This window comes from Desmodus rotundus, chromosome 2 (genome assembly GCF_022682495.2).
Source record: "Desmodus rotundus isolate HL8 chromosome 2, HLdesRot8A.1, whole genome shotgun sequence".
NCBI classification, from domain to species: domain Eukaryota; kingdom Metazoa; phylum Chordata; class Mammalia; order Chiroptera; family Phyllostomidae; genus Desmodus; species Desmodus rotundus.
Genome location: NC_071388.1, coordinates 11029592 through 11158253, shown reverse-complemented (window position 1 = coordinate 11158253; position 128662 = coordinate 11029592). Strand labels below are relative to the sequence as shown.

At 48.5% G+C, this 128662-nt stretch overlaps 6 protein-coding genes across 11 annotated transcripts in view; 3 read left to right on the top strand and 3 right to left on the bottom strand.

The window, feature by feature from the left end:
- Positions 1-11424: 11424 nt before the first annotated feature.
- Positions 11425-16414, bottom strand: LOC128780166 (vomeronasal type-1 receptor 1-like). Of its 2 annotated transcripts, none has more exons than XM_053917980.1 (2): positions 16315-16414; positions 11425-15100 (listed from the first exon to the last, which is right to left on the bottom strand). In XM_053917980.1, exon 2 carries the CDS (start codon positions 15053-15055, stop codon positions 14129-14131), a length of 927 nt encoding a protein of 308 aa, XP_053773955.1. In that variant the 5' UTR covers positions 15056-15100; positions 16315-16414; the 3' UTR covers positions 11425-14128. The 2 variants fall into 2 exon arrangements, with proteins under 2 accessions (XP_053773955.1, XP_053773958.1); XM_053917983.1 differs by having other exon boundaries at positions 16270-16377.
- A 12381-nt stretch (positions 16415-28795) lies between these two features.
- On the top strand, positions 28796-31368 carry LOC112305419 (vomeronasal type-1 receptor 1-like). The gene is made up of 2 exons (XM_045196789.3): positions 28796-28864; positions 30085-31368. Exon 2 carries the CDS (start codon positions 30130-30132, stop codon positions 31054-31056), a length of 927 nt encoding a protein of 308 aa, XP_045052724.2. The 5' UTR covers positions 28796-28864; positions 30085-30129; the 3' UTR covers positions 31057-31368.
- Positions 31369-45477: 14109 nt separating this feature from the next.
- Positions 45478-46722, top strand: LOC128780133 (vomeronasal type-1 receptor 1-like). Its single transcript, XM_071220185.1, has one exon. The coding sequence runs from the start codon at positions 45499-45501 to the stop codon at positions 46432-46434; it is 936 nt and encodes a 311-aa protein (XP_071076286.1). The 5' UTR covers positions 45478-45498; the 3' UTR covers positions 46435-46722.
- Positions 46723-62154: 15432 nt separating this feature from the next.
- Positions 62155-86096, bottom strand: PRMT2 (protein arginine methyltransferase 2). The gene is made up of 11 exons (XM_024562588.4): positions 85944-86096; positions 84413-84514; positions 78985-79089; positions 78160-78342; positions 74499-74660; positions 73424-73588; positions 68862-69037; positions 66548-66677; positions 65339-65475; positions 63660-63831; positions 62155-62727 (listed from the first exon to the last, which is right to left on the bottom strand). Exons 2-11 carry the CDS (start codon positions 84449-84451, stop codon positions 62695-62697), a joined length of 1302 nt encoding a protein of 433 aa, XP_024418356.1. The 5' UTR covers positions 84452-84514; positions 85944-86096; the 3' UTR covers positions 62155-62694.
- Positions 86097-96589: 10493 nt separating this feature from the next.
- Positions 96590-102908, top strand: S100B (S100 calcium binding protein B). Its single transcript, XM_024562579.4, has 3 exons — positions 96590-96680; positions 99327-99465; positions 101677-102908. Exons 2-3 carry the CDS (start codon positions 99328-99330, stop codon positions 101815-101817), a joined length of 279 nt encoding a protein of 92 aa, XP_024418347.1. The 5' UTR covers positions 96590-96680; position 99327; the 3' UTR covers positions 101818-102908.
- A 7183-nt stretch (positions 102909-110091) lies between these two features.
- Positions 110092-128662, bottom strand: part of DIP2A (disco interacting protein 2 homolog A) — a 106867-nt gene continuing 88296 nt past the window's right edge. For 4 of the 5 annotated variants that reach the window (XM_053917910.1, XM_053917912.1, XM_053917931.1 and 1 more), the window contains 15 exons: positions 127822-127931; positions 127660-127740; positions 127419-127542; positions 124614-124735; positions 124336-124447; positions 123192-123301; positions 122576-122706; positions 121426-121594; positions 120581-120751; positions 118469-118530; positions 117745-117802; positions 115599-115673; positions 113908-114082; positions 113085-113208; positions 110092-112418 (listed from right to left, as the gene is read on the bottom strand). In XM_053917910.1, coding sequence (XP_053773885.1) covers positions 112166-112418; positions 113085-113208; positions 113908-114082; positions 115599-115673; positions 117745-117802; positions 118469-118530; positions 120581-120751; positions 121426-121594; positions 122576-122706; positions 123192-123301; positions 124336-124447; positions 124614-124735; positions 127419-127542; positions 127660-127740; positions 127822-127931 — 1877 coding nt within the window. In that variant the 3' untranslated portion in view covers positions 110092-112165. The remainder of the gene's footprint in view (positions 112419-113084; positions 113209-113907; positions 114083-115598; positions 115674-117744; positions 117803-118468; positions 118531-120580; positions 120752-121425; positions 121595-122575; positions 122707-123191; positions 123302-124335; positions 124448-124613; positions 124736-127418; positions 127543-127659; positions 127741-127821; positions 127932-128662) is intronic. The other variant, XM_053917924.1, reaches the window with a different exon arrangement.

The following is a 128662-nucleotide window of genomic DNA, read 5'->3' as shown; positions in this document are numbered from 1 at the left end:
ATGCAACACGTGCAGCTGTAGTCTCACGTCCTGTCACCACGGTGCACACACATGTGACCGCTGCCTCCATCCCGACTCAGGACTCTTCCATCCACACGGAGGTGTCCCTTGTGCTGCCTCTTCAGGCACACGTCTTCCCACTGCCTCGGCTCTCTGCTCTCTGTGGTGTTGCTTTCCCAAGCATGTTATGTAGTCTTGTAGTTAAGCAGCGTATAGGCTCCTGGAGCAGCTTTTATCGCTGGGCATTTGTCTCTGATCTCTCCCATCATCCCATGTGCAAATAGCCTGATCACACTTACTGTCCAGTAGATCTGCACAGGGATGCAGCACACTTTGCCTGCCATTCCCGCTGAGGCACGTTAGGGCTATCTGGCAGTTTGGGTGGTTAGAAATAGACATCAGTGTGTCTGTTACAGGAAGTACTGTGTTCAGGATTTGGGGAAAACCTAAGTTCTCATCTCTGTGAGATAAATGCCCGGGAGTACACGGTGGATTGTATGATATGTGTACATTCCATTTTTACAAAACTGAAACCTGTTGCCCAGAGTGGCTATGTCTCTTCACATTTCTACCAGCAATGTGTGGAGAGATCCATTTTCTCTCCATCCTCTCCCACGTTTGGAGTTGTCATTATCTCTGTTCAACTGTGAAAATAACGCATCACATGAAATTCACCATCTTAAGTGTAAGTCCATAGTTCAGTGGGGTTTCCAACATTCACCTTGTTGTGCAAGCAGCTTCCAAACCTTCTCATCTGGTAAATCGAAAACTCTACACCCATTAAATGAAAACCCTGTCCCCTTTCCCCCAAGCATGGGTGACCACCATTCTTCACTCTGTTGCTAAGAACGGTACTACTTGAGATTCCTCATGTAAGTGGACTCATGCAGTATTTGTCTCTTTGTGACTGGGTGATTGCACTCGGCTTAATATCCACACTGTAACACAGGCTGGGATTGCTTTCCATGTTAAGGCTGCTCCGTTGTATGTATGTACCGCATGTGGTTTCTTCATTCATCCATCCTCAACACTTGCAAGTCTTCTACTTCTTGGCTGTGCGGCAATGAACTTGGTGTGCAAATACATATCTCTTCCCGACCTGCTCCAATTCCTTTGAATTATACCTAGAAGTGAAGTGGCTGAATCATATGGTAGTTCTATTTTTAATGGTCATACTGTTTTCCGTAGTGGTTTTCCCCTTTTAACAATCCCATCCACACTGCACAGGGGTCCCCATTCTCCACATCCTTGCCAGCACTTGTAATTTTCCCACTTTTTATAGTAGCCTTCTTAATGGCCCAGGGACTTGGGTGGACTCGACCATGCTGCCCCTTCGTCCCATGGAGTCACACAGCCACCATGCCTGCTGGGGAGGTGCAAACCTGTGGAGTGATGCCTCCATGCAAGCCAGTCCTGCCCCCAGGATCCACACACTGGCCAAATGTGATCTGTTCCATGATTATCATGAAGGCCGGGAATATTGTCCTGGACAGGTCCCTGTGGGGTAACATGTCCTGAGAACCTGAGGGCCAGCCTTCTGGCTCAGCCTCCTACAGCCTCCTACACAACCTCCACAACCCACAAGTGTCCAAACAAAACGAAGCTTTGTTTGACATTTAAGGCAGGGAGTCCAACAACACAGAGCCCAGGGGAAAACAGGATTTGGAAGTTCTTCCTTGACTCGAATAACCCCTTTTGAGCTGGCAGAGGTTGGACCATAGACAACCCAACCCTCCCCCTCCACCATGGGCAGTCTCTTATGGGCCTCACCGGTGGGTCCCACACAACCTTTTGGAAGGTCCCTCACACATTCAGCTCCATCAGTCCCGTGTGGAGTCACCCTGACCATCTCCACAGCATGGGGTGGTGAAGGAACATCTTCCTAAACCCCATTCATTCCCAAGACCTTCCTGTGATGCCTTCAGTGCGTGTAAAGACCAAGCAGTCCCCAAAATGGCTGTGGAGGGCAGAGAAAGGAGACCAGCCTGGACTTCTAGTGTGGTTGGGGTGGGCCAGGAGGAGCGTTCCTGCTGAGGGCCGGGCGTTTTCGGTCCAAATCTCCCCTGCACCAAAGGAGGGAGCACTGAGCCTTCTCACCAGCCCACCCAGACTCGGGGCACCCAAGGCAGAGAGGGGGGAGCCTTGAAACTGTCCCAGTGCAACATCCAGAATCCAGTCACTCATACACAGAGTCTGTCCTCACTCCTTTGTTTTGGGGACAGGAAAGGAATGCCATGTGATCAGACAGACATCAGAAAACTGGGAAGTTTCACCTGCTGTTCCTGTAAATGCCACTGCCTCCACTGCCCACCTTGAGGGCATCATTGCCCCCAGGGTGCAACACCCACTCCTGATTGTCAGAGGACAGCACCTCAGTGTGCTGCCTTCTCACCCATTCCATGTATCTTCTCTCCTAACTCGGTTTATGAGCCTCAGATGTCAGTTAGAAGAGCTCATTGCAAGAGACAGAAGCCACTTCTTACTCCAAAGCAAGGGGGGACTGGCTGAAGTGTTGAGCGGCCCTCCTTGCTCTATTGAAGGGAGAGCTAGCACCCTGAAGGACAGGGACGAGTCTGATTCGGGACCTGTGGGTGCCACCAACGTGGTCTGTCATCTCTGCCTTTGGTCACCAGCTGTGTCTGCTCCAGATTCAAGTCCGGGGAAGAGACACACTGATTGTTCCCAGTCAGGTCACATTCCCTCAGTTTCATCCAATGGCCGTGCCTGGTGGGCTGAAGTTCTCTTGCTGGTCCAACCCCCATGCCCCCACCCACTGAGAAGGGGGTGTAGGAATTGTCATCAACGACGTCCCAGGCCCTGTCCTCAGGAAGGGTGTAAGACCAGAGAGGGGTTCAGAGCAGTTAAGTAAAATGCCAAGGTCACATCACAAGACACTGGCGACCTACTATTCTATTACATGTTGCTGCTTCGATTTGCTAATATTTTGTTGAGGATTTTTGCACCCGAGTCCATGAGGGACCCTGGTCTGTGGGTTGCTATGCTTCCACATCCTTGTCTAGTAGGAGTGATGCTGAGCTCATAAAATGGTTTGGGAAGTATTCCCTCCTCTATTTCCTCAAAGAGTTTGCACGGTACTGACTTTAACCATTCCCTAAGTTCTTGATAGAATTAACCAAGTGAAACCCGATAGGCCTGGTCTTTTCTCAGTGGGAAGCTATAAAGTCAATTTTTCTTATACTTTTGAAACAATCCCAGAGAAAATGCAGACATAGGTTTGTGAGAAAATTGCTTTCCTGACACCTCTTCATCTCTGAATGTTTTAGTGTGTATTTTCCACAAACAAGGTGTTTTCCCTGCATAATCACAGGGCATCCATAAAAGCCAGGATGCTCACCTTGATATTGGACTGTCCTCCAATCCTCTGGCTGTACTCAATTTCAACAGTCATCCCACTGGTGGATTTTATAGTTTTAATTATATCTTATTGATTATGCTATTACAGTTATCCCAACTTTCTCTCCTTTGCCTCCTTCTTCCAGCACCCCCCACACCATCCAGCAATTCGCCCACCATTGTTCATGTCCATGGGTTATGCATGTAAGTTCTTTGGCTACTCCATTTCCTATATTGTATTTTACATCCCCACGGCTATTCTCTAACTACCTATTTGTACTTCTTAATCTCCTTATCTCTTCACCTGTTCTCCCCCCTCCCCCACTCATCTGACAACCTTCTGGTAACTAACTTCTTTTCTCTTGCTTTTCAGAGTCCCTCTTTACCCTTAACCTTTGGCCTTTTAACTATGATGTGTCTTGGAGTGGGCCTCTGTGCATCTATCATAGGTGGGACTCTCTGTGCTTCCTGGACTTGCATGTCCATTTCCTTCACCAAATTAGGGAAGATTTCTTTCACTATTTTTTTCTAATAGATTCCCAATTTCTTGCTCTTTCTCTTCTCCTTGTGGTACACGTATGATGCGAATATTGGGTCTCTTGAAGTTGTCCCAGAGGCGGTTTACACTATCCTTATTTTTTGGATGCTTGTTTCCTCCTGTTGTTCTACTTCACAGGTGGCAAACATAAGGCCCACTGGGAATGTGTTCCAAGACCTGAAACCATGGCTAGTACGACACCCTATACATCCTGTTCTTCCCTATACATACACACCTATGGTAAAGTTTAACTGATGACTAGGCACAATAAGAGGTCAACAACAATAACTGAGAATATAATAGAACAATTACAGTAATTACTGCAGTAAAAGTTCTGTGAATGTGGTTTCTCTTTATCTCCAAATATCTCGTTGTGCTGTGCTCCCCCTTCCTTACATGATGACATGAGGAGGTGCAGGGCCTGTGGGATGAGACGGCATGAGGGGCAGGCTTTGTCACATAGCGTTCGGCTTCCGGAAGGGCCAGGGGGACACAGCAGTGCCATGCTACAGTCCATCTGCCCATCGGACGGCTCCTAAGGGACTCAGGTGCAGGTGGAGTAGACAGCGCAGCAACACTTGACCCAGGAGGGACAGAGTGGACCAGCACAAGATTCCGTCATGTTATGAAGAACGGCATGCAATTGAAAACTTGTAAGTTGTTTATTTCTGGAATTTCCCATGTATTCTTTTCCACCAGGGTGGCCATGGGTAACTGAGATGTGGAAATCGAGCCTGCAGATGAGGCGTGGGACAGCACCATACTCTTTGTGTTAAGAAGTAGATTCTTTCTACCTCATTCTTCTTCTTCATGATTTCTTTGGGCAATTCTAAGTCTCTTGCAATTTTATATACATTTTAGAATCGGGTTGCCACTTTGTACATAGAAGCATTTTGGGATTCCAGGAGCGTTCCTATTGAGCCTGCCCATCCTGTGGGGGCATGTCCCCATCCAGCAATGGTAAGCAGCCTGACATGCGAACACGGGGTGTCTCTCCACCCAGCTGCATCTCTCAGGTCTCTCAATGGTATTTGTGGTTTTGGGAGTATAAGTTTCGCAGTTCCTTAGAAAACATTCCTCAGTATTTTATTCTCTTTCATGTCAGCTTTAATAAATTTGCTTTCTCAAATTTCCTTCCTAATTCTTTATTACACGTTGTGTTAGGCAGCTCGAGCTGTTATAACAAAATACAGTAGACCAACGGGTGGCTTAAACAATGGAAACATATTTTCTCCTGGTTCTGGAGGCTGCAGAGTCTGATATCAAGGCTCCAGCAGAGTTCTATTCCTGCTGAGACCTCTCTTCCTGGCTGGCGGATGCTTAGAGTTTCAACATAAATTCTGAGGGGTAGAACCATGCATTTCAGTGTATAAATGTAGACAAATATAATTGATTTTTTGCATGTTATTTTTATTCTGCAACCACGCCAAACTTATTTATTAGTTCCAATTATTTGTAGCTGTTTCCTCAAGATTTTCTATGTATAGATCATGTCATCTGTCAATAGAGAGTTTTCCTGCTCCCTTTGCAATCTGTCCTCCTTCATTGACCTTTCTTGCCCTATCGCTCCACGTAGCACCTCTGGTATGGCGCTGAGAGGAAAGGCAAGACTGGACATTCCTGGCTGCTCTCTGACCTTGGGAGAAGCACCCATTCTTTCCGAGTGGATGTTAGCTGTGGGTGTTTGGTAGATGCCCTTGATCACTTTGAGGAAGTTCCCTTGTCCCTGGTTTGTGAGTGTTTTATGGAGTGCTGGGTGAGAGGTGAAGGGGGACAGTGGCTAAGGAGAGTTGAGCATCGTGGTGGATAAAGACACACTTCCAAAATGCAGTCCCTCACAATCTGTGAAAAGTTGCGCTCATCCCACTCAAATGCTCCATTACAAAAGAAACAAGTCAATTTAACAAAAAACTTAAAGAGTGTGGAAAAACAAACAGTGTGACACTTCTTTTAGCCTTGAGGGAGAAAAGACACTTCTGTAGAGAAAGTGTATGACTGGAACAAGGGGGTGTGGCCCGTAGCCCAGAGGTGACCTGCCCCAGTTCCCAGGACTGGATGTGGCTGCAGGAGGGTTGGGGAACTCGAGCCAGATTCACCCAGTTCTCTCGTGCTGCAGTGAATTCCTGTATGGAAGTTTGTCAGAATAAACCACAGCACTCATCTTTGCACACACGTGTTCAAACACACACACACACAGCACCAATGGAAGGACCTGAAATACTTCAAACTCTGGTGATCATAAAGAAGAGTGGGTGGGTGGCAGCCATGGACAGGGGTCCAGGGACAGGGGTCCAGGGAAAGGGGCAGGTTGGAGTGAGGAGCAGTCTGGGAGGTCAGCAGGTTTCCCGGGCGGGGCACTTTGGGCAGGTGCAGTCTTCACCTAGAGAACCCACCTCCCAGGGAATCCCACTAACAGAGGCGACTCCCACCCTGACCACACCGCTTCCCCAGCTCTCTGTGCCCCAGAATTGAAATCTGTAGCTACTGAGCTGGGATAACTCAGCATTTCTCAGGTGAGGACCACACGCTTAGTGAGTGGTGGCTCTGCCCCGCTCAGACCTGGGGTTGTCAGCCATCATCCAAATCAAAGGGTAGACCAAGCAGGTTCCCATCAACCTGTCAGCAACACCACGTTGCTAAAACCTGGTGGCAGAAGCCCTGAAAAGATTGTACCTGGCCCGGGTGCAGGCCCCCCTTCCTGCTCCACACGCCTCCCCAGGGCTCTGCTTTCAAGGAGCTCATGCAGATTTGACAAACGATCTACCCCAAGTCCTTCCAGGTGAGGCACATCTTCCAGCACCCCATTCCTTCAAGTGTAAGGCAAAATCGTCCACATTCCTGCAAAACAGGAACGGAACACGCACTAAGATTGGTAGCAACCCAAACAGAGCAGTCACAAGGTCCAACTTTGTGGCTCTATGTATGACACTGAGAGAGGCGGACCTGGGGGAAGCTGGCTTGAGCAGGAGCCTCAGGGATTCCCCCATGAGCTGTGACCCAGTTTCTGGAGACAACCACTGGGCCAAGGGGCAGGGGTGGGGCTCAATAGTTCAGCACCATTCCCCAAGGCTCTGGACCCTGCTCAGCAGGCGACCCTGTCCCAGCAGGCTTGCCCTGGCCTTGGCCAGCAGGATCCCATGCAGGGTCTTCAATGAGCCACTGAGTGGGGTGGGGCAAAGGGCCAGGACATGTGAGGGGGTGGCAAGGAGCATGGAGCAAGCCTCTTGCCACACAGCCTCACTCTCAGAGGACAATGGCAATAGTGGTACCTGGTCCCAGGGTGCCTGGGGGTCAAATACAACAATCCGTTGGGATGATTCTGAGAACAGGAGTGTAAAGCTTTCACAAATAAGAAAGATGTTATTTCCCCAGAGGACTCTCAACTGACCTGCAACCAGTGAACTCTGCTCCCCTGTCAGCTGGTGTTTTTGGTCCCTCTGCAGAGCCTCAGCCCCCGAGGTCTGTAGGTCTCAGGGCGCCCTCCACTCAGGTTTGCTCTTGCCGGGGGACCTGTGTGCTAACCAAGAATCATTACCAGAAAGTCCCCAGAACCTTTAATGTCAGCTCTTCTTGTATTTGTAGTGAGCCGACAGCACAGTTTCTAAGAAAACTGTGCTGAGTGCTTTAGTCAATGGAGTCCGCTTGGGTAAAAAAGTTGCTTCTGATGAGGTGTTAGTGTCGAACATGGGAGAAAACTTCCAGGTCTGGGCTGTGATTGTCCCACAGTCCCCCGTGGGCGTGCGTTACGCAATAGAACAGAAGAAGACCGGATGGGCACCAGCATTTTAGCGAATTGATAGATGTTGATATTTTCACTTAAAATAGGTACAATACTCACAACATTGGAGTGAGCATTCTCACTCCCCCTACATATCTTTCTAATTCCACAGTGACTTCCGACTCCACTGCCTGGAACAACTTCCAGTGAGCTTGGTCCTGGGGTACCCACGCCCCTTCCGAGAAGTGTCATGCCGGGGTTTTTTTCACTGTGGTAAATTGCACTGAACATAAATTTTACTATCTTAAACATTTTAACGTGTACCAATCACTGGCTTTAAGTACATTCACCATGTTGTGTAACCATCACCCTGCCTAGTTCCAGGACTTTTTCACCTCCTCAAATGGGACCCCTTGCTTGATAGCAGTCTTCGATCCCGCCCCCTGCCAGCTGCCCATCTGCTTTCAGGCTCTGAGTTTGCCTGCTCTGGACATTTCCTATAAATGCTGTCACAGAGTATTTGCTCTTTGGCATCTGGCTTCCCTCATGGCATTTGACATATCTTCACGCCAGATGGAATTTGAATTAGTATTTCGAGAGCTTCAGTAAATTTCTCAGACCAAGTCTCATCGTCCGATATCCGGGCTCCTGGTTGTGCCTGGTTGTGGGGGCCAGGCTCCCAGTGACTGCCTCCCTGAGGAAGGGACGAAAGGACCCATAGGATGGTCAGGAGTGCTGGGGAGGAGTCTCCTTGGAAATTGATTCTCAATTTCCGCCTGTGGTCCTCTCCCAGTCCCTGCACAGGTACTTCAGGCTACATGAAGACCATACAATTTCCGGACCAAGGACTTGGTCCAAGAAGTGTCCCCTCCACAGAACATCTGATTTATTGTCTTGAGGAATGTCTGCCCACCCAGAGGGGCCACCCCAGTCGTGCACAGACTCATATGTCTGTCGGGGTGACCTTAAGAACTGTGGAGGGGACATGGCCCGGTCAGAGTGGCTGGGCCCAGTGCACACCTGCTGGGGGCCTTCAGTCCATGGGGCCTTGGCATCTCTGGGCCCTGACTCAGGATCGAAAACTGATCACTTCTAGGCCTAGGAATGTGGAACAGGAAGTGCTTTTATTTTTGTTAACAGGCTAGTGTACATAATGGACATTGAAAACACAGTAATACATTAGTGACTCTAGATTCTCCAGAAACCACAACAAGTGTCTAAGTATTTAATGTCTTATGTAAGGTTTTGGAGGAAATGAGAGAGGGAAGGACAAAAACGGAGTCAGTTCTCCTGAGTCCTTAGCTACCTCGGAACCAGGCTGCTCTAGCTGTGGCAAACCTCAAAACAAGGAGGACCCTGTTTCCAAATCCATGTCATGAAGTCCTACCTGTGGTGGGAGGAGTATGGGGAGGGCTGAGGAGATGAAGGCTGGCTAGAAAGGGGCCTCATCTGCCCAAGACCAGGAGTGGCTCTGCTGCCCCTCCAAGGATGCAGCTGGAAAACCCCAAACATGGCAGAAAGTCATGGAGGTTCCACAGAGACTCAACACCTGCTTCCCAGGTCCCCCTTCTCCTTGCTCTGCCTTCCTGCCCTCCCTAGATGGACAAAGGGCTAATGCCCCCAAATCTGTACAGGCATGCCACCATCAGGGCAAAGGAGAGAGGACAGGAAGTACAGGTCCGGGGGGCAGTGCCCTTCACTGATCACGTGAGCCCCGTGGCGTGGACTCAGTCTTTACCTTTAATGTGATGGGCCCTGATGGGGTGGTCTCTGAGTCCCTGCTGACCTTCCTCAAAACGTGCTTTTAAACATTCTGCTTCCTGATTCCCTGGTACCTTCTCTCTTAGAATCGCTAGAGCTCAAATGCTGATTTCATAATATCGCTGTGTTGTCACAGCCAGAGTTGCTTCTCTGTGGAGATCTTGAAGAAGAAAACCAGGATACTGTGATTATGCAATGGAGCCCCTTTACACTTTATAACAAGGGAAACGTAGTAAAAATGAGATAATTAAGGGTGCAGTCTCCCTAAATGAACCAGGATGCAGGCTTTGTTTTATGGTTGGATTAACGCCTGTTCTTATGCCTTCCGTGTATCTAAAACCCCAGTGTACGTGCAGCGACCCAACGCTCTTACTCAGCAAGGGCATCTTGTATTGGGACCTGGCCCCTTTGGAGGAGGAGCCTCCCTGGTCGGAGAGTGTTGGCTGTGCACTGAGGCCATAAACTGAGGGACCATGACATGTTAAAACCACCATGGGAGAGTGTAATCATTCCCCCCAAATTAAAACGGGAACTACCATATGATTCAACAACTTCACTTTTAGGTCATTTTGGAGGAACTGAAAGTAGCACTTGAAGAGATGTTTGCACAATGGCGTCATAGCAGCACAATGCATAACAGCCAAGGAGTGGGAAACTTGTGTCCGTAGATGGATGAATGAAGAAACCACATGCTGTACATACATACAACGGAGTAGCCTTAACATGGAAAGCAATCCCAGCCCGTGTTACAGTGTGGACATTAAGCCGAGTGCAATCACCCAGTCACAAAGGGACAAATACTGCATGAGTCCACTTATACGGGGAATCTCAAGTAGTACCTTTCACAGCAACAGAGCGGAGAATGATGGTCACCCATGCTTGGGGGAAAGGGGACAGGGTTTTCATTTAATGGGTGTAGAGTTTTCGATTTACAAGATGAGAAGGTTTCGAAGCTGCTTGCACAACAAGGTGAATGTTGGAAACCCCACTGAACTATGGACTTACACTTAAGATGGTGAATTTCATGTGATGCGTTATTTTCACAGTTGAACAGAGATAATGACAACTCCAAACATGGGAGAGGATGGAGAGAAACTGGATGTCTCCACACATTGCCGGTAGAAATGTGAAGAGACATAGCCACTCTGGGAAACAGGTCTCAGTTCTGTTAAAATGGAATGTACACATATCATACAATCCACCGTGTACTCCCGGGCATTTATCTCACAGAGATGAGAACTTAGGTTTTCCCCAAATCCTGAACACAGTACTTCCTGTAACAGACACACTGATGTCTATTTCTAACCACCCAAACTGCCAGACAGCCCTAACATGCCTCAGCAGGAATGGCAGGCAAAGTGTGCTGCATCCCTGTGAGGATCTCACTGGACAGTAAGAGTGATCGGGCTACTGACACATGGGACGATGGGAGAGATCAGAGACAAATGCCCAGCGATAAAAGCTGCTCCAGGAGACTATAAGCTGCATAACTATAAGACTACATAACATGCTTGGGAAAGTAACACGACAGAGAGCAGAGAGCCGAGGCAGTGGGAAGACGTGTGCCTGAAGAGGCAGCACAAGGGACACCTCCGTGTGGATGGAAGAGTCCTGAGTCGGGATGGAGGCAGCGGTCACATGTGTGTGCACCGTGGTGACAGGACGTGAGACTACAGCTGCACGTGTCACATGTCACCACACTCAACCGGGACTGTGCTTATGGAACATGCCCCACAGGGGGAGCGGGAGGACGGGTGAGTGGGGCTTCTGTGAACTACTGTTATGTTTCCCTGTGAATGTACCATTATCTCAAAATGAAAGCTTGCATTTTAAAACATGGTAACTTTTCCTGTGTTAAAATAACTTGCCTCAGGTTCCCCAGGTAGTTGACTGAGCTTGGATTTCCTGAGTGTACATCTGCCTTCAGAATACCAACAGAGAAAAGAGAGAGTAGATATAAAAGGAGAAAGAAAAATAAAGATGAGAAATAAAAGTGAGAGGAAAGAGGGAGTAGAGAGAGGGAATAAGATAAAAGAGATGAGAAAGACAGGAAAGAAAGAGAGAAGAAAAAGGAGAGAGGAGAGAGATAAAAGAGAACAGAGAGAGAAATGAGAGGAAAGAAAAGTTAGAGAAGAGAGAGGATAGACTGAGAGAAAAAGAGAAGAGAGTAGAAAAAGAGGAAAACAGGAAAGAGAGAAGTCACTACCTCAGAGAGCCCAGAGTGCAGAGAGTAAAGAGAGAGGAGAAAGAAAAGAGAGAGAAAGGAGGAGGCAGAGGAGAGACAGGAGAGAGGGACGAGAGGGGAGAGGCGGGAGGGACGAAACCCACACCCTTGGCCCTGAGTTTCTCATACATGGCATCAGCTGCTTTCCTGAAGGAGGGAGCCGGGGGAGGTGGGAAGAGTTAATTTCCAGTTGTTTAAAACACTTACTCTCTTTGTCATCAAAGGGATAATCGCCCTCACAGAGTCAGGGGTGGGGGTTAATAATATTTGAGTTTTTAATTACAGTTGGTATTCGATGTTTCTGTTTTGTTTATTTTGTTCTTTAGATTGAATATATAAAGTCCTTCCAGCCAAGATGGAGGCTTGGGTAGACACACTTTGCCTCCACGTGCAACCAAAACAAGGACAACAACAATTTAAAAACAAAAGTAACCAGGACTGCCAGAAAATAGAACTGTATGCAAGTCCTACAACCAAGGACTTGAAGAAGAAACATTCATCCAGACTGATATGGGGGTCGGGGGTGACTGGGCACCCAGAGTTCAGAGCACTCACTGCAAGGCCACAGTGGACTGGGGTGGGCAGGTGGTGGCTGGAGGACTGGATTTCCCACATTTGCCAGTGGATATGCCAGGAATAAAAACAGGAGCAGGACAAACCAGGCAACCCAGGGTTCCAGTACAGGGGGATAAAGCTTCAAACACCTCTGGCTGTTAAAAGCTGTGGGGGTTGTGGTGGTGGGAGAACTTCCCAGCCTCACAGGAGGTTCCCTTGGAGAGACCCATAGGGCCCTAGAATGTACACACACCCATCACCTACGCAGGAATCAACACCAGAAGGGCCCAATTTTCTTGTGGGTAGCGGGGGAGGTGACTGAAAGCCGGCACCGAGCTGAGCAAGAGGCATTGTACCTTTTCAACCCCTCACCCCTGGCAAACACCTAAAGCTCCATCCCTTACTACCTAACAGGCCCACTGAGACAAAACAATATGGCCCAAATGGAAACAGATCAAAGTCCCCAAAATAGAACTAAGTGAGGAAGAGAAAGCCAACCTGTCAGAGGCAGAGTTCAAAACACTGGTAATCAGGATGCTCACAGACATGATTGAGTTCAGTCACAAGATGAAGGAGGAAATGAAGGCTAGAGAAAGGGAAAGAAAGGAGCATATACAGGGAAACAACAGTGAAGGGAAGGACACCAGAACTCCAATCAAGGATTTGGAGCAGAAGCAAGAAATAAACATTCAACCAGAACAGAATGAAGAAACAAGAGTTCAAAACACTGAGGAGAGGCTGAGGAACCTCCAGAACAACTTTAAACATTCCAACATTCCAATCATACAGATGCCAGAAGAGAAGAGGAAGAGCAAGAATTTGAAAACTTATTTGAACAAATAATGAAGGAGAACTTCCCCAATCTGGCAAAGGAAACAGACTTCCAGGAAGTCCAGGAAGCTCAGAGAGTCCCCAAGAAGTGCAACTCAAGGAAGCACACACCAAGGCACATCAAAATTACCTTACCCAAGATTAAAGAGGAGAGGATCTTAGAAGCAGCAAGAGAAAAGGACACAGTTACCTACAAAGCAGTTCCCATAAGACGATCAGCGGATTTCTCAAAAGAAACCTTGCAGGCAAGAAGAGGCTGGAAAGAAGTATTCCAAGTCATGAAAGGCAAGGATCTACACCCAAGATGACTCTATCCAGTGAAGTTATCATTTAGAATGGAAGGGCAGATAAAGTGCTTCCCAGATAAGGTCAAATTAAAGGAGTTCATCATCACCAAGCCCTTATTACATGAAATGTTAAAGGGACTTATCTAAGAAAAAGCTCAAACTGTGAACAGTAAAATGACAACAAACTCACAACTGTCAACACCTGAACATAAAATAAACAAAACCAAAAACTAAATAAACAACTAGAACTAGGAACAGAATGGAAGAAATGGAGATCACATGGAGGGTTATCAGCGGGGAGGGAGGTGGGGAGAATGGAGGAAGAGGTGGAGGGAATAAGAAGCATAAATGGTATGTGCAAAATAGACAGGGGGAGGGTAAGAGTAGTATAGGAGGTGGAGAAGCCAAAGAACTTACATGTACGACCCATGGGCATGAACTAAGGGGGGCAATGCTGGTGGGACGAGGTGTGCAGTGCCCAGGGGAATAAAGAAGAGGAGTAATGGGACAGCTGTAATAGTATAATCAATAAAATGCACTTAAAAATCAAATCAAAGAGAGAAAAAATTTTTTACAATTTTAAGATTGTAAAATGTTTCCTATATTACAAAACACCATACATTACATATGTTATCGCTTTAAAGGTTAAACAATATATAATAGTCTTCCACTCTAAACACTACATTTAATGTCTAAAATGTTTCATAAATTGACACTGCATTGATTTTACTCCCTGTTAGCACAGTGGGGACTAAATATATCCCTTAAACCATGATAAGCACCTGACTCTGGGCCCGTATCAATGAATCTTATCGTGAAGACCAATGCTGAGGAGTGTTCATTGGGTCATTTAATTTACTTTAAGAAGAAAAAGTTCTGGTCCTCTTATTGATGAAATTCAGTCCGGAAACTCTATTCTCATTTTTAATCAGTATGAAAGGACAGATGGTTGGGTAACATGAAGAAATAAAGTTATTAACGTTCTCCAGTTGCCAAGTCCTCTTATTTCCAAATTGTGAATAAGCAGTAAGAAAGCTGTTGGTCAAGTAAAAGAAGATAAAAGTGCAAACCAGCAGGAGAATGACATGCGTAGCTCTGTGTTCAGGAGAGACTCGTGAAGAGCAGACGCTGCTGCGGATGTGTTGGGCTTTCTTGTGGTGCCTGTAAAGGACAATTACCATGTAGATGCTATTGCAGGCCATCAGGGAGAGAAAGAGGAAATCCTGAATGCACACTGTACTGAGAAATGTCACTGCTACCCGGTGATCATAGCTACTCACCTTACAAAAAGGACTGTAGTACCCAGATGTCACATCAGTGGTATTCCTGTTGGCCACAGTTTTTAAGATAATCACAGAATAGACGACCATGTTGATGATCCAGCAGAGAAATAAGGAGGGTTGAAGGAGCAAAGAGATTTTGTTCTTGAGCCAGACGCATTTACAGCCACTGGCAGCAATGGTCACCGCCTGGAACGTGCTCTGGAGGGAGGTGGTGTACAGAGAAATACTCCGCGTAACTCTCTGAATGTAGAGCACTGTTTTACACCCGGCGTCGCCTATCTCAGGCCTCATCCCAAAGGCATTAATTATATTTGGAAGCCCTCTGAACACGAGGGTCAGGGCGTTAGCCAAAGTTAAGTGGGCAAGGATCCCATCAGCGGGCTTCTTCTTACGGGGGACAGTGAGGGCGTACATGTATAAAGCAAAGAGCAAGGAGTTCCCCAGGAAACCAACACCAGTTTGCATGGTGAGGAAGGCCCCAAACAGGGCGTCACCGGAAATCATGGTGCGTCAGTCTCTCTGAGATCTTCCAGGCCAGGACCGCACGTCCTAGAGACAAATAATTGACTATGAACGTAAACACTGATAGCAATTAAGACTGAGAAATAGTTTGTCAGGTTGCAGGGATATATAAATGTAAAGGAAATGTAATATCAAGCGCTAAGCAGAAGAAAGTTATTTGCCAGAAACATAACTTCAAATTCAGGTATGCAGAATGGATTAGGGGATGCAAGAGAATTTAGCCTGAAATATAGTAGACTTTAAATTTTTTTTATTTATTTTAGAGAGGGGAAGGGAGGGAGAAAGAGATGGAGAGAAACATCAATGTGTGGTTGCCTCTCATGCTCCACTTCTTGGGGACCTGGCCTGAAACCCAGGCATGTGCCCTGACTAGGAATCAAACCGGTGACCCTTTGGTTTGCAGGCCAGTGCCTAATCCACTAAACCACACCAGCCAGGGTGAAAAGATACTACACAGAAGTATTAAAAAAAGTAAATGAGGAAGGAAAAAGAACAATTATTCTTCTGAATATATCATACAGTAGCAAAAGCCTGAGAGACAGTAACTAGCAGGATGAAGGACAGATACATGTCACAGAAGCAGAAAAATAGAACAATGTAGAAAACGACATAATTATTGGTAAGGAAAAGGGGTACGTGTACTTAAAGAAGTAAAACACTGTCAAGTATTTAAATTAGGCCCAGAAAACAGGTGAATAAAAACCAAACAGAATGTGCAACCCAAAAAGAGAAGCAAGGACTGGACACAGCTGAGCGTTGGGACGAGCCCTTAGGTGGTGAAGGGCCACAGAGGGCTGGTCAGAGAGAGCGCCCAGGGCAGACCAGGGAACCAACTCCTACTGCATCGCAGTCTCTAGTCCAGTATGTGTGAGGGACATAATAAACTAACAAAAAATGTCTCAGTCTATGTTGGGAGACTCTTTGAAATCCATGTAAGGAAGAAAAATGAGAATAACCATGAAGACAAAGAAGATACTTAAAAAGGAGGAAACTTTAAAAAATGGGAAATTAATCAGTAAAAAAGAAAAGACCAAATGAACAAGAAATTCTTAAAGCTGGTATTTATAAAAAGCCTGGTTGTACATAAGAACTGAACACAAAGAAGAAAGCTGAAACAGAGGGGAACACGGCTATAAGACTGAGTTCACATTTGGAAAGATGAGAATAACACGGCAGAAATTCTGGAAAACACTTACTATCTCCTTGCTACCCTGAGCCGCCAGTCACAGCAGCATCCTTACCACAGCTGGTCTCCGCAGGCCCCGTGCAGGTGGGTGGCTCTCAGCTGTGCTGAACAGCAATGGCAGGAATCGGGGTTATGAGGAGGGGCTGAGTGACTTCATCTCCCTCTGGGCACCAGCCACTTTGTTATCCAAGCTGGAAATTGCCTGTGTACAGGGACTCAGCCTGGCATGTCCACAGGCACCTGAGCTGCTGTCCCAGGTGCAATGTGTCCCCTGTTAAGTTATTAGGATCATCAAGTACACCTGTGCAATGTCCTCCTGAGCCAACACATGGCCTCTGGGTTGAACTAAGTGCTAAATTATTCCTGAGGGTCCCAGAGCCCTGATGGGAAGCTCATCAGAAGTTTGTGCTCCCCACTAACAGTGACAATTTCCAGTGTGAAACTGGCCACAGGGCAGCAGCCCAGAGCTGGATGCTGACAGGCTGCCCAAGGCTGAATTGCAAAGTTTCTGAGACATTCACACAAAACAGGCATATTGCATTGTCTCCTTCTGTGACCAAAGCTGAAGTTTTACTTGAATTCCCAATACATATTCAATGATGTCACTTCAATAGCGTTAAACACAGGAATAATTACCGTTTTTTAAAATGCAAGCTTTCATTTTGAAATACTGGTACATTCACAGGGAAACTTTAACCATAGTGCAGAGAAGCCCGACTCACCCGTGCTCCCACTCCCCCTGTGGGGCATCTTCCATAAGCACAGTCCCCGTTGAGTGTGGTGACATGCAACACGTGCAGCTGTAGTCTCACGTCCTGTCACCATGGTGCACACGCATGTGACCGCTGCCTCCACCCAGACTCGGGACTCTTCCATCCACACGGAGGTTCCCTCGTGCTGCCTCTTCCTGCGCACTGCCACCCACTGCCACAGCTCTCTGCTCTGTCTCTGAGGTTTTGCTTTCCCATACACGTTATGTAGTCATATACTTACACAGCGTATGGTCTCTGGGATCAGCTTTTATTGCTGGGCATTTGTCTCTGATCTCTCCCATCGTCCCATGTGTCAGTAGCCCGATCACTCTTACTGTCCAGTGAGATCCCGCAGGGATGCAGCACACTTTGCCTGCCATTCCCGCTGAGGCACGTTAGGGCTATCTGGCAGTTTGGGTGGTTAGAAATAAACATCGGTGTGTCTGTTACAGGAAGTACTGTGTTCAGGATTTGGGGAAAACCTAAGTTCTCATCTCTGTGAGATAAGTGCCCGGGAGTACAACGGTGGATTGTATTATATGTGAACATTCCATTTTTACAAAACTGAGACCTGTTACCCAGAGTGGCTATGTCTCTTCACATTTCCACCAGCAATGTGTGGAGAGATCCAGTTTGTCTCCTTCCTCTCCCATGTTTGGAGTTGTCATTATCTCTGTTCAACTGTGAAAATAACACATCACATGAAATTCACCATCTTAAGTGTAAGTCCATAGTTCAGTGGGGTTTCCAACATTCACCTTGTTGTACAAGCAGCTTTGAAAACTTCTCATCTTGTAAATCGAAAACTCTACACCCATTAAATGAAAACCCTGTCCCCCTTTCCCCAAGCATGGGTGACCACCACTCTGCACTCTGTTTCTATGAACGGTACTACTTGAGATTCCCCATGTAAGTGGACTCATGCAGCATTTGTCTCTTTGTGACTGGGTGATTGCACTCGGCTTAATGTCCACACTGTAACACGGGCTGGGATTGCTTTCCATGTTAAGGCTGCTCCATTGTATGTATGTACCACATGTGGTTTCTTCATTCATCCATCCTCAACACTTGCATGTCTTCTACTTCTTGGTTGTGTGGCAATGAACTTGGGCGTGCAAATACATATCTCTTCCCAACCTGCTCTCATTCCTTTGAATTATACCTAGAAGTGAAGTTGCTGAATCATATGGTAGTTCTATTTTTAATGGTCATACTGTTTTCCATAGTGGTTTTCCCTTTTAACAATCCCATCTACACTGCACAGGGGTCCCCATTCTCCACATCCTTGCCAGCACTTGTAATTTTCTCACTTTTTATACTAGCCTTATTCTTTTTTTTTTTTTATAGTAGCCTTCTTAATGGCCCAAGGACTTGGGTGGACTCGACCATGCTGCCCCTTCATCCCATGGAGTCACACAGCCACCATGCCTGCTGGGGAGGTGCAAACATGTGGAGTGATGCCTCGATGCAAGCCAGTCCCGCCCTCAGGATCCACACACTGGCCAAATGTGATCTGTACCATGATTATCATGAGGGCCGGGAACATTGTCCTGGACAGGTCCCTGTGGGGTAAGATGTCCTGAGAACCTGAGGGCCAGCCTCCTGGCTCAACCTTCTGGCTCAGCCTCCTACAGCCTCCTACAGAAACTCCACAACACACAAGTGTCCGAACAAAACGAAGCTTTGTTTGACATTTAAGGCAGGGAGTCCAACAAACACAGAGCCCAGGGGAAAACGGGATTTGGAAGTTCTTCCTTGACTCGAATAACCCCTTTTGAGCTGGCAGAGGTTGGACCATAGACAAACCAACCCTCCCCCTCCACCAGGGGCGGTCTCTTTTGGGCCTCACCCCTGGGTCCCACACAACCTTTTGGAAGGTCCCTCACACATTCAGCTCCATCAGTCCCATGTGGAGTCACCCTGACCATCTCCACAGCATGGGGTGCTGAAGGAACATCTTCCTAAACCCCATTCATTCCCCAAACCTTCCTGTGATGCCTTCAGTGGATGTAAAGACCAAGCAGTCTCCAAAATGGCTGTGGAGGGCAGAGAATGGAGACCAGCCTGGCCTTCTGATGTGGTTGGGGTGGGCCAGGAGGAGCGTTCCTGCTGAGGGCCGGGCGTTTTTGGTCTGAATCTCCCCTGCACCAAAGGAGGGAGCACTGAGCCTTCTCACCAGCCCACCCAGACTCGGGGCACCCAAGGCAGAGAGGGGGGAGCCTTGAAACTGTCCCAGTGCAACATCCAGAATCCAGTCACTCATACACAGAGTCTGTCCTCACTCCTTTGTTTTGGGGACAGGAAAGGAATGCCATGTGATCAGACAGACATCAGAAAACTGGAAAGTTTCACCTGCTGTTCCTGTAAATGCCACTGCCTCCACTGCCCACCTTGAGGGCATCATTGCCCCCAGGGTGCAACACCCACTCCTGATTGTCAGAGGACAGCACCTCAGTGTGCTGCCTTCTCACCCATTCCATGTATCTTCTCTCCTAACTCGGTTTATGAGCCTCAGATGTCAGTTAGAAGAGCTCATTGCAAGAGACAGAAGCCACTTCTTATTCCAAAGCAAGTGGGGACTGGCTGAATCGTTGAGCGGCCCTCCTCACTCTATTGAAGGGAGAGCTAGCACCCTGAAGGACAGGGACGAGTCTGATTTGGGACCTGCGGGTGCCACCAACGTGGTCTGTCATCTCTGCCTTTGGTCACCAGCTGTGTCTGCTCCAGATTCAAGTCCGGGGAAGACACACACTGATTGTTGTCAGTCAGGTCACATTCCCTCAGTTTCATCCAATGGCCGTGCCTGGTGGGCTGAAGTTCTCTTGCTGGTCCAACCCCCATGCCCCCACCCACTGAGAAGGGGGTGTAGGAATTGTCATCAACGACGTCCCAGGCCCTGTCCTCAGGAAGGGTGTAAGACCAGAGAGGGGTTCAGAGCAGTTAAGTAAAATGCCAAGGTCACATCACAAGACACTGGCGACCTACTATTCTATTACATGTTGCTGCTTCGATTTGCTAATATTTTGTTGAGGATTTTTGCACCCGAGTCCATGAGGGACCCTGGTCTGTGGGTTGCTATGCTTCCACATCCTTGTCTAGTAGGAGTGATGCTGAGCTCATAAAATGGTTTGGGAAGTATTCCCTCCTCTATTTCCTCAAAGAGTTTGCACGGTACTGACTTTAACCATTCCCTAAGTTCTTGATAGAATTAACCAAGTGAAACCCGATAGGCCTGGTCTTTTCTCAGTGGGAAGCTATAAAGTCAATTTTTCTTATACTTTTGAAACAATCCCAGAGAAAATGCAGACATAGGTTTGTGAGAAAATTGCTTTCCTGACACCTCTTCATCTCTGAATGTTTTAGTGTGTATTTTCCACAAACAAGGTGTTTTCCCTGCATAATCACAGGGCATCCATAAAAGCCAGGATGCTCACCTTGATATTGGACTGTCCTCTAATCCTCTGGCTGTACTCAATTTCAACAGTCATCCCACTGGTGGATTTTATAGTTTTAATTATATCTTATTGATTATGCTATTACAGTTATACCAACTTTCTCTCCTTTGCCTCCCTCCTTCCAGCACCCCCCACACCATCCAGCAATTCGCCCACCATTGTTCATGTCCATGGGTTATGCATGTAAGTTCTTTGGCTACTCCATTTCCTATATTGTATTTTACATCCCCATGGCTATTCTCTAACTACCTATTTGTACTTGTTAATCTCCTCATCTCTTTACCTGTTCTCCCCCCTCCCCCACTCATCTGACAACCTGCTGGTAACTAACTTCTTTTCTCTTGCTTTTCAGAGTCCCTCTTTACCCTTAACCTTTGGCCTTTTAATTATGATGTGTCTTGGAGTGGGCCTCTGTGCATCCATCATAGGTGGGACTCTCTGTGCTTCCTGGACTTGCATGTCCATTTCCTTCACCAAATTAGGGAAGATTTCTTTCACTGTTTTTTTCAAATAGATTCCCAATTTCTTGCTCTTTCTCTTCTCCTTCTGGTACACGTATGATGCGAATATTGGGTCTCTTAGTTTCCCAGAGGCGGTTTACAGTATCCTTATTTTTTGGATGCTTTTTTCCTCCTGTTGTTCTGCTTCACAGGTGGCAAACATAAGGCCCACAGGGAATGTGTTCCAAGACCTGAAACCATGCCTAGTACGACACCCTATACATCCTGTTCTTCCCTATACATACACACCTATGGTAAACTTTAACTGATGACTAGGCACAATAAGAGGTCAACAACAATAACTGAGAATATAATAGAACAATTACAGTAATTACTGCAGTAAAAGTTCTGTGAATGTGGTTTCTCTTTATCTCCAAATATCTCGTTGTGCTGTGCTCCCCCTTCCTTACGTGATGACGTGAGGAGGTGCAGGGCCTGTGGGATGAGACGGCATGAGGGGCAGGCTTTGTCACATAGCGTTCGGCTTCCGGAAGGGCCAGGGGGACACAGCTGTGCCGTGCTGCAGTCCATCTGCCCATCGGACGGCTCCTGAGGGACTCAGGTGCAGGTGGAGTAGACAGCGCAGCTACACTTGACCCAGGAGGGACAGAGTGGACCAGCACAAGATTCCGTCATGTTATGAAGAACGGCATGCAATTGAAAACTTGTAAGTTGTTTATTTCTGGAATTTTCCATGTATTCTTTTCCACCAGGGTGGCCATGGGTAACTGAGATGTGGAAATCGAGCCTGCAGATGAGGCGTGGGACAGCACCATACTCTTTGTGTTAAGAAGTAGATTCTTTCTACCTCATTCTTCTTCTTCATGATTTCTTTGGGCCATTCTAAGTCTCTTGCAATTTCATATACATTTTAGAATCGGGTTGCCACTTTGTACATAGAAGCATTTTGGGATTCCAGGAGCGGTCCTATTGAGCCTGCCCGTCATGTGGGGGCATGTCCCCATCCAGCAATGGTAAGCAGCCTGACATGCGAACACAGGTGTCTCTCCACCCAGCTGCATCTCTCAGGTCTCTCAATGGTTGTGGTTTTGGGAGTGTAACTTTTATGGTTCTTTAGAAAACATTCCTCAGTATTTTATTCTCTTTGATGTTAGCTTTAATAAATTTGCTTTCTTAAATTTACTTCCTAATTCTTTTATACACGTTGTGTTAGGCAGCTCGAGCTGTTATAACAAAATACAGTAGACCGACGGGTGGCTTAAAAAATGGAAACGTATTTTCTCCCAGTTGTGGAGGCTGCACAGTCTGAGATCAAGGCCCCAGCAGAGTTCTATTCCTGCTGAGACCTCTCTACCTGGCAGGCGGATGGTTAGAGATTCGACACAAATATTTTTTGGTGGACGATACATTTCAGAGTACAAATATAGACAAATACAATTGATTTTTTGCAATGTATTTTTTTTTCTGCAACCATGCCAAACTTATTTATTAGTTCCAATTATTTGTAGCTGTTTCCTTAAGATTTTCTATGTATAGATCATGTCATCCATCAGTAGGGAGTTTTTCTGCTCCCTTTGCAATCTGTCCTCCTTCATTGACCTTTCTTGCCCTATCGCTCCACTTAGCACCTCTGGTATGGCGCTGAGAGGAAGGGCAAGACTGGACATTCCTGGCTGCTCTCTGACCTTGGGAGAAGCACCCATTCTTTCCGAGTGGATATTAGCTGTGGGTGTTCTGAAGATGCCCTTGATCACTTTGAGAAAGTTCCCTTGTCCCTGGTTTGTGAGTGTTTTTATGGAGTGCTGGGTGAGAGGGGCAGGGGGACAGTGGCTAAGGAGAGTTTAGCATCATGGTGGATAAAGACACACTTCCAAAATCCAGTCCCTCACATTCTGTGAAAAGTTGCGTTCATCCCACTCAAATGCTCCATGACAAAAGAAACAAGTCAATTTAACAAAAAACTTAGAGTGTAGAAAAACAAACCATGTGACAGTTTTTTCAGCCTTGAGGGAGAAGAGACACTTCCTGTAGAGAAAGTGAATGACTGGAACAAAGGGGCGTGGCCTGTGAGCCCAAAGGTGACCTGCCCCAGTTCCCAGGCCTGATCTTGCTGCCAGAGGGTAGGAGAATCGAGCCAGATTCACCCAGTTCTCTCGTGCTGCAGTGAATTCCTGAACGGACGTTTGTCAGAATACACCACAGCACTCATCTTTGCACAGACGTGTTCAAACACACACACACACAGCATCAATGGAAGGACCTGAAAGGTTTCAAACTCTGGTGATCACAAAGAACAGGGGGTGGGTGGCAGCCATGAACAGGGGTCCAGGGACAGGGGCAGGATGGAGTGAGGAGCAGTCTGGGAGGTCAGCAGGTTTCCCGGGCTGGGCACTTTGGGCAGGTGCAGTCTTCACCTGGAGAACCCACCTCCCAGGGAATCCCACTAACAGAGGCGCCTCCCACCCTGACCACACCGCTTCCCCAGCTCTCTGTGCCCCAGAATTGAAATCTGTAGCTACTGAGCTGGGGTGACTCAGCATTTCTCAGGTGAGGACCACACGCTTAGTGAGTGGTGGCTCTGCCCCGCTCAGGCCTGAGGTTGTCAGCCATCATCCAAATCAAAGGGCAGACCAAGCAGGTTCCCATCAACCTGTCAGCAACACCACGTTGCTAAAACCTGGTGGCAGAAGCCCTGAAAAGATTGTACTGGGCCCGGGTGCAGGCCCCCCTTCCTGCTCCACACGCCTCCCCAGGGCTCTGCTTTCAAGGAGCTCATGCAGATTTGACAAACGATCTACCCCAAGTCCTTCCAGGTGAGGCACATCTTCCAGCACCCCATTCCTTCAAGTGTAAGGCAAAATCGTCCACATCCCTGCAAAACAGGGACGGAACACGCACTAAGATTGGTAGCAACCCAAACAGAGCAGTCACAAGGTCCAACTTTGTGGCTCCATGTATGACGCTGAGAGAGGCGGACCTGAGGGAAGCTGGCTTGAGCCGGAGCCTCAGGGATTCCCCCATGAGCTGAGACCCAGTTTCTGGAGACAACCACTGGGCCAAGGGGCAGGGGTGGGGCTCAATAGTTCAGCACCATTCCCCAAGGCTCTGGAGCCTGCTCAGCAGGCAACCCTGTCCCAGCAGGCTTGCCCTGGCCTTGGCCAGCAGGATCCCATGCAGGGTCTTCAATGAGCCACTGAGTGGGGTGGGGCAAAGGGCCAGGACTTGTGAGGGGGTGGCAAGGAGCATGGAGCAAGCCTCTTGCCACACAGCCTCACTCAGAGGACAATGGCAATAGTGGTACCTGGTCCCAGGGTGCCTGAGGGTCAAATACAACAATCCGTTGGGATGATTCTGAGAACAGGAGTGTAAAGCTTTCACAAATAAGAAAGATGTTATTCCCCTAGAGGACTCTCAACTGACCTGCAACCAGTGAACTCTGCTCCCCTGTCAGCTGGTGTTTTTGGTCCCTCTGCAGAGCCCCAGCCCCCGCGGTCTGTAGGTCTCAGGGTGCCCCCCACTCAGGTTTGCTCTTGCCATGGGACCTGTGTGCTAACCAAGAATCATTACCAAAAAGTGCCCAGAACCTTTAATGTCAGCTCTTCTTGTATTTGTAGTGAGCCGACAGCACAGTTTCTAAGAAAACTGTGCTGAGTGCTTTAGTCAATGGAGTCCGCTTGGGAAAAAAACTTGCTTCTGATGAGGTGTTAGTGTCGAACATGGGAGAAAACTTCCAGGTCTGGGCTGTGATTGTCCCACAGTCCCCCGTGGGCGTGTGTTACGCAATAGAACAGAAGAAGACCGGATGGGCCCCAGCATTTTAGCAAATTGATAGATGTTGATATTTTCACTTAAAATAGGTACAATACTCACAACATTGGAGTGAGCATCCTAACTCCCCTCTACAGATCTTTCTAATTCCACAGTGACTTCCGACTCCACTGCCTGGAACAACTTCCAGTGAGCTTGGTCCTGGGGTACCCACGCCCCTTCCGAGAAGTGTCATGCCGGGGTTTTTTTCACTGTGGTAAATTGCACTGAACATAAATTTTACTATCTTAAACATTTTAACGAGTGCCAACCAGTGGCTTCAAGTACATTCACCATGTTGTGTAACCATCACCCTGCCTAGTTCCAGGACTTTTTCACCTCCTCAGATGGAACCCCTTGCTCGTTAGCAGTCTTCCATCCCGCCCCCTGCCAGCTGCCCATCTGCCTTCAGGCTCTGAGTTTGCCTGTTCTGGACATTTCCTATAAATGCTGTCATGGGGTATTTGCTCTTTGGTATCTGGCTTCCCTCATGGCATTTGACATATCTTCACGCCAGATGGAATTTGAATTAGTATTTCGAGAGCTTCTGTAAATTTCTCAGACCAAGTCTCATTCTCCGATATCCGGGCTCCTTGTTGTGCCTGGTAGTGCGGGCCAGGCTCCCAGTGACTGCCTCCCTGAGGAAGGGACGAAAGGACCCATAGGATGGTCAGGAGTGCTGGGGAGGAGTCTCCTTGGAAATTGATTCTCAATTTCCGCCTGTGGTCCTCTCCCAGTCCCTGCACAGATGCTTCAGGCCACATGAAGACCCTACAATTTCTGGACCAAGGACTTGGTCCAAGAAGTGTCCCCTCCACATAACATCTGAAGTATTATATTCAGGAATGTCTGCCCACCCAGAGGGGCCACCCCACTCATGCACAGACTCATATGTCTGTCAGGGTGACGTTAAGAACTGTGGAGGGGACATGGCCCGGTCAGAGAGGCTGGGCTGAGTGCACACCTGCTGGGGGCCTTCAGCCCATGGGGCCTTGGCATCTCTGGGCCCTGACTCAGGATCGAAAACTGATCACTTCTAGGCCTAGGAATGTGGAACAGGAAGTGCTTTTATTTTTGTTAACAGGCTAGTGTACATAATGGACATTGAAAACACTGTAATACATTAGTGACTCTAGATTCTCCAGAAACCACAACAAGCGTCTAAGTATTTAATGTCTTATGTAACGTGTTGGAGGAAATGAGAGAGTGGAGGACAAAAATGGAGTCGGTTTGCCTGAGTCCTGAGCTGCCTTGGAACCAGGCTGCTCTAGCTGTGGCAAACCTCAAAACAGGGAGGACCCTGTTTCCAAATCCATGTCATGAAGTCCTACCCACAGTGGGAGGAGTATGGGGAGGGCTGAGGAGATGAAGGCTGGCTAGAAAGGGGCCTCATCTGCCCAAGACCAGGAGTGGCCCTGCTGCCCCTGCAAGGATGCAGCTGGAAACCCCAAACATGGCAGAAAGTCATATGGATTCCACAGAGACTCAACAACTGCTTCCCAAGCAGTTGGTCCCCCTTCTCCTTGCTCCACCTTCCTGCCCTCCCTAGATGGACAAAGGGCTAATGCCCCCAAATCTGGACAGGCATGCCCCCATCAGGGCAAAGGAGAGAGGACAGGAAGTACAGGTCAGGGGGGCAGTGCCCTTCACTGATCACGTGAGCCCCGTGGCGTGGACTCAGTCTTTACCTTTAATGTGATGGGCCCTGATGGGGTGGTCTCTGAGTCCCTGCTGACCTTCCTCAAAACGTGCTTTTAAACATTCTGCTTCCTGATTCCCTGGTACCTTCTCTCTTAGAATCGCTAGAGCTCAAATGCTGATTTCATAATATCGCGATGTTGTCACAGCCAGAGTTGCTTCTCTGTGGAGATCTTGAAGAAGAAAACCAGGATACTGTGATTATGCAATGGAGCCCCTTTACACTTTATAACAAGGGAAACTTAGTAAAAATGAGATAATTAAGGGTGCAGTCTCCCTAAATGAACCAGGATGCAGGCTTTGTTTTATGGTTGGATTAACGCCTGTTCTTATGCCTTCCGTGTATCTAAAACCCCGGTTTATGTGCAGCGACCCAACGCTCTTACTCAGCAAGGGCATCTTGTGTTGGGACCTGGCGCCTTTGGAGGAGGAGCCTCCCTGGTCGGAGAGTGTTGGCTGTGCACTGAGGCCATAAACTGAGGGACCATGACATGTTAAAACCACCATGGGAGAGTGTAATCATTCCCCCCAAATTAAAACGGGAACTACCATATGATTCAACAACTTCACTTTTAGGTCATTTTGGAGGAACTGAAAGCAGCACTTGAAGAGATGTTTGCACAATGGCGTCATAGCAGCACAATGCATAACAGCCAAGGAGTGGGAAACTTGTGTCCGTAGATGGATGAATGAAGAAACCACATGCGGTACATACATACAACGGAGCAGCCTTAACATGGAAAGCAATCCCAGCCTGTGTTACAGTGTGGATATTAAGCCGACTGCAATCACCCAGTCACAAAGGGACAAATACTGCATGAGTCCACTTATACGGGGAATCTCAAGTAGTACCTTTCACAGCAACAAGTGTAGAATGGTGGTCACCCATGCTTGGGGGAAAGGGGACAGGGTTTTCATTTAATGGGTGTAGAGTTTTCGATTTACAAGATGAGAAGGTTTCGAAGCTGCTTGCACAACAAGGTGAATGATGGAAACCCCACTGAACTATGGACTTACACTTAAGATGGTGAATTTCATATGATGCGTTATTTTCACAGTTGAACAGAGATAATGACAACTCCAAACGTGGGAGAGGATGGAGAGAAAATGGATCTCTCCACACATTGCTGGTAGAAATGTGAAGAGACATAGCCACTCTGGGCAACCGGTCTCAGTTTTGTAAAAATGGAATGTACACATATCATACAATCCATCGTTGTACTCCCGGGCATTTATCTCACAGAGATGAGAACTTAGGTTTTCCCCAAATCCTGAACACAGTACTTCCTGTAACAGACACACTGATGTCTATTTCTAACCACCCAAACTGCCAGACAGTCCTAACGTGCCTCAGCGGGAATGGCAGGCAAAGTGTGCTGCATCCCTGTGAGATCTCACTGGACAGTAAGTGTGATCAGGTTATTTGCACATGGAATGATGGGAGAGATCAGAGACAAATGCCCAGCGATAAAAGCTGCTCCAGGAGACTATAAGCTGCATAACTACAAGACTACATAACCTGCTTGGGAAAGCAACACCACAGAGAGCAGAGAGCCGAGGCAGTGGGAGGACATGTGCCTGAAGAGGCAGCACAAGGGACGCCTCCGTGTGAATGGAAGAATCCCGAGTTGGGATGGAGGCAACGGTTCCCTGCGCATGCACCATGGTGACAGGACGTGAGACTACAGCTGCACGTGTTGCATGTCACCACACTCAACCGGGACTGTGCTTATGGAAGATGCCCCACAGGGGGAGCGGGAGGACGGGAGAGAGGGACTTCTCTGCACTACTGTTATGTTTCTCTGTGAATGTACCATTATCTCAAAATGAAAGCTTGCATTTTAAAAAATGGTAATTATTCCTGTGTTTAACGTTATTGAAGTGACATCATTGAATATGTATTGGGAATTCAAGTAAAACCTCACCTTTGGTCACGGAAGGAGACAATGCAATATGCCTGTTTTGTGTGAATGTCTCAGAAACTTTGCAATTCAGCCCTAGGCAGCCTGTCAGCACCCAGCTCTGGGCTTCTGCCCTGTGGCCGGTGTCACACTGGAAATTGTCACTGTTAGTGGGGAGCACAAACTTCTGATGAGCTTCCCATCAGGGCTCTGGGACCCTCAGGAATAATTTAGCACTTAGTTCAACCCAGAGGCCATGTGTTGGCTCAGGAGGACATTGCACAGGTGTACTTGATGATCCTAATAACTTAACAGGGGACACATTGCACCTGGGACAGCAGCTCAGGTGCCTGTGGACATGCCAGGCTGAGTCCCTGTACACAGGCAATTTCCAGCTTGTATAACAAAGTGGCTGGTGCCAAGAGGGAGATGAAGTCACTCAGCCCCTCCTCATAACCCCGATTCCTGCCATTGCTGTTCAGCACAGCTGAGAGCCACCCACCTGCACGGGGCCTGCGGAGACCAGCTGTGGTAAGGATGCTGCTGTGATTGGTGGCCCTGGGTAGCAAGGAGATAGTAAGTGTTTTCCAGAATTTCTGCTCCCTGTTTTATTCTCGTCTTTCCAAATGTGAACTCAGTCTTACAGCCGTGTTCCCCTCTGTTTCAGCTTTCTTCTTTGTGTTCAGTTCTTATGTACAACCAGGCTTTTTATAAATACCAGCTTTAAGAATTTCTTGTTCATTGTTTCTTTCCTTTTTTTACTGATTAATTTCCCATTTTTTAAAGTTTCCTCCTTTTTAAATATCTTCTTTGTCTTCATGGTTATTCTCATTTTTCTTCCTTACATGGATTTCAAAGAGTCTCCCAACATAGACTGAGACATTTTTTGTTAGTTTATTATGTCCCTCACACATACTGGACTAGAGACTGCGATGCAGTAGGAGTTGGTTCCCTGGTCTGCCCTGGGCGCTCTCTCTGACCAGCCCTCTGTGGCCCTTCACCACCTAAGGGCTCGTCCCAACACTCAGCTGTGTCCAGCCCTTGCTTCTCTTTCTGGGCTGCACATTCTGTTCGGTGTTTATTCACCTGTTTTCAGGGCCTAATTTAAATACTTGACAGTGTTTTACTTCTTTAAGTACACGTACCCCTTTTCCTTACCAATAATTATATGTCGTTTTCTTCATTGTTCTATTTTTCTGCTTCTGGGACATGTATCTGTCCTTCATCCTGCTAGTTACTGTCTCTCAGGCTTTTGCTACTGTATCATATATTCAGAAGAATAATTGTTGTTCTTTTTCCTTCCTTATTTACTTTTTTAATGCTTCTATGTAGTATCTTTAGTCCTGGCTGGTGTGGTTCAGTGGACTGAGCATTGGCCTGCAAACCAAAGGGTCACCGGTTTGATTCCTAGTCAGGGCACATGCCTGGGTTTCAGGCCAGGTCCCCAAGAAGGGGTGCATGAGACTCAACCGCACACTGATGTTTCTTTCCCTCTCTTTCTCCCTCCCTTCCACTCTCTAAAATAAAAAAGTATTTTTCAAACAAGTCTTATATTACAGACTAAATTCTCTTCCATCCCTTAATCCATTCTGCATACATGAATTTAAAGTTAGTTTCTGGCAAATAACTTTCTTCTCCATAGGGCTTGATTACACTCCCTTTACATTTATACATCCCTGAAACCTGACAAACTATTTCTCAGGTTTAATTGCTATCAATGTGTACATTTACAGTCAATTATTTGTCTCTAGGATGTGCCGGCCTTGGCTGGAAGATCTAAGAGAGACCGATGCACCATGATTTCTGAGGATGCCCTGTTTGGGATCTTGCTCACCATTCAAACTGGTGTTGGTTTCCTGGGGAACTCCTTGCTCTTTGCTTTATACATGTACGCCCTCACTGTCCCCCGGAAGAAGAAGCCCACTGATGGGATCCTTGCCCACTTAACTTTGGCTAACGCCCTGACCCTCGTGTTCAGAGGGCTTCCAAATATAATTAATGCCTTTGGGATGAGGCCTGAGATAGGCGACGCCGGGTGTAAAACAGTGCTCTACATTCAGAGAGTTACGCGGAGTATTTCCCTGTACACCACCTCCCTCCAGAGCACGTTTCAGGCGGTGACCATTGCTGCCAGTGGCTGTAAATGCGTCTGGCTCAAGAACAAAATCTCTTCACTCCTTCAACCCTCCTTATTTCTCTGCTGGATCATCAACATGGTCATCTATTCTGTGATTATCTTAAAAACTGTGGCCAACAGGAATACCACTGATGTTCTATCTGGGTACTACAGTCCTTTTTGTAAGGTCAATAGCTATGATCTCCAGGTAGGAGTACCATTTCTCAGTACAGTGTGCATTCAAGATTTCCTCTTTCTCTCCCTGATGGCCTGCAATAGCATCTACATGGTGAGTGTCCTTTACAGGCACCACCAGACAGCCCAACACATCCGCAGCAGCGTCTGCTCTTCACGAATCTCTCCTGAACACAGAGCTACGCATGTCATTCTCCTGCTGGTTTGCACTTTTATCTTCTTTTACTTGACCAACAGCTTTCTTACTGCTTATTTACAATTTGGAAATAAGAGGACTTGGCAACTGGAGAACGTTAATAACTTTATTTCTTCATGTTACCCAACTATCTGTCCTTTCATACTAATTAAAAATGAGAATAGAGTTTCCAGACTGAATTTCATCAATAAGAGGACCAGAACTTTTTCTTCTTAAAGTAAATTAAATGACCCAATGAACACTCCTCAGCATTGGTCTTCACAATAAGATTCATTGATACGCATCCAGAGTCACACGCTTATCATGGTTTAAGGGATATATTTAGTCCCCACTGTGCTAACAGGGAGTAAAATCAATGCAGTGTCAATTTATGAAACATTTTAGACATTAAATGTAGTGTTTAGAGTGGAAGACTATTATATATTGTTTAACCTTTAAAGCAATAACATGTAATGTATGGTGTTTTGTAATATTGGAAACATTTTGCAATCTTATAATTGTAAAAACAATTTTGCTCTTTTTGATTTGATTTTAAGTTTATTTTATTGATTATACTATTACAGTTGTCCCATTTTTCCTCTTCTTTATTCCCCTGTGCACTGCACACCCCGTCCCACCAGCATTGCCCCCCTTAGTTCATGCCCATGGGTCGTACATGTAAGTTCTTTGGCTTCTCCACCTCCTATACTACTCTTATCCTCCCCCTGTCTATTTTGCACCTACCATTTATGCTTCTTATTCCCTCCACCTCTTCCTCCATTCTCCCCACCTCCCTCCCCACTGATAACCCTCCATGTGATCTCCATTTCTTCCATTCTGTTCCTAGTTCTAGTTGTTTATTTAGTTTTTGGTTTTGTTTATTTTATGTTCAGGTGTTGACAGTTGTGAGTTTGTTGTCATTTTACTGTTCACAGTTTGAGCTTTTTCTTAGATAAGTCCCTTTAACATTTCATGTAATAAGGGCTTGGTGATGATGAACTCCTTTAATTTGACCTTATCTGGGAAGCACTTTATCTGCCCTTCCATTCTAAATGATAACTTCACTGGATAGAGTCATCTTGGGTGTAGATCCTTGCCTTTCATGACTTGGAATACTTCTTTCCAGCCTCTTCTTACCTGCAAGGTTTCTTTTGAGAAATCCGCTGATCGTCTTATGAGAACTCCTTTGTAGGTAACTGTCTCCTTTTCTCTTGCTGCTTCTAAGATCCTCTCCTCTTTAATCTTGGGTAAGGTAATTTTGATGTGTCTTGGTGTGTGCTTCCTTGAGTTGCACTTCTTTGGGACTCTCTGAGCTTCCTGGACTTCCTGGAAGTCTGTTTCCTTTGCCAGATTGGGGAAGTTCTCCTTCATTATTTGTTCAAATAAGTTTTCAAATTCTTGCTCTTCCTCTTCTCTTCTGGCATCTGTATGATTGGAATGTTGGAATGTTGGAATGTTTAAAGTTGTTCTGGAGGTTCCTCAGCCTCTCCTCAGTGTTTTGAATTGTTTCTTCATTCTGTTCTGGTTGAATGTTTATTTCTTGCTTCTGCTCCAAATCCTTGATTGGAGTTCTGGTGTCCTTCCCTTCACTGTTGGCTCCCTGTATATGCTCCTTTCTTTCCCTTTCTCTAGCCTTCATTTCCTCCTTCATCTTGTGACTGAACTCAATCATGTCTGTGAGCATCCTGATTACCAGTGTTTTGAACTCTGCCTCTGACAGGTTGGCTTTCTCTTCCTCACTTAGTTCTATTTTGGGGACTTTGATCTGTTTCCATTTGGGCCATATTGTTTTGTCTCAGTGGGCCTGTTAGGTAGTAAGGGATGGAGCTTTAGGTGTTTGCCAGGGGTGAGGGGTTGAAAAGGTACAATGCCTCTTGCTCAGCTCTGTGCCGGCTTTCAGTCACCCCCCTCGCTACCCACAAGAAAATTGGGCCCTTCTGGTGTTGATTCCTGCGTAGGTGATGGGTGTGTGTACATTCTAGGGCCCTATGGGTCTCTCCAAGGGAACCTCCTGTGAGGCTGGGAAGTTCTCCCACCACAACAACCCCCACAGCTTTTAACAGCCAGAAGTGTTTGAAGCTTTATCCCCCTGTACTGGAACCCTGGGTTGCCTGGTTTGTCCTGCTCCTGTTTTTATTCCCGGCATATCCACAGGCAAATGTGGGAAATCCAGTCCTCCAGCCACCACCTGCCCACCCCAGTCCACTGTGGCCTTGCAGTGAGTCCTCTCAGTTCTGGCTGCCCAGTCACCCCCCACCCCCATATCAGTCTGGATGAATGTTTCTTCTATAACTCCTTGGTTGGAGTACTTGCATACAGTTCCATTTTCTGGCAGTGCTGGTTACTTTTGTTTTTAAATTGTTGTTGTCCTTCTTTTGGTTGCACGTGGAGGCAAAGTGTGTCTACCCATGCCTCCATCTTGGATGGAGGACTTTATATATTCAATCTAAAGAACAAAATAAACAAAACAGAAACATCAAACACTAACTGGAATTAAAAACTCAAATATTATTAACCCCCAACCCCTGAATCTGTGAGGGCGATTATCCCTTTGATGACAAAGAGAGTAAGTGTTTTAAACAACTGGAAATTAACTCTTCCCACCTCCCCCGGCTCCCTCCTTCAGGAAAGCAGCTGATGCCATGTATGAGAAACTCAGGGCCAAGGGTGTGGGTTTCGTCCCTCCCGCCTCTCCCCTCTCGTCCCTCTTTCCTGTCTCTCCTCTGCCTCCTCCTTTCTCTCTCTTTTCTTTCTCCTCTCTCTTTACTCTCTGCACTCTGTGCTCTCTGTGGTAGTGACTTCTCTCTTTCCTGTTTTCCTCTTTTTCTACTCTCTTCTCTTTTTCTCTCAGTCTCTCCTCTCTCTTCTCTAACTTTTCTTTCCTCTCATTTCTCTCTCTGTTCTCTTTTATCTCTCTCCTCTCTCCTTTTTCTTCTCTCTTTCTTTCCTGTCTTTTCTTTTCCTCCTGTCTTTCTCATCTCTTTTATCTTATTCCCCCTCCCTGCTCTCTCTACTCCCTCTTTCCTCTCACTTTTATTTCTCATCTTTATTTTTCTTTCTCCTTTTATATCTACTCTCTCTTTTCTCTGTTGGTATTCTGAAGGCAGATGTACACTCATGAAATCCAAGCTCAGTCAACTACCTGGGGAACCTGAGGCAAGTTATTTTAACACAGGAAAAGTTACCATGTTTTAAAATGCAAGCTTTCATTTTGTGATAATGGTACATTCACAGGGAAACATAACAGTAGTGCAGAGAAGTCCCACTCACCCGTCCTCCCGCTCCCCCTGTGGGGCATCTTCCATAAGCACAGTCCCGGTTGAGTGTGGTGACATGCGACACGTGCAGCTGTAGTCTCACGTCCTGTCACCACGGTGCACACGCATGTGACCGCTGCCTCCATCCCGACTCAGGACTCTTCCATCCACACGGAGGTGTCCCTTGTGCTGCCTCTTCAGGCACACGTCCTCCCACTGCCTCGGATCTCTGTTCTCTGTGGTGTTGCTTTCCCAAGCAGGTTATGTAGTCTTATAGTTATGCAGCTTATAGTCTCCTGGAGCAGCTTTTATCGCTGGGCATTTGTCTCTGATCTCTCCCATCGTCCCATGTGTCAGTAGCCCGATCACTCTTACTGTCCAGTGAGATCTCACAGGGATGCAGCACACTTTGCCTGCCATTCCCGCTGAGGCACGTTAGGGCTGTCTGTCAGTTTGGGTGGTTAGAAATAGACATCAGTGTGTCTGTTACAGGAAGTACTGTGTTCAGGATTTGGGGAAAACCTAAGTTCTCATCTCTGTGAGATAAATGCCCAGGAGTACACGGTGGATTGTATGATACGTGTACATTACATTTTTACAAAACTGAGACGTGTTTCCCAGAGTGGCTATGTCTCTTCACATTTCTAACAGCAATGTGGAGACATCCAGTTTCTCTCCATCCTCTCCCACGTTTGGAGTTGTCATTATCTCTGTTAAACTGTGAAAATTATGCATCACATGAAATTCACCATCTAAACTGTAAGTCCATAGTTCAGTGGGGTTTCCAACATTCACCTTGTTGTGCAAGCAGCTTCGAAACCTTCCCATCTTGTAAATCGAAAACTCTACACCCATTAAATGAAAACCCTGTCCCCTTTCCCCCAAGCATGGGTGACCACCATTCTCCACTCTGTTGCTATGAACGGTACTACTTGAGATTACCCATGTAAGTGGACTCATGCAGTATTTGTCCCTTTGTGACTGGGTGATTGCAGTCAGCTTTGTGTCCACACTGTAACACAGGCTGGGATTGCTTTCCATGTTAAGGCTGCTCCGTTGTATGTATGTACCGCATGTGGTTTCTTCATTCATCCATCTACGGACACAAGTTTCCCACTCCTTGGCTGTTATGCATTGTGCTGCTATGACGCCATTGTGCAAACATCTCTTCAAGTGCTGCTTTCAGTTCCTCCAAAATGACCTAAAAGTGAAGTTGTTGAATCATATGGTAGTTCCCGTTTTAATTTGGGGGGAATGATTACACTCTCCCATGGTGGTTTTAACATGTCATGGTCCCTCAGTTTATGGCCTCAGTGCACAGCCAACACTCTCCGACCAGGGAGGCTCCTCCTCCAAAGGGGCCAGGTCCCAATACAAGATGCCCTTGCTGAGTAAGAGCGTTGGGTCGCTGCACGTACACTGGGGTTTTAGATACACGGAAGGCATAAGAACAGGCGTTAATCCAACCATAAAACAAAGCCTGCATCCTGGTTCATTTAGGGAGACTGCACCCTTAATTATCTCATTTTTACTACGTTTCCCTTGTTATAAAGTGTAAAGGGGCTCCATTGCATAATCACAGTATCCTGGTTTTCTTCTTCAAGATCTCCACAGAGAAGCAACTCTGGCTGTGACAACACAGCGATATTATGAAATCAGCATTTGAGCTCTAGCGATTCTAAGAGAGAAGGTACCAGGGAATCAGGAAGCAGAATGTTTAAAAGCACGTTTTGAGGAAGGTCAGCAGGGACTCAGAGACCACCCCATCAGGGCCCATCACATTAAAGGTAAAGACTGAGTCCACGCCACGGGGCTCACGTGATCAGTGAAGGGCACTGCCCCCCGGACCTGTACTTCCTGTCCTCTCTCCTTTGCCCTGATGGTGGCATGCCTGTCCAGATTTGGGGGCATTAGCCCTTTGTCCATCTAGGGAGGGCAGGAAGGCAGAGCAAGGAGAAGGGGGACCTGGGAAGCAGGTGTTGAGTCTCTGTGGAACCTCCATGACTTTCTGCCATGTTTGGGGTTTTCCAGCTGCATCCTTGGAGGGGCAGCAGGGTCACTCCTGGTCTTGGGCAGATGAGGCCCCTTTCTAGCCAGCCTTCATCTCCTCAGCCCTCCCCATACTCCTCCCACCACAGGTAGGACTTCATGACATGGATTTGGAAACAGGGTCCTCCCTGTTTTGAGGTTTGTCACAGCTAGAGCAGCCAAGTTCCAAGGCAGCTCAGGACTCAGGCGAACTGACTCCGTTTTTGTCCTCCACTCTCTCATTTCTCCTAAAACCTTACATAAGACATTAAATACTTAGACGCTTGTTGTGGTTTCTGGAGAATCTAGAGTCACTAATGTATTACTGTGTTTTCAATGTCCATTATGTACACTAGCATGTTAACAAAAATAAAAGCACTTCCTGTTCCACATTCCTAGGCCTAGAAGTGATCAGTTTTCGATCCTGAGTCAGGGCCCAGAGATGCCAAGGCCCCATGGGCTGAAGGCCCCCAGCAGGTGTGCACTCGGCCCAGCCACTCTGACCGGGCCATGTCCCCTCCACAGTTCTTAAGGTCACCCCGACAGACATATGAGTCTGTGCATGACTGGGGTGGCCCCTCTGGGTGGGCAGACATTCCTCAAGACAAAAAATCAGATGTTCTATGGAGGGGACACTTCTTGGACTGAGTCCTTGAAGCGGAAATTGTAGGGTCTTCATGCGGCCTGAAGCACCTGTGCAGGGACTGGGAGAGGACCACAGGCGGAAATTGAGAATCAATTTCCAAGGAGACTCCTCCCCAGCACTCCTGACCATCCTATGGGTTTCGTCCCTTCCTCAGGGAGGCAGTCACTGGGAGCCTGGCCCGTACAACCAGGCACAACAAGGAGCCCAGATATCGGACGATGAGACTTGGTCTGAGAAATTTACAGTAGCTCTCAAAATGCTAATTCAAATTCCATCTGCTGTGAAGATATGTCAAATGCCATGAGGGAAGCCAGATACCAAAGAGCAAATACCCCATGACAGCATTTATAGGAAATGTCCAGAACAGGCAAACTCAGAGCCTGAAGGCAGATGGGCAGCTGGCAGGGGGCGGGATGGAAGACTGCTAATGAGCAAGGGGTCCCATTTGAGGAGGTGAAAAAGTCCTGGAACTAGGCAGGGTGATGGTTACACAACATGGTGAATGTACTTGAAGCCACTGGTTGGCACTCGTTAAAATGTTTAAGATAGTAAAATTTATGTTCAGTGCAATTTACCACAGTGAAAAAAAACCCCGGCATGACACTTCTCGGAAGGGGCACTGGTACCCCAGGACCAAGCTCACTGGAAGTTGTTCCAGGCAGTAGACTCGGAAATCACTGTGGAATTGGAAAGATTTGTAGAGGGGAGTGAGGATGCTCACTCCAATGTTGTGAGTATTGTACCTATTTTAAGTGAAAATATCAACATCTATCAATTTGCTAAAATGCTGGTGCCCATCCGGTCTTCTTCTGTTTTGGTGTATAACTCACGCCCATGGGGGACTGTGGGACAATCACAGCCCAGACCTGGAAGTTTTCTCCCATGTTCGCCACTAACACCTCATCAGAAGCAACTTTTTTTCCCAAGGGGACTCCATTGACTAAAGCACTCAGCATAGTTTTCTTAGAAACTGTGCTGTCGGCTCACTACAAATACAAGAAGAGCTGACATTAAAGGTTCTGGGCACTTTCTGGTAATGATTCTTGGTTAGCACACAGGTCCCCCGGCAAGAGCAAACCTGAGTGGGGGGCACCCTGAGACCTACAGACCGCGGGGGCTGGGGCTCTGCAGATGGACCAAAAACACCAGCTGACCGGGGAGCAGAGATCACTGGTTGCCGGTCAGTTGAGAGTCCTCTGGAGAAATAACATCTTTCTTATTTGTGAAAGCTTTACACTCCTGTTCTCAGAATCATCCCAACGGATTGTTGTATTTGACCCTCAGGCACCCTGGGACCAGGTACCACTATTGCCAATGTCCTCTGAGGTTGAGGCTGTGTGGCAAGAGGCTTGCTCCATGCTCCTTGCCACCCCCTCACATGTCCTGGCCCTTTCCCCCACCCCACTCAGTGGTTCATTGAAGAACCTGCATGGGATCCTGCTGGCCAAGGCCAGGGCAAGCCTGCTGGGACAGGGTCGCCTGCTGAGCAGGCTCCAGAGCCTTGGGGAATGGTGCTGAACTATTGAGCCCCACCCCTGCCCCTTGGCCCAGTGATGTCTCCAGAAACTGGGTCACAGCTCACGGAAGAATCCCTGAGGCTCCGGCTCAAGCCAGCTTCCCTCAGGTCCGCCTCTCTCAGCGTCATACATGGAGCCACAAAGTTGGACCTTGTGACTGCTCTGTTTGGGTTGCTACCAATCTTAGTGCGTGTTCCGTCCCTGTTTTGCAGGGATGTGGACGATTTTGCCTTACACTTGAAGGAATGGGGTGCTGGAAGATGTGCCTCACCTGGAAGGACTTGGGGTAGATCGTTTGTCAAATCTGCATGAGCTCCTTGAAAGCAGAGCCCTGGGGAGGCGTGTGGAGCAGGAAGGGGGGCCTGCACCCGGGCCCAGTACAATCTTTTCAGGGCTTCTGCCACCAGGTTTTAGCAACGTGGTGTTGCTGACAGGTTGATGGGAACCTGCTTGGTCTGCCCTTTGATTTGGATGATGGCTGACAACCTCAGGCCTGAGCGGGGCAGAGCCACCACTCACTAAGCGTGTGGTCCTCACCTGAGAAATGCTGAGTCATCCCAGCTCAGTAGCTACAGATTTCAATTCTGGGGCACAGAGAGCTGGGGAAGCGGTGTGGTCAGGGTGGGAGGCGCCTCTGTTAGTGGGATTCCCTGGGAGGTGGGTTCTCCAGGTGAAGACTGCACCTGCCCAAAGTGCCCAGCCCGGGAGACCTGCTGACCTCCCAGACTGCTCCTCACTCCAACCTGCCCCTGTCCCTGGACCCCTGTCCCTGGACCCCTGTCCATGGCTGCCACCCACCCACTCTTCTTTATGATCACCAGAGTTTGAAGTATTTCAGGTCCTTCCATTGATGCTGTGTGTGTGTGTGTTTGAACACGTGTGTGCAAAGATGAGTGCTGTGGTGTATTCTGACAAACTTCCATACAGGAATTCACTGCAGCACGAGAGAACTGGGTGAATCTGGCTCGAGTTCCCCGACCCTCCTGCAGCAAGATCCAGGCCTGGGAACTGGGGCAAGTCACCTTTGGGCTTACGGGCCACACCCCCTTGTTCCAGTCATTTATTTCATTTATGTATGTATAGGGAAGAACAGGATGTATAGGGTTTCGTACTAGCCATGGTTTCAGGCATCCACCTGAGGTCTTGGAACACATTCCCAGTGGGCCTTGTGTTTGCCACCTGTGAAGTAGAACAACAGGAGGAAACAAGCATCCAAAAAATAAGGATAGTGTAAACCGCCTCTAGGACCACTAAGAGACCCAATATTCGCATCATACGTGTACCACCAGGAGAAGAGAAAGAGCAAGAAATTGGGAATCTATTTGAAAAAAATAGTGAAAGAAATCTTCCCTAATTTGGTGAAGGAAATGGACATGCAAGTCCAGGAAGCACAGAGAGTCCCACCTATGACGGATGCACAGAGGCCCACTCCAAGACACATCATAATTAAAAGGCCAAAGGTGAAGGGTAAAGAGGGACTCTTAAAAGCAAGAGAAAAGAAGTTAGTTACCAGCAGGTTGTCAGATGAGTGGGGGAGGGGGGAGAACAGGTGAAGAGATGAGGAGATTAAGAAGTACAAATAGGTAGTTAGAGAATAGCCGTGGGGATGTAAAATACAATATAGGAAATGGAGTAGCCAAAGAACTTACATGCATAACCCATGGACATGAACAATGGTGGGCGAATTGCTGGATGGTGTGGGTGGTGCTGGAAGGAGGGAGACAAAGGAGAGAAAGTTGGGATAACTGTAATAGCATAATCAATAAGATATAATTAAAACTATAAAATCCACCAGTGGGATGACTGGCGAAATTGAGTACAGGCAGAGGATTAGAGGACAGTCCAATATCAAGGTGAGCATCCTGGCTTTTATGGATGCCCTGTGATTATGCAGGGAAAACACCTTGTTTGTGGAAAATACACACTAAAACATTCAGAGATGAAGAGGTGTCAGGAAAGCAATTTTCTCACAAACCTATGTCTGCATTTTCTCTGGGATTGTTTCAAAAGTATAAGAAAAATTGACTTTATAGCTTCCCACTGAGAAAAGACCAGGCCTATCAGGTTTCACTTGGTAAATTCTATCAAGAACTTAAGGAATGGTTAAAGTCAGTACCGTGCAAACTCTTTGAGGAAATAGAGGAGGGAATACTTCCCAAACCATTTTATGAGCTCAGCATCACTCCTACTAGACAAGGACGTGGAAGCATAGCAACCCACAGACCAGGGTCCCTCATGGACTCGGGTGCAAAAATCCTCAACAAAATATTAGCAAATCGAAGCAGCAACATGTAATAGAATAGTAGGTCGCCAGTGTCTTGTGATGTGACCTTGGCATTTTACTTAACTGCTCTGAACCCCTCTCTGGTCTTACACCCTTCCTGAGGACAGAGCCTGGGACGTCGTTGATGACAATTCCTACACCCCCTTCTCAGTGGGTGCGGGCATGGGGGTTGGACCAGCAAGAGAACTTCAGCCCACCAGGCACGGCCATTGGATGAAACAGCACAAATGTTACCTGACTGGCAACAATCAGTGTGTCTCTTCCCTGGACTTGAATCTGGAGCAGACACAGCTGGTGACCAAAGGCAGAGATGACAGACCACGTTGGTGGCACCCACAGGTCCCGAATCAGACTCGTCCCTGTCCTTCAGGGTGCTAGCTCTCCCTTCAATAGAGCAAGGAGGGCCGCTCAACACTTCAGCAGACCCCCCTTGCTTTGGAGTAAGAAGTGGCTTCTGTCTCTTGCAATGAGCTCTTCTAACTGACATCTGAGGCTCATAAACCGAGTTAGGAGAGAAGATACATGGAATGGGTGAGAAGGCAGCACACTGAGGTGCTGTCCTCTGACAATCAGGAGTGGGTGTTGCACCCTGGGGGCAATGATGCCCTCAGGGTGGGCAATGGAGGCAGTGGCATTTACAGGAACAGCAGGTGAAACTTCCCAGTTTTCTGATGTCTGTCTGATCACATGGCATTCCTTTCCTGTCCCCAAAACAAAGGAGTGAGGACAGACTCTGTGTATGAGTGACTGGATTCTGGATGTTGCACTGGGACAGTTTCAAGGCTCCCCCCTCCCTGCCTTGGGTGCCCCGAGTCTGGGTGGGCTGGTGAGAAGGCTCAGTGCTCCCTCCTTTGGTGCAGGGGAGATTTGGACCGAAAACACCCGGCCCTCAGCAGGAACGCTCCTCCTGGCCCACCCCAACCACATCAGAAGGCCAGGCTGGTCTCCTTTCTCTGCCCTCCACAGCCATTTTGGGGACTGCTTGGTCTTTACACGCACTGAAGGCATCACAGGAAGGTTTGGGGATTGAATGGGGTTTAGGAAGATGTTCCTTCAGCACCCCATGCTGTGGAGATGGTCAGGGTGACTCCACATGGGACTGATGGAGCTGAATGTGTGAGGGACCTTCCAAAAGGTTGTGTGGGACCCAGGGGTGAGGCCCAAAAGAGACTGCCACTGGTGGAGGGGGAGGGATGGTTTGTCTATGGTCCAACCTCTGCCAGATCAAAAGGGGTTATTCGAGTCAAGGAAGAACTTCCAAATCCCGTTTTCCCCTGGGCTCTGTGTTTGTTGGACTCCCTGCCTTAAATGTCAAACAAAGCTTCGTTTTGTTAGGACACTTGTGTGTTGGGGAGGTTCTGTAGGAGGCTGTAGGAGGCTGAGCCAGGAGGCTGGCCCTCAGGTTCTCAGGACATCTTACCCCACAGGGACCTGTCCAGGACAATGTTCCCGGCCCTCATGATAATCATGGAACAGATCACATTTGGCCAGTGTGTGGATCCTGGGGGCGGGACTGGCTTGCATCCGGGCATCACTCGACAGGTTTGGGCCTCCCCAGCAGGCATGGTGGCTCTGTGACTCCATGGGATGAAGGGGCAGCATGGTCGAGTCCACCCAAGTCCCTGGGCCATTAAGAAGGCTACTAAAAAAAAAAAAAAGAATAAGGCTAGTATAAAAAGTGAGAAAATTACAAGTGCTGGCAAGGATGTGGAGAAATGGGGACCCCTGTGCAGTGTGGATGGGGTTGTTAAAAGGGAAAACCACTATGAAAAACAGTATGACCATTAAAAATAGAACTACCATATGATTCAGCAACTTCACTTCTACGTATAATTCAAAGGAATTGGAGCAGGTCGGGAAGAGATACGTATTTGCACACCAAGTTCATCGCCGCACAGCCAAGAAGTAGAAGACTTGCAAGTGTTGAGGATGGATGAATGAAGAAACCACATGCGGTACATACATACAACGGAGCAGCCTTAACATGGAAAGCAATCCCAGCCCGTGTTACAGTGTGGACATTAAGCCGACTGCAATCACCCAGTCACAAAGAGACAAATACTGCATGAGTCCACTTACATGGGGAATCTCAAGTAGTACCGTTCATAGCAACAGAGTGGAGAATGGTGGTCACCCGTGCTTGAGGGGAAGGGGGACAGGGTTATCATTTAATGGGTGTAGAGTTTTATATTTGCAAGATGAGAAGGTTTGAATATGTTTGCACAACACGGTGAATGTCGGAAATACACTGAACTATGGACTTACAGTTAAGATAGTGAATTTCATGTGATGCGTTATTTTCACAGTTGAACAGAGATAATGACAACTCCAAACATGGGAGAGGATGGAGAGAAACTGGATGTCTCCACACATTGCTGGTAGAAATGTGAAGAGACATAGCCACTCTGGGCAACCGGTCTCAGTTTTGTAAAAATGGAATGTACACATATCATACAATCCACCGTGTACTCCTGGGCACTTATTTCACAGAGATGAGAACTTACGTTTTCCCCAAATCCTGAACACAGTACTTCCTGTAACAGACACACTGATGTCTATTTCTAACCACCCAAACTGCCAGACAGCCCTAACGTGCCTCAGCGGGAATGGCAGGCAAAGTGTGCTGCATCCCTGTGGGATCTCACTGGACAGTAAGAGTGATCGGGCTACTGACACATGGGACGATGGGAGAGATCAGAGACAAATGCCCAGCGATAAAAGCTGATCCCAGAGACTATACACTGCTTAACTACAAGACTACATAACCTGCTTGGGAAAGCAACACCACAGAGAGCAGAGAGCCGAGGCAGTGGGAGGACGTGGCAGTGGCAGCACAAAGGACACCTCCGTGTGGATGGAAGAGTCCTGAGTCTGGATGGACGTGGTGGTCACACGCGTGTGCACCGTGGTGACAGGACGTGAGACTACAGCGGCACGTGTCACATGTCACCACACTCAACTGGGACTGTGCCTATGGAAGATGCCCCACAGGGGGAGCGGGAGCACGGGTGAGTGGGGCTTCTCTACACTATGGTTAATGTTTCCCTATGAATGTACCACTATCTCAAAATGAAAGCTTGCATTTTAAAACATGGTAATTTTTCATGTTTTTAACATTATTGAAGTGATATCATTGAATATGTATTGGGAATTCAAGTAAAACCTCAGCTTTGGTCACAGAAGGAGACAATGCAGTATGCCTGTTTTGTGTGAATGTCTCAGAAACTTGTAATTCAGCCCTCGGCAGCCTGTCAGCACCCAGCTCTTGGCTGCTGCCCTGTGGCCGGTGTCACACTGGAAATTGTCACTGTTAGTGGGGAGAACAAACTTCTGATGAGCTTCCCATCAGGGCTCTGGGACCCTCAGGAATAATTTAGCACTTAGTTCAACCCAGAGGCCATGTGTTGGCTCAGGAGGACATTGCACAGGTGTACTTGATGATCCTAATAACTTAACAGGGGACACATTGCACCTGGGACAGCAGCTCAGGTGCCTGTGGACATGCCAGGCTGAGTCCCTGTACACAGGCAATTTCCAGCTTGGATAACAAAGTGGCTGGTGCCCAGAGGGAGATGAAGTCACTCAGCCCCTCCTCATAACCCCGATTCCTGCCATTGCTGTTCAGCACAGCTGAGAGCCACCCACCTGCACGGGGCCTGTGGAGACCAGCTGTGGTAAGGATGCTGCTGTGACTGGCAGCTCAGGGTAGCAAGGAGGTGATAAGTGTTTTCCAGAATTTCTGCTCCCTGTTTTATTCTCGTCTTTCCAAATGTGAACTCAGTCTTACAGCCGTGTTCCCCTCTGTTTCAGCTTTCTTCTTTGTGTTCAGTTCTTATGTACAACCAGGCTTTTTATAAATACCAGCTTTAAGAATATCTTGTTCATTGTTTCTTTTCTTTTTTACTGATTAATTTCCCATTTTTTATAGTTTCCTCCTTTTTAAATATCTTCTTTGTCTTCATGGTTATTCTCATTTTTCTTCCTTATATGGATTTCAAAGAGTCTCCCAACATAGACTGAGACATTTTTTGTTAGTTTATTATGTCCCTCACACATACTGGACTAGAGACTGAGATGCAGTAGGAGTTGGTTCCCTGGTCTGCCCTGGGCGCTCTCTCTGACCAGCCCTCTGTGGCCCTTCACCACCTAAGGGCTCGTCCCAACACTCAGCTGTGTCCAGCCCTTGCTTCTCTTTCTGGGCTGCACATTCTGTTCGGTGTTTATTCACCTGTTTTCAGGGCCTAATTTAAATACTTGACAGTGTTTTATTCCTTTAAGTATACATTTAACCCTTTTCCTTACCAATAATTATATGTCGTTTTCTTCATTGTTCTATTTTTCTGCTTCTGTGACATGTATCTGTCCTTCATCCTGCTTGTTACTGTGTCTCAGGCTTTTGCTACTGTATCATATATTCAGAAGAATAATTGTTGTTCTTTTTCCTTCCTCATTTATTTTTTTTATGCTTCTGTGTAGTATCATTTCACCCTGGCTGGTGTGGTTCAGTGGATTGAGCACTGGCCTGCAAACCAAAGGGTCACCGGTTTGATTCCTAGTCAGGGCACATGCCTGGGTTTCAGGCCAGGTCCCCAAGAAGTGGAGCATGAGAGGCAACCACACATTGATGTTTCTCTCCATCTCTTTCTCCCTCCCTTCCCCTCTCTAAAATAAAATGAAATAAATATTTTTAAAGTCTACTATATTTCAGGCTAAATTCTCTTGCATCCCCTAATCCATTCTGCATACCTGAATTTGAAGTTATGTTTCTGGCAAATAACTTTCTTCTCCATAGCGCTTGATATTACATTTCCTTTACATTTATATATCCCTGCAAACTGACAAACTATTTCTCAGTCTTAATTGCTATCAGTGTTTACGTTCATAGTCAATTATTTGTCTATAGGATGTTGGTCCTGGCCTGGAAGATCTCAGAGAGACTGACGCACCATGATTTCCGGTTACGCCCTGTTTGGGGCCTTCCTCACCATGCAAACTGGTGTTGGTTTCCTGGGGAACTCCTTGCTCTTTGCTTTATACATGTACGCCCTCACTGTCCCCCGTAAGAAGAAGCCCGCTGATGGGATCCTTGCCCACTTAACTTTGGCTAACGCCCTGACCCTCATGTTCAGAGGGCTTCCAAATATAATTAGTGCCTTTGGGATGAGGCCTGAGATAGGCGACGCCGGGTGTAAAACAGTGCTCTACATTCAGAGAGTTACGCAGAGTATTTCTCTGTACACCACCTCCCTCCAGAGCACGTTCCAGGCGGTGACCATTGCTGCCAGTGGCTGTAAATGCGTCTGGCTCAAGAACAAAATCTCTTCACTCCTTCAACCCTCCTTATTTCTCTGCTGGATCATCAACATGGTCATCTATTCTGTGATTATCTTAAAAACTGTGGCCAACAGGAATACCACTGATGTGACATCTGGGTACTACAGTCCTTTTTGTAAGGTGAGTAGCTATGATCACCGGGTAGCAGTGGCATTTCTCAGTACAGTGTGCATCCAGGATTTGCTCTTTCTCTCCCTGATGGCCTGCAATAGCATCTACATGGTGAGTGTCCTTTACAGGCACCACAAGACAGCCCAACACATCCGCAGCAGCGTCTGCTCTTCACGAATCTCTCCTGAACACAGAGCTATGCACATCATTCTCCTGCTGGTTTGCACTTTTATCTTCTTTTACTTGACCAACAGCTTTCTTACTGCTTATTCACAATTTGGATATAAGAGGACTTGGCAACTGGAGAACGTTAATAACTTTATTTCTTCATGTTACCCAACCATCTGTCCTTTCATACTAATTAAAAATGAGAATAGAGTTTCCAGAATGAATTTCATCAAAATAAGGAGCAGAATTTTTTTTGTTAAAGTAAATTAAATGACCCAATGAACACTCCTCAGCATTGGTCTCCAGGATAAGATTCATTGATACTCATCCAGAGTCACATGCTTCTCATGGCTTGAGGGATATATTTAGTCCCCACTGTGCTAACAGGGAGTAAAATCAATGCGGTGTCAATTTATGAAACATTTTAGACATTAAATGTAATGTTTAGAGTATAACACTCTTATATGTGGTTTGAACTTTAAAATGATAACGTATGTGATGAACAGAGTTTTGTGATATTGGAAACATTATAAAATCATAAAATAATAAAAATAATAAAGCAACAAAAGGACAATGTTTTCTTTTGAGTGTAACTTAATCGTAACCCTAATTTAGGTGATGAAATATATGTGTGTGTTAAATTGTACTCTATACTTCAGTATGTCAGAAATATTTTTGGTTCATTTTTTAAAACAAAATTCTTTAGATGTGTATCAATTCAGAAATGCCTTCAAGCTTGCAGTAATTTTCACCTACAACAAGGTACAGCAGGGACACTGAGAGATAAACACCATTTTTCATTGGGGGTGTTGAGCCTGCAGGCAAACTGGGGCTTTGGAAATTCAAGATTAAAAGAACAACAAGACAGAGACTGAAAGGTCAATGCTCTAGACCTGGGGACCTCCTCAGGGTAGAGACAGATGGCAGAGCTTCTCAGGGTTACCTGTTCCTCCAAAGGGTGCATCCTAAGCGTACAACAGCAGCAATGTTTGTGTCAGAGGGGTTGGGCTTCGGCTGAGGGGTAAAGTTTAAGTTCAGGTTTAGGTTTGAGGTTAGTGTCGGAGTTCAGTTTGGGGTTTGGATTCAGGTTAGGAGTCGAGTTGGGGTTAGGGTAGGGACCAGGGTTAGAGTTAGGGCTAGAGTTGGGAGTGCAGATTTGGGCTGGGGCTAAGGTTGCTTATATGGCTTAATGTTAGAGCTTATGGTTGGGTTTGGTGTTAGGGTTTGGATTGAAGTAGTGTTAGATTTCTTTTTTGCTTGTGCTTTTGACTTCATGTTTAAGCATGTTTTGCCAATTCAAGGTTATTATGTTTTACTCTGTTTTGTTATATAGTTTTATAGGTGTGCTCTTACCTTTGGATCTGAGATGTTTTGTGTTACTTTTGGTATGTTATAAAGTTAGGGTCCAATTTTCTTTTTTTTTTAATCTTCACCCAAGACTATGCTTATTGATTTTAGAGAGACAGGAATGGGGGTGGGGCAGAGAGAGAGAGCGAGAAACATCAATGTGAGAGAGGAACATCGATTGATAACCTCTCAAATGCACCCTGCCTGTGGACCCAACCTGCTACATAGGCATGCGCCCTGCCTGAGAATGGAACCCGCGACCTTTCAGTTTGTGGGACAATACCCCACCCTCTGAGCCACACCAGCCAGGTATCATTTCTTTTTTTAAAAAACGGTCATCCCTTTGTGCCAGCATCTATGTTTAAAAGTCCTTTTCCTGATTAATGTTCTTGACACCCTTGTGAAAAATAGTTGACTGTAGATCACAGGCGGCAAACACAAGGCCCACGGGCCCAATCTGGCCTCCACCTTGTTTTATCCTGCCCGTCACCTTGTTTCTACCTGGCAGCAGCACCGAGCTCTCGCTTAATTGTTATGGAGTAGTTAACATTTATACAGCCCTAAAGTTAGATTCGGCCCTTTGAAGGCAACTGCGAGGCTGATGTGGCCTCCGGTGAAAATGAGTTTGACACCCCTGTTCTACACGGTTGTTTTGTGCTTCCTTATGTTCCATATCATTGATTTGATTCTCATCTTCATCCACTCTACTGTTGTTTCCGTGTAAATTGTTCTTTATTTCAATTAGTGTATCCTTCTTTTCTTACTGGGTCTTTTTTTACGCTGTTGAGGACCACCGTAAGTTCCTCGAGCATCCTTATAACCAGTGTTTGAATTCTGCATCTGATAAATTGCTCATCTCCATTTCGTTTAGCTCTTTTCTGGAGTTTTGATCTGTTCTCTCATTTCTGCCATGTTTCTTTGTCTCCTTGTTTTGGCAGCTTCCCTGTGTTTGTTTCTATGTATTGGGTAGAGCTACTTTGACTTCATGTCTTGGTAGTGTGGCCTCTAATATAGTAGGTGTCCTGTAGGGATCAGTGGCACAGCCTTCCCTATCCCCCAAGCTGGGTGTTCGAGGTGCACCCTTTGTGTGGGCTGAGCACACCCTCCTCTTGTAGTTGAGGCTGGGTAGCTGTTGGCAGATCAATGGGAGGGATTTACTCAGGCCAGTCAGCTGCAAGGACTGGCTGTGACCACTGACCACCAACCTCCACCCTCCATGGAGGATCAGCAGGGGCAGGGTGGTGGTGCTCTGACATGGTCTGAGGTTGTCCACTGGGTGTGCTTACCCTGGGGTTTCCCAGGTGGTGCAGGCCAAGGTCAGCCCCTACCTGTGTTTTGCCTGGGGCACCCTGCCTGAGCTGTAATCTGAGATGGCTGCTACTCGTGCTGGGCATGTCCCGGGTGAAACCAAACTGTGAAACTAATCTGGCTGTGAATCTAATCTGGCTGTTGCTTGGCTCCCTGAAGCCAGCTGTTGCTAGTTTGATAGGGTTTAGGAGCCAAGACCAGCCATTCTTATGGAAAAGCAGCTCGGGTGGGCCTGTAAATTGGGTGGGGTAAATCCCTGGGGATCTTCAAGGCTGGTCAAAGAGTGTTAGCCAGGTTGATGGGGTCTCATATATGACACCAGTTTACCAGCTCTGTGGGGGGAAGGTTTAGCAAAGGGACAATGGCCCCTGCTCCCCTTATGTCGGACATCTGTTTCTCCCTATATACCACTGCTGTTTCAAGCTGCCACCACAGTGCTGAAGTTCAGAGGATGTGAGTCTGAGTAGGTGAGTCTGTGTGGGTCCTTTAAGAAGAATTGTTTGGGGCTCCAGAAGTTTCCTCCTCCAACTCAATCCCCACTGGTTTTTGCAGCCAGAAGTTGTGGGGACTTATCTTCCTGGTACTGGAATCCTGGGCTGGGGGGCCTGGTGTGGGTCTGGGACTCCTTGCTCCTAAGATATCCCTCCTGAATGTTTATCCACCACACTTGGATGAGGAATCAGCCTGTTTTCATCTGTACCCCTCCTACCAGTCTGAGTGGATGTGGATTCTTTAATTCCATAGCTGTCAGACTTCCATTCAGCTCAATTTCTGATGTTCCTGAGCGATGGTTGTTCTATATTTTAGTTGCAATTTTGATGTGGTTGTGCAAAGAGGTGAGTCATGTCTGTCTATGCAGCCATCTTGACTGGAAGTCCCTTAAATACACACACACACACACACACACACACATAAATCCCAATATCACAGACCACCCACATCTATCTGAAAGCTTATTCTCTGGATCCCAAAGATATGTCTTTGACCTAATTTCATTCTGTGCACTATATATTCAAGAAGCATAGAGAACTCTCTTCTTTGCTTAAAAAGAAACTTAACCACAAAAATGTTAATTAAAAAGAGACATAATGAGCATCCAAGCCCCTGGACACGTCCCAGTGTTTGCCTAGAAGGGGTCTCAGAGCCCTGGGCTTTGGCAACCCTGTTTCCAGGCTCAAGGCTGAGGCTCAGCATCAGACAAACTTGTTGTAATCAGAGCCAACCAGGCATGCAGTTCTGACGGCACGGTTGACAGCTGAATACGGAGAATGGATACTGGCCTTTTGGCCAGGACTCCTGGAAGGGGCTTGGCCTTCACCCAGTACCTTGGGCACAGGAGAAAGGGACCCTCTGCAGAGCCCTGTACAGAAGAAATGGTATCCTGTCTGGGAGGAAGGCATGGGGACACCCTTGAGACACGAGAGATCGGGGGCCTCAGGCTCACAGCAGAGCAGAAGGAGAGAGGTTGGCAAGGCCCTGGCAGCTACTGCTTCTCCCATCAAAGATTCAGAATGGTTGAGTTTCACAGTAGCATGTCCACTTACCCCTGCAGCTTTGTAACAGGGTGCAGCCAAGGAGGGGGGCCCAAATAGGGATTTGTAATGGGGTCCAGAACTCAGGGTCTCCAGGAAATATTAGAAAAAAATATACATAGGATGTCCTCACCCCCACAAGTCTGAGCTGGGGGATGGGACACATGGAGCAAGGCCATTCAGAGCTGTTTTGTATAGCAACAGATTTGCTGCTAACCTCTGGCATGGTCATTTAACATATCTATAACCTTTAACTGGTTTCATGGATATGTTAAACAGCTGTGGCCATGCTTTGAGCCAGGGAGATGGGAGTGATTTCCACCCAAGATGTAACTGGGAGGCAACTCCCCCTCATTACAGCACCTGCGTGAGAGCTTGGAGATGATTGGTTCCACTCCATGGGGCCACGCCTGCCCAGACTTACTGTGGCAGCCCAGTAAAGCTGGAAGAATACGGGAATGCTGGCAGGTGTAAGTGATTATGGAAGGAGTCAGAAATGGGGCTGCAGAGGAAGACTGGAGCTGGGATTTAAACCCAGGCATGTCAGCCATGCCTGGGGAGACCCCACGGCTTTGGTGAGAAGGGGGACCACGTGGCTTTGGGGTACTCCCTTTTGCCATGTGACTTAGGAAGCAGGAAAGACTTTACCTGGAAGAAAAAGGGTGAAAAGACTCTTGATGGTGAGCCATGGGAAGGTCCCAGCCACATGGCTTTGGATTAACTGGAGATCATGGTGGCAACACAGCTGATGGTGCCGGGAGCCTGAATCACGGACTTCTACTTCTTTTCCTGATATACGGTACCCCTGACTGGGCAGAGGGGGAAGGAAGGACTGTGTGCATCTGTGGTATTCTAAGGGACTTTGGAATTTTATGAAGACATTAAGTCATTACTTTTAAGTCTGTATAACTTTTAAATAAATAATTCTTTGCCTTTTCACCAATCTCTTGCATTGAGAGATATCTTTCCCCTGGCGGCGGTCAAGGCAAACCTAGTAGGTGGGGGGGGACCCCTGGAGAAAAATGGGGAGTCCTTTAGGTAGTAGTATGTCGTTCACCCCCCACCCCCATCTGCTCTGTAACAGCTTCAAACCACAGAACTCACTGTTCAGGAGCTGCAATGCCAAGGATGGCTCCACCTTCTGACCTGTTACCATGGTCACCCAGAACCAGACACACAGTAGCTGCACACGGAATGTCCGTTGTATGTATAAATGAATTAAATGCAGAAGAAACCATAGAACTAAAGTATAGGGAACCGATAGCTTGGCGTGGCAAATGTAGCCCAGCCCTATCAGAACACCAACAGGTGCGAGTCGGCACGCAGGAGCCAAATCCACAGATCGGATCTCCCGTGGGACACCAGGCCTGCATTATACCCAGGCTGCTTTGAGGCTTGCTTTTGCTAAAACTCTCTCACCCTGAGTTGAAGCAGCAAATGCTTACTGCATATCTTTAAAGTAACTTCCTGAAGTCTGCTAATTCTCCCAAGGACTGAGTGTAACCAGACCAATCCCTCTTATCGTCCCCTTGCATTTGCAACATTTTTTCCTTGTTAATCTGTAAGAGTATTCAGTAGCATGCTTTCCTTTGTTATCTGTAAAAGTAATCATCTAAAGCAAACCTGAGCCTAATGAATGAAAACCTTCTTTGATGTGTGCTATTAGAAAGCAATAAAAGCCTGTCCAGGCAAGGGTCGAGGTGCGCTCTCTCTCAGAGAATGGCAGTGCTGTCCCTTTTTCTCCACAGGATGTTGGTAGAGTCCATGTGAATTCGTTCGTCGCATCCACAGCACCGCATGCCAGAGTCCACACCACTAGAGCACAAAGATGTCACAGAACCTGCCCAGTGCAGAGCCCAGTGGGGGGACCCTTTGATGCCACCACCAGGTCCACCACTACTTGCCAGGAACCGTGTGACCTGCACATGGCAGGGAGGAACCACAGCATCGGGCCTGTTGGCTGTGGGTGTTGCTTTGTGTGGGGGAGTTCTGGCGTCTTGGACCCTTGGACTAAAACACTGAGATACCAACTGAGGCCCTGCAGCCTGACACAGGGAGAAAATAAACACAAAACGTTCACCAGGCTGACGTGGGCACCATGGCAGTGCGGGACACTCCTTTGCCTCACCCCTTCAACCTACAACGAGTGGGACATTCATAAGTCAGCTCTGCTGGACACACTGATGCCCGAGTTACCCATGCATCTACACCTCTGAAGGCAGGTGCATTAGGACGCACAGGGGTGATGAAACTGGAGGGACAGCAGGAATGGTACTTTTGACCCTGGTCTGCCTGCCCTGGGGCCTGCGCCCACAGCCCCAGTGAGCACGGAGGCAGTGGCAGAGGTGAGGCCCACAGCCTCGCCCCCACCCCAGTGACCCCAGTGAAAAAATAGGGTGACAGCAGCATTGGTGCCTGTGACTCTGGCTCCCTCCCCAAGCTGTGGCGGTGCCCATGCCACTGGAGAGCCTGGAAGCAGCAGAGGAGGCTGCCAGTCTCCCAGCCGCTGCAACCAAACAGCCACGGGAAACCAAACAGCAGCGATGACAGGGCTCACAACCTCAGTCCCCCAAGTCACAGGGTGGCACCTGCAAGCCCAACAACCCCAGAAGCAGCAGAGGCACCCATGACACAAACTCCCCACCACCTGTGCCATCGTTCCTGGCCCCGGTGGCAGTGTCTGTGGCCCAGATGACCCAGACACAGCAGGGGCACCCACCATCCGGGCACCCACCATCCTGGTGACCCAAGTGACAATACCTGCCATACCCACAACTGCCTCAACACCGCAGCAGCGAGGCGCCCGTGACTCTGGATGCACTAACCGCCAGGAAGCGGGCACACGCAACACTCTGGCAGAGGTGGCAGAGCGCGCACAGCGCTGGCTCTGGAATGTAGTCCCCCACTCACATAAAAGAAACCCAAAGTGTGTGCTATAGTGCCACCTCCTGGAAAATAAGAGAAATTCCTCTAATTGCCAACCTGTTGAACTGTTAATATTAAACGAGGCTGAACCTAAATTGAAAAAGTGTTCGCTGCAGCAAAAGCGCCAGCAGAGGAGCAACCCGTCGAGCACCACGGACAATCACAATAACATGGCATCACGAAAAGGAAAATGTAAGTGCTTCAGGGAGGGCTGTGTACAGGCCGTTCAGTTAGGTGCCCACCCAGTGCCTTTCCTCCCGGCTCTCACCCAGATGTTTGCGGGAGGCAGTGAGGGGCGTGACAGCGGCTGGGGCAGCAGGAGGGCCCCTGAGCTCCAGAGAAAGGAAGAGGGAGAGGCCACAGGAAGTGGGTAGGGAGGGCCCCCTGCCCAAGCTCAGCCTGACTGCAGTTTCTTCCCAAAATCGCCCGCTGCCTGGAGACAGGGCAGCCTTTCTCCCTCCCCCCCCCCCCCCACTCCATGGCTTTTTGTCCCCAACGAGCAGCTCAGCCTCACACCTGTCAAACACACTTGTGTCCACTGGGCCCTATAAGACATTTCGGGGCAGGTTCTGAACAACTCACTTTCGAAAGGATGTGATGGACGCCACTCACCTGGCACCCAGAGACGACTGCTCCCCGCGGTGTTGGGACTCTGGTTAGTGCGCTGGGACGGCGCCTCCCTCCCGGTGTCACATCCCTGAGCCACCTCTACTTTGATGCTGGGCTTAGCCACGTGACGTGGCTCGACCACCCGTTCTCGTGGAGGCCTGATAAGCCGCCGGCCATTCGCTTGCCTTCGTGGAGCACGTTGCAGCCAGGAAGTCCTGGAGCCTCCCTGGAGAGGCCGCAGAGGAGAGAGCTGCGGAGCCCCAGCGGACACCCCGCGAACTGCTAGGCACGGGAGTGAGGCAGTCTCGGACGCTCAGGTGACCGCAGCCACAGGAATGACAGCGGCAAGGCTGCCGGGCTGCAGCATCACGAGCAAACAGCTGATCGTTGTTTAATCCAATAGGTTTGGGGTGGTTTGTTACTCAGCAAGATGACTGAAACACCAGATTCTTGTGATCTGTGTGTTGTTGAATGTTTCACTACTGTCCCCAGGGGAGCAACACGGAGGAGTGTGATGTGCGTGTTAATGGTGCACACCTGTGATGAGTCCGCATGTCCCGTGGACTAGTTTTAAAACTCCTGTGACCAGTTGACAATACCATCAAAGGACAGCTATTCACCTTAAAGCCGGCCGCAGAGTGTTCAAGCACACGCTCTGTTTCGTGGTTAAACTGTCTCCTTTGGACAGAGAGAAAATAGAGAGTACTGCAGACAGACCCTTGTCTGCTCGGACGAGATGCTGCCCGTGTGCAGGCCCTGCCAGGAGTTAGAGAACTTTACCTTCCCCCGCCAGGCGGGCCTGTAATGGTTAGTTTGAGGACAAAGGGAAAGTATCTATTGAGTACTGGAGAGCATTTTCGTTCTATGGAGGTAACCCTGGTGCACTGGAATAGCATATAAGTTGTAGGTGGGAGGTGACTGTCTCCAGGGACCTGGACTGCGGGGAATTTGTTTCTTCTCTGACATCACTGTATTTCCCAAGTGGCCCTTAGAAAGAAGGACTTGATTGTATTTCAGGAAAATCTATTTAAAAATCCAACCAGGTGACAATAATCAAGCAGTGCCCCACGGAGCCATGCCCACCCTCCCTCCCCTAGCCTCCCGGGGCCAGCGTCAGGCTCCAGCAGCGCTGAGCGCCCCTGCTGCTTCCCTATAAGCTCCGTGACTCAAACTGGGCTGCTCCATTCAGGGCAATTCTAGCGAAAAAAAGTGAAACCTGACAGAGGTCTGATAACCCTGTCCGTCTTTATGGTTGTGGTTGCTGTAGCTTCCGTGAGAACCTGCCTCCCTCTGCTCGTGCATAAAGTGACACTCCTGTTACTTGGCAGGTCATCTGGGGAAGCTGTCGGGAGGAGAAAAAAGGGGAAGACCGTAAAAACGTTTGTGAACGTGACGTGCCTTTCAGAGTTCACAGGAGTGCCTCCAACTCTCCTGTTTCTCACAGGTAATGGATTTGCTTGTCTGCTTAGGTAATGTCTTTAAACGTGCAAATTTACTAAGGTCACATGTATATTTTTGCTGTCCACCCAAAGGACACATGATACAAGCAGGGCTGCCCAGTTTGCACCACTCCATGGGCTGTCCTATTAGCATATTCCACAGGTCACATGTCCCCCCACTCCACGGGTCACATGTCCCCCCACTCCATGGGTCACCATCACACGTGTCACAGGCTGCTGTGTTTGCATGGCTCCAAGGGTCCCCTACAGATAGCCATTCTCCCTAGTTTCTGGTTTACCTTTCATGTTTCTTTTGGAAAGATAAATACATACTTATATTTTCTCTTCTTACACAAAAAGTATCACATTTATTTACTCTTTTGCTCCTTGACATTTTCATGTAATAATATCGCCTGGGAATCAGGCCATAACAGTCAGTCTGTAGAAACGTTCCCGTTTCTTTACAGCTCCAGCCGTGCTCCAGACGTAGAACGGCTGGTGTCCAGGTGAGCATTTGTAGGCCCAGTGGTTACAGAGCAGTGAAAGTCAGGTCCATCCTTTCAGCGCCAACCCACTTGTTCTACACTTTGCGTGATGGTCACCATTCCCTGGGCGGGACACGCAGGGCAGGGGCAGCCTGAGAGTCTCCTGGGGCAGGGCGAGGACAGGCTCCAACAGCAGGCCGGGTCAGAGCGGACAGTGTGATGATGGTCTCAAGGGACAGCAGAATCCCTGCTCCCTACGTGCGGCTGGAGGTTTAACCATTTTAACCTCAGGGAACTGGTTGTGGTTTCACCTTTTTTCTGAATTGTTTGTTTTCTATTCCATTGATTTCTCCTTTGATATTTATCATATATTTTTGACTTTGGGTTTCTTCTGCTCTTCTCTTCCAGTTTCTTCAGGTAGAAGCTCAATTGGAGACCTTTCTTCTTTTCTAATATAGACTTTTTAAATTGTGATAAAATGTACATAACATAAAATGTGCCATTTTAACCATTTTAAGTGCATCATTCAGTGTCAGTAAGTATGTAATATAGACTTCTAATGGTACGAGTTTCCCCTAAATACTGCTTTAGATGCATGCCCAAGATTCTGATACATTTTCATTTTCTTTCAGTTCAAAATACATCCTAATTTCTCATTCTTTGAACCATGGGTTATTTAGAAGTATGCTTTCTACTTTCCAAATATTTGAGCATTTTCCAGAGATCCTTCCATTACTGTCTTCCTAAGTTAATTTCTGCTTTCATTTTCCTGTATACCTTCTTCCTGCTTTGCGTATTTTTTAATTGATGGTGGCTGCATTTATCTTTATCCTCTTTCGTTTTTTAACTTCATCATGTCATTCTTTTTCATTTTATGTGAGATCTACTGGTGCTCTGCAAGGACACCAAGACAATTCAGTGGGGGAAAGAACAGCCTTGACAACAAATGGTTGAGACAACTGGAAATCGCATGTAAGAGATGAAGTTGTACACCTTCCTTATGCCATATGCAAAGCTTAACTGAAAACAGGCCCAAGACCTAAATATGAGAACTAAAACTACAAATGCTTTCATGAAAACATAGGAATAAATCTTCATGACCTTGGATTAAGCAATGGTTTCCTAAATACCAAAAATACAAGTGACCAAAAAAAACCCCACATAAATTGGTATCACCAAAATTAAAAACATTTGTGCTGGAAAGTGTAAAACAACCCATGGGATGGGAAAAATATTAGTAAATCACATATCTGATAACTTGTATCCGGAATATATGAAAAACTCTTACAACTCAATGGCAGACATTCCTCCAGACTAGAGGAATGACTAGATATTCCTCCAAAGAAGATACATGAATGGCTGATAAGCACATAAAGATGCCCAACATCATTAGCCATCAGGGAAACACAAGTCAAACCCACAGTGAGATGCCCCTCCACACCCACTAGGACAACTAGAGTCATAATTTTTTTTTAAGACAAAACAAATCTTGGAAAGGATGTGGAGGAATGGAATCCCCAGGTATGGTTGATGGGAGTGGAAAATGGTGCAGCCTCTGTGGGAAATAGTTTTCAATCACTCAAAAAGTTAACCATAGTTACCATATGACCCAGGAATTCCACTCCTAAAAATCTACGCAAGAGAAGTGAAAACACATGTTCACCAAAAACTTGTACATGAATATTCACCGTAGCCAAAAAGCAGAAACCGCCAAAACATTCACCAAGGCACCATGATGACCCCACCCAGTGTCAGGGGGGCCCTCGCAGAGCTGCTTGGGGGCAGCGAGCTCAAGGGCCCAGTGGGCTCAGTGTTAGAGCAACAGGTCAGAGGATTCTTGCCCAGCCTTATAGCCTAATGCAGGGGTGTCAAACTCATTTTCACTGGGGGCCACATCAGCTTCATGGTTGCCTTCAAAGGGCTGAATGTAGTTTTAGGACTGTATAAATGTAACTACTCCTTAACAGTTCAGTGAGAGTCCAGCACTGCTGCCGGGTAGAAACAAGGTGCAGGGCCAGATTCAGCCCGCAGGCCTTGTGTTTGCCACCTGTGCCCTAACGGAACCTGCCCTGCTGGGTTCCAGGTGGGCTTGGGGCCCGTCACGCATTTATTCCGAGTTCTCCCTCTGGAATGGAAATGTCTATCCCTCTTCATCTTATTGTTGTGTTTTATAAGCACATAACTCACCTGGTTCCACAGCGGAACCTCTCACAGCGGGAGAGGAGTTTTGCCTCAGGGTGAACCACGCCTGCACCACACATATACCTGGTTTGGATATTTAGACGCGATATTGGACTTCAGAGTTGATGCTGGAGTGAGTTAAGACTTTGGGGACTACTGGGATGGAATGAATGCATTTTGCATGGGACGAGGACATGAATTTGGGGACTAGGAAGCAGAATGCTGTGGACTCAACTGTGTCCTTCCAAAATCCATGTGTTGAGGCCTATCTTAGTCTGTTCGGGCTTCTCTAAGAGAATACGGTACACTGGGAGGCTTATAAACAACTGAGATTTATACCTCACTTTTCAGCATGCAGGCTGAAAGTCCAGCATGAGGTCACCAGCGGATTCGGTGTCTGGTGAGGGGTCACTTTCTGGTTCGTAGACAGCATCTTTTTGCAGTTGCTTCACATGGTGGAAGGGAGAGAGAGCTCTCTGGATCTCTTTCCTAAGGGCACTAATTCCATCCTGGGGACTCCACCCTCATGATCTAACCACCTCCCAGAAGGTCCCACCACCTAATACCATCACATGGGGATCAGGATTCAACATAGGAATTTGGGGGTTGGGGAGACACAGACATTTAGTATATAGTAAAGCTTTAACTCCCAATGTAACTGTTTTTGGAGATAGGGGCTTTAAGGAAGTAATTAAGAATAAACAGGTCATAAGGGTGGGGCCCTGATCCAACAGGATTAGTGTCCTTATCAGAAGAGACACCAGAGAGCTCACTCTCTCTGTCCTGTGATGACACAATGAGTAGCAGCCATCTGTAAACCAGGACAAGGGCCCTCACCAGGAACCAAACTGGCGAGCACCTTTATCATGGACTCCCGGACTACAGAACTAAATCGCTGAAAGAGAACTTTCTTTTGTTTAAGCCACCCAGCTTATGGTGTTTTGATGTGGCAGCCTGAGCAAGACGAAGACACTGAGACAGAGAGACTCAAAGACCATAGAATAAGGAAAAATACCAGTCAGGGGCCAACTCTCTGAACAACACAATTGGTGGGGGGTGGGGGGGTCCACCCACAGAGCCTCCCCGTTCACCATGGATGAGAATAAGTCTACCAAGACATGATCTGCTTGGGGAGGAAAGGTGGCCGATCTCTCAAAGGAGAAGGGCCAGGAATCTGTTCCTCAGTGGGCTTTTATTGGGTTCAATTTGCACAGGAATACAGGTAAAGCTCATCAATCATTGTCAGGCAGTAATGATCAAACAATAGATAACATACAAAGAACTATGAGGGCTTATTCTGAGTCAGGGTCAGTTAGCTAAAGGGTTATAAAACTTTGGGAAACAAACTCATTTCATGCTTGGACCCTTATCAGAAAACTGAGGACATTCTTAGCAAAGCAGGTTTCACAGGATTTTATGCATTCTTTCTTAGGTCTGATGGCCCCAGGGAACCCGTCCTTTCCAGAGGGCTACACCGCCCTCTGTCATTGTTTCAGACTTAAGTCAGGCAGGGGAAGTAAGGCAGCCAAGAGATTAGGAGAATTCTGGCAGACAGAATGAGGACTCAGGCTATGTCAAAGCCAAGGGGCGAGGGTCCTTCACTCCCTTTTCCTATAGCCCCCCAAGTCCTTCCCTGTGGGCCCCTTCGTGACCATGCCTGTCTTACATCGTCCCTCCCTTGAGGAATCTTACGCATCATTGGCTAACCGGTCATCTGCTCAGGGCCAAGCAGGGTGAAGTAAAGGGGGCAGAGGCAGCACCCCTGCCAGGGAGATAAGCTTTGTCTCCTTAGTGGCTTATGGTCCCAACATTTCTCACTCAGCCTTAGCCTTGGGGGGTTACATCTTCTGAAACCAGGCAGGGTGGTTCCCAACACACAATTAACAAAGCTGAGATGCATGACACATTTAGAGCTTTGCACACACTCAACGACAGTTGAACACACACTCTTTTCAACTGCACATGATTACAACTGACAACTGTTAAGTCACAGAACAGGATTCAGCAGTTTCAAGGCACTGAAGTCATTCAGTTTGTTCTCAAACCATGGTGAAATTAAGCTAGAGATTGATAAGGAAAGATAACTAAAAAATCCCACGGGGATTTGGAAATTTGAAAATTAAGCCACACACCTCCGTAAAAAACTCATGGTACAATAGAAGAAATCATAACAAAAATGTAAAAATATTTCCAACTGCATGATACTGAAAATATATCAATATACTGTTGTTGCAGCTAAAGCCATTCTAGAGGAAAAATCCGTTTCTGACGCATGTGTTAGAAAAAGAAAAAGGTAGAAAATCCGTGATCTAAGCTTCTACCTCATAGAGGAAAATAAATCTCAACCCCTCCCTCACATTAATGACAAATCAATTCCAGGGGGAACGCTGGTCCAAGTGCAAAGGCTGAGGCAGTATAAGCTACAGCAGAGAATGCAGAATACCTTTATGTTCTTGGCAGATTTCTTAAACAGGACACAAAACGTGCTAACCATAAAAGACAAATAATGTCAAACTGGACAACATGAAACTTAAGAACTTCTGTTTATAAAAATATTCTAAAGAAAGTGAAAAACGAGCCAGAGTAGAAGATAGTCACAAAATAAATACAGTGGTACCTCAGTAGTCACCAGCCTCAGAACCCGTCAAACCCGGTACTTGGAGCATTTTGATGATAAGAAATGTGTCAGCCCTCGGCACTTGTTCACCACTCACCGCACTTGCTAGAACCTGTATGAGTCACGTTGCCCACCCCCGCAAGAGAAAATGCTTTATCAATCATTGCTTGCTCGCCATTCATTGGAACGAACTAGCAATGAATCCCAAGGTACCACTGTATATGACAAAGGACTCCTACTCAGATTCTATCAAGAACCCCTGCAAAATTAACTGGGAGAAAAACCAACCCTAACAGTAAAACGACCAAAAGTCCTGAACAAGCGCTTCAAACGTAGGGTAGCCAATGGCCAATGAACACACGAGGCTGCATTAGCCGTCAAGGTAATGCCATTACACCCACACACCCACCAGAAGGGGCAAAATGAGACACACAGCAGTCGGTGTTGATGAGGATGTGCAGCACAGAGACTCGACGTTCTTTGACTTTGAAAAACTGACCATTTCTAGCAAAGCTGAGCTCCTTGGCATATACTCAGCAGGAGCGTGCACCAAAACACACACACACACACACACAGAAAAGTTTACATTTGCACCAATCATAATGGCTAGACACTGGAAACAACCCAGCTGGCCACCGACAGTGAGGAAGACACATACGCTAAGGTGCAGTCATAGGGTAGAATACTACACGGCGATGAGAGGGCAGCCACACTGCACAGAACTCATGGAAGGTTCTCACAAACACAGTGCGAACTAAAGAAGGCAGACAGAAAGGAAGACTGTCTTAGACCACTCGGGCTGCCACACCAGTATACCAGACAGGGCGGCTCAAATGGCACTTATTTCCTACAGCTCTGGAGACTGAAGTCCAACACCAAGAAACCAGCCTGTTCGGGGTCCGGTGATGGCCTGCTTCCTGGCTCATAGACGACCACCTGCCTTCTCACGGCGTCCTCACATGGCGAAAGGGCCCCGCACTCTCTGGGGTCTCCTTCAGGAAGGCACTAATCCCATCATGATGGACAATAACCCTCATGACCCAGTCACCTCCCAAAGGCCCCGCCCCCAAATAACATCACACTGGGGATTAGGATTTAACATGAATTTTAGGAGAACACATTCAGCCTATAACAAAACGCACTGGTAAGTCCACCTATAACATGTCCAAAACCGGGCAAAAGTTATCTGTAGTTCTAGAACTCAGGCGTGACCCTGGGGCTGGGGGTGATGCGGAGCGGAAGGGGCCCTTGGGGGCCTCAGGTGTGTGGAAGCGTTTTGCCCGCTGTACCGGTTACACGTGTGTCCACGCTGTGAAATTTCATCCATCTGCACACAACTTGTGCAGTTTGGAGTATGGATTTTATATTTCAGTAAAAAGTTAACTAAAAATCAAAATCACACACACACACACAAATGTGGACGTGTACCTACTGGCATGGAAGCTTCCTCACGACCCTGGATGAGAAGGGTGACAAAGCAGTGCACGCAGTGTGATCCCGTGCTTACGCAAATAACGTGCGGGCAGAGAAGTAGGTCTGCACGAACATTCGTTTAAAAATATTTATTGAGATGTACTATGTGCCAACACAGTTTACCTGGAAGACATCCCTACAACTGTACTATCTCATGCAGACCCCAGCGCATGCACTGCCACCTCCAGGTCCTGCACGGCTGTGCAGCCCCACATTCTGCACACCGAGGGGACGAACCGAGGGCAGTAGGACACCATTAACACATGATGCACGGACAGTCACTTTCACAGGAGTACAAGGTTGACGCACGTGTCCTATGAGCGTAGAACTAGACCTAGCTTAGGAACACCCAGAGGTCGGCACTGTGGACACCACTGGTGGACACCTGGAAACACAGCCTACTTCTAGAGGACAGACACGGGCAGCGACAGTGGCAAGGGCAGCCCAAGAGTGTTGGTCTGCGGAGCACACAGGGAAGGACGTTGCCACCTGCCAGGCAGAGCAAGCGTTCACAGGCTGTCACAAGAACGAGCAGTCACATCCGGGCGTGACTTCCTTCGCTCAAGTGCATTCCTCCAACAGCTCGCCCTGCTTCCCGAGCGGCACTTCAGCTGTCATCTCCAGATCGGAAAGACTTTTTCTCCAACCTAAGCAAGACAAGGAAACAAATGAAGCAAATAATAAACCACTGACGTTAGATTAACACATAGTTTTTCCTACTAATAATTAAACATTGGACGAGAGAATGGCATTCAGGTGCAGAATTTTTTTAAATGACAAACTTACAAAATTACCGTAAAGCAAAGCACAAACAGGTATCAAAAATAATGGAAAACTACCCTGGCTGGTGTGGCTCAGTGGACTGAGTTCCAGCCTGTGAACCAAAGGGTCGCCAGTTCGATTCCCAGTCAGGGCACATGCCTGGGTTGTGGGCCAGGTCCCCAGTAGGTGGCACGCAAGAGGCAACCACACACTGATGTTTCTCTCCCTCTCTTTCTCCCTCCCTTCCCCTTTCTCTAAAAGTAAATCAATAAAATCTTTAAAAGAAGTAACAGAAAACCATTTGGTGATTTTCTTTTCCCTCCTACATTAAGAGAATCCATTTCCCAGTGGCTTCTGGGCCTAAGGCCCCCACTGGCTGCACTGTTTCACTTGTGGGAACGAGGGCTCTTCAGTCCTTAACCCACCGCCCAGTCAGAACATGCCCCTCACACTGCAGGGCTGCACACCCACCGCCTGTGGGCACAGGGCGTGTGCATGCCTTCTTGATAACTCAGCCCTCTGCCCCTTCTCTCTGCCCAGGGCTCCTGGGCATGGGAGGGGTGGCCCCCAGCCTGGTCTGGGTCTCCTCTCACTGACTAGCTGTGTCCCAGAACAAACCGTTTACCTTCCTGCACCTCCACTTCCTGTTCTGGAAATAACTGTGTCCACTTCCCTTTGTGAGGATTAGAAAAAGGATGCAGGCAAGATGTGGCCATGGTGGCAGGCCAGGACGGGAAGAGCATCCGCCACTGTGATCACCACACACCATCCCCCAGACCAGCCCCACTGCACACAACTCAACAGCTAAATATCTTACTCTCTGCGACGTGGGGTCTTGTCCGGAAGTGACAGACCAGCTCAGAGCGACGGACATGTGCCTCCTCCACACTGGGTTTCTCTGCAGCACAACCGAGCCTGTGAGGACATCCCCTATGTAGACGGGGACGGGCTCGTCCATCATAAACAGCACCTGCTTCCAGTGGGTGGTGCTGCAAGACATGGGGGTGGCATTACTGGAGCGCCCACCCTGAGCCCGACTTCTCAGGGACAGTGGGGCAAACAGCCCAGCGAGGACACGGCTACTGGATACTGCTCAGATTCCAGAAGGGGCAAGGGTGGCTCACCCTGGTGGCCCAGGGAACACTGGGGTGCTCAGGGGCACATGGCCAGATACAGGGTCCCCATGTGGTCTCTCTCCCCCGGGCCCTCAAAGGATCAACCCAGCCTCTGCCTCCTGGCACAGCAGAGTCCACCCCAAGTCACCCAGCTCCTTCTCTAAGCCAATGGTTCTAGTTTCTGCAGCTAAGGAGAAATATACACTGATGAAACTGGGTCCAAAACACATTAATCCCGTAAAAGTTAGGTTGTATGTATACCAGACCACTGTGACGTTTGGGGAAAAACAGTAACACTCTGAACCCTCTAAGTTCTGTAAGCTGTGGCCCCAACATGGCCTTCCCCCAGCACCTGGCGTGGCCCCACGGTCCTGGCCAGCTGAGGCACCAGCTGCCTCTCCCTACCCCCTGACTCTCGGGCCACCTCCCCTCAGCCACCATGGGAGTCTCTCCCTGGCCCTTCACTGAGCAGGTGTCCTTTGGCTCTGTGCCATGTCCTCCCTGACCCCGTCCCTGATACCACCTGTGTGCGGACAACCGCCTGCGGACACTCAGATGGAGGACGGCCCAGCACACACCGCTCACCATCAGTTCCTAAGGTGAGTGCTCACACCTTCGAGGTGGCCCCGGAAGGAGGACTGGCGGCAGTCCCAGCCCCGCAACCTCCACAGGACACTCTGGGCGAGCAGCTCCTCAGCCTCACTATCTCTCAGAGTGACGGCCAGGCTCCTTCAGGCCCAAACGCCACAGCCAGCACCCCTCTCTGGCACCCTGCTCCCTTCTGGCTGACCCCCCTGCCCAAGGGGAGTGTCAGGAGGGCAGTTACTGAAAGGGGCCCTGAAAGCCCCACATGAAGGCGGCACTTCTACGGGCCGTGTGCCCAGCACCATAAACAGACAACATCGGCCCCCCAGTGTGGGCACGGGTGTGCAGCCACGAAACACTGCTGCACAGAACACCTGTCTCAAGAAACATTTGCCTCCGCAAAAAAGTCTGAGGAAAAGCCCTACGACGCTGCTAACTACGAAAAGCTTTAGCAGCGTTTAGGGCAACTGAGAAGACAAAGCCTGTTTCTCCCTAAGCCCGGGGTCTGTTCATCCAGGGGGCCCAGGAGCAACCTGAGGAAGCCAGGTACAGGGACAAATGGGGGTGCAAGGCCTGGGCCCCAGCGCCCACCCATCTGCATACCTGGCTCCACAACACAGCTCCCCAGTCCAGGGGTCAGCTGGGTTTAGAGAGATTTCAGGTCAACTTCCAACATTACCAGATCTTTACATTCATGACTCTGTCGTACTTTTCTGTCATGCCAATAACTTGGAGGCAAACCCTTCCACTCCATGGAGAGCCACTAGTGTACCCGTGGGGAGGAGCCAACACTCACGGGTGGAATGGTCCTGTGCTCAGCACCAGCTGCGGCTCATCCTCCTCCAGGTTCTGAAAGCGGACACTGAACCAGGCCGTGAATCCATGCAGAGTGCCGGCTTTCTTGATATCAAAGCACAGTTCACCTTTCATTGTCTGTCCAGCCAAAGAAGAGAACAGACACGGGTTCATAAGCACGGGGCACAAGGCTGCCTCAGGCGCTGTCTGAGCGAGACTCAGCAGCTGCTCCCTCCGCGGGCCACACCCACACACCTACAACCCTGCACTGAGCCAAGGCCTGTACCGCCTATTCCAGTAACTAAGAAACAAACCTAAACTTGCTAGTTTAGCTGAACACGTCAAAGACCATATAGAATTTCCTCCCAAGGAAAGTAAAATATTAAAACTTGCGTTGTGAATTCAAGTGCAACAGATAATCAGAAAGGGTTTCATTTGCCTAATTTTCTGCCCCAAAATTCATGAATACTTTCTCTTCTCAGTTCTTTGCATAAATAGAAAGTTCAAGTCTGGGTCTTGTTTGACAACTGTAGCTGAAACAATCTAAAGCCTCGGAACTTCAGTTCCCCTCTGTTTTGCCCATCAAAGTTCCAGATGGGGGTTCTCAGACACTGTCTCTCCAGCTCCCCGTCTCAGAGTGCGCCCTTAGCCTGGGGCGGTCCTGACCCATGAGTGCGAGAGAGGGTAAGTAAAAGAAAGAACTAAGAACTTTATCACCACGGGTAGCTAAAAAAACTTAGAAAAAAATTTTAATTCACATTCCTCCAAGGCCCTGGCTGATGTGGCTCAGTGGATTGAGCACCGACCTGCCAACCAAAAGGTCACAGGTTCTATTCCCAGCCAGGGTACATGCCCGGGTTGTGGGCCAGGTCCCCAGTTGGGATTGTGTGAGGCAACAGATTGATGTTTCCTTTCTTTCTCCCTCTCTCTCCCTCTCTCTAAAAATAAATAAACAAAATCTTTTTAAAAAAATTTCATCATGAAATTGGATATAATTTGAATCTCAAGGTGCTGATATTAAACATAAATCTAAAAATAATGGAAGAGGTTAAAGAGGTTAACTAGTAATATAATAGTGTAAAAATATAAAAGAAAATCAGAATAAATCAGAAGAAAAAAGACTGTGGGGAAAATCAATAGCAAAAAGATACAAATTCGTTTGTTTGTAGAACAAGGTCCACGCATGTGCGCACCCATGACCCGATCTCACCTCCAGATCAGCGATCTGCACCGTCCTCATGTCCAGCTGTAATATAGTGCACGGTTCAGAGAGACAGTCTTCTGGTTTCAAAATGTGGTTATACTTGGGCTTTGAAAAAAACTCCTTAATTGCTAAAGATCTGGGGGAAAGGTCAAAGGAATTACTAAAAGTCATCACCAGTATCTCAGGCTCTGTCACACACACGTGCGACAACAGGGCATGTTTTTCCTATGCTGTGTGTTAGCAGGAATTCTAAACCACCGTCTGCGACCCGAGTGTGCGAGTAACGGGGCCCTTCCTTTGGTCCTCTTCACGAGGCCTGAACACACAGGAAGCCAGCCTTCACCGAGCACCGAGGAGACACAGGGCTGTAGTGTGTTTTCTCTACGTTTATAATCTATTTCGTCATCACAAAATACCTTTCACAGGTCTCCTACTATAATCACAGCAAATGAAAAAATACTTCTGTCCTAGGTTACGCTGTAATAAATGCGGTGGACCAGTAGGACCGAAGGGAGCCACTTGGGCCTGACTCTCACAAGACAGAGCCGCACCTCCTGCACGGCCCTCTGCCTGTCACCCGCTGCCTCACACTCCATTTCAAAGGCCGAGCCCTGTGCCTGCCAGAAAGTGATCAGTGATTACCACAGAAATGTGCCAAAAATTAAGCACAGCAGTAACTTCGGAAGTAGCAAATAAAAGTAAATATTTTAATAAGGCACCACTATATGTATAGTTTAATTTTTTTCTGATAAAAGTAATTATGTACTTATAAGGAATTTGGAAAGTATAGCATATTCCTACCTTAGCATTTTGATACATTTAGTCACTTTTCTCCTACAAATATATATATATATTTGTACGAAATAGAAGCCATTCTGGACAGTTTGTGTCCTACCAGTCTTACTGTATCTTTAACTCTAACACCATTTACTGGCTCTTAACTCTAGTATCACTCAGGTTTTTTAAACAGCTGCACAGTACCCCATCAGATGGATATACGGCAATTTAACCACGTTTCAGCATTGTGCACACACGCGAGCGCGCCCTGACCCTGTGACAAGTATTGTACAGCAGGAGGCTCTGACAGTAAGGGGAGGTGGGTCCCCGGACGCCTGCCTGCAAGGTCCCCGCACCCACAGCTCTGTTCGGATGGTGCCCATCCCTCTCCCATCATACATGTGGCTCACGCAGCACAGGCTGCTGCTTTAATCTTCACCTGTCTGGTGGAGCAAAGATGGCATTCATTTTATTTGTTTTAATTACTAATAGCGTTGCAATGTTTTTCAAATACAAGATGGGATAAATGTAGGTTTACAGTTGTGAGTGTGAGAAACACAGTGTTTATTCTTGTATTATTAATTACTTTTCATTTGAACAACTTTAAACCCACTTTTGCCCCACCCTGTACTCACTGGTTAACAATTTTTTGTGAATGACTTGCCCATTCCTGTGACTTGACTATAATTTTATTTGGATATTCATCTGTTTCTAATTGACTCTAAAACGTGTCCGCCAGTAACATTCTCTGAGTAGTCAGTGCCTTTTTAATTGTATTTTTGCCGTTTTCTGACACATAGATGCTGTCGGTTTTTAAACCCAAGTCCAGCACCTCTTTCTCTCTTTCTTTCTTTGTTTCTGTTGACTTTCTTTCCATCTAGGGTCTGATACACAGGCCCCCACAAATTCTAACACAAAACTCTTGAATCCACACGGAACTGAATTTTAATGTGTGGTGTGAGAAGAGAGAACTTGCTCCAAGGGGCCAACTGATCGTCCCAGGGTAATTTGCCGCTTCAGCCCTCGCGCCCCACCTTTCCCAGACTACAGTTCTATTGGAGCTTCCTGCCTGTCCTGCTCACTTGCCTTTTCTGGGCGTAGGACCGAACTGCTTCAATGCACCTGACTCTCATAGACCTCAGTCCCTGGCAGCGCTGCTCTTTTCCTAACCTGCCCAGCCCTCCCTGCCCACTTTTTCCTAGAAGGACTACAGAACCACCCTGTCAGGACCTTCCCTCCTCACTCCCTTTGGGATCTGGGCTGGGTGCCATGATTCAATGGCCCACACATTTATAAAGGCTTCGCTTTAAGGGCCCATTATATTTGGGAACTCAAATTGCAAAACACATTTCAATTCCCATCGCAGCTATTATCAATTCAAAGGCATGGCAGGCAATGTGCGAAATTCTCAGGCACGTGATACAAATTTAGACTGATGGCAAGTTCTACATCAGAGCACACTGTTCTGTCTTAGAAACGCCTGCAGTTCACTCTGCGGGAGGCCCAGCCGTGCCTGTGTTATGCCCGAGCCACGGACACTCACTTGAGAGCGCTGAGGTTGAACTCATAGGCGTTGTCCCAGAAGAGAACCTTGCTGCGGTAGTCCTTGTCGGCGCTGCAGGGCACGAGGTGCAGCGCGGCCGTGGTTGGCCAGATGACCCCGCCCTCCTTCAGCCACGCGTCCCGGGCGTACAGGATGGACTCGATCATGAACTCAAACTGCACAGGAGGGAGAGACACGTGGGAGACAGGGTGACTGAGAGGCTGCACAGACTCCCGCTGCATTTAGACGGTCTGGGATCTGTCTTCACGAGTTTCACCCGCAAGAGTATTACCAGCCAGGGCAAGTGCTGCCCACCCAATGGGCCTTGGAGACTTTATCTTCTACCCACATATTAACGGTCACCTCCTATCACAGCTGGGGTTTAAGTCACATCACTTCTCGTTGGATTCAGAACTGAGGCATGGCTAAAGGTGGGGATAAACCTTCGCTCTCACCCTACCCCACTCACTAGGTAGTTACTACTACATTTTTAAAAGCCCCTGAGTGTTGCAGGGCTTTAACTGCAAATGAAATCAACTGGGGTTCTCAGAATATTCACAACCCCTTAGGCTGATTGAAATCGCTGCTTAAAAACAGGACCGGTCAAAGCAGGACTGCCACGGAGGTTCACGCGGTGCTTCGGTCACAAGGGCAGCCAGATGCCACCTCGTGTCCCTCAGAAAGCCCCCAGACACAGGCGGCACGTGTCGCCTGCACCCGAGAACACGGCTTACTGTCTGAACCAGAGGGTGTGCCAGGGAGCGAGGCTGAGGCCAGGGACCCTTCATCTCGCAGCGGATGAGAAGCCACAGAGGCTTTTGTTTTCCTTAACCCTGGGAAGGGTTCATGGTAAAAGTAATACATGTTCGGTATGGGAAACTTCAGAAAACTCAGAAAAGCACAGATAAAAATAAAACTTAGGACTAAACCCGGCACCCAGTAAGGGACCTACCACTCAGAAGTTTATCTTCAAGAATTTTTCTTCAAACACACACATGCACAAATGTGAAAATTATGTATGTGTAATTTTTAATTTTATTCTTAAATTATCACACAGTAAATCCAATCCCTCCCAACTTCCTCCTTTTTCTCCATAAAACAATGTTCCTCTCCGCTGCTGGACTTGCCCATGGCTTCGCTATAGTTTGCTTGTTTGTCCTAAATTTCAATGCCTTGCTGTTCCTGAATAAATCAATTTTTGCTGGTAAAATAACTGACTTATTTTTAAGGTCAACAGTCCTTTTTCTCTCAATTTCTGAAGTTATGTATGCTGAGACAGAACCAGAGAAGGCAAAAATGACAAACTCAAGACCAGGCCAGTGGTACTTCAAATTCTGGTCTTTCCCAAACTACCGACTCAGAAATATATTTTTCAAAGTTCTCAAGCGGCCTCTCCCTGCACCCTGTCCTGGGTCAGCAGCCACACTCAGGGGAGAGACAGGGTGGGACATGCTCGCTCCAGCTCACCTGCCACTGAAGCTAGGTCATTGCTACATGTGTTTTAAAAACAAAATGGGAATCATACTGCGATTATTTTTTGTGTGTGTGTTTTTTTTAAAACCAACCGCCACCAACTTGTCTCTAAGCTTATAATGAATCTTTCTAAAGCCACAGAGCAGTCTCTTGCACGGACGGTCACAGTTATTTGTAGTGCTTTTTCCAATTTCTGCCCTTTTAAATGGGATTGCCATTTACATTTTTAGCATAAATTTGTGTAAAAATCTGGTAATTTCCTTAGGATGATTTCACTTATTTATTTTTAATGCTTCTTGACACATTCTGCCCTGTTTTCCTTCAAAAGCCTGCACCAATCTACGCTGCCCAGCAGTACGTACAACACTTTCCCCAAAACCTCAGTACCACCACTGGGTGTCAACAGGTAGTAGAGGGCGTCTCAGCCAAAGTGGAAACTCGAAAATATTTAAGTCCCTTCTTTGATTATTAGTGACGTTAACCAGCATTCACGTGTCTGGTCTTGGGCCTGTTCACACCCCTTGCCACTGTCCCGGAGTCATTGAAACCATGCTTTTCTCATTGCCCCATCGGAATTCTTTATGAAGTAGGGATATCAGCCCTCTGTCAAAAGTGCTGCGATTCTCTAGTTTCACTTGACCTTTACTATTCTGCAGGTTGGTTTCGTATAAAGGGTACGTCTTTGGTCAAATATTTTATTGTATAGTTTCTTTACGGGCTTTGTTCTTAGAAAGACCTTCCCATCCTAGCATCAGATAAATTTATACCAATTGTTTTGGTTTTTCTTAATTACTTAACTCTAGAACCTATCTGGATTTTATTTTAGCATACGGCATGAAGAAGGACCTAACCATTTTCTGCAAATAATCGATTGTTTCAGCATCTTTGGACAATTACAGATCCTTGCCTCAGTGACTGGACGCCTCCCCTCATTATAAACTAAACACGTGTGTATTGGGTTGTTTCTGTACTTTCTGTCCTGTCCCACGATCTCTCTATCTCGTTACCGTATGTCAGCAACAAGGTGGGAAGGTGTGTGGGAGAGACTGGGGGCCTGAAGTCTGAGGAGCTCTGAGAACAGGCAGGGAAACCTGAAGAGGATGCTGGGAGGGCACGAAGCACGGCTGTAGAAAAACTGGGTTCTGCAGGGGACATGGGGACAACCCAAGCGGGTGAAGATGTGGCAGCTTCCAAACTCACACCCTCTCTGTATCCAGTCTCACCAACTCTGGGCCAGGTCAAGACCCTGCAGCGAGCCCTCTGACAGGATGTCCCAGGCACCTGCACACAGCAGCCAGGCCTCCCAGGACTCACCACCTGCTCCAAGGTCCTTGTCCTGAATTTGGTGCCACTCATTTTTTCCTCACCCCTGTGCTGTCAGAGTCCAAGCCCCCTACCCTCATACCCACACCCCCCCCAAAATCCACACCCTACCTACAATCCACACCCCCTCCCTGGAATCCACGCCTGCACCTGTGCATGGAATGGAGCTGCCAACCCCACAAATTCCCTGCTGGACTGCACCAGCCAATCCTTCCCTCGGCCTACAACCCCCACCAGCAAGGCCGGGGACTCCACCCAGCCTCCTCTGCCTGAAAGACAGCCAACCTACCAGCAGCACCACCCAAGGATGGAGCCCAGATGTCCTTCCAGGGGACAGAGAACCCACCAGACACTGCTCCCTTCCACCCCCCTAGTGGGGGCCTGCCAGCCCTCCCCAGTGCCTCTCCCCTAGTCTTCCCCTTCAGCTCCCTTCTCTGGCCCCTTCCCTGCTGCCCCCAGCCCCCAGCCGAGGCCCTCCCCCATCGTGCCACCCCAGACCCTGAAGGCATCACTGCCCTGCGGTCCCAGTGGGGCTCCCACGCTTGGCCTGAGCTCTACTCTACACCTACGAAGTCCTGGACGGCTCAGCCGCTGGTTGCCTAACACATGACAAAGTCCTGGGAGCACAAAGAACCAAAACCCAGCTTCTTCCCCCACCCACTGGATCACAGGGACACTGAATCCAGGCCACTGTCCCTGCCTGATGCTGCTCCCCCTCCCCCTCCTCCTTCTCCCCTTCTTCTCCTCCTCTCTCCCCTTCCCTCACATTGCCCATCTCCAGGAGCAGAGCTGGACCCTTGGCAGCCAGGCTTCCCCTGACTGCAATGGGCATACACATCTCGACCGCAGGCTGGATCCCCAGGTCCCCACGGCCAGAAGGAACTTGATAAACATCACTGAATGAACACTGGTGTTTCGGGGGGCAAAGGCCAATGCCCACCTTATGGATTAATGGTGTAGTCAGTCTGTTTTTTCCCTGTGTATAATCTTAGGAATCCACAGAGGTTATTAATAAGCCAAATTATATCATGGATGTTGAGTCTATTTCATTTTCTCTTCAGACAATTTCAACAGGGCTCAGGGGCCACCATCATTTGCTGTCATTGCCCTCTACCTCTGTACTCTGTAAGAAGCCAGGGCAGCACTCATTCAAACATCCCTCGTTGGAAACATCAGCCGTGTTCCCCTCGTGTTCACCCAGATGTACTTCTCCGGGTTTTAACAGATGCTAACTTTCAGACTGGGGTGTTTCACTGTAATGCCTTAGATCCTGGGCCAGAGGGCTGGGCAGGGGGTCTGAGGAGACGGGGGCCTGCAGGCCCAGCTCCCACCCACCTCTCACTGGCCCCCAAGCTCAGAGTCCACAAGCACACTGGGCAGGGTGGGGTGGCATATAACCAGAAAACTGTCCACCCCCAGCTGTGAGACTCAGGGAGCGCCAGACTCTCCCTGACGCTAAGCAAGGGGCCGCTGGCAGGAGGGAGACCCAGGCTGGGCAAAGAGACAAAGGCTCTGCCTGCATCAAAACTCAGCCTCGCACATTAGGCGCTGGGTATTCGCAGGTTCCCAAAGAAAACAGGTCATGTAAATCACTCGTGAAAGAGTTCCAGATTTCTTATAAAAGCATTTTTTATCAGTTAAAATAAGACACTGGGCCAATGTTCATACAAAAAAATCAATTACATCTGACCTTAGAAAAAAATGTCAGAATGAATCATAATTTGTGAAGATTCCAGATACCAACCCAGCCGCTGCCCCACCCTTACCAGCAGGCAGGTCCCCATCCACTCGGACACCAGCACGTCCACCTTCTCCGGCAGCACCACGTCCTCCACCTTCTGCTGGAACACGGTGATGATGTCGGCGAAGCCATTCTGCATGACCAGCTGCCCTGTGTGCTGGGCCATCTCGCTGGCCTCCACCGCGTACACCTGCGTGCGGCAGAAGCACCATTAGTGCAGGCCCCGGAGCTGCACAGCAGTCTGTCATAGCCTCGGCCACGTCAGAACCGGCATCAGAGAAAATGGCAAATGGCAGGGACAGAAGGCAGGCAGTGTGCTGACGGCGGCAGGGCCAGCGGGCTGCCTGTACCAGACGGAGCCCTGGGAAGGGAGCTGCATCTAATCCTAAGTCCAACCTTCCGCCTAAAACAGACATGGGGCTGCCGGTGGACAGAAGCCTCTGCACGCACACGGGCTGCCCGCCCCGAGGCCTCCTGGGTAAGGCCAGGGCCCAGCTCCCATTCACGCAACAACCCCCTACTGAGGAAGGGGGTTCTCCGCACTCATCTGAGGGCAGTCCAACTTTCGGGATACCAGTGGCTCCTCACATGATTTCCAACCCAGGTCCTCAGTGGAGGGTCCTGAGCACTACATCATGGCTCCAACGGGACCAAACTCAGGTGCTCCCTGCACTGCAGCCGCACCTGTTACCTAGGAACTGCATCTGCCTGTGTGGGGGACACCAAGGGGCTACAACTCTGCACAGCCAGCCGTGCTTTCCAGAAAGTGGGCGAGGTCTGTCCTGTCCCTGCCAGGCAGTCACCACCCAGGGCAGGGACGTGGATGGTGCCCTGTACACACGGATGCCTGTGTTTCTACATTAACTGAAATAAATGTTTCACAAAAACTACCCACCACATGCAGCTTGCGGGGACATTTTCTATCTGTCCTGTCCCACTCTGTGCTGTCTGTGGCTCATTAACCAAAGTCACGACCTCTGACAAACAGCCTGGGAGGACACACTGCCCGCTGTCATGGTGCCTCGTAAACAAAGGACACGTCATCGAGACTCTTGAGACTCCACTGGAAGCTACTAAAAGGACGGCCACCTCCTACTCACCGCTTTGGGCTGCGCGTAATGCGCACAGAAGAGGCTGATAATCCCGGTCCCACAGCCCACGTCCAGGATCACTTTGTCTTTGAGGGACTCTCTGTTCTGCAGGATCACATGGTGGTATTTAGTTGTCCGTGGCTGGTCTGTCAGCATCTCCAAATGAAGTTTCTACAGGAAAAGCACAGTACGAGTCAATGTCTATAATTAGAGCTACACCAAGCTATGGTTTAAGGTGGAGGGTGGGGGCCTGAGTGAAGCCGCTCGACCCCACACCTAAAACCATGAACAATCAAAAGGCCAAAATATGCCAACAGATAAAACAAAGAGCAGACAGTGAAGGAATGAACGGGAAGTTTCCAGAATCCCTCAGCCTCAGTGAGATGCCTGCAGCTTCTCCCTGCAGCCTCCCAGAGAGCCAGGTGAGCAGAGAAGCAGGTGTGGACCACTAGGAGGCAGTGCAGACACCACCCTCCCGACCACCGTTCCCACCTGAGGCGGAAGGAACCGCCACGCTCCTGACCAGACACAACGTGGCCGAGTGTCCACCAAGACAAGGCACGGACAAGCCATCGGGAGAGATCCTGGGGAGCACACAGAGCTCGGCCCCAGAATCCTCCTCACTCACTTAGGGCCCAAAAGTCACTCTCTCACATAAATCTGTCCCTCATTTGCTTGACAAAGGGGAAGTCTGAACGGGCCTTCACAAGCCCATTGACAGAAAAACAAAGGGACCGACACAGGGAGACTGGTGGAGTGGAGCACGGACCCAGCTCTCCTGCCTGCAGCGGTCACCTCGTTAGAAAGTGGACGCGAGGACGTGAGGGTGTGCTGATGCCAGGGGGGAGGGAGTGGGTGGCAGCACGGAAACCAGGAAAAAACACATTCAGGGCAAAGGCTGTTGCCAGGGACGAAGAGGGTCCGTTCACAATACAGGAATCACCTCAGCAAAAGGTCTTAATAATTCTAAATACTTCTTATCTAACAATAGAGCTCCCAAATACACAGCAAAGACCAACAGGAAGCAACACGTAACAGACAAATGCGCGATGGTGGTCAGAGGCTTCAACGCCCTTCCCTGGGTAACTGACGGGCATGGGCAGAAAGTCGGTAAGGCAGACACTTCACGACACCACCGGACAGCTCAGCCACGCTGACGTTTACAGAGACCTCACCACCCACTTACAGCAACACCACATAAGGAAATAGCTAGGAACAGGTTTTACAAAATCAAAACCGTAAAACTCTGAGAGACACGAAACGAGACTTAAGAAATGGAGAGAAGCAACGTGGTATTACAAAGATGTTCCTTCTCCCTCAATTAATGTACACTTTCCATGCAATACCAATTAAAATGACAAATAATTTGGCATGGGGAGAAGGGGATACAACAAATGATAATAAAACTAGTTTCTAAAACACAAACAGCCAACGCTAGCCACGAAAATGCTGAAAAAACAGAAGAGCTTCCCGAGGCCTCGCTCTCACGAAAGTTAAAAAGCTACAATAATGGAAAGTGTCTGGAACTGCGGGAGAAATAAATCAATGACGCAGAACAGAGATTCCAGAACAGATCGCAGAACTGTGATGTATGATAAATGTGCATTTCTACATCAGCAGGAAAGGAGGTTCGGTAACTGATGTGGGAACAGCTGGATATTTGTGGGGAAATCAAGTCGGAATTTTACCTTATTCTTTACAATAAGTGAGCTCTAGATCAACGTAACTATTTCATTGTAAAAAAATGGAATCACAAAAGTTCTAGAAGAAAGATTTTTATATATTTATATTTACAATCTTGCTGTGAAGAAGGTCTTTAAAACCCAGGAGGCACAAAGAAAGACAAATTAAACTATATAAAAAGTTTCTGGGGGAAAAAAAGGTAGCAAGTGATAAGTGTAATACATATAACTTCAGGCTAAACTGCTTATTTAATATTTAAATCAACAGAAGTAAAAGAAAAATGGGAAAACTGTATGAAAGATTTCCCAAAAAGGACGAAATACAAGAGGCCAGTAAATATAAAAGATGATCATTGTCATTTTTTGAAATAGAAATCAAAATCAAGAGATGTCGTACTTCACCTCTGAGACAGAAAATCTGTTTCCCTTTGACACTCTGTGGTGGTGACGTAAGCACCCACACACATTGGTCCGTGTACAATCAGCAAATGGGCAGGATCCACCGAAGTGAAAAACACACCCCCCGAGTCAGGCAGGTTCGTGGAGGAGGACATCAGTCATTACAGAAGTGCTCGTCATGACAAAGAGCCGTTACACAAGCACAGCCCACCAACACAGTCCTTTTAAAAGCAACACAATACTCCGCAGCTGTTGTAAAGAACAGACCTTCAAAATAGCACAGCTGCGTGAGAAGAGCAAGGTGAAAACAATGTGTGGGATGCTCCTGTTCTAGAAAGTGAAAAAACGAAAACCCACGCACCTTAGACCCGGTAGAAGGGTAAACACCGCTGCTGAAAGCAACAGCAAGACCCAGCAGCACTGGGCGGGGGGGGACACGCAGGGAGACAGAGACTGAAAGCTCTAACTGTGCAGTCACGCGCCCTTTCACGACTGGGACCCCTGGTGAGCAAGGCCTCGTCAGGCGATTTTGTCGTGCGCAGGCCAGACTGCGCTCACACAGACCCAGACGGTGCATCCCGCTGCACACCTCAGCCACGTGGTCCACCGCCAGCACATACACGGCCCGCACCGCTGCGCACACACCAATAGTTCCTCACTTACTTTAGCAGTTCTAATTGTGAAATACAACATATCTGGCAAAATGGACAGTTTACCAAATACAGTTAGGGAGCACCCGCACCAGAACACTGCGCCCCAAACCTTCCCACCCGGCCTTGCCCATCACAGACCCCTCTTACCCACAGGCCCCCTCCTGGTCCTCAGGGGAACCAGGTCCCCGATCTCCCTCAGTTTCACCGCTGTGTACACCCCTCATGCACAAGATCTCTAACTTCATGTAACTGAATCAAACACTAGCGAGTCTTTGATGTCTTGCTTCTTTCACTCCATCTTAGGTTTGTAACATTCATTCTGCAAATATCTGTTTTTATCGAATTTTAAAATATAAACAGGTTGTCTGGACCATAGGATTATAGGTCTGGTTTCATATTTTAAAAAACCAAACTAATAAGCCAGTTATTTAGAGATATTATTATTGTTGCTTTATAACTTTTTTGTATTTTGTATTTTTAAAGTAAAATTTGTCACTTTTTAAAATACCGAGCAAAGTTCGTAATCCCATTGCTCAGATAATCTCCCTAAACTGGGGGTCAGCTAACACCAAGTCCATGGGTCGATCCAGCCCACGGCCTGCTTTTGTGTTGCCTGCAAGATAGAGATGGCTTTTACATTTTTAAATGGTTTTTAAAAATCAAAAGAAGAATATGACACAGAAAAATTACATGAAATTCTAATTTCAGTATCAGAGATGAAGTCTTCTTGGAACCCGGCAGCTCGCTCCGTTATGCCTTGGGGGCTGCTTCCATGCTGCCACAGCGGAGCCGAGGAGCCACGAACCTAAGTGTGTGGCCTGCTAAGCCCTGCTCTAGGCAATGAGAAGCCCAGACATTATTTTGAAAAGTGAGAACCTAACACCAGAGAGAAGAAGCCACCACCGGCCGGCCGAGCAGGGCATCTGAAAGCAGTACCAGGGTCCCGTAGCTGCCGAAGTACTCTTCGTCCTGCCACGTGTCCTCGGGGTCGCACTCCTCCAGGTCCTTCCCCAGGTGGTTCGCCGGTATGTACCCACAGCAGCCGGCGCGCTCGCCCCACCACCAGTCAGCGGTAGTTTGTCTCAGGATGAGAATTTTCTCTCCTCTCAGAAAACTGAGCTGGAAACATGAGGAAAGAAGTGAAAATTCCAGAAAAATGAGTAGTTATCATTTCAACTGTGGCTCTGATAAATCCCCTATCACTGGGGCCCAAATCACAGTGATTTCAAGAAGAAGTCCATGGGTAATTATACCAAGTGACGAGGTACCCGGATTTAGAGACTTCCGTGAACATCTACGTGAAAGAAAAGCATGGCTTAACTGGTATTTTTTAAAGAGAGTGAACATTTACTAATGGCTTAGAACAAACTCTCCCAACAGCTTCTCCATCATAACCCAGCTATGTGACAGCTTATTCAGAGACTGAAGACTTAGGCAACAAAATTCCTGTTACACAGAGTAAAGTCTCCTTCAACTACATATTTTTATTTTATAGCCTTATTTTTAAGTAATGAGAGTAGGTTCTTAATCAAGGTTGCCAAGCAGAAACTGCAACAGGGGCTTCCCCCCCCCCCCCCCAGGCACCTTTCACTTCAGGCTCGGGACCCCAGGCTGCCAGGCTGGGAAGGGACGGGTGGGCCCTCACAGGCCTTGCGTGGCTTCCCACGCTTCAACTTTGGCATGACTTCTGGAACATTTCACCTACTTCTGTCACTGTGCATGCTGGAATCCACAAAACATGGACCCGGTGTCCACAGCTACCTGCGTCTCATCGGTGGCAGAGTAGTCTGCGATGGCCACAAACTCCTCGGGCTGCACTCCCTCCGCGAGGTGCTCTTCGCAGTGTCCCACAGGTTCTTCTCCCTCCTGCTCAAAGCCAAGGAGGAGACAAGGAAATGATTATGGGGCTTCTATTTTTCTCCCCTCCCTCCCTTCCTCCCTTCCTGGCTCCAGGTTATTAGGATGGTTTCTTGAAGATTCAAGTGACCAAGTTTTTATCACACAAACAATTGGGTCATCCTCACCAGCAGAATTGAGGGGGTCTCACCTGCACTCCACCTTTACTGCTTATCTCTAGTACAAAATGATTTGCAACCTCAAGAGAACAGCAAAGAAAGAAGCACTTTTAGTGTCTACGAACCCTTAAAGGATGCTTATGTTAATGGCCACTTCCTGAAGGTGATTCCCAGCCCCAGGAGAAAGAATTCCCCGTCTCTCTGCATGTTGCCCTCTGGGGACCTCATCAGAGGCGGAGACAAAGCTGGATGGGCCTCGCTGAAGGCCCAGGAAGGAGCTGGTGACGTCTGCACCAGGTGTGCGGCCTCAGTGGACAAGGCTGTGACTGACATGTGCTGCTCAGGGCCCAGAAGAGGGCCCTCCACCTTAGGGGCCTGCGCGCTGCCCATCTCCACTTCCGCCTGCCTGGAAGATGCTGCTGAAGGTGGCAGAACCTCCAACCACCATGCCAGTTCACACTGCAGCAACCCTGTCCCACCTCGCACATTTTGACAAACTTTCCTACACACAAACATAATTCCCCTGAAATTTTGTGAAAGCACAAGAGTTCACAGTGGAAAATTAAAACCATCTGTAATCTCCCTCGGAGGTCAGAGATAGTAAGTCGACACATTCATATCCTTTCAGACTCCTTTTCCAGAGTGTACATTTAACACATGCCTACAGGGTATTTTTTAGGATCATAAAATTCTGCCTTGTAACATGTGTTCCACTTATTAAATTCTGAATATTCTCCTTCATTATGAAGTACACTTCTATTTTAATATCAGTATTCTATGAACTAAAAGTTATTTATCCAGTCTTCTAGTTTTGAACACTTAAAACTGTTTTCACTTTTTCACTCCTGTAAATTCTGAGAGGATGAACTTTCTTTAACGTAAGTCGTTTTGCCTCTCCCTCTTCTCTCAGGATAAATGCCTGAGCGTGAAACTGATGACCACGAAGACAGGGCACACATTCATGAGTTTTGATGCCACTACCTCGTGGCCTCCAGAAAGCTGGCTCCTGAGGCTGCGGCAGCAGAGCGGGACTTAGCACAGGGGAGTAAGCCCGATTCTCCTGCACCCTTATCAAGGATGGACATTCTTCGCCTTAATCTCTGCTAATCCGAGAGGAAGAAACTGCCTGTGTTTGTTACTTCCTCTTTGATTATCAGGGAGGACGAACATGGTTTTTAATATTTATCAGTCACCTCTTTTATTTTGCTAATTGCCTCCTTGCATCCTTTGCACGTTTTCCTACCACAGTAACATCGGTCACAGCAGTGTGCAGCAGGGTCACTTTCTCCCACGCCTGCCCTCCAGGCCAGGTCCCTGCTCCCCCCAGCACGTCCCCTCTCACTGCCACCCCCAATGCTCACTAACCACCTGGCGTGGATCCTCCCGTACTTTCTCCACGCTTGTGTCGCTCACCCACACAGTTTAGTTTTTCTTCTGGTACAGCTTTCTGCAAAGGACATCACAGACCCTCCTTTTTTGATTTTGCTTTTTTACTCACAAGACCTTGTGGAAAAAGCTGCCCAACTGTTAGAACCCTAACTTACAATTTTCAACAGCTACACAACATTGCACAGCGGAAATTCGGCCTGACTCGTCAGTCATCCCCGACTGATGGGCTTTCTCTTGGTGTCCAGTTTCCTGTCACCATAAACAACGCTGTCACACACATCTGTGCGCATTTGTCCTCATGTGATGACATTCTGTTTTTATGGGGCTGCCAGGGCCAAAAAATAAGCAGTTTTCACTCCAATATTTGTCGCTTCCAAAGGTTGTTGCCTTTCACTTCACCAGCAGTGCAAGCTTTATCCTCTACCTGATCCTCAGCAGCAACAGGTATTATCACTGTCTTCATTTTTCCCAGGATGATAGGTGTAAAGACCCCAGAAAAAGTAACTATGTGGGAAAACAGGCTATTTCTTCCACTCTATTTGAAAGACTTTAGGGAGTGTAAAGAAACAATAGTAATTTATTGTGCGAATTATAACATATATCAAAGAACAGCACAAAAAAAGGTGGGCTGGTAAAGGGAACTGATTTGGAGGCTTGTTACATTGTGAAATAGTCCAAAAAGAGACTGGAATAGGTTAAGGATTCACAGTACAATTTCTTGGGTAAGCACTAAAATAATTTTAAAAAGATACAGCTAAAAAGCCAACAGAAGAGATAACAGAGAATAACAGAAAATATTTTATTAATCCACAAGAAGGCAAGAATGGAGACTGGGACAAAGAAAAATGCAACACAAAGAAAACAAATAGCAAGATGGTAGAATCAATCATTACGTTAAATGTTAATGGACTAAATACTCCAAATAAAGAGCAGAAATTATCTACAGAAAAAGAAAGATACTGCCATAGGCACCTTGTAAGAGAAACACTTTAAATATAAGGAATTAGACAGGTTAAAAATATAGGTATGTATTTGTATGTGTACCACGGAAGCGCTAACCATGAGAAAGGTGGTACAGCAATATCGATTTAAGACAAAGGAGATACAGGCAAGAAGTATTAGCAGGTAAAACGAGACAGATTTCATAAAAATAAAAGGACCAACTAATCTAGAAATACTAACCCAAATATATGCACCAAATAACAGATGCAAAATACATAAAGCGAAAAGTAATAGACCCAAAGGTAAATAAACAAACACACAGACAAATCTACAATCATAGCAGAGATTTTTAAAGCTCATCTCTCTTAGCAACTGATAGAAGTGAACAAAAAGTCAGAAAGGATACAGAGATTTGAACAACACTAATAACCCATCTGTCCTTAATGACATCTGTAGAGCACCACAGCCAACAACCGCAGAATATGTGTTCTTTGCAAGTGCGTTTGGAACATTAGCCAAGAGTCCATTATGACTAGGCCATAAAGCAGACCTGAATAAATTTCAAAAAATGGAAACTTACAAAGTATTTTTTCTGACCAAATACAATCAAACTAAAATTAAGTAACAAAGAGATAAGTAAAACTTCCCAAGTGTTTGGAAATAAAACAATACATTTCTAAATAGCCCAGAAAGTTTTTCATTTCCATTGGTATATAAGAAAGTATTTTAACTGAACGATAATGGAAATACAACCTATTTAAATGTGTAAGAGGCAGCTATAGCAGAGATTAAAAATTATAGCTTTAAGACATATTAAAGAAGAAAGGTTTAAAACCAGTGCCTAGTTTCCATCTCAAGATGACATAAAAAGCAAAAATTAAACTCAAATATAACAGAGTAAAGGGGAGAGAAAGCAGAAATCAATGAATAGATAAAGAGAAAGTCAACAAAGATAAACCGGTTCTTTGAAAAGATAAAACTGATAAATCCTAAAAAGACTAATCAAGGGGAAAAGAGATAAAACACAAATTGTGGATATCGGGTACCTCCTCTGTAACGGAGGGCGCTACTATTAGGATGAACGCAAATATTATTGAAATAAATTTCAATACTAACTTAAATGACAATAACATCTCAATAAGGAGTCAAATCATGATTTACAAGTAATCAGAAAATTGAAATAACAAGATACCATTTCTAACCCATCAGACTGACTGAAACGCAAAAGTCTGATGCTGTCGAGTATTAGCAAACACTGCGGACGCTGGCAGACCTGTGAACTAGTAAAGCCTCTTGGCAGAACACCTGATCGTTATCTACTAACACTAGAAACCTGCAATCCCTTCCACCCTGCAACTAATTGCTTGGGTGTAAACCCTAGAGCACGTGTGTGCACAAGGAGACTTCTAGAAGGATGTTCACTGCAGCACTTTTTGAAATAGAAAAAAACTGGAAAAATGAAAGTGTCCAACAAGAGGGAAATAAATAAAACATGCTGCACACCTAGTATACACAGACCTATGTACCCATCTATGAATGTGATATGTTCTTATAAGGAACACACGACAGGAGCATCCTTCAAATTGAACTAGCTATAAATACTCATTAAGGACAAATCCCCCAAAATAGCATTAGTGGAAAAGGCAAGGTGCAGATGACACACAGAACATGTTGCCATTCAGGTAAATTCTAAAGTTGCCTAGATAAGTTATAAAAAGTATAAAAAATGATGCAGAAGCACAAAAATCAATTCACAATTCATAGTAGTGTTTGCCTCTGGAGACAAAGGAAGATTGGACCTGGGGTTGGGTAACAAACTTTACTTGTAGTTTTGTTTTATATACTGTGTGTATATATTCTGAAGCAAACATGATAAAATGTTAACAAATTTTCTCCTCTGTATAATATGTACTTGATGTTTGAAAAATTATTGTGTAAATGTTCCAATATATTTTGTATTTCTCAAAAGAAAAATGAGACATCCATGGAATTAGAACATTTCATGGTTAATTTTAAGAAACAGAGTAATAAAATGACCCAACTTTAAATAAAATTTCTATATATAAAAATTCTAATGAAATTAGATCATTAGAATAAAAGGGGAAAAAATGTTAAAATTGACATCACAGACATAAAATTGTTTAATTTTTTAAAACACTCATTAGATTTTCATTTGATTTTTAATTTTTACACAATCAACATTTTCTTGAAATATAAGGTCACTTTTTTACTGTTAATTTAAATGAAACAGTATGTGTGTCCCAGGCAAAAAAGCAGTATGAATACACAAATCCTTTCCAATGCATCCAACCTGTTTTTAACACATTATGCCTGAGACTTTATTAAACAACTAAGAAAACATGCTAGCTTCACCAGCACAGATACCAAAAATGGAACCCAAGATTCCTGGGAAATGTTTACAATGCCTAATGTAGAATGTCATCTGTAACCCTTACAAACATTGCATTTCCTTATTTAAATTTTTTCAATTTATTTTATTCTGAGAGAGAAGGGAAGGGAGGGAGAAAGAGAGGGAGAGAAACACTGATCTGAACACACCCCTCCAACACACGCTGACAGGGGACCCAAACTGCAACCCAGGCATGTGTCCTGAGCAGGAACCAAACCCTCGACAGGCCTTCCACTTCAGGGGACATCACCCCAACCAACTGAGCCACACTGGTCAGGGTGCATTTCCTGTAGTTAAGTATCCCCTGGTGGGTGGCCACCTTCATTAGTCCAAGGAATCACTCTGGACCTACCGCTCTATCACTCGGACCTCAGCTCTCTGGAATGGTCATAGTCTTCAAGTACAGGTTCCGACGGACCAAAACTGAAATTACCTGAGATTCGCTTCCGGGGCAGTCGCCTGATGTTGCCATAGTTCTCTTAGGCTCTGCCGCATAGCTGCCACTTCTAATGTTTCATTTTTCTCTCCATTTCTCCTTTAAAAGAGAGAGAATGAGAAATTGCTTTGTTACATTGCATAATGCCTAATTAAGGTTACTTCTCTTCTAAGGTTCATGAAAAGGTACTCTACCAACTGCAGCTATAACAGGTATGGGTAAAGAATGGAAGAGAAATAAAATTTATAAATGCAATTCTTTACAAAAAAAGTTGAAAGCATTGAAGATTTGACTTTCAGGAAGTGTGTTTTCTTCACTAGTCTGTCGGGTGTTAACCCTAGTCATTGGCCAAAGACTGTTAGTTTCTGTCAGACCCCTGGGTTGATTTAAAACATATCGCTGTCAAAAGTTTTTCTTGGAACAGTGTTAGCTTTAATTCCAATTAAACTTCCCTACCTAGGGCTTTAAAGTGTTTCCACTAACAGGAACCAAGGTCTGCATCTTCCAGAGGCTTTTCCTTCTCAATTCTTTTTTTTCCCAGTGACAGTGTAATCCATATTAAGCTCTGAGATGAATGTGCTTTTTTCAATTTAATTGTTTCAAATGCGTGTTTCACTCATCAGTCAAGACCTAGTAATTATTTTTGTGACATTGGTCATTACAAATGCTGATTTACATACGCTGCACTTCCATTGGAAAACCCTGCATTGGGACCAGGGTGGGTCAGCGCCCAGTAGATGGGGCGGGCGGGGCGCAGGCGGGGCCCAGGCGGGGCCCAGGCGGGCCGGGCCGATGGAGGCGGGGCGTGGGCAGGGTGGGGTTGATGGATTGAGGCGGGGCGTGGGCGGGGTCGGGTTAAGGTAGGAGACAGGGCCTGGAGGTGACCAGGCTGGTGGGGCGGGGAGAGGTAGATGGAGCTGGGTGGGTGGGTCCAGGGCGGGGCGAGACTGGTTGATGGATGTGGAGGGCCAAGGATGGGGGTGAGGGCCAATGCGGAGGGTGGGGGCCAAGTGATGGCCAGGCCCGCAAAGGAACGCAGTCTCTGTGCACTGTAGGCTGAGTGGCCCCAGGATCGTGACGGGCAGGCAGCCAATGTAGGGATGGGTGAAAGGTGGGGTTAGTGAAGGGCGGGACGGGACGAGGCGGGACACCCGGGACTGGGGTAGATGCCACAGAGGGAGAAGTAAGAGAAAAGCTAGATAGCGGCTCAGAGCGGGTGGAGGCTGACATGGGGGCTTGGGGTGAAAGAAAGTGGGCGTGTCGCTGAAGTGGGCGTGACCTGTGGAGAGGGGCGTGGTTGGTGGGCGGGGCCCTAGAAGGGGCGGGGCGCCGAGCTCAATATCTGCCGCCACTGCGAGAAGCACTGAAGCGGGAAAGGCACCGGGGGTCTCGGAAGGCGACCCAGGCCTCAGCTCGCCCGCTGACGCACAGGCCGAGCTAAGACCTCTCACCTGGCACGTCCTGCCGAGGCGCGGTCCAGCGGCCCGAGGTGCCCGTGGGAAACCTACCTCAGTCGCCTGAAACCTACCCAGCTGCGTTCCTCCGCCGAGTTCTGCGTCCACGCCGCCAGTGTGGAGGGGCTGACGGCTCCAACCAAGAGCCAGAGCCACCGCCCTTAGCCCGCGCAGGCGCGATGCTCGCAAGCCGTCCTTGAAAAGGCCCCGCCCCGCGTATGCACACTCCTTACGCGCGCCCGGGTCTGGACTAGTAGGGCCAAGGGCTTCAGCCCGCGCAGGCGCGGTGCGGTCAGGCCCTTCGCGCAAAGGCCTTACCTTGCGCTGTTCAGTCCCCGCAGGCGTATTTCACCTGTCCTGCCTCCCGCGGTGGCTCGAAACCGGACGCTGCGCCCTTGCTGTGCCTCCTGGTCTCGTCATGTCTTGGAGGAGCCGAAACTCCGGGGCTGCCAGCCCGACCCGGACACAGGGGAAGCGGTGCCTGCGGACCTTCGTGGCCTGAGGATGCAGATCCATTAATGGACGACAAAAATGGCAAAGATTTCTGGAGCCAGAACTCCCGTTCTCCTGCTTTTCTTGTAGTAATTCAGTTAACCTCACCTTCTTCGCTATGAAGTGTGAATCATTTATCATTCTTTCCATTTGACAAATGGGAGCAGAGTGATTATATTTTTATATCAACAAAAGGAAGTTTGGAGTTAAGAGTAGATGACGTTAGTGACCGTGACCTTGTGGTGGTCTCGGGCCGCGGGGCTGGGGGTGGGGGGAGCGGGAGGATTCAGCGTGCAGGGCTTCAGTTTTACGGAGATGGGTGTTGGCAATGGTGGGACAATATGAATGTATCTAATACATGTTGAGAGCTAGGAAAAGGGCAAGACAATTATAAGCATTGCTAAGCAGAAAACCTCTTGAAGGTCACTAGAATGGATAAGGAAGAGAAACAAATCGTCATCCGAAATAAGCTTATCAACAGGAGACGGACAGATAGTTCCTCCTGAACCCAGAGCAAAACTCCTCCAGAGCTCAGAGCTATGCAGAGATAACAGCAACTCCCGCTTTTGTAACTTGCTTGCTTGCTTCTCACGGTATAAAAGAGCTAGCCTGTGAGCGTTCCGCGCGGCTCTCATCTGCAGCTCTTCAGAGCACCGTGTCTCCCGGACACATCGAGAGTCCGCCCCTGGGCAGGTTAAAAGAATTGGCCATTGAAGTAACATCTCTGAAAACGTCCTGAAAGTCTCCAAACATCTGTTCCTTGCGTCAGTGGGTGCAACAATACACTGAACTGTACATTTATAAACGGTTAAGGGGGCAAATTTTATGACACTTATATTTTATCAAAATTTAAAAAAGGAACAGGAAAACGTACCAATATGAGGAGTGAAAAAATTAATTCACTGTAGAATTCTATAAATTTTTAAAGGATAAACATATTACAAAACTTTGTCAAAAATATTTGACAAGTTAAATTCCACAAAATTCTTTAAAAAACACAAATTGGCAAAACAAAAAATATTTAGAAAATCTGTATAGTGAAAGGGATGGATTTCATAATTTAAAACCTTCTTTGGAAGAATACTCAAGGCCCAGATGGCATCACTAGTAAATGCTCCCAAACACCTAAGGAGAAAACAATACCAACGTTACACAAATCCTTCCAGGAACTAGAGAAAAGTGAAATGCTCCCTAATCGGGTCTACACAGCCAGGGTGACACTGCTATAAAATGTCGGCAGGAACAATCCCACAGCAATATAAAGTGACTACATATCATGACCAAGTGTGGTTTATATAGTACATGTTTGTGTCACTTAGTAAATTTGTTATTTTTTTAACAAAGTCTAGCCCCAAATGGTTTCAGTGGTGAAGTCCATCAAATGTATAAGCAATAAATAGCACCAATATTAAATAGAATTTTAAGAAAATAGGGGATGGATACTTCCCAATTTGTTTTATGAGGCAATTATAATTCTAACACAAATACCTGACATACAAGAAAAAATTACAGACTAATATCCCTCATAAAATCAGATGCAAAAACCCTTAACAACACATTAGTAAATTAATCCCAACAATATATACTGAGAAAATTAATGTAATTCACCATATTAACAGAATAAAGGAGAAAATAGATAATCATTTTCAATAGAGGATTTGACAAGAACACCTATCTGTTAAAAGGCACCAATCAAAAAACCACATCACTAAAATCATACTTGATGTTACATTGAAAGTTTATATTAGAAACAAGGCATAGTATCCACTTTCACCACTTCTATTCAACATTTTTTGTGTTTGTTCGCAGCAAAATTATGCTCAGAGACTGAGAGTGTCTTTGCCAGTAATTTATTTAACCTAAGTTCACTGGAAATAACATCTCCCAAGCCAATATCATACAGGATAATATCTATTAATAAGCCAATACAGAAATACAAGTATACTCCAAACCAATGACAGAGTAATTATACTATTGTTCCAGGCAAAGGGGAGATGAAAGAAATTTAAATCCAAATTTAGTTGAGGTGGACCTTTCTATGAGTTGAGTTGGTTCTCAGAAGAGTCAGCTTAGCCAGCCAACCAACAGCTGATGTCCAGCTGCCAGCGCTCGTTGAAAGTCCCTTGTCACTATAGCACGATGCTAGTGGAACCAAGGTGCCGGTGTTAATGGGCAAGGTGGTCTCCTCATGGGCCGCTGCACAGTTCTCATCGCTGCTGGCAGAGAGCAGGTGGCCCAAGGTCTTTAGAGAGCTATTTAGATCAGCAAAAGTAGCCTTGCCCAGACTAAACACTCTCGGTAAGTCCTCAAAGACTCTTGGTATTTGAGTTGAAATGGTCATTACATCACAGTTGCTACACCACGTGTTCATATCAGATAAGTACAATAATTTTGATGACATTGTCCTGACACTACACCCCCCATGGAAACAAATTTGCCCTTAGATCAAAACAACGTCACTTAAGCCATAACAAGTAAATTTGAAATCGTAACAAACCGATACACAACAATAAGAATCCTGGGCAGCACAATAAGGCAAGAAAGGCAATAAAAGGAATAACTATCACAAAGGAAGACATAAAATTATATACTACTAGGAGTTTGGCTCCGATTTATATGTCCTTATCTTTCATAGTCTCTATTTTCTTTGGTTCATTATTTAAATCTCAAAATAATTTATTCATTCCCACCTCCTGGATAATTCTTGTTGGAGGTGGTTCTGTCTCACAGAAACATTTTTTAAATCAAGGTGTATGAATCCTCATTAGTTAAATAATTTTAACAATCAATTGATTAGGCTTTTGTTGTTGTTCCTTTAGCTTAATGTGGTTGAATACTATTCTGGGCCCACCAGGGGACAAAGTTAAAAAATGCATGATGACCACAGAGTAAATTAAAAAATGTTCCCATTGAGTGAAAAACCAAAGAGGCTAATATAGTGACTCTTTTAAACTTTAAACCTGACATGATTTCATGGCAAATTTCCAAGAGTACTTAAAAGTTATAAAAAAAATACCCAAATAAATGCTTGCGACAGTTCCACCAGAAGAGAAAACGTGACTTTCCTTTTGATGCCCTTCCCTGGCACAGGTTCAGCACTTCCTCTCACATTTCATGGAGACGCAGTTCCCTGGGCAAGAAACCTCACACACTCAAAGCAAGGCCGAGCAAAGTGCGCTCGCTGTGCTCCCAGCTCCAGTTCCTTCTCAAAATTAAAAAAAAGGAGAAGAAAAAGTTCAAAAACAAAAACAAAAGCCCTGTTGTTTCATCTGGCCCTAACGTTACCATGGATCCAAAGCAAACCCCAGCAGCTCTGCTCATGCTGGGCTGCCTTTCTGAAAGGGAGCAGTGCTTTTGGAACAACTGCTTAGAAACCAAATGGATTCATGGAATTTGATGTGATATAAAAATAATAAAACATGACACTCACAAAATACAGATACGCTACCACAACCTGCCAAATGGGGGCCTCCTGGACTCAGAGTGTTCTTAAGTAGCCAGTGAGCTCATGCTGCACCTTTGGACCCTCACATGCTTGCCCAGAGAGAAATCTCTGTCCTGTCCTTGGCTTGGCTTTGCCTGTCTTCTACCAGGAGTACCAGGAGTTCACTCAACAGGTCCAGATTATTTTGATAGACGAGAACAGTACCTTTTATGACAATAATGACCATTAACTGAGCATATTACACCCTTCGTGCACGGTTCTGTGTGTGCAAAACTTCATTTACTCCTCCAAGAGTCCTCTGAGGGGCACTACTTTTCTGCTGTCACTGAGGCTGAGAAAGGTGAAGTCATTTGCTAGAGGTCTCTCCACAGAGGCAGGATTTGAACCCAGGCCCATGGCTCCACCCTTGAGCCCTGGCCCCTGGCCACCTGTGGCTGGCAGCAGCCTTCTTTAGATCAGGAAAGGCAATTAATTCTCATCGCCTCCACCCTTGCAATTACTACAACATAAGTCTTTGTTCCTTCTCCCACGTCCCTTTGGAACACAGGCGTCCTTTTCTCCCGATGGGCATGGGTCACTGTAACCAACCTCGTGAGCAGCTTGGTGGCGGATGGCACTGTCTTTTATGTGGAGAACAATGTTGCTACCCAAGGCCTTTTCCTCCTGGAAAACTCAAGCCAGAATGACTGTTCCTGCTGTATGAACAGACCCAGCGAAGAGGCCTTGGTCTGCTAACTGAATTAATTGGTGCTGAAGGTTTGCTGAGTAGACGCAGGATGGGCGGAAGAGAGAAGGAGCCTCTAAGTGATGGGAGAAGAACTTGGCAGAAGCTTTGTGCCCAGTGCCTGGAGGGAGAAGGCACTCCTGCCTGGGAAGTGGACTCCTTCCCTACCATGACCAATGGCCGAACCCCTCCCTGGAGCCAGCCCCTCAGCAGGCCTTTACCATTAGGTCACACAAGTCACTGTGGCCTAGAAGTGGGAGGGTCTGAGCCTCCATCACCTCCTCCCAGTTATCCCCTTTTGCAGAAGGAAATGCTGGGCATTTCTCAATAGTGCCATGAACAGTAGCCAAGCAGATGGCTCTTGGCTGCAGAGACGGCAAGGCCAGAGGAGTCGGTCCAGGGTCACTCACAGCGGACACCTTTCTTCAAGGCTCACACACAACCGGCCTCTGTTGGTTTTCTGTCTCCCTACGGTTTCTTATTATTTGGGCAACAGTACATATGCCTTTTCTAGGTGGGCTATTTATATTTCCAATGGCTTATTACATCATGTGATATTGTGACATAATAAGAAGTAGATACTTCGTCTGGTCCTGGCTCCTGGCACAGAGCTTCTGAAGCCCTGTGATTCCCTGGGTGGTGCGGTGGAGGAGCACCTTCTGCTACTCTCAATGAGCCCCCTTCAACCACACCTGAGACTATACTAATGAGGTGACTCTGTAGGCCCCTAGAGACCTTCAGGATGGGTCTGGTCACAGGGAAACCAACCTTCCCATTAGGGAATTGGACCTTTCAGCCCTACCCCCACTCAGGTGAGTTACTCACCAATGGCCAGTGGTTGAATCAGTTGTGCCTATGTAATAAAGCCCCAAAAGGTTGGGGTTCAGAGAACTTCCAGGTTGGGGAACACATGGTGGAGGTGCTGAGAGAGTGATGTGCGGGAGAGCAGGGACGCTCTGCCCCTTCCCCCATATCTCACCCTACACATCTCTTCCATTTGGCTGTTCCTGAGTTATAGTCTTTATAATAAACCAGTAACAGTAAATTAAGTGTGTCCCTGAGTTCTGTGAGCCATTCTAGCAAATTACTGAACCTGAGGGGGAGGGGCATGGGAAGCCTCAATTGTCACTCAGAAGTACATGTGGCCTGGGACTTGCAACGGATGCCTGAAGTGGGGGCGATCTTGTGGGACTGAGCCCCTCACCTGTGGGGGCCGCAGGAGCTCCAGGTAGCCGGCATCAGGATTGTATTGAATTGTGGAGCACCCTGCTGGTGTAGGAAAATCGGCTTATGCGAAGAAAAAACCCACACATTTGGTGTCGAAAGTAGTCTGTTGGGTAAAAAAATAATGATAAAAATAAATCAAAAATTAAAAAATCATAATACATCAGTTTGGAGATTATATATATTCAAAAAACAACTGTTGGTTTCAGCATCAGTACTCTTGATTTCCTCCATTTTGTTTCTGCTGCTAAGCTTACATTTTTCATATAGTATTTTTTAAGTTTTTAAATTTATTATATTATTTATTATTATTTTTTTAATCCTCACCCAAGGATATTTATTTTATTACTGGTTTGAGAGAGAGAGGAAGGGAGAGACAGACAGAAGCACTGCTGTGAGAGAGAAGCACTAACAGGCTGCTTCCCGTTCGCACCCCGACCAGGGATCGAACCCACTATCCCGGTGTGGGCCCCGACCGGAAGCTGAAACCGCAGCCTTTTGGAGTGCAGGACGATGCTCCAGCCTGAGCCAGCTGAGCCACCCAGCCAGGACTAAACTTTTTATTTTGAAATCATTCTAGACTAACAAAAGAATAATAAAAAAATTAATAAACCCTTTTATTTTATTGTTGTTGTTACCTATTGTGTCAGTCTGGATCCAATCAAGAGACAGAAACCACCTAGTAACTTGAACAGGGCAAGTTTAACATAAAGAATTACGGAACTGCGCCAGGACAGGACAGTAACTACACGGAGAGACCTAGAGGGCAGACTATGGCTGAGAGAGAATAACCAAGGAAGAAACAGACTTAGAAGGGGCCCCCTCCCCAAGCCTGGGCTTCATACCTCGTTGGAGAAGCCCGCTGTCTGCCCCGCCAGAGCTGGTCCGTGGGTGGGTACAGTAGGAAGGCCTGCTGGGACAGGCCACCACCATGGCCCTGGCTCCTGCACATTACCGGCACACCGAGAAGGCTAGGCGCCTGCCGCACTTTCTGCAGGCCAGTGCTCAAGGCCATGGCAGGGAGCGGTCCTGAGGAAGGAGGACGAAGGTATGGAAGCAGCGGTGCCCCCGGCTCAGCGTCCCCTCCTGGGACACAGGCCAGCCACGTGCACTCCCTCATCCAGGCCCATCTGCCTTGCAGCCGGAGACTAGGGGAACCAGCTCAAACATACAGCCCTGGCCCCTGGTTCTTCTATGAGTAAACTCTGGCCGGGGAATGCTGTGCCTTCTGCCAGTGTCGGTGAAATGAGAACAAGCCAACTGGTTAGCTTGTAACAAGGGCAAAAGTGCAGCCCCTCCCAGTCCTTGGCACAACCCCGGAGAGCACAGGTGAGCCCAGGCTGGGGATGGGGCACAGAGGGGCTGGGGTGCCACTGTGAATGGGGGCCTGGGCTTTGCAGTGACCACACCAGGACGGTCACGAGAAACACCCTCCGGGGCACAGGCAGGCTGCTGCTGGCGTGGGGAGCTGGTGTGAATGCAAGTTCTGGAGTGTACTGTGTCAGGAGAACCAGGGGGAAATGGCCACTGGGCCCAGGCCAGGATGCGAGGTCACGTAGTGCTGCCCTCTCTGGACATGGGGCTGGGGCAGAGCACCACCAGATGCTGTGAAGGACCGTGAAGAAGGAGCGAGACAAAGCAAACCATGGCAGGAAGCTCCTTGCCCCTTTTAACGCCCTCACTACAAAATTTCACATCACGGTCACTGTTGGGAGCTGCGATTAGAGAGTCCAGTCCGTGAACGCCACGCGGGTGCTGAAGCAGAGAATCAGACCCGAGAGGCAATGAATCTCCAGGGGGCACCGTCCACCCTTCGGCTGGCTACTCAGCATCCATGAGCAACATTCTACACGCATTTGGACTGCCTTACAACAACTAAATGATCCTATATCTCTCCCTAAAAAGACACAGCCGTCTTTGTGACAAGTGAAGAAGTTCATCCCCAAATGAGAAGAGGCACAGCCCCAACAGTCACGTACCCATCACTATACCTACTCCTGAAATTCAGTTACGATTCCACTGAAAATTCAGTTACCTGAAGATTAAGCTGAAATGCCAACCTCCAACAATTTGTTCATAAAATAAAAACCAGGGAGGAGAAAATGGTCAGTGAATGAACACATGCATGTAACAAGCAGAGCCTGTGCAGAGCCGCTACAGCCCTCGTTTAGGCGACGGGGAGCGAGGCTGCAGGTCAGCAACACCGTGGCCGCCTTCCTCAGCTGTCCATCCCGAACCTCCTTTGCCCTCAGCAAGAACCTACTCTGGATCCCTTAGTGGGTAGAGTCACCCAAAGCCACATTTCTGAAGGCCCCAAGTTTTCAATAGTCTTACTGTACTTCTATTTTGGGGTTGCTGCTGTTTTTCATATACCTTTACCACTGGTCAAGAAAGTAGTTAGAGATGCCCGATTTCCCAGACGCCACTGGGCTCTATAGCCCTCCCGGCCTCCACTGTGTTGCAGAGACCCAACATCCCCCTTGGTAACCGGGATCAGTCACTCAAGCCAGCAGATTAACCCTTTTTTTGCCTGTTGGTTCAGAGGCATAAGGAGCCCAAGGTGGCCAGGTGGCAGTCTCAGCTTTCAATTCAGTGGGACCATTGCTGTTACACCTGGTGGAAGCACTGCCCTCTGGAGACCAAGATCTCCAAACCATCTCAAAGTAGCCCTGACAAGAAACGGGATTTCTGCAGGTGTACAGGTGACAGGGGCGAACAGCCCACCCCACCATGGCCCCTGGTTCAAAGCATGTATTGTATCCTGTGATGTCGGACCCTGCCCTTTCAGGGTGCTGCCTCCCGCCGGGCAGTGTAACTGACTCTTTAGGAAGCTATTCCACCTTTCGAGTGGGTCTGCCACTTCTGAGTTGTGGGATGTGTGATAAAACCACTTAATTTCACGGGCGTGAATCCATCGCTGCACTTCCTTTGCTTGGACTGTTTCCTGATCACATGCCATGCTGTCCAGAAGGCCATTCCAGTGGATGGGGCTTTTGTGATGTCATGGATGCCGGTGCCAGCAGAAGTAGGACAGACAGGGAAGTCAAATCCATACCCAGAGTATATGTCTATTCCAGTGAGGACAGATCTCTGTCCCTTCTATGATGGAAGAGTCCAATGAAACCAACCTGCCACTAGGCATCTGGCTGGTCACTGCAGGACTCGACACTGGTCTTGGCTGCTGGCAGCTCAGGCACCCAGCAGCAGCAGCAGCAGCAGCTGGGTCAGCTTTGGTGAGGGAAGGCCACGATGCCGAGCACGTGCGTGCATCCAACCCTGCCACTTGGTCACTTCACTCATGGGCACACTGAGCAAGCCCTGGACTGGTGGCAGTCAGAGCCGGCTGAACAGAGGACTAGGACATGTCTAGGGTACTGGCTAGGTCTGACACCCAGAGGGTCCATCACTTTCCACCTGATAATCCAGAGCCTCTTCTGCAGCACGTGCCTGCTGATGGGGCTTCGCTGGGAACACGGTGTATTCACACTGTGTGCATTCACAGATCCATCCACATGCCTCTCCCAGAGCCAAGTTTCCAACCCTGTTCCTTCAAGTTGTGGACCAAATATTAGGAGCCTCTCCTGAATTAATACACATCCATATACTGGCCACCTCCTGCTCCAGACATAGCGGGCAACCCAGTGTGCTGCCCGAAGTTCAGCCCCTGAGAGGACTTCCCTTCACCATCGTTGGCAGGGTCATCTTCAGTGGGGCCGCAGTGCTGCATCTGCCCATTTAGGGCTGGCACTGGCACGCCCTGCAGACCCACCTGCAAACCAGGCTCATGTTTTCCCTTCCACAGTTAATGGCTGTAAGAACCAGGCCGGGGGTCCAGGCCGGCACAACTCAGGACCCAAGGCTCACAGCCCCGTGCTGTTTGCAGAGCACACTCTGGGTGTTGAACAGACAAGACGACGCTGGTAAAACAGATGACAACAAAACCACTGCGTCCACAGACATCTTTGTGCGTCGGGCGGGTCCTTCCATGACCACTGCGAACCTGAGTCGGAAGAGCCCCAATTCTGGTTCCAGCACCTTCTGATGACTTTGGAGCCGATGTTTGTTGAATGACTGTCTGAAGGAATGCTTACCTTTTGGGTTTCTGCTTGGAAACATCTCAGGTAAGGTGCCACTGAAGACGGACGGCAGGGAGGCTGGGCAGCCTCAGTCTCCGTGAGGCCCAGAACCTGTGGCTCTGCAGACGGGAGTGCTTAGACAGCACAGGTCTAAGGGCACTGCCCGGTCTGAAAGTCCGCAAGCATTCTTCCTTGGGGAATGCTCGGCTTGTGCCCTCAACCACATTAAACAAGGATTTCCCCCAAAATGAATCAAGCAGTTTTTTAACAGACAGTTCAGTCCTTGCAGGAGCCGGACGCAGTGGCTTCTCGAGGCAGCCCTGCTTAGTTCAGGGCGCAGATGTCCACGGGCATCCTGCCTGCTGCTGGGGGCCCCACTGGGGGAGCTGGAGACAGGAGGGAGCTCTCCACTGGAAAACAGCGTGGGCCAGCCTGCACTTGGACGCTTCGCGTTCTTGGCTGAACATTTGCTTTGTTTGAATCAATTAATCCAGCTCTCTACTCTTCCCACCCCCAACCTTGCTTTTAGAAGAACATTAATATTCATGTATAAATTAAAAATAGCACAAAAAGCTGACTCCTCACTTCCTGCCCCACAGGCCATTTTCTTCCTTGGCCCAAGTGCAGGCCCCGGGTGGCACTTGGTCAATGCAGCCCTGTGTGCCGGCCTGGCTGCCCCCCCCCCGACCCCCACTCTGCCCTCGGCCCCCATTGGCCGCCTGGGCCTGCAGTGGGACTGCACAGGGGCCCACGCCCAGAGGAAGGGATAAAGGCTGCCTCTGCCCACCTCTCTTGCCACTCAGGACGCTGCAGCCAGGAGGTGACCACGAAGAGCGACCGAGAGCACAACGTGAGGGGGGAAACCCTGCTCTTTTTGGGAGGGGGCAGGGGACTCAGAGGGTGGGTTGGAGTGCTGGGTGGTGGTTTAAAAGCCCCCTTAGGACCACTGCAGCATTTCTAAAGTGCTGCAGTGGATTTTACTACTGCGTCGGGGATGCGACTGCCTCCACCCGTGGTGGCTAGAGGGTCACTTTGCCCATGTTTTTATTACCACAAATCAGAGAAACCGCCGCCTGGGGCTCAGAGGTGATTGCTGACATTTCCCCAGAAGTACCACAAATATTGACTCTTCCCTCTTTGCAGAGGAGGGCTTTGCTTCTTCAGGACTGAGGATGGCAGCAACCTGATGCTCATTTAGGTCTCTTACAGATAAACGTTTTCTCTCTTCCTTGCTCCTGTCCTGGCCCTGGGCGTGAGACAGCCTCTCACTGTTCCAGCTTCTCTCAAAGGGGAATGTCAGGGACCTCTGGACACCACTCAGAAACCCCACGACAACTGAGAGGGCTTTACAAGTGAATTATAAATCGGGTCAAAGAAATCAGCATTTATGGTGGGTTTAACCGTCAACAGCCTTGAAATTTCTCAGGGGACCGTCACATCATGTGTGATGTGTCCTTCTAAGAAGCTAAAGCCCCAAATCTCTCGTTTTTGACACGGAGATTAACCCAGGAATAAGAGGCTAGTTGGTGCAGGAGTAACATTCACAGAAGGAAGTGAACAGGAACCGTGGATATTTGATCTCCGTTTCTCTTCGAAGATAAGCCTTGAGCCATCGATTGTTTCTTAGTCAAAGGGGAGAATTTAACAGGAAAATTGCTTTAATTAACTTGTAGTATGGCTATGAGGAAAATCATGTTTTATGGAGTTTTAAAACATGTAAAGAATGTTTTATGTCTCTCTTAAAAATCTCAGTAGTCATATTTTTTCACACAAAAAATAAACAAGTCACCTTCCTCTCGCCCAAATCATCACGGACTTTGAGAAGCATCAGGATAATGTAAAAGTTATGGGGGTTTGTTTTGTTTCTTTTTTTAAAATTGATTTTAGAGAGAGAAAGGGAGAGAGGAAGAAAAAGAGACATTGATTTGTCGTTCCACTTATTTATGCATTTATTGGTTGATTCTTGTTTATGCCCTGACCTGGCATTAACCTGAACCCTTGGCATATTGCAATGATGTTCCAACCAGCTGAGCTACCCGGCCAGGGCCTGTTTCTTTAAAAACAACATCAATAATGGAAACTTACAGGCAGAGGTTAAGAAGGTAGGAAATGTTAAAGACTGAAATCCATCTGACTTTTTCTGTCTACATGTGATATATCCAATTATCAGGGACTTCAGAGCAAAACAAAGTGTACTGATCACTAATAGCACGACTTCAGCAAAGATCAGGCCAAGGCAAAAGTCCTCAATTCTCCTTCCCTTAGCAAGTCAGAAGTAAATAAAATTTTAAATATTTTACTCCAAGTTATTTTTAAGATGTGACATTCAACAGGGGAATGATTTTTCAGTAATTTGATGTCATTCTTGTATTTATTTTTAACTGTTATGGTGCTAAGATTCTTTAATAAGAACTCAAGGTCAAATGTTGGTAAATTTCTCCTGAGTGTCTCAGTTTTGTGAAACAAGTACAAACCGCCCTTTGTAAAATATGCCCTAACCCCCAGGACGGCGCCGGCGTCTCTTCAGTGCACAGGCCTGGCGTGAGTGCACCTGGAGGGAAGCGGGCGTTTCTGACTCCGACAACCGCATGGGAACACTTGGGGGCAAATAAGCGACACTTCCCCCATTGGCTTGAGGCAGCACCTCCACACTAAGTCAGTACCTGGCGCGGCGCCTGCTGCGCGTGTCTGTTCCCATAGCGGAAGCAGCTGAACTGTATACCCTGAAAACACATTTTTGCCTCTGGTCCGTTGATGTACTTTTCATTGATCTTCTTTTAAAAAAAAAAAAAATTGTGGCAATTCTACCATATTTATTTTTCCAGTAAAGATTTGTATTTAAAATGAGTCAAATTTATGTATTAATTCAAAGGAAAGCAAATTCCTGATTTATGATCCTTAAAATCTTTTGGAAGGACCTGCACTTCTCATACTAAGTTTATTCTTAGTAACGTGTATGAATGGGGCTCTCCTCCTGTCTTCCAACTGCTTATTAAGAGAGTACAAAAATACTACTGATGTTTGTACCCTCATTTGGCTCCTTTACCTCTTTCTGATTAAATCTAACAGCCTGCAGCTGCCGCTCTGCTCAACTGTTCTGTCACTGACTGGGAGCCCTGCCAGGGCAGAGGGTGGCCCAAGGGGGAGGCAGGGATCAATCCCAGCACTCCCCCACTGCTCTGCCTCCATATTTTTGCTGAAGTTTCCCACTAGCCAAACCCAACCAGAAAAGCCAGAGGGCCTGGGAACTTGTCGAGGTGGCAGACAGGAACAGAGAAGGGACGGGGGAAGAGTATCCACTCTAAAAGGTGGATGGGAGAACGATGACAGCCCAGCGAGTTCCCAGAATGCCCTGCTCTGAGCCCGACAAGGGAGATGCACCAAGGCTGGGCCAGCCCCCTCCTCTGGGTCGAGGTCTGCGCAGGTAACACGTTAACTGTTCTGGTAACACAAGGCAAAAAGCATGAGAAGGTATCTCTCCTCTGTGGACCCCTAGGATGTCTGAGCTGGAGAAGGCCGTGGTGGCCCTCATTGATGTTTTCCACCAGTATTCCGGAAGGGAGGGTGACAAGCACAAGCTGAAGAAATCCGAACTCAAGGAGCTCATCAACAACGAGCTTTCCCATTTTTTGGAGGTGAGTCTTGCTGTTTAAAATTGGCTGTTTATGCATTCTCCTCTCCACTTATAAAACCACCTGTGCACTTTCTCTTCCGTGCGGCCATGAAGGTGACTGCAGGTCTGTTTCAGGACCCGTAGGTAGCTTGAGAACTTGTGTGCACCACCAAACCCTCATCATGAGGCTAGCTTAGCTGGGCCCCGTTGTCTTCATTTTCGTTTGTTTTGTGTATAGGAGGAGCATCAAGGAAAAATTGCTCTCTCAAAGGCAAAAGTACACATTTCAAATAATGCTGGCTTTTCTCTGAAAAATCTAAGGCTTCACAGCAACGATGGCAGAATGGATGGAAAACAGACTCACTACTTCTCATGGACCCCGGTGCATATAAGAAAGATATTAAAGATGAGCTTTTGTTTTGGACAAAAGGATTACTTCAGCTTAGCTAGCTGTTTCGCATCCCCCACGGTGATGAAGATGCTGTTCACCCAGCAGACATTTCCTGACCACTCTTAGGTTCGATACTGGGAGACACAGGCCCAAGGACGTGGCCTCTGCTCCTGAGGCACCCAGGCTGGCACATCAATGAAGGGACCCAGCCGTCCTGACTAAGGGCATGAGGGCCCTGCCCCCATTGGAGGCCTGGGGGGGAGGGGGGGGCGGTGCTTGTCAGGTGCTTCATGAATAAGGGACCCTGGGGAGGACCCGGCTCCACCCTAACTTAGGAAGTTGCCTGAGGGCTCCTGGTGAGCCCTCCTTCCCCAAGTGGGCCCCGCTCTGGCCTGTGGTGAAAGGAAGTCCAGAGACCTCATCCAGGGCTCAGCCAGCTGAGCCTCTCAGTGCGGGGTGAGCCCCAGGCTCCAGCAGCAGGGCAGCACCCACTGTCTGCAGGTTTGCTGGGCTCTCCTGTCCCACTCCCACTCAAACACTCCGGTGCTGTGAATGGCACTACCAGAGCAAAAGAAGTGATCTGCCAGCTTGAGGTGGGGGCGGGGGGGGGGGGGGGGGGGGCATCCCGTCTGACTCCAGGACTGGTTTCTCAGGCATTCAAGTCCCGGTGGCAGCTGCATCACTCACGTGCTAGTTACCGAGTCCCACTAATTCTGCCTTCTAACCTAACAATCAGAGTCCCAGTTTCTTCTGTAAAAAGGTTTGTTGTAAAGATGAAATGACACAGTGTTTTTCAAGTGTTTAATATATAGTGAAAGCTCATACAGTTAACCAGTAACTGCTATTATTATTGTAAAATATAGAAAAAGCTTACCATGCGGTAATCACAACTTACAAAAGATAAGTAATTCAAGGGTAGTGTACCAAGGCGTCATGAACGTTTGCTGGCCTGGCTTTATCAGGGTAATTTCGGCTTGGAGGCAAACCTATAATGTAATTGCAATAACACACCGCTGCCTTCCGGTACCCTTTGGCCGATGGATTAGGTCCCGCCCAACGCCCACCGGAATCTCAGTCTTTCACGTGTTCTAGATCGCAGGCAGCCACTGAGCATTACACCTGACTTCGTCAGGCCCAGCAGTGCTGCTCTGGAGCCTGGTTACTCTAAACAGCCCGCATCGATGCTCTTCTTCCGTGTAATGCGGCTCACGGCCACATTCTCTCCACCGCGGCCAGAGCCCTGAACCGTGTTTGTTCTCAGAGACTTTGTAACCATTCACCGGGCAGAAGTGTCAGGAAAAGTTCTGTGACACCTAGAAAGCAACTCAATTGGCAAAAAGAACACACAGGGTGACAAATTTAGGGTGTGATCCCAACAGTTACTTCAGCAAACAAACCACTTTCAAAACAGAACTGTCTTTGGAAGCCCTCATTTTAGGAACTTCCACACATAGGAACTGAGAAATTTAGGGGGGCCGAAAGTTCATTTTTTCTTTCAAGACATTTGCCTATAATACACTCCGGCTGACTGAGATGCTATTCTTGTTTTCCGGGTGTTTTGTTTAAAGTGTAGTGATAACAACCTGCAGGTGTTCAGATCTCGGTCATTCCATTCAGTCTTTACAAGCAGCCCGGTTCCACTGGAGCTGAAGTAAGGTAGAGAAAGCACAGATCGCTGGCCAACAGTCCCCGCCCGGGTCATAGCAGAAGTCTTTCTGGTATTTTGTATTTTATACCTTAGGCTGTTTCTGATATGGATTTTTACAACCAGCCAACTTTTAATCATGTTTTGATGGCCTTAAATTTCATTTAAAAACAAGCTGGGTGACTGATCTCTCTTAGGAAATCAAAGAGCAGGAGGTTGTGGACAAAGTCATGGAAACACTGGACAACGACGGAGATGGCGAATGTGACTTCCAGGAATTTATGGCCTTCATTGCCATGGTTACCACTGCCTGCCATGAGTTCTTTGAACACGAATGAACTAGAGAAAACAGTCAAGCTGTTCCTGTAACAGAAGCAAAGGTCACACAAGGAAGCAGAGAGAAAGGGCTTGCAGGCTAGTAGGAGCTGAGCTTTCTGGCCCTGTTGTAGCAATTAGGAAGCTTGATTTACTTTGTGAATGAAAAATTGAAAACCTCTTTCCAAGGGCTGTCTTTACCGGTCCCTACCATTACTTCCGCTGTGTTAGGCATACCTGCTAGCTGATTGGCCCCAGGGACTCCTGGTAATACCACCTAGGAAAGTCAGTTCCCAGTCACAATGCCTGTGCTATACTGGCTGCCATGGTTGCACAGAATCCTAACCCAGAGAAAACAAAACTGACTACCAAAAAAAGACTGGGTACTTGTGGTTTCCTTAAGTCTCAATTACATGTAAAACTACAAAGCTCTGTCCACCCTTTGAAAAGGCTGCCATTTCTTTAATTCATTCACCATCAGTGCAAACGGAACCTAACACAGTAGGGTGGTATGACAATGCTGTCTCACTAGCCTGTAGAGACTGACTCATTTAGATCCCTTTTGCTATGGTGAGCTGGGATTACTGAGCATTTAATGCTAACAGTTCCAAATGGAAAACTGCCTCATAAACCAGCAAGTACTGAGACTAATCAGAATTGAGAATCAAAATGCTACATATTCTACATTCAGTGGGCTCGCACGTTGATGGATCTGTGGGGCATGCGTTTTGCAGGAGGATGGCTGGGTTCAGGACCAAGGTTTCAGATCAGCCTCTCTGGAGAAAGTGCTCTGCAAGTAATTTCGTCTCTTCAGTCCCCTTCCCTGTCTGTGAGATGATGGGTTACTACTGATGTGTCTGGTCTGTTGGCAAATGTCATTCCTGACTTGTTTGTGCTGCTCGTAAAGGTGTATTTGGAAAGCTGAACTTAATGTTTTTGCATCCACGAGTTCAAATAAATCAAGTTTCAAATAATCAACTTACTAATATTAAAAATCACTTCCAAGAAAATCCAAATTAATTTTATCCACCTTTTTCTGTTTTATTTAAGGACACAGCTTCATTTAAGAGCTGATCGCTTGTATTTGCATTAAATAAAAGCACTGTGACAAGTCTCCGTAGCCGTTAAACACGAAATAAAAGCGAAATATGTACCTGCAAAACTGGGAAGAGGAGTCAAGTCCAGGGGGCCCGGCTTTCCTCTGTGCTGCAGTTGCCGGGGCGGGTGCGAAGGTGTGGGGAGGGGCACATTTGGACGAGGGCCGGGCGCGGAGGGGCGGGGGAGGGGTGGAGCGTGGGCCGGCGGACCGGGCGGGAGAGCGCGGTGTTGGACGACATCCCCTTTCTTTTTTCCACCCGCCAGCTCCGGTCAGGAACTTCCGGTCCGGTTGGGGTTACGTAACATTCCCTGGACCAATAGCCATACAGGGAAGTTGCGATAGGTCCGAGCGGATTCCAGGCCGTGAAGGACGAGCCCGGGCCTCCGTCCGCAGTGAGCTAAGGTCTCCGGGATCCGCTCCGCTGCTGGCTCGGCCCCGCCCCCTAGGCTGCGGACCCTGCGTTCGTCTTGCGGGGCGTGTGGGGCGTTGTCACTGCTCTCTGGCGGGTTTGGTCCCGCGTTGTCAGTGGCCCCTGTTGGACCCTCGATCCTGGCCGCAGACCCAATAGAGAAGGCTGGGTGGTGGTTGTCGTTTCAGAACACCCCCGGGGGTGTAACTGGACTGGGCGAGCTGCCCCTCCGGGAAGACTGTAGCTCGGCGGCCGCGCGGGGCTGATCTGTCCCTTAGGGCCTCCCCAGACAGCCTCCGGTTCAACAGGTTCAGCAGTACCAGGACCCCAGGGGAAACGCAAACCCTGCGATGGAAGAGCCCCTCGAGCCTGTTCCTGGGGAGATACCCGCTGCGGTGTGCACAGTATGCAGCCAGGGGAGTGCTGGGGAGCACAGCAGGGAGTGGGGACCCCCAGAGATGGGACGCCTGAAGTTCAGGGGCCAAAGGAACTCTAATCACTAGGGCAGGGGACGCTCCAGGGCTTTCCAGCAGGAGGGCGGGAGCAGGGGCGGCGACAGCAGGGAGGGCATCTCTGGAGAGATGAGGGTCAGGGGTGGAGAGATGGGAGCCAGTTTGGGAGCTGTAACAGGAGGACTCCAGTGTGAGTAGACGTCCGGGGCCACCATCTGCCGCTTCACACCCTCGGGAGAGATGCTGTTCCTCAGCACTGCACAGCCACCCTCAGGGATTCCTGGGGTTCCTTGCACCAACTGTGGTGAGCTCCAGGTTGTAAAACGTCCATCCCCCTCCTCTGACCTGTCCTCAACTGAGAGGGACCTGCTCCCACCAAGAGGCACTGTCTAGTTCCATGAATGAGTGGTGATGGTCCCCACACGGCCCGCTGGGTGCTGCCTCAGGCCTCCCCAGGGAGAATCAGGTCCCTACAAAGGGAACTCTGCATTTTAAATGACCTCTGTCATCCTAAGCTGTGTTTCCCATCATGACCCGGATCAGCCACACCGAATTCCCTGTGCCCCATCGGTTTATCAGTTTAATCCACGAGACTGGGCCACAGTAGCCCAGAGGATGCCCCTGACAGCAGCATCGCAGCTCTCGGGCAGAGGCTGAGGCAGAGCAGAGGATCCCATTTGATGGCCCAGCACTTACAATTGCTGAAGGGTCTGGAGCCTGCAGGGACCACCACCCTCGAGCACACTGGACCTTCACAGCATTCGCTGTTGTCCCTGATGCAAGTCTGGGCAACACAACTGACAGACTTTCCTGCCGCTGAGAGGAGGCATCTTCATCTCGTGACCGTGGGAGGGGAACCCTTGGCCTCAGGTTCCCACACAAAGACCCCCCTACACCTCATCCTTGCCTCCCTGAAGTCCCCTGAATGCTTGAGCCCTGGGCCATTCTCCCTCCTCCCTGGCCTTTTCCGGCTGGGCTGGGCGGTGGGGGTGGGGTTGAGGTTGGACAGGCCTGGGCTCCCCCTGCCCTCCTCACCTTCTCTGGCCCCAGGGTCAGCACCAGGTGCCTCTGTCAGCTGATTCTCACCCACTCTAGATCCCCACCCCCGAACTGGCCCTGTTCCAAGCAGACCTATTTGCCCCCCAGCCACCAAGGGAAGTTAGCTTTCCCTTGCCCTGGGGCCCTGCTCTGGGTGTCTCCCTTGTAGGCAGTTTGCATCCACAGCATGACACCCCTGTGAGCTCCTGGAGTCTGGGAGCTTCTCCCTGCAGCTCCACCCTGCAAGGCCCCACCAGAGTCTCGAAGGCTAAAGGGGCCCTTCTGCCCTCACACACCAGCTAAGTCCCGGACACTGTTTGCAAACTCTCCCTGGGAAACTCTAGGAAGGGCCCCTTCTCTGTCCCATGAAGCTCCTGGGTTTCACTGTTGTTGTTTCAGGGTTTTTATTTTTATTTCTAGTTCACATTGATCACACTTATTGAAATTCAATGAAAGGTAGTTTTGATGAACACTAAAGATTAAACCTAGAGGCTTAGATGACAATTATAATCTTGCATGAGCCTCAACAGCCAGTTTACATGTGCAGTTTCTTACTGGTTGCAGAGTTACGATTTTCTTGATCGGGATGTTCAAATCTGGAGATTTCATCCCCCTCTGCCCCAGACACAACTTGGATTCTTGTAATTGCAGATACATCTGGCCAGTGAGATCCTGGCACAACCTCTCCCTAACAGTGTGAAAAACAAACATCCAAGCAAGTTGGCAGGAAGGAGGCTAAGCAGGGGGGTTTGGGCACAGGCTAGACATGGAGAAGAGCCCAGGCTGAGGCTGGCAACCTCCTTAAGAACAGACCCTGATGTCCCCAGGCTCTCTTGAAGATGCCCCCACCCCCACCATCACCCCGCCCCCTGCCCTCGAATTTAACATGCAGGTCCCTGGGAACCGTCCATATCCTGAAGGCTGCTCCTGAAATTTTCCCGTGAGGGACTGGGGGTGAACACTGGGGAGGGAATGCTGGGTCACGTGGGCTCCACAGCTCCTTCCACACAAAACTCTACTGGGGGCCAGTTAAATATCCCAGGTGCCAGCCTCCCAGATCTGGGACGGGGCCGTGTCTGGCTATGGGAGGGACTGTTTTAACAAGATCTCCGGTGATCTGATCCTCAGGGAAGTTAGGAAACACCAGGTTGGTAAGGCAGCACTGTCGGGCGTCCAACCTTTTGGCGTCTCTGGGCCACACATTAATACACAAACAAAAACTGATGAGCAAAAAAAAGGTTTTAAGTAAATTTACGATTTTGTGTTGGGCTGCATTCATAGCCATCCTCGGCCACATGTGGCCTGCGGGTTGGACACCCTGGGTGGTCCTTCCAGAAGAATTGTGCTAGTCCTGCCTGCAGAGTAGCCTCTCACTCAAGATTAGACTGTATGCAAGGCAGTGGGCAGGGGAGACCTCACCATCCCCAACACTGAGGACTCCTGAGCAGGGACATCACAGTCCTTGGCCAGGCCCCTCTCAACTGCAGCTTCCTTGGTCAGGGAAAGGGTGGAGGATATGCCCTAAGGGATACCTTTGGGCACCCCATATGCCCATTCTCCTGGTGGTCACACCTTGTGTGATGTACCCCCTCCCTAAGTACTCCTGATCTTGGGAAGAAAATATCCAGTCTTTCACCATTCAGTATGATGTTAGCTGTGGGTTTATTGTAGGTATCCTTCATCAGATCAAGTAACTTCCCTTCTATTCCTAGGGCACTGTTTTATCTAAAGCTTTTGCTGCACTTAACTGAGGATGATCGTGTGTGTGCGTGCTTTAAAATTCTACCGATGTGGTAGATCATCTTAATAAAGTCTCAGATGTTAAACCAACCTTGCATTCCTGGGATAAAGCGCATTTGTACGTTGATAGACTTGGTGTGATAGTCTTGGAGGATTTTCATGTCCATACTCCTAAGAGGTATCAGTCTGTAGTTTTCTATGCTGATCTTTGTCTGGTTTTGGTATAAGGTGACATTGACTTCATTAAACGAGTGTTCCCTCTCCTATTTTTAGGGAGAGTTTGTGAAGAATTGGTACTGTCTTTAAATGTTTTGTCAAATACAGGAGTGAAGTCACCTGGATGGGTGTTTTTTGATTAGTCAATATCTTCACTTGCTATAGGTCTATTCAGGTCATTTGTTTTTTCTTGTGTCAGGCTTTCTAGTCTTTCTAGAAATTTGCCCATTTCATCTACCTTATCTAATATATTGGCATACAATTATTCACAGTATCCCTTTATAATTTTTTTTAAGGTTGGTAGTAATGTTCCTTCATTCTGATTCTAGTAATTTGAGTCTTTTTTTTCCTTGATCAACCTCGCTAACAAAAGTTTTGTCAGTTTTGTTGATCTTTCCAAGAACAAGTTTCTGGTTTCATTCATTTTCTCTATTGGTTTTCTATCATCTAGTTCACTGAGTTCACTTTTTTTATTTTCTTTTGCTTGTTTTAAGTTTAGTTTGCTCTTCATTTTCTAGTATCTTTAGGTGGAAAAAGTTATTGACTTGAAATCTTTCTTAATACAGGCATACATTTCATGAGTTTTATGTTGTCTTCACTTAAAAAAAGTTTATTTTTCCATTACCATTCAGCCCCCTATACCCCTTCCCCCTGCAGTCACCACCCTGTTGTCTGTGCCCACGAGTCCTTTTTTCCTCCATCCCTCATTTTCATTCAGCTCAAAGTACATTATGATTTCCCTTTTGATTTCTTAATTCATTGGCTATTTAGGAACGTGTTGCTCGATTTCTGCATATTTCTTAGTTTCTTATATTTTTTTCTGATTCCTAATTTTATTCCATTGTGGTGAAGAATGTACTTTGTATTACTTTTATTTTTATAAAATCTATTCAGGCTTCATTGTTTAGCATATGGTCCAGCCTAGAAAATGTTCCTTGTGTACCTGACAAAAATGGGTATTATACTGTTTGGGGGCGCATTGTTTTACAGATGTCTGCTAGGTCTAGTTGGTTTACAGTGTTGTTTGGGTTCCCTTATTTCCTTATTGATTTCCTGCCAAGTGTTTTAAATTTTATTTTTCAATTACAGTTTACCTTTAATATTATTGTGTATTAGTTTCAGATGTACTTCTGCCTAGTGACTCTATCCGTTATCGGAAGTGGGGCACTGAGGTCTCCAATCACCACCCCTCCGTGTCGGTCGGGTTTTGCTCCACGTATTTTGGTGTTCTACAGTTAGATATGATGTATAATTATTAGGTCATCCTGACAGATTGCTCCTTTCATCATTGTAAGATGTGCGTATAGTTTGGTCTTTTATACACCTAGCCTGACCATTTTTGCCTTTTGAATGCACTGATAAGCCATTCACATTTAATGTCATCACTGACACAGCCAGACTTACCTCCACTGTTTTACTGCTTCCTGTGCCTCCAATACTCCTTCACCACTTTCTTTGGCAGTGAGTATTTTCTAATGAAGCATTTAGATTTCTTGAATGTTATTTTCTGAGCTGTTTTTTAGCAGCTGTTTTAGGGCCTACTATATACATCTTATCAGAATCAGATGTACTGGCTTAATTCCAGTGAAATAGAAATGTTACTCCTATATACTTCTATTCCATTTTCCCCCTTTTTATGGTTTATTATACAATATTGCATCTATTGTTACAAACCCAATAGTATGTTTGTCATTAGTACTTTACAATCTGTAAATTAGCTCAATACAGCTTTGCTCTCACCTTCTTTTGTGCTGTTACTGGCAAAAATATCTCACACACATTCCTGTATGTATATGACCAATAATATGTAAATCAGTCAAGGCTAAAAATGCATTCATATAGTCTTTTAATTACTTTTATCTTTACCAGTGCTGTTTGTTTTTTAATGTGAATTCAAGTAACCATCTGAGGTCACCTGCTTTCAGCCTGAAGGACTTCAGTACTTCTGGTAATGCAGGTCAGCTGGCAACAAAGTCACTGTTTTCACCTGGGAATGTATTAATATGCCTCCACTTTTTGAAACATAGCATTGCTGAATATACAATTCGTTCTTCAAAGGTTTTTTTGTTTTTGAATGTGTTGGCCCCCTGCCTTCTGGCTCCCATTATTGCTGCTAAGAACTCAGCTGTCCATTTATTGGAGCTCCCTTGCCAGTGACGAGTTGTTTCTCTCTTGAGAGACCCAGGCCTCTCTGAGTGACACCCCCACTTTAGGAGCCGAGCACTCCTAACGTGGAGTGGGGGACAGTAGCCAGAAGTCTTCCCAGTCTGCATCCCCGGGCACGAAACCACCAACTTACAGAACTGGGCAAGGACAGCCTGGGTGGGCCCCTGTATCCTCAGTGGCATTTCATCCAGGTCGCAGAGGCTGCATTCCGTGAGTGGAGGCTGGATGGAAGAGAGCTCCGGGAGATCAGTCTGGGTTCGAACGACAGACCCTTGCCTTTCTTCCTGAACTTTTGTGCACAGATGTGTTTTGTATTTGCTGTATGCCCTTAGGACCGTCTCCGAAGGCTTTAAGATGTTGGTCTTTCTAACCATAACTTTCACCGGTTTTACTGACTGACATGCCCACAGAGCTTCCCAGTCTGTCCTGATCTTCTCTCCCTACTTCTTAACGCGCACATAAATGCTAAACGCTGCTCGTCATTGAACTCATGCTCCACTCCTTCTGCGTGCAACGGCAGCTCCTAGGTGGCCTGCCTTCCCCTGCTCTCCATCTGCAGCCACTGCAGCGTCTGGGCACACACCTGGAAGTCCAGCTCACTGCTGCTGGGCCTGGCAGTGGGTGACAGTGCACGTGTGCACCCTCTTCCCGTCAAAGCTTCACCTGGTCCCTCATGGTTCCTTTTCCGTTTTTGCTTTTACGTGGTATCTGTGATGAACGTTCTGGACATTTGGCCCCTTCTGTCACTCGGAGTCTGGGGAATAAGGTACCCTATACTTAGTTGGCACTTAGAACTAATACTAACCTCTCCATTTCTCACTTTGCACTGCCCTTAGAAAACTCCACAAAGTCTTTCCTAAACATCTCACAGGCTCATATAAATAGGGTCCCTCATTCAATTCTGAAAGGCAGAGCTGGATGCAGGGAAACTGGGGCAGTGAGCACCCAAACCTTCGAACCTGGCGTGAACTCTGACCCACCCACTCTAACTGGAGGAGCTAAGTGTGGGGAGCACAAGGGCACGCGTGCATCTGCGAGGAGGCCCACTGCAGCACTGTTGAAGGAACTGTGATGGACAACAGCACCTGAGTGAAAGCGCCCTTTAGTGGTGGCACACCTGTATGATACACTCATTAAAACATGTAAAAGAATATATGTACTAGATTTAAAAGTCTGTAATTTATTAAGTACAAAAGCTGATTATAAAAGTATAGGAGCCTAATTTTGTAAAAATTTTTAAAAGGAAAAATAAATCCTTGAAAGGATTTATGTCAAACATTAATGCTATTATATTACTCGGAGGTAGGATTATAGATTTTCTTCTTCACACTTTTATGTGCTTTGTAGATTTTATGCTGTAAACAGAAATGCTTTTATATTCAGAAAAAAGGAATGAATAATAAAATACATCCTATCTGGGATAATTTTAAAAACCTTTTCACACATTTCAAAATGCAGAATTACAAAGTCAATAACTTTTATTAACATAATGATATAAAAAACTTTCAGTGTGATATACAGAATTCCCAGAGAGTAACTTTAAAACATTTTAATGTGCTTCTTAAAGTCTTAATTTACAAGACAACTTGTCTTACTGCCACTGACCTTTCCATACAAAAGTTTTACAGTATCTGCTACAAAACTACAACACTGAGATTAGGGTTAGGTAGTTGTTTCCCCTGCCGGCCATTCTAAGGAATATCCACTTATCTGTGTGTCGAACAATAAATTACACAGATTATGTACATAATTACAATAGGTTTTTACAATTCCGGTATGTTGCAACACACTCACTGCAGTCCACCGCCGCAGGCAAACTGAGCTACAACGCACCTGCTGTTAGTAGCCAAGTAAGAATAAGATGCAACAGTTGGCCTGGTTAGCCAGACCTATTTGGTGGAGAATTTAAGATGGTAAAGAGTTAATAACAGCTTTGTTAGGCACTGATTCAGGCTGATTCCAGAAAAACCTGGTCGTTTCTATGAAGCATGCATGATTCACACTTTCCCATCCTCAGTTCCCCGAAACCCAACAACTTCATAACATCCTCTTTATTATCTGTATAAAAATACTCTATGTCTTCTATTTGAGCTTCACCTCAGATTCTTAGAAATTTCTAAAGGATTTTATATTCCCTTTTATTTAGGTTTACTGTAACGTTAGATCACTAAGCGTAGCTGTAACTGAGTTTGGTTTGGCCAAATTTTATAGGCATACAACTCAAAATGGGAAAGCCAGGGCGAGGGGAAGCATGCCCACCTTCATGCGGCTCTCCCCACAGCTCGACTGCACTGCAAACAGCACTGAGGACGTGACAACCTCAGACACTGTCACCAATGCTTCCAAACCTGCCGGTTCAGAACGACAGCAATTCAGTACTCTTCCATGAATCGAGAAGAATGTATTTTGTGATGTTACGAAAACAATGACAATTTCTAATTAGTTACAATTAACTAAACAGCTTTAAGTTAAAAACCCAAAAGGGGTTTAAAACTAAACACTGGTTTATCTTTCCGAAACAGGGCATCCGCATCTACCTGGGCAGCCCCACGTGGCACTTACCGAACATTAGTGACAACGTGTGCAGACAACTGGGCACACCGGTGTCACTAAGGAAACCGGAAGAGAGGAGGCGCTGTGTGTGACCAGAGTGCCTGGTCTGGGGCCAGGAGCGGGGTTCAAGGGGCGGGCAGGCCTTGCTGCCCTTTGCGTCGGTCTTTTTGGGCTCTGTTCCTCCCCATGAAACAGAAGTGAATCAGCTGTGCTGGGGCCTCCAATTCTTTCTAGCTTAATTAAGTTCTATATATGAACTTGTCATTTGACATGGGAATAAATAATTGAATTTTTTTAATGAAGAACTATATTTTTAGTCTAAAAAGTGCAAACCTGCAGTACAGCAGAGAACGAACGGCACACCTACAGCTAGCTCCTTGCGGTGCCTGTGGCGGGCCTTCGCTTCCTCTTCCAGGCACCCCGTCTGTTAAAGTACTGACGTTTTTGTTTCTGTAAGTGTCCTTGAAGATTAATTTCTTCAAATAATTTGGAAGTGGCTTCTCAAACAAGATTTGGGGAACTTCGAGGCGAGTCTGTGGAAGTAGGGCAAGGGGCACAGCACTCCAGGCGGACTGCAGCCCTCGGGTTGGTGGCTGTAAACACACCGCAGTGCCTTCACGCACCCCGACACTTCACCTGCCCCAGGGCCTGGGGGCCTGGGCCAGCCCGGTCAGAACCCGGCGGCCGGGGAGCAATGCTCACATGTTGTAGGCAACATAGATCGGGTCCAGCTGGTCAGCCAGGAAGCCGTCACGCAGGTGCATGCGTTGCTTCTCACCCCGAGAGTTGATGGGAATCACGCCTGGGTCGACGATGACCACCACGCCCACGACAAGGTGATGCTCCTCCAGCACCACATTCGTCACCAGAGCCACCAGGTCCAGAGCATCTTGCTCCAGCCCATCCAGCTCCACCACCACAACCAGCAGATTGGTCCAGGTGAACACAGCGCTGCAGGGGGAAGACAGAGAGCATCACGGGGTGTGGACAGCGGCTTCTGGGGACCAACAGAGACATGGGAAATGGCACCAAACAGAGGGGGAAAACGGACAAGTATATTCATCGGCATTGCGCTGATGCTGAAACTCGCCCAGAATCGAAAGGCTAGGAATATCTATTCTAATTGAAGTTCTTGCTAAAAATCAAGAGCATTCATTATCTGATGTGGATAGTTGAACCTGTCCCAAAGCAAGCTCCCCACTAAGTGAAGAAATTATGAGTCACATCCATTTACATGAGAAAATTCACATTAAAAGTAGAAATACTTTAGGACAGCTGTGGAGAGCTCACGCTTTACCCGTGCACTCAGGGACAGACTCTGGGTTTAAAACTGAGTAGGAAAAGAGGGCAAACAAGCAAAACCAAACAAAGGGCCACCAGCAGTCTCCGGAGCACGTTTCCCAGAGCATGTCTGGCGAGGCCCAGGGCCAGCTCCTGCTCCTGCAGAGGCAGGCTTTGCCAGTGTGTGCCTGGCAGACAGGGTCTGCTGGAACCGGGGTGGCCAGGAAGGTGGCCTGCCGTCCCTGCCCCTGCCCTGCCCCTGCCCTGCCCCTGCCCTGCCCCTGCCCCTGCCCCAGGGGCGGCGCTGGGCAGGACCTGCCTCTCCTGGGCCCTTACCACTCTGCGATGCTCCGGTGAGCTCGGATCACGGACGTCTCGATGTCGATGGGGTGGTACCGCATGCCTCTCAGCTCCAGTGTTTCATCCAGAGACCCAACCACATACAGTGCATCATGTCGCTCTGTGAGGGGCACAGTTTGCGCATCTCAGGAGGGCACGGTGCCATCTGGGCATCCTCCACGCGTGTCTGTCAGCCTGAGCCGGGCTCTCTGGGACGGGGAGCTGGCTACTCCAACATCACCTGAAAACCAAGCCTCCTGCGGGTGATTCGTGCAGCAGGCCCTGATGCAGGTGCCTCTATCTCCTCAATTCAGAACAGTCACATCAATGTGTGAACAGATGTTTTAAAATGATATTTCCTCTTTCTGTAAACAAAGCAGCATCTGCAGGGGCCACCAAAAGCTCTGGCTTGATCTGGCCAGCCTCCTGGAGCCCAAGGGACTTTGCCACTTTGAGGGGTCACATGTGGGGAGGGCACCACACACGGCTGGTGAAATACACAGGGGGCTCTGCCTAGGGAGGACCTGACAGCCTCATCGCCGACACCCCCCCGCATCCTCAGCAAGGCCAAGGGTCCAGGGAGAGTGAGGGACAGTCACAAAAGGAAAAACCAGTAATTTTCAGAGAACACCACTGCCAGAGCACGTCCATCACCCTACATCCACAGGGACAAGCTCGTCCCAGGGGTGCGGTGTGTCAGCGGGAATCCTGAAGGTGCTGCACAGGCCTGGCACCTCCTGAGCTGCAGCAGCAACCCCGTGGGCTGTGGACAGACGCCCCTGCCCACAGCACTGACACGGGCATCACCCTAACCCCTCACCTCCACTGGCATCGGTGAGCTCTGTTCTCCGAAGGAAGCCCAAGTAGCCAGTCCTTGCCCAAATGGTCTGGGTGTCTCCAAAGCTCAGTCGGGCGCTGAAGTGGTCAGCGTGAAGCGCCTCCTCCCCATGGACTGTGTAGTAGCCTGTGGCATTGTGGGGGCTGCTAACCCAGATCTGTGGGGCCCAGAGGACAAGAATGAGCTGAGATTCTCTCATGAGATATCTACTCACCAAGAGAACTTAAGAATCACCACTGCACAAGGGCAGGGGTGTTTTCAGTGTCTCTTCCTGTGAACAAAGTTAAAATTACAGGCACAGAAAGCAAACAAGTCACTTTTCTCTCATTCAAATGGAGCGCTCCCCTCCAGGACTGCGACGTGGATGAGCTCACAGGGGTGACTCCTGCTCCTCACGTCAAACCACTGTTGTCAGTAGGACAGGGATGATGTACACACCCACACAGGGCCGAGTGGTGAAGTGAGGCTCACCAGGTGGGAAAGCACCGCACAGACTTAACTCACATGTGTAAGTTTTACACATCCACATGCCCTTGCTGGGTGCGTACCTGCTAGAAGTACCCAGTGTCACCGCCCCCACGACTTCTAAATACAGGGCCCTTCTAGGACCCACCGTCGGCTCCCCAGACCAAGCCCCTGGCTCTAGACATCCCCATAAGGCAGCACCCTAAGAGCAGAAAGGGCAGCGATGGGGCCTTCTGCCACAAAAGGCGGGGTCCCCACCTAGCACCGACCCTCTGCAACTATCCTGGGGCACAAAGTTGCCCTAACAGGCTTGGGGTCCACTCATCAGAAGGGGAGGCCCCACGCCAACCCCACCCACTGCTGGGACTGGCGCATCTTCCCTGAAGAGCACGGAGCGGCCCCGGGGAGGCCCCAGCCCCACGCACAGCCTCGTCTCACTGAGACTGAGATTGCAGAGTGTCTGTATGACCACCCAAGTGCCACCTTCCAGGACCTCGGAGGCGGTCCACACCAGACACCACCAGGGGCCTTGTGCCCCCCCCCCCCCCCCCAGTGACAGGACACTGGTCCGCGGCCCATCCCCAGAGCCCAAAGCTGCGGGCACGAGATCGTGGTCATCATCAGAGGTCCGACCTGGGCACTTGGGCTGTGGTCTGCACTCTCCCTGCCAGCCCTGCCTCCAAGTAGTGAGTCCCACTTGTCCCAAATTACTCTGGACACATGTGCGTGACCCAAGTGTATCAACACAATGATTCCTGCACAGCCTAAGCATGCCGGGGGCATGTCCTCAGGAGTAGAGGACCCCTGCCTCCAGCCCTGGTGCCTGCGCTGTGCCAGCCTGTCCCTCAGGGCTGTGGTTCCTGGCTTGGGGAACGAACCGTTTTTTAATGGACATCTGCTTTCTCTGTGCTGATGGTTCTGGTGCAGCTCCTGGAGCCTCTCAGTACCTAAAAACTCAAGGTTTCCCTCTGCTGGTAGGGGACCCAGAATGGGGACTCATCCCAAGCAACTCTGAAATCCTACCCAGGCACTGGGTACAGGAGCACAAATGTGCCTGGGGTGGGGAAGGGCAAAGAGCTTGGCAGATTCCCAAAAGCATGTGTGACCCCAAAGGGCTTAGAATTCATGAATCTGGGGCAGACAGGAAGAGGGAGAGGAGCAGCCCCCCCGGGTGCTTGAGGCTCCAGAACACAACGCCCCAGCCTCACCTCTCCCAGGTGCGAGTCCCCGAGGGGCCCTTTGGTCTCAGTGTGTGCGATGATGACCTTCACTCCAGGGAGAATCTGGAAGGAGAACCACACCCACGTCAAAGACAACGCAAGACTCCTGACTCGGTGACTTTAGAAATGACAGCCCTCAGAAACCGACCCAGACGACGTGGCATGCACACATGAGTGACCGGGAGTTTAAAGCCAATGGGTACTTGAATTTGAACAGAAATAACAGACTTTAGTAGATAAAATATATGAAAATCTTAGGAAAATTACCTCAGTTCCTAAGAACAGACCCTATGTTGAATGTTGTTGAGGGGCTCCATAAGCAGCTGCTCTACCTGGAGTCTTCCAACAAGGCCACTGAGGACCACCTACCCCTCTCGGGAGCCCACAAGTCCAGAGGACCATCCAGCCCCACTGCTCAGCTGTGCCCCAGCCCAGCATACAAACGCTCTGTCCATGGCTTCATCAAGCTTCCTAGTTCTGGGCCAGGACTCTAACCACGACTTGGAGTTGGTCCAGCCAAGGGTCGCCTGCTCTGTGTCAACGGAGGACAGAGAGAGGCACCAGCTCTTACCTAGAAGCCATGGAGAACACTCCAGGAGAGGGTGCCTCAGGTCAGGGGCCCACCCAGGCTCGGTCCTGAGGAGACCTCCCTGGGCCTGGGTCAGACCACGTGGCTGCTCCAGGCGTGGTCACCTGTTCTGTGGCATTTCCTCACGTGTAAAAAGGGAGACGACGGTGAGGTCCTCCAGGAAGATGAGCAGGCACGCGGGGTCACAGGAGGGGCGTGAGTGTGGGCTGTTGCCCACGGTCAGTGCCAGGCTCTCCTCCCACCATCACCGCGCCCTTGCCACACACTGTGCTGTGGGACAGTCCTGTTTTCCTGGGCAATGCTGGGGCCTCGGACCCTCTCCATGGGACCCCTCTGAACCCTGACACCAGAGCTCTTTCCAGAAGACAAATCTGTCAGGCACAAGTCATTATAAGAGAAAAATAGGAAGGGAAAAAACTCCATCAGGAGTGGGAGAGGTGATTAAAACAATGATGGAACTGCCTTAAATGATAAAATACAAAAGGCAGAAAAGGGCTGTTTTGAGACTTAATGACACAGGAAAAATATGCTAAGTTTACAAAGAGAGTAAAGCAAAGCCGTCCACTGGGCCTGCGCTCCAGCAATGTGCTCAGAAAGGGGAGGTCGTTGCCCTTATTCGCCTCTCCGAGGGTTTCCTCCAAGTCACATTAAAGACAGGCCCAGGGCGGCGTGCTCCCACAGCCCCACACCTGCACGGGAGTCCACTCATTCCCTCACCCTCCTCCTCTCCCCCCAGCTCAGCTCCGGCTGTGCTGGTCTGCCTCCCCCGCTCCCCCCAGTACACACCCACGAGCTCCTCTCCAGGCACCCCACTGCCTCCTAAAGGCAGCTGCGGCCATGGCAGTGCGTGAGCAGAGTCAGGTGGGCCTCCAGGCTGCGTGGGTTGGGGGCTGTCTGTTCCTGGCCATGCTGGACACATGGCCCTGAACACCATCCTGCTGTCTCCCGGCCATGGCACAGGGCAGCTGCTAGGTCATACCATCTTCATCACACGGCCTCATCAGGCCATATGGGCTTTCCTCCTTCCTTCAAGCCTCCCCTGGTTCTGAAGACACCTGTTCTCCTGGGTCTGTGCCTGCTGACCCCTCTCACGGTGCTCACAGTGTTAACTGGGGCACTCTCAGGTGCTCTCACCCCCCACCCCCCAACCCCTGTGTGTGCCCCTGGGGCCTCACCAGGCCTGGACTGGCTTCAATGACAAATTGCAACGTGGGTCTAGGACTCCACCTGCTGCCCAAGGCCCTGTTGGAGACCCCTTCCTGGCTGTCACCTGGGCCGAGGGCTGAATTGTGGGGCTGTGCTGGCCCTTGCTCCAGCACTGTGCAAAGCCATCGGGCCCTGCGCCAAGGAGGCTACCGCCTCGAGCCCTGCAGCGGGAGTTCCTTCCGTGTCTCTGCCCCTGAAGCCTGTCCTTGGCTCCGTGCTCAGACATGCCCTTGTAGACCTGACCTAGTCCTCGTGTGCGTCTGCAGCGAGGGGAGGCCCCATGCCAGCCCGGCCCAACCACAGCCACGTGTTCACCAGGAGAAGTGCAGCGTCCACTACCTTTCCAGACTCCGTCAACGGCAGGCTGTGAGGGGAGCCCCGTTCTACCAAACGTACCCTAAAAATTAACAAGGGAAAAAAAGTTCAGAGTGAAATTTACTACACAGGGAACGACCTAAAAAGGCATCTCCCAAGATAATCAGAAATTATCACCACGATGCTCAGCCCTTTGACAACAGCCGAGACGTTAGCCTTCCATAGGACCGTATTGTGACCCGGTGACTTCAGTGCCACAGGGGACACACTCTGCCTGCCTGGCTCGCCTGGTGCAGCTCAGGGCAGGAGCCTGTTCTAGGTTTCTCTGGGGGCGTCTGCAAACTGTGCTGTGGCCACGTCTGAGGGCCCAGGCCTGGACCCAGGCCTCAAGGCTGGGTGAGACGCGGACCTGCAGGTGGCACTGTGGCCCCAGCACACCTTTGCTGATGTGAGAACTAGGTCCCAGCCTGAAATAGTACCGTGTAAAGACGTCCTTGCTATTAGTTGGTTTACTCGTCCTCAGCCCCATAAAAAGCTAAATGTCAAATGCTTGGTCACTCCCATAGCTCTTCTGGTCATGGGGATGACAGATAAAGGGACACTGACTGAGCCTCGAGGACGCAGGGATGCAGAGAGGGAGACCCGGGTTCCCCCAATAGAGCCTGGCCAACGGCTGGCCAGGTGCTGGGGGGTCCAGTCAGGGCTGACCCAGGTGCACAACCTCACCAGTGGTGCTGAGGGAAGTTACCTGTCGTGGCGCAGCGCCCTCATGTCCACGTAGACCGTTGTGGGGTCCGGGCCGGCCGTGCCCTGGAAGGAGAGCATCACGCCTGCATCTACATGCACAGCCGCCTAACAGCACCTCCCCGCCGCCAGGAAGGCAGCAGCTCTGCTCCGGCAGTGAGTCTGCCCAGAGACACCGCTGCCTTCCATCCAAACACCTACACGGCTTGGTGACATCCAGTGAGAACTAGTGACACCGAATGAACATGCCGAACTGTGCAGCTGTGCATTTCAGTTCTAACAGCTGGGCTCTACATTGTGGTGAAAACACCACCTCAGGGATTGGCGGGGCATGTCGACCCAGCCGCGGGTCAGGCCTGGCTCTCGCCAGCCGGCCTAATTCTACTGAGGGCTGCGCACAGCAGAGGCTCAGTCAGGGTCAGCGGAGTGATGGCCTCCCGTCCCTCACCTCTGACGCCTGGACCCTGAGTGAAGCACGTTGCGTCCCGTTTTACTAGACGGGGAACATCAAGTTAAATGGACACTCTGCTCAACGTTACTCTCTGAAGATCGCAGACACCGTAACCAGACTGCTTCACTGAGACCCAAAGCCCCTTCCTCCGGAGGTAATGCTATGAATGTTAAACTCTTTTGAAAACAGTTTTGCCCTTAAATTTGATTACAAAGGCGCTTTTACAATAGGTAGGATAATAACCATTGTGAGCAAAGTCAGAGAGCAAAAGAAACATGTATTTGTCTGGAATTGAGGAGAAGGCCACAGGAACTCATAGGGGAAGCACAGAGGCACCTCGAGGTTAAGGTCAAGGTCGTACCTGCTCAGCCAGCTTTCCCAGCCTGTTGGGCTGACAGAGGCAAAGGAGGCCAGCAGAGTGAGACAGGAGGAGACAGCCACAGGAGACAAACAGAAAGCAACAGGCCACGTGAGAAACACACGGTAAGAGACAGCAAAGTGCATCACTGCATCTCAAAGGGGAAATGCAAACACCCCAGTAAGAGCTCTGCAACCACACACGGCACGCCAACAAACAGAGGGGAAAACCTCCCAGTGCCAAGTAGGGAGGGCGGACTTCACTTGCAGCCGCTGACTACACCACCACCAACAGCCTGATGCTCAGTCCTACCCCTACAACAGGAAGAGCGTGAGGAGGGCACCCCAGCCCTCCTCCTCTGCCCAGGGCAAGGGTCTGAGGCTGGGAGTGGTCAGCACAGCCTTTTCATGGCTGAGGGGACACCAGTGCTCTGGGAGGAGGGCTGGGCTGAGCCAAGGCTCTGGAAACAAGAGCGAGCCCCACCCCAGGGCCCTGCTCTGGTTCCAGTGCTGCCTTTCCTCTAAAGTCTCATCTGTGTGGGGGAGCAGGTGTTCACAGGTGTTTAGAAAGACGTGATCTTGAGATAGCACAGAACCTGGAAAACAACCAGAGTCGCCTGAGAAGCTGCCAACGGCTCTGCAGTTACTGGTCAACCTCCGCAACTTCACGCTTCCTTTTAGTAAGTACCAGCAAAACACCTTAATGTCTCAAGTATGCACTAAAGGCAACACAAACTACCACGTTAAAGTTTCAATTTAAAATTGCTAGATGTTTTAAAATAATGCTTATTCTTGTTTTAAAAAGTTCACTGTATATGGGATCCAACTTAGATTCTTCCGTGTGAGAAACAGTCACTGTTCAAAAACAATTTGTTTTTTCCAAATAAGCCTTGTTCATGAAGAGAAGAGAACGCAGTCAAACCTTGGTTCTTGGACATCTTGGTTCTCAAACAATTCGCTTCTTGACCACGTTGTCCACGGAGCAAATGTCTCGGTGTCTAACCAAACTCTGGTTTCAGTTCCCTACCCAACAACCCTTTCAGTCGATACCTGTATGATCAGTCACATGTCTCTCGGGCGACACGGGAGGTTCAGTATTCGAACAAATCGCTTCTTGAATAGTTTTCCAGAACGAATTAAGTTCAAGAACCGAGGTTCCACTATATCTTTTAAAGGAACCCTCGTAGGTCTCCAAGATAAACTATTTGGAAATGAAACATCAAAGGCTCGGAGAGTGAGGGATGGACATGGCCGGCACAACAAAGAGCAAACACTGTCCATCTAGGGTGCCCAGCGCGGCCGCCTTACCTGCAGGCAGATGGCCACGTTGACCCTGCACCCAAAGGTGGTGCTCACGGCACGCGCGGGAAGGCCGAGGTCCTTGAACAGCTTGGAGAAGGACTGAGTCAGCGCGATCCGGGGTCGCTCCTCAGCAACCACCATGCAGGTCCGCACGCACGACAGGTTCACCCCCTTCATCTGCGGGCGGCAGGGGGAGCAGGGTGAGACCAGGCCCTCCACACTGTTTTAGGAAGCTCCTGAGGGGACCCATGTGTGACCTGAACATGTACCCTGCCTCCTCTGCCTCAGTCTCAGCCCACAAAACTCTAAATACAGAAGTGCTAGAGGTTACCCACCTGCTCCCATCCACACCAGCCCTCCTGCTCACCTGGCTGTAGCTCCACAGGGCTCTCTCTCCTGGCTCCTGCCCCAGGTCTTTAGGGGCCCTGAGGCTTCCAAGATGTGCCCAGAGCTAGTGTCAGACCTGCTCCCTCCCCATGCTCCCGCAAACCCTTGACCATGTACCTGTCCCAAGCCAACCCCACACCCCAGCCCACCTCATGCCCTTGTCTCCTGCCACATGGGTGTGCAGATGAAGGGAGCAACTTCCCTCGGCACAGGTATGGTGGGGGGTGAGTGAGGTACTCCCAGCAGGGTGGGCACTGGGATGAATTGACACAGAGCCAGCGTGGCTCAGTGCCTAGTGAGGGTTTTCTCTGTTTCTACAACTGCTTGGAGCTATGTTAGTGGTCTTTTTTTTAGGTTCCAATGGCCCAGCTAAGAGCCAACCTGGGAACCCCAGGTTTTGGTACTTCCTGAGGAGAGATGCAGGACAGCAGGGTACGGGCAGCCCTGGGCACAGGCACACTTACCCTGAGGACACCTGTCTGCGCGCCCAGGCCTTTGGTGCACATCTCCATGACCGAGTAGGAGCAGAAGGTGACGCGGGCCTTGTACTGGCTCACAGCTGACAGCCACAGGGACACGTTGCTTTCCAGCTCCAGCGGAGGTACCAGCACAGATTGGTGTCCGGAGTAGACACTGCGGGGCCAATAGAGAGTCAAGTCAGCTGCAGCCACTCTGCCCAGGTGTGTCACCTGTGCACTCTAGGTACCCTGCCTGCCTGTGCCAATGCGCCCGGGGTGGCACCTCTTTGCTTTTTTCAAGGATGGAACAGAAGGAAAATCCTCCCTAACATCCTCTGGGAGTTTTGGTGGAAAACACATTGTGGGGGCAGGGGACAATGCACAGGGGGGTCCTAGTTTCCCTCCAGCACTTCATAAGGATCCAGAGTCACAGTCAGGGAAAGGTCTGCTGGCTGGGGACTCGGTGTTCTAATTCTGAAGACCTGTCGCTAGTAGTCTCTTCCCAATTACTAGTAATGGACAGTGTCTGCACTTAACAAGAAATGTATTTTCACTCTTTTACTCAATTTCAGACCCAGACTCAAACCCACCCCATCCCAAAAGAAACCCCCTCACATGTGCACCTTTGACTTTCTGGCACCAAAAATGCATCTTAGAATGTTAAAGTTCTAAAGAACTACACGTACTTCCAACCCAGCAAGTGGAGCACCTGCACACTCACATGCACTCCCTCCACTCTTACCTGCTCTCACCTGCACAGTGTACCTCCACTCACCTCTACACTCTTCCCACACACTCACTTGTACACTCTACCTGCAACCTTACTGGAACATTCTTCCTGTATGCACCTGTACACCCACCCATACACTTTTCCTGCATTAATCTGCACACTCACCTGTACTCTTTCTCTTTACCTCCACTTACTTGCACACTTACCTGCATACTGTACCTGAACATTCATTCACCTGTACACTCACCTATAATCTTTATCTCCACTCTCCTGCACACTCACCTATACACTCTCCCTCCACTCACATGCATGTTATATGCACTCTTACCTGTACACTACCTGCGTTATACTTCCATTCACACCCTACCTGTACACTCACCTGCACACTCTACCCCACTTGGCTGCATGCTCTACCTGCACACTCACCTGCACAGGCACCACAGGGCGAAGCCGAGGCCACAGTAGGGGTCAAGACAGATGGCGATCTGCCTGGAGGGGTACAGCTCACACTGCAGCTTTATGGAGCGGCACAAGGCACTTGTGGCTGCGTGCGACATCTTAGGGGTAAAATGTAAGGTCTGCTCAGTGACGTGCAGAAAGAGAGGGACTAACAACAGTGCCTGCTGTCCCCAACACACTTGCTTCCTGAAAGGATGGCTGGCTCACAATCCCACGCAAACCAAATAATGCCCAGGAAATGGCACATTAGAGATCTCCTACGTGAGATTTCAGGATGATAAACTATTTTAATGAAGCACTTAGCTCCTGGTAAGGAGATGGACCGTCAAAGCCACATGCTCCTTGAGGCCAATCAGCCATAAATCCGCAAGTTCAGACATTACCATAAACCATCAAAATGCGTATTACTCTGAGGCTAACACAACTTTGGGGTTCACTGGCATTAAAGACAAGCGTGAAGGACAACACTGTTGCTTCAGGCTCTGGGCGAGAGGAAAGGCCCCCAAACACCTGCACCCAACACCCTTTCTCCCACTGCTATGTGAGGGGCCAAGGCAGCAGGAGCTACAACCAAAGGACCCACCTTCACACCTGCTAAGATCCCTGTAGTTGACACACTGAAGTCCAGATACGCCAGCATGTCCGGGGAGGGAGGCCTGAACACACTCGCCACCTTCTTTTTTGGTATGTCATCTGTTAGTGAGAGATACCTGTGAACACTTCTTCGGGCTTGCACCAGGAGAGGTGAGTCCTGGAGAGGATGCTCAGGACGGATGCTGAGCTATGAGAACCGGGCTGTGTACGTGAGTGGGGAAACTTTTTTCAACCCCTGAGGGAACATCGCATGGTGTGGACCCACCGTGACAGTGCTGATGGTATGGGAGAGGGACAATGGGTGAGGTGAACGTGGAGGGGAGGAAATGGGCCATGGAGCTGCAGGGGAGTCCTCTGGTCAGCAGTAGGAAGGTCACAGACCCTGAGCTTAGCCAGGATCAGCAAGAACTCTGGCAGCAAGAGAGCCACAGACATGCTCCCATCCATGCCTGTTGGTGAGCACCAGGCACAGTCCCTGACCTCCTCTCAGAGGTGGTGCCCTGCAGCGCAAGGGCAGACGAGTATGATGGGTAGAAAGGAGTCCTGTCTGCTTGTTGCCTGGCACTCACATGGCTGCATATCTGCAGTCACCAAAGGAGCCTGTGCAGTGCTGCTCATCTGGGGCGTCTTGATGAGGTACAGGGGAGACATTCTCAGCCCGAGGCTGACCTGACCATCCAAGGTAGAGGGATGGGGGCTTTCAGACCTCTCGGCTGTCCCGCAAGCATTTCATGGGATGAGGCAGCATTCGCCAATGACGGGAACAAGGGATGGGGGTGTGTGCATGCATACACACACACTGCGGGCCTGTCCATGTCCCCACAACGGCAAACCGCTATGCAGGCATGGCAGACGGCTGTGGGCCACGGGCACACAAGCCTCAGGCAGGGATCTTCGCTCCCCACTGGCAGTAGAGACCCTGCCACGAGTGACGTGAACTGCACTGCACGTCTCCCTCACTCACGTGCCCAGTCCCAGCGGGTGGGAACAAGGCAGCAGGCTCCTTTTAGCAGCCTCCTCACCATTTACTTCAGCTCCTTTGGGCGGCGATAACGCAATCCCTACCACAACGCAAGGGAAGAGGTGGGCCTGGTGCAGACCCGCATGCACACCAATGGCGTGATGACACCTACCTGTATCTACAATAGTGGGCCAGGTCCTGACGTCCACGGTGGCTGCCGCTTCCTTGGACTTCAGCAGCCGCATGATGGCCTGTGTGGTGAGGACGCAGGCAGACTTGCTGACCTGAAGAGCACAGGGGTCAAAGGCACCAGTGAGACGTGGTGCCTGGGTGCAAACCCCTGCACAGGGGCGGCCCCGAAGAACGCCAGGAGGAGAGACCCTTGGTCCCACTAGCACTCAGGCAGGCCCACAGGGAGGTCTGCCCTGAGGGGCCACGGCACGCACTCACCTCCACAATCATCTTGACAGTGGGAAGCGTGGTAGAGAGGTTCTGGGGGTGCGGGGGCCGCACAGTGACCGGCACGCAGCCGCAGTACAGGCAGCCGTAGAAGGCAGCAATGAGGTCCACCCCTAGGGAGACACAAGGTCAGAGGCTCAGCGCAGGGGCTGAGCGTAGCTCACCGTGTCTAGTGTCAGGCCATGGCGAAAAAGACACAGGCACACAATCTGCTTTACCTGGTAAAGTTGCTACTTCCCCAACTAGTGAGACCTTCATCGAACACAATGCTGCGAGGGAGGGACAGAAGCGCTCCCTTCAGCAGGCAGGCTCCCCACGGGCCCTGGAGGCCAGGGAGGGGTGTGGGTGCAGGCGGGTCTGGTAGAGAAGTGAGCTCTGACTGCCATCACTGTGCACGAGGCAGACACAGGGCGGGTGAGCAAGGACAGCAAGGAAACCTTTGAAGGCCCAACTGTCCACAAGGGGAGGCACAGGAACATGGGAACGGGGCAGCACAGGCAGAGGCCCTTTACCTGCTTGCCACACGTCTGCAGGGAGGTCGGCAGCCCTGAAGACAGGCCAGGACATCCCTGCCTAGCTCTCGACCACACAAGGTAACACAGGACCACTAGAGTGTTCCTTCATCCTTTCCATATGTTCAAAATTCCCCATAATTAACACCCATGGGGAAATGTACCACTTAAAATCCATTTTCTCTTCTTGAACTCAGTATGACTTGAGAACACCTGTGTCCTCACAGCCTGGAGACCCTTCTAGATGCTGCCCTCAGATCAGCCAAGGCCCCACCTGGCATCCTCAGGCTACAAGACATCAAAGTCTCAGGCTGTTTCAATTCCACAGTCAAGATAAGTATGCCACGTTTAACCCAGTTAGTGGGTTTCACCAGATTCCAAGTCCCAAGGCCCCACCAGTTAACTAGGAATGTGACCATCTGGGCCAGGGGCAGCTCAGTATGCTAATTAGCAGGGACCTGAGCCTGCCCACTGGGCCAGGCTGGTCCTACCACTGCTGCCAGGCATGACCCATACGCTCTGTGCCTGCGGCCAGCTGCGAGGATCAAGTGAGGGCCACGCCGAGGGCTGGCACACGGCATTCCCAACACGCGTGAGCATTCTCACACCCAGCGTCGCCACCTTGCCAATGCGCCACAGACACATTATCACACTGATCACACAGAGGCATCAGTGGGACCTTGCTCGGTGAGCTGGCACAGCTCCTACTGGCCCTGCAACCATCCTCTTCTCCCAGCATCACCAGCAACACACCAGCCCCACCGGCTGCTGCTTCCAGAAAGCGTGGCTCCTCCTTCACTGGGGTCACACGCCCCCTTGAGAACTGGACGACAGTCTTGGATTCCCCAAGAATCGGGCGACACACAGGCCTGTGCCTCTGCGGAGCACCTGCTCCGCCAGGACTTCTGGGCCGCTCCGCCAGGACTTCTGGGCCCTCCCGCCAGTCTACTCTCCACCTGCCCTCTTTCCTTTTCTTAAAAGATTTTATTTATTTATTTATTTTTAGAGAGAAGGGGGAAAGGAGGGAGAAAGAGAGAGAAACATCGAATGGTTGCTTCTTGCATACTGGTCTGCAATCCAGGCTTGTGCCCAACCAGGAAACAAACCAATGACCTTTTGGTTTGCAGGCCAGTGCTCAGTCCACTGAGCCACACGAGCCAGGGCTCCACCTGCTCTTCAGTGTTTAAATGTAAACTTAGAACTTCATCATGCATTTTCTTTCCTTCATTAAGCATTTTTTATGACCAGTGTAAAACATGCCCCTAAGTAGAGAAAAGTATCAGCCACTTTCTTCACTAAGATTCTCAATCACCAGGATAGCACTGTCTGTCTCCTGTGCTTTGGCGTTTAAGGAAAGGGCCTATTTATTAGTTTTATGGCTAAAAAACGAAAATAAAATAAGAGAATCTCACTAACCCCTAGTGAATTCAGAATGTAGAACATTGAGCACCACCAAAGGAGAGACAATCCAACGCATGGGTTCTGATGAAAAGAGCTCAGTGCCAGTCCCAGCCCGGCAAGGGACTGGGGCCTGCATCTGCTCTGCAGTCTGCACCCGGACTCGCAGACCGGCAGGGCGTGCAGCACGCCGGGAGCGTGCTGACTTGCTGGAGCATGCAGGGTCATGGGTACATAAATTGTAAGGATGGTGGGAAAGAGGATAGCCTGTAGATTAAAAGAGACTTAAAAAATGTATCAGATTTAAGAAAAACTGGCAGACTAAAGTACGTTTAGGAACCAAACTATAAAGAAACAGAAGAAATGATGACTCCAGGAGCCAGGACAGAGACTGCTTTTGGTAGAGTGGAAGGGGCTGTGGCTGGGGTAGGAAGGCAAAGGGACTTCTGGGTACCTGGCAAAGACCTGTTTCTTGACCTGGCTGGTGGTGATAAGGGTGTTTGCTTTCTACTAATAAAACGTAGGGGAGAGACGGGGAAGAACAGCCAGATGAAAAAGCAGAAGGATAACAGAGGCTACACTGCTAAAAAGTCTCAGTCTAACCACAGTTAGATCACAGTTATTTACAGGGGGTACAGACGTGTCAGGAAGCTAAGAGTAACCGCTAAGGCCCAATGTTCAGTCTCAGAAGCTGGACTGCTGTGGTTGCAGGGCTGCAGGGCCACAGGCCAGGAGCCCCCTGGAGTCCCCGCAACAGTCCATGGGAAAAGGTGGCCGTGACACCAGCACCCTTGGGACTGTCCCATGAGAGAAGGCCCAAGGGGTGTGAGTGCTTGTGGAGGCCTGAGGCACCCAGGTGAGTTTTGTGACGTCTTGGTGTGCTCACCTGGGGGGTAGACCAAAGCCACATGGTCCCCAATGCTCAGTCTCGCCTTCTCCATCAGAGCAGCGGCCACCCTCTCAGCCTTTCTGTGCAGCTGAACACAGGTTGCAGTGCTCGTCACCGTGCCCTAGGAAAGCAATCATGGGGTCACACTGGGCTGGGGAGCAGCAGGTTTGCTCCTCAGTACCTCGGTGCACACTGCATAGGCCCCACTGGCTCCCACAGGGCAGCTGCATGGACTGACCTTGGCATTCAGCAGCAGAAATAGCGGGTGGTCAGGAGTGGTGTGGGCCCGCCACTGCAGCACATCAGGCAGGAACAGGAACTGCGCAGAGAGGCCACCTCAGTCCTCCTCAGCTTCACGCGAGAGGGACCCTCCTCACCCTCCCAGGTACTGGCCTGTTACCTTCCTTGCCTGGTCACTGTCTTCTAGGTGAGCCAGCTCCCGCCCAGAGGCCTGCGCAATTCTTTTCCCAGCAACCAGATTCCCAACAATCATGGAGGCTGGGCCAACCTCTAGAAAAGGGGAGGGTGCTGAATGAGAAGCCGATGACTTCTACTGGCACATCACACTTCTAACTGAATTAGATATTTGACTCTTCACTATGACATGGATGTTCAGGCAACCTAGTGAATGGTTCGCGGCAACACAGTGAACGTTCAGGCATTCACTATGATGCCGTGCCAGGCAACACGGGACTTCCTTGATGTTCAGCTACAGGGTTTATGCTAAATGACAAAGAGAATCTCTCTCTCTCTTTAATATATGCAATATCAGACTGAGAAATACCAGACTGAGAAATTTATCAAATGGCACAGATCTGGGGGAATATGATTTGACCTCAGCCACAGCTAAACTCTTAGTATATTTCACTGTTTTACTGTATTTTATGTATAAAATACGAAATTAAATTTCCCTGATTAAAAGTATTTTACTTAATGATATTTTAGTGTTCCATAATCAGGAAAATAAGCCAGTATTTACTAAAAATTCACATAACCAAAAGAATGAAAAACTATACATAGCAGTTAAACCAGGGAAGGGAAACTGACCACTTGTCGAGACTCCCCAGGCCCCACCACCCCCGGCGGTGGTGGGCTACGGGGCTGGGGGAGAGGCACGTACCTCCCTGCCCTGCCGTGCAGCTGAACACAGCCGTCACCACTGCACTGGCTGACACAGGTTCTTTAGGTCCTCATGCTCCAAGTCTGCTCTCGAGCAACATTTCCACTCCCTGGGAACCACA

Coding starts and splice junctions, on each gene's coding strand:
- S100B (XM_024562579.4), top strand. CDS start 99,328: ATGTCTGAGCTGGAGAAGGCCGTGGTGGCCCTCATTGATGTTTTCCAC. Junction 99,466..101,676: donor AGCTTTCCCATTTTTTGGAG/GTGAGTCTTGCT, acceptor GATCTCTCTTAG/GAAATCAAAGAGCAGGAGGT.
- LOC128780133 (XM_071220185.1), top strand. CDS start 45,499: ATGATTTCCGGTTACGCCCTGTTTGGGGCCTTCCTCACCATGCAAACT.
- LOC128780166 (XM_053917980.1), bottom strand. CDS start 15,055: ATGATTTCCGGTGACGCCCTGTTTGGGGCCTTCCTCACCATGCAAACT.
- PRMT2 (XM_024562588.4), bottom strand. CDS start 84,451: ATGGCAACATCAGGCGACTGCCCCGGAAGCGAATCTCAG. Junction 74,661..78,159: donor TCGGCAGCTACGGGACCCTG/GTACTGCTTTCA, acceptor CTTTTCCTGTAG/AAACTTCATTTGGAGATGCT. Junction 62,728..63,659: donor AAGACCCCACGTCGCAGAGA/GTAAGATATTTA, acceptor TGTCTTGCTTAG/GTTGGAGAAAAAGTCTTTCC.
- LOC112305419 (XM_045196789.3), top strand. CDS start 30,130: ATGATTTCTGAGGATGCCCTGTTTGGGATCTTGCTCACCATTCAAACT.